The sequence below is a fragment of the Pituophis catenifer genome, unplaced genomic scaffold, assembly GCF_029215685.1.
Source record: "Pituophis catenifer annectens isolate HBS135680 unplaced genomic scaffold, rPitCat1.0.hap2 SCAF_1, whole genome shotgun sequence".
NCBI lineage: Eukaryota > Metazoa > Chordata > Lepidosauria > Squamata > Colubridae > Pituophis > Pituophis catenifer.
This window is the reverse complement of record NW_027256881.1, coordinates 285,814,815-285,958,993: the sequence shown is the minus strand read 5'-3', so window position 1 is coordinate 285,958,993 and position 144,179 is coordinate 285,814,815. Positions and strand designations below refer to the sequence as shown.

Here is a 144,179-nt window from a genome sequence, read left to right as displayed (position 1 = left end):
CAAATAGTCTTTGCCCTCATCTAAACCATCACAACACAGAGAACTAGTCTAACAGCATCTCTTCTGACTGTGATTATTTAGGAAAAAGAGCCAAATGTAATGAACATGTCAGGGGCACCCAGTCACAAATTATTGGAAGATCATTAGATGATATGAACCCAGTAACTTCACATGTCTAAATGTTAAATCACAAGTTTAAACCACAGTTTAGCAGCTATGGGGTCCTGAAGTCAACCCCAAAGGCTACATTCTGAAATTGATCATAAAGGAAGGAACAAAAACACTGAAGAACAATACATTTTGCTCCCTCAGAAAATCAGTTCGACAGGAATTTGATGGTACAAAAAACTCCTGAGAAATCCAGTAGAATCAACAGAATCACAATGTCTTTATCCTGAGTAACAGAATTATCACATGTCCATAACTAGCCAAGATCCAATTAGAATCGCTATAGCCAATCCATATCCATCAAGAGGTTCTGGAACTGATTAGCTACTATCTGCTTGAGCACCTTGTCTTTAAAAAAAAAAGTATTTACAAATTAAGGTCTCAAGTAACACTAGGTTCATGCTCTTTAGGAACAAAAAAATTTAGTTTCAAAATAATGAGGAATCAGCCTTAATATAATAAGGCATTTACCACTTTCTGGATCAATCTCAGTTAGATCTGAGACATCTAAGACACCTAAGTTAAAGAGAATATATGTAGCTCAGGATTGAACTGTGGAGTCCTTGGTGCTCTCTGAGTTTGATTGCTTGCTTACAGATGTTTCATTACCAAACTACTGTAACATTGAACATCTGCAAGCAAACAACCAACTCAGAAAGCACCAATGATTCCATAGGAGGAATCCTAATAGCATCTCATAAACTGATCTTAAAGCTTCAGTCTGCAACCAGATATATAACAATACAGGTAGTCCTTGATTTACAATCATTTGTTTAGTGACCATTCAAAGTTACAGCAGCACTGAAAAAGTGACTTATGACTGTTTTTCACACTTACAACCATTGTAGCATTGTCATGACCAGGTGCTTGGCATCTGGCATGTACTTATGACCTTTCTAGCCAGCTTCCAACAAGCAAAGGCCACGAGGAAAGCCAGATTTGCTTAACAACAACATAATTCACTTAACAACTATGGTAAAAATGGGGTGCAACTCACTTAACAATTGTCTTGGGTAGCAATGGCAATTTTGGGTTCAATTGTGGCCGTAGGTCGAGAACTACCTGTATGTTAATAATTTCACCCATGATTTTTTGTTTGTTTCTACTATAATTCTGTTGAAAGATTCCAGGCCTTTAAACTTAATAGGTAACAGAACAAACATCTGGGAAAAACCTCTAACGTTGCTATTTTTAAAAATTATGTTTAAGTGCTGTTTTACACAACAATTCTATTTCTTTCATGTTGTTTCTTTTATTGGCTTTGTTCTAGTGTTGTTTTCCTCATTTGTTCACATAGTTTGGGTTTCAAATTATCCCGAAAATGTGATTGCCTCACAACTCTCTGTGAATGTTAAATTATAACACAGTTTTTAAAAAATACAATCTAAATGAGTCTAAATAAAGTTCAGTTTGGGCATCTTGAAAAATAGAGCCGTAGTAGGAAAATCTATCATGTATGTACTAAATTGAACTTATTTCTAAAGTAGTAAGAGATGAAAGAGATGCATTCATTAAAATGTGAGCTTACTAGAAAACTATTCAACATACAACTGGGCTGAGAAGATCAGAGCCAACATTCCAATAGACAATGTGGCAACTTTCTTAGGCAGATGATGCTGGGAGAAGCAACTGAAGGGAACACAGATTGTTTCCACCATTTTTCCAGTGTATCCTGACTAGTTCTCTGGGGAAAGGGTGTCATGCACTCTGCATCCCCTGGTAACTATTAGGAATGATGGAGAAAACTGTCCTATCCCTAATATTGAAGTAACATTCTAATGCCAGTTTTTGTTTCTGAGCAAAGGTATTGAACTAAAAGTTATTCTTAAAAAAAGATAAACTGCTTAAAAATAGATCTCTGATGGATTTGTAATGGCTATGGAAGAATTTTGGACTTCCATTTTCATCAGCATAATTCCCCATTCCTTAAATTCTGGATTTCAGATCAAAATCCTAATAATTGCTGATTCTCAGTTCAAATACATGAGCTCTCAGTATTTAATTCTGAGTATATGTTGTTTAATGCCACTGTTCTTTTTGACATTTTTTGACACAGGCTTTTGTCTATGAGAGACTCCAGACACTGAACATGGAAATATAAGCTTGTGATTTCAATACTTGAAGTTTTACAGAACAATCTGATGAATGTGTATGTCACAAATCTTTCCAAACCAAATGTTAGTTCTCCTCAGCCTATAAACTCATGCATCCTCATAAATGAGGACATAGCGGTAACTTTACAGAGAAATACATGAATAGAAAGTGTTTATATATATTTTAAAAATTCAATTGGCATCCTCCATGAACCCTCATTCTTTCCTCATATTCTGTTATACAACCAATGGATGGGTAAATTATTACAAGGTTTGTCTATGGGTAGAAGCATGACAATTCGGAATTTTCAAAAATGAAAATAACCCATAAGACTGAATTTGGAATGTCAACAATATCCAGAATTTGTTTTCATAAATTAAAAAAAAAAACAGTTTCAGTCTTACCATGATGGAGCAACTGCTAGATTAATAAAATAGCCATACAGATTTTGATGGATGGCTCATGAACACTCTTTGAAATTGTTTACAAAACCTTACACAACATTGTTGGCTTTGTAATCTGAAAAACCCCTCTCCGTCTATGACATTCTTCTACAAACAATTCACTTAATAGAATGAGTCAATGAAATAGTTGATCGTGCCTTTTTTCCTGCTTAAATGGCAACCTCAGAGATCAACCACAATTCCCTCTTTGTCTAATTACACTTACCTTTAACCGAAACAGGCTGTGCTCCTTAACCTAGCAGGAAAAGCACATTATTTCCAATGGGATTTAAACCATTGAAATTCTTGGAACTGTCAGGAAAAAGGGAGAATTTTGACAACTTATTGTGAACAATCAGCAGAGTATCTCTGAGTACCTTTCATAGGTGAATACATTTAGAATCACAATAGAGCTGGAAGGGACCTTGGAGGTCTTCTAGTCCAGCCTACTCCTGCTCAAGCAGGAGATCCTATACCATTTCAGACAAGTGACTGTCCAGTCTCTTCTTAAAAACCTCCAGTGATAAAGCACCCACAACATCTGAAGGTAAGCTGTTCCATTGGTTAATTGTCCTCACTGATAGGAAGTTTATTCTCAATTCCGGATTGCTTCTCTCCTTGATTAGTTTCCATCCATTGATTCTTGTTCTGCCATCTGGTGTTCTGGAAAATAAATTGACTCCCTCCTCTTTGTGGCAGCCTCACAAATACTGAAATACTGCTATCATGTCCCCCCTAGTCCTTCTTTTGTCTAGACTAGCCAAACCCAAATCCTCCAACTGTTCTTCATATGTTTATGATACATATACAATTGCTATGGTTTTTTGTTTTTTTTTAAGGGTGACAGTACATATACTAACAGCAAGAAATTAACCTTTGGCACTCGGGAGTTTTACAAAGAAATCTATGTTATTGACGAAAAGATTTTTGTTGAGGCTGCCATTTTTATTAGTATGATCCAGTGGTGGGATTCAAAAAATTTTACTTCTGTGGGTGTGGCTTGGTGGGCATGGCATGGCTTGGTGGCATGGCTTGGTGGGCATGGCAGGGGAAGGATACTGTAAAAACTCCATTCCCACCCCACTCCAGGGGAAGGATATTGCAAAATCCCCATTTCCTCCCAATCAGCTGGGACTCGGGAGGCAGAGAATAGATGGGGGCGGGACCAGTCAGAGGTGGTATTTACTGGTTCTCCGAACTACTCAAAACTTCCACTGCCAGTTCTCCCAAACTGGTAAGAACCTGCTGAATACCACCTCTGGTATGATCTAACCAAAATGGTTAATTGTGTCTAATGACTTTTATGTTATGCCTATTAATTAGGTTATATCAAATAAAGGGCTGTTTTACTGAAAGCCACAATTCATATCACTGAAAATCAGAATATAGCCAAGTCATTTTCAGAATGTACATGGAAAGTGTTGGTTAGATAGGCCACCGTTTAATGAATTGTCTGGGCCCATTCTCTAGCTGAGTAACATGAAATCTCAGTCTCCCTCCAAAAAGAACCATAAGCTTTCATTACTATCACCCATCTCAAGGTTTCTCTTTGACATTACTTGAGCATTACTTATGGTACAAGCCAGAAATATATACAGCTTTTCAGTAAACACATGTTCTGCAAGAGAAAATTATAATTAGTAACCCTGGAAAGCTTGGGCCATTTCTTGTTCATAAGTTAACTCCTAAATTCAAAGAAGAGGTTGTTCATTCAGAGACTTCCCTGTCATAGGAAAGCAAACGGGAGGGGGGGATGAATTATAATGAGACCACCGAAAGAGATGACATATCTAATGAACAGAAATCTTAGATAGTGTCTGTGTAAAATAATCTACACATATTTTTCAGTCGTGTTCAATTGATCTATGATTTTTTTAAAAAAAAATCAGGTGCAAAAACCCACTATATGGAAGAAATTAAACTTAATCATGCAAAAATGCATTGTCTTAATCTTGCAATCAGTTTCATAATCATTGCACCCAAGTCCTATGTCCACAATGAGAATGGTTCCCCAAACAAAATTATGATAAACCCATTCTCAGCCATAACTTCTTGCTGGCTCTCCTGTGAAGACATCTAAATAGAACAATGTGAACTTGCTTTGTTGAGAATAGAGCTGAGAATAGGATTTAGTTTAGATTCTGATTAGGAAGTAATTCTCATATAAGAAGGAAATGAGCAAATATGGAGTGGAAAGCCTTAAAAACACCCAGAGGAGCTCTGTAAATAAAACCCTGGAAATGAAGGTGTCTGAAATCTATGAAGCATTTTTGGGCATGATGCAGAGAGAACACTGAAAAGGGCTGTAGGATAAGAGGTGGGGCTTTATCTACTCCAGGGGTCAGCAACCTGCAGCTCTGGAGCCACATGTGGCTCTTTCACCCCTCTGCTGTAGCTCCCTGTCATTCAAAATATGCGTCACAGCCGCCAATGTGTGACACCCGCTGGCATGCGATTTATTGAGCTTTTCAACCCCCAGTAGGCCAACAATGGATAAATCCAAGAAAAGAAAAGTTTCAGAAGAAAACAGAAAGTTTAATTCAACTACATATGCTAGTTTTGTGGCCATTCAAGAAACAGTCAGGCACGGGAAGGGTTTTGTGGCTCCCGATGTTTTCTTTTCTGTGAGAAACGGGTCCAGATGGTTCTTTGAGTGTTTAAGGTTGCAGATCCCTGATCTACTCATTGCAGAGGACATTAGTGGAATGGAAGATGGCAGAAAAGATTTACCTGTCAGAGGAACACCAGCTAAATCAAGCTGCTAATGCATCTGATTGAACCACAAAAGAGGAAATCTTGCCACTAATACCAGCAAATCCTTTCTTGACTCTACAATTAGGAAAAATAAGAAGAATAGAATTAGAATAGTCCATACATTGGTTAGGTTTAGATCTTAATTTACACACATATTCATGTTTCAATTTGGCTAGAGCAGAAAGTTGAAATTCGGGGCAAAATGCCATCACTTCTATTTTTGAAACACTGTTTTATCAGCTAAAGAGAGAAAATTGTTTGGTCTGCAGAGTAATTAGAAGCATAAGTACTACTTCCAAGAATTGCTGTAAATGAAACACATATTTCTGTTATAAGTTTTATCAGTAGTTATCAAAAACTGGGAGGTAGAGAGTGAATGGAATGCTGTCTTCTCTCTCTCTCCCCCTCTCTGTAAAATCCTTCACATTCTTAAATATAGTCTATGAAAAATCCCTGCTGATTGAATTCTCACATCATGCTAAGGCATAATGTGGTTGCTTATGGTTTAGCATTATTTAACAAAGTATGACTTATCCAATTATGGTTTAGTATGCATCAATTAGTTCATTATTTGTGAAGAAAGAACAGCATCTTTTGTTACACAAAAGCTTTTTCAGTTTTTCCCCTCTACTTACATCATCTCCATCCTAAGCATCCCTATGTTTGCATACATCTCTCTACTGTGATCTTTTTAAGCATACCAAAATTTAGTCAAGAAAACGCACTACTGTAAAGTCCCAAAGGTGCTTTTTCAGGAGGCAACTGGACTTTCTTGCTTTTTCTTTGAAGACATTTCACTTCTCACCCAAGCAGCTTCTTCAGCTCTGATGGTGGGGAATGGAAGGATTTATATTCCTTGCAGACAGCTGGTCATTTGCATCCTTTTTTAGGGTTGCTGAAGCACTTGGAGGCTTATCTGTGTCCTCAGGATCATCTGAGTAGTGCTAATGGACTTTTAGCTATGCAATTTGCATGAACACCCTTTGAATGGTGTGGGAGTATGAACGGATTTCCAGAAAAAAATTGCAGACTAGAGGAACCATTAGCACTACTCCGGTGATCCTGAGGACACAGATAAACCTCCAAGTGCAAAAAGGATGCAAATGACCAGCTGTCTGCATGGAATATAAATCCTTCCATTCCCCACTATCTTGTCAGAGTTGAAGAAGCTTCTTGGATGAGAAGCAAAACGAAAAAGCAAGAAAGTCCAGTGGCCTCCTCAAAAAGCACCTTTGGGACAACCATGATCTGGATGACTGAAAATCTCTATAGACACTACTATAAAGATTTCCCTGTAGAGCACATTCCAAGTGCAGCACACAAAATGACTTGACTTTCTATCAGTGGAACGCATGTTTATTTATTTTTATTTATTTATACAATTTATTTGCTAAATGTTATTAGGACACATTTGGATGTTTTGCAGATCATTGTATCCTTATATGCAATGCTTGTTCATTAAAAAAAAAGTGTTACTAAAAATTGTGTTACAAAGGTTTGCATTCACATTTTTGAAAAGTGGAGATGGGCATCTTCACCTCAAATGAATTCTTACCTACTCAGGATGGGAAACTATTACTATCTCCATGTTATACAGGTAGTCCTCAACTTACAACAGTTTGTTCCATGATCATTCAAAGTTACAGCAGCACTGAAAATAGTGATTTATGACCATTTTTCACACTTATGACCATTGCAGCATGCCCATGGCCACATGATTTACATTCAGATGCTTGACTGACTCATATTTATGACAGTTGCAGTGTCCCAGAGTCATGTGATCTTCTGACAAGCAAAGTGAATGGGGAAACCAGACTCACTTAACAACCATGTTATTTATTTAACAACTGCAGTGATTCACTTACAGTAACTACTATGGCAAGAAAGATTGTAAAATGGGGCAAAACTCACTCAACAAATTTCTCAGCAACATAAATTTTGGGTTCAGTTTTGGTCGTAAGTTGAGGACTACCTTATATACTGGGCGGGACGACAACAGCAGTTGAAGCTGAGGACACACAACATTTTTTGGGGGGTCCTTTTATTTTGGGGAGTACAACCATTATCATATCATCTCTAAGATAGTGTAACCTTCAGTTCAAGAAAAAGGATGTCATTTGAGCTCCAAGGCATTCTAAAAGGAAGCAGGACTCTGATACACTTTTATGTAACACTGATAATCAAAGAAGCTAGTAAAGTTCTCCAAGATCAGATTTTGAATACAGTTTACAGTTATAAAACTTTTTATGGGTGTTCAGTAATATTCACAAATGAATATATAGTTCCTATTACTTTCACTGATATATTAAAACTATTGTGTGCATTTGGATGTTAACAATATGTACTGGACTGAAAGATTAATTAATTAATTAAACTGAATAATTAATTAAAACTGAAGATTTAATAAAGAAAAAGAAGGGAAAGAATATGGTGGTTGAACTAAGCCTATTGTACTCTTGCAAAATTAAATAAAGGCTGACGTAGTCCACTATCCTTGTAAATCATTATAAAACTTTAATAGTAGCAGAACTCTCTTTCATTACTACTTTTCCATAGATCACTTTAGCAATTTAAATACAGTTCTAGTTAAATGCTGTTACAGAGAAAATTATTTTCTTCAGAACACTATCAACAGATTTTTATTGAAGATGTTAGGATTCAGAGTACGTAACAAAGGGAAAAGGGAAAAACTTTATACTAATTCAAAAAGAAAATTATAAGGAAAAGAAAATTACACAGGAAAAGATAAAAGTTGACCTAAACAAAATGTCAAGTGTTAAATTGTGAAAAGATGACAGTTCTGCAGTCAGCAATTGGGAATTTCCCATGAAATTAGAAAATTCGTCACAGCAGAAATATATCACGAACAGAATATTATGCCTTCCCATACTTGTCTAGTTATTTTATGATGAACATGAAATCTCTTTCTTCTTTTCCTTACTTGCAATGATTTCAAGTGCAATTATTAGCAATTAAAGTACAAAACAGAAGTAATCCCAGACTCTCTTCTTTTTCCTTCCTTCCAAATATGAAATGAATGCTTGCTTTCCCCACAAACTTGTCTGCAGCTGCCACACTTGTTAGACACTGTGCCTTGAATTGTTCCTGACATAAATATGACTGAAGACTACCTGCATCCACAACCAGTTCTCATCTTGATTGTATGCTCTGTTCCGCTTGGAAAAATAGGATCCAATGCTGCTCACTGCCATTGAAATCCTTTTCTTGATCCATTCCAGAGCTCTTAGGAAAAAAAACTTGAGATGACACACTGAAGGTGGCAGAGTATTAAGAAAGAGACTGCTTGCCATTTTCCCAGCCAAATACTAAAGGAAATAAAAGGGCTATTTACAATTTAAGGGACACAAAACAGAGAGAGATAGAGAATGTTAGAGGAGAAAAAACAATGCAGGCACTAAAACATTTGTACATAGTGGGATATAATATGGATACGTAAGGACCAGCCGTAGTAGTAGACAATGAAGGTTCAGGAAAACCAGTTGGCTCCAATTTGCTCTGTTCTCTCTTCTCTCCATAAGTTACTATTGGGAAAGGCAGAGGGTCATAAAGCAAGAGAGAAGTCATTGGTCTAACTGGATTCTCACTTCTCTGAACTAGCCACATGCCTTAAGCTTGAGAAATTGATTAAGAAATATGCAAATTATATATTTATATAGTGCTCTTAGTGTTGTCAGAGGTACACTGGTTAATTTATATTCTAATAGGGCACTCCAACTTTAAAAAGAATCAGAGTGGATTGACTTCCTGGACCTTATACAAAAATACTATAAAGCATTTTACAAATGTCCATGAAACACTAAAAGATATGCGACCATGTTTATTGTTATTGCTATGGTACACCTGAACACAACTTATTGATGAAATGGGATTTTATATAATTCATGCCAAAGGGAAAAAGTGAACATTTTCACTAATGTACTCAATTTCTTTTAAAATATTTATTTATTAGTTTGTCAAACATGTACAAGATAGCAGGTATGAATATGAACATGGACATGAGCGAAGCAAATGAATACAAATAAATGGGGACATTAGGACAGGGAAAGTAGGCACGCTGGTGCGCTTATGCATGCCCCCTTTATAGACCTCTTAGGAATGGGGTGAGGTCCACGGTACACAGTTTAAGGTTGAAGCTGTGAGGGTTTGAGGATGTAACAACAGAGTCAGGTAGAGCATTCCAAGCATTGACCACTCTGTTGCTGAAATGGTATTTTCTGCAATCAAGTTTGGAGCAGTTTACCTTGCATTTGTATTGATTGTTTGCCCGTCTATTATTGAGGTTGAAGATGAAGAAGTCATTGACAGGAAAGGCATTGTAGCAGACAATTTTGTGTACTATGCTTAAATTAGACTGTAGGCATCGCAGTTCCAGATTGTCCAAGCACAAAATTTCAAGCCTGGTGGCATAAGGGATTCTATTTTGAGTAGAGGAATGGAGTACTCTTCTCGTGAAATACCTCTGGACCCGCTCAATCGTATTAATGTCTGATATACAGTGTGGATTCCAGGCAGACAATATCACAAACAAATAATTTTGCTCGTGTTCTACTTGTAACTAGGTTATATTAAGATTTATGTTAAGATTTCTTCTGCACCTTCTGGTGTTTGCATCATCATATACTAACCAGAGATTTTAATGTGAAGGAGAGCCATTATTCTAGCATTATAAATAAATATTCTAGTTATTTATTGTACACATTATAATTTATATAACTATAGTAATATATGCTGGGTTAGGCAATATTTTAGATGCTGTGAGTCATATTTAACCTGAGGGTAGGAGGAACCAAAGGCCACATTAGAAAGGACACAGTGATGAAAAAAGTACAGAACTATGGCTATAGATGCATAGAGAAGAGGCTGAGATTTCCCCTTTGTGGTGAAGGGGGTTATTTCAATATTTAACTAAGGGCGCAGCCAGATGGTTGCATTAAAGGACTATCCATAAGATTTGGGCCAGCAAAAATATACATACTGTATAACAGCACTACATTTATGACCCCAGTTGCCAATTCTTACCTTGCCACAATAACAAGGATACCAGCTGTTGCTATCCTTTAAAGTGGGACAAGCAGAGATTTCATACATTCCTCTGGATGTATGATTTTTTTTCCCTCTTCTTCCACCAAGTATCATCTGCTAGCTCACCAGTAATTCTCCATAATGTGAACTGAGCAAAATTTGGTACTGTCCGTGGAGCCATGGAATGACACGTTTAGATGCATGTCAAGTAGTCAATTTAATATTCACTTGAGCACTAGTCCTGTTTATTAAACACGGGTCTTGAATGCTCTACTTGAGCTTTAAAAATGAGGCCTTGACTTTATACAGTAAGATGATTACTTAACACCTGACAAGTGCTTCAGAAAATGCCAGTCGGGCGTTATGCCCCTGAGGAAGCTAAGGGCCTGTGTCTCCTGCACCTTAGCCAAAATGGCCATGAATGGCAGAGGGATTGGGGCTTGCTCACAGGAGCCTTAAGTAGTACAGTGGTCTAAGGCACCCTGTTATTAAGCTGGTTATTAAGACCAGCTGCCTGCAATTACTGCAGGTTCGAATCTCGCCAAGGCTCAAGGTTGACTCAGCCTTCCATCCTTTCTAAGGTAGGTAAATTGAGGACCCAGTTGTGGGGGCAATAAGCTGACTTTGTATAAATATACAAAAGGATGAAGGCTATTGCTGAGCACATTGTAAGCTGCCCTGAGTCTCCGGAGAAGGGCGGCATATAAATCAAATTTAAAAAAAAAAGTGATCAATATGTAGCATCTTAGGAAATCCCAACCCATAACTACATCAGCAACCATATCTTCAATACAACAGACTAGATTGTATCTACAGCAAATCTGTATTGGGCAAAAAGGGAAATATTATTTGGAAATTGGAAACCATTGCAAGCAAATGTTTGTGCCCATTGCTTATCACTTCTATCTGTAGAGTCCTGTTATAATTTCAGTTGCTCGCTTATGAAAAAGCTAGATATGCTTTTGTGTATTGATTAATTTTATTTGAATTTACAGACATATTATATATATATTTAATATATTACAATAACTACATGTCTATTTCAGAACAAGGCATACTTAAAGTGATGTATAAAAGAGAATTTAATAAACAGTCAAATCTATCCGAGTAACAAAATCAACTGTTCATATGATAAAGTAGGTTAAATGAGATGTTTGTTTCCAAGTATTGCCATTTGCTCAAATTACAATACTGAAGATACATCAAAACAAAATATTTTATTCCATATTCCTATATTTGTTTAGTTATTCCTGTGCAGAATGTACATTGTGTAGCTTTTTGCATTCTTTCTCCTAGGGCAGGGGTGGGCAACTGTGGCCCTTTTACAACCTGTGGACTTCAACTCCCAGAATTCCTGAGACAGCCAAGCTGGCTCAGGAATTCTGGGAGTTGAAGTCCACAGGCTGTAAAAGGGCCACAGTTGCCCACCCCTGTCCTAGGGAAATAGCAGAAAGTGCAAAATTTGGAATGCAACCTCGTAAATGTCTTCATAATGTTCAATTGAATTCTGGCCCAAAAGCGTGTAAGGCAGCAATGGGAAACCTGATACCCTGCAGCTTTTTTAGACCTGCAATTATGCTATCTATACTTGCTGACAGTGGAAATCCCAAACACTGGAAAAGCACCAAATTGTCAACCCTCATTGTTTAGATTTGCAGACTGAGTTGCTGAAATATTCGGTATCCAATTATTATTGTGCATCTATTCCCTTAAATCGCCTGTTATTATTGGAGAGTTTATCAATGCCATGATTAGATGTATTATGATAAAAGTAGTGAATGAGGAAAAACCTCATTCCCAAAGCCTTAGATATAAGAGTCAAAGGGAAGTCAAAATCTACCCTTAAAACAGGGAGTGGCCAGAGGACTATCAAATCAAACCACATAATTGAAGATGCTCTCTCAGGTACACCTTTAAAAATAGGAAAGGCAAGACTCATTCAGTCTTTCTTCAGTGATTGACACTCATTGGAGGATAAAGTACTTCTCTCTCTTATGGCTGGCTCAAAGCCATATAAGAACTCCAATTCCACATACCACCCAGGTGTGGGACTGGAGATCCAGATGTTATATAGCAGGAGTGTTAAACTCTCAGCCTGCGGGCTGGATGCATCACACACTGGCCACGCCCACGCCCAGTTTAGCAAAGGGGGGAAGTCATGATACGTCACGTGACAACACCATGACGATATGAGTTTGACACCCCTGGTATATAGCAACTGAGGAATTAGTGGGAGCTAGATCAGCCTTAGAATCTTTTGTATTATGGGAAATCATTGGAACTGTGTGTGCCATTTTGTATATTTCTAGCTAAAAGATCAATCACTGGGATTAACCCTACAGACATCAATTGTTATTGCTTTTAATTCTTGTTCTTTTTTTTGGCTTCATCTGTTGTTTAGCTCCTGTGACCTTATGGGTGTAGGATTTATTTATTTTATTTATTTATTTATATTTAAATTTATATACCGCCCTTCTCCCGAAGGACTCAGGGTGGTGAACAGCCAAAAAACATAGAATACAAAAATTTAAAAGCAATTTAAAATATATTAAACTATTTGGCCCAACAATTAAAATACCCCATTTAAAATTCAAATTAAAAATTAAACAATTGGAGAAGTTAGGCCTTCCTAGAGGACTTCCTCATGGAACTCACAGCCCTATGTGTATTTGTGCACAAGCATCCTTTCTTATACTCAATAAAACCCTTATACTCAATAATTAGCTATACTACTTATCCGTGATTTCGTTTTGTTTTTAATCATGTGAAATGGGCATTTTTATGTCCAGCATTTTGTAGATAATTGCAAGTCTAAACCAATAAATATAAAAGAACATTAGCTTATAATACAGCACAGCAAAACAACTAGCAGCCGAGCTTACAACAATGCTAAAAATCATTTATGCTAAAAATCAAGACATCCAGTTTGGTGTAGTAGTTAAGGTGCTGGTTTAGAAACCAGGAGACTGGGAGTTCTAGTCCTGCCTTAGACATAAAGCCAGCTGGGTGACCTTTGGTTGATCATTCTCTCTCTCCTCAACTCATCTCACAGAATTGAGGGGCAATTAGGAAAGAGTATTATGGATGTTTGGTGCCTTGAGTTAATTAAAAATAATAAATAAATTGCTTTTCAAAAACATCTAAATCTAAGCATCCAATAGTGTTGGAAATTTCCATTAAATTACTGATAAGGCAACCTATATAGACCTACTTCAAAGTAATCTAATTCAATTTTCTGTAATTTACTCCTAAGGAAGTGGGCTTATGTTTTAAGATTTTAAAATTGAACATGTAAATGCCAAGCCACGATACTGATCCTAGTTAGCCTCCTGAGAAATAATAATCCCTAATTGGCAGGAGATTGAGTCATGGCAAGTAACGTCTTTTTTTTCTTGCTGGTTCAAAATGTTTCACTGCTTATTCGAGTAGCTTCTTCAGCTACTTCTACGTGGATAAGTAGCAAAATGTTTTGAACCACCAAGAAAGAAAAGTCAGTTGCCATGACTCAGCTTCTAGACAACCCTACCTGGATGACTGAGAATCTTCATCAACCCACAATTGGGGTGTTACTTTTGAAAAAGCCTTCCCAGTAATGGTCAACCACTGCACTTTGTAGGGTAAAGACATCTAAGGGCTTGAAAATATTATCTTTAAAGTTCTAGTTTGAAGGATAATCTAGCCCAGGGGTCAACAACCTGTGGCTCTGGAGCAGCATGTGGCTCTTTCACCTCTGCTGCAGCTCCATCACTCAAAATATACGTCACAACCGCCAATGTGTGACACCCACCGGCACATGATTTATTGAGCTTTTCAACGCTTGGTAGACCAACCATGAATAAATCCAAGAAAAGAAAAGTTTCAGAAGAAAAGAGAATGTTTAATTCAACAACATACGCTAGTTCTGTGGCCGTTCAAGAAATAGTCAGGCATGGGAAGGATTTTGTGGCTCCTGGTGTTTTCTTTTCTGTGGGAAATGGGTCCAAATGGCTCTTTGAGTGTTTAAAGTTGCAGATCCCTGATCTAGCCCCATTCATTTGGGATCTTTAGCACTTTGAACAGATTTGGAAAAAAAGATGGGAAGTCCTTACAGATAACAAAGTAATGGCATCCCATTGTTTTAGAAGTCAGACCCAGTTATTTATTGCTACACCACATGTACTTCACTGCAATAATGGGGCAATTAATGTTAAATAATTTGTAGTATGGAAAGTATATATTGCAGCTGGTATATCAGTATAATCTAAGAGGTGCTCTGAGCCACCAAGATCACTTAGATCTCTAATGACAATGCTGGATAAAAGAGTATCCTCAAATTACAAAGTATTCTGCCCTGAAACAAGCCACATACCACTTGACTCTATTGTCAGAAATAATCAGACCTATTTATTTCCTTGATGATTTCCTTGAGCAACCTCCACTTAGGCCTCTCTAAATAGATGATAATTGGAGAACACTTGGTATTGTTAAGAGGCCACAGATCTCTAATGCATTAGGTTCAGTGGTGAAATGCACTTATCTTCACTACCAGTTTGGGAATTTGAGCACATGCGCCTCTTCTATGTATGCACAAAGCCTTCTGCACATGTGCAGAGGGTAAAAAACAGGATGTAATGACGTCCCAGCGGGTGAGCGGAGCCTCCCGCCACCAGCGCTACTGGTTCAGGCGAACCGGATAGATCAGATTTCACCGATTAGGTTCCTTTACTCTCGTTCTTCAATGTAAGGCTTGAAATCTGTGAAGAGCCAATAAAATGATGAAAATCTTGCTTATCTGGCTTCAGTCCAAATACGATTGTCTCTGAGGATTTTATTTTTTTTAGATTCCTCATATTGGATGAGGACCTTTCTTTCTTTCTTTCTTTCTTTTCTATTTCTTTCTTTCTTTCTCTAAAAAAGATAATTTGTCTTCATTACCTCTGAAAGTTTCCCTTTGTATGCATTTATTTATACTAAGATAGTAGGCTACTTAACAATTGTGATGGATGGATGGGTGGATGGGTGGGTGGGTGGATGGATGGATGATGGAGGAGGGGAGGAAGAGATCCTTCATTACTTTTATAAATAACTCAAGGTAGCAAACATACCTAATTCCTCCTCCTCTTCCAATTGTCCCCACAACAGCAACTCTCTGAGGTCAGTTAGGCTGAGAGTAACTAGCCCAAAGTCATCCAGCCAGTTTTTATATCTAAAATGAGACTAGAACTCACAATCTCCTGATTTCTAGCCTGGGGGCCAGAAGTGGGTTTCAGCAGGTTGTGACCAGTTCTGGAGAACCGGTAGCGGAAATTTTGAGTAGTTCGGAAAAGCGGTAGTAAAAATTCTGCCTGGCCCCGCCCCCATCTATCCTCTGCCTCCCAAGTCCCAGCTGATTGGGATGAAATGGGGATTTTGCAGTATCCTTCCCCTGGAGTAGGGTGGGAATGGAGATTTTACAGTATCCTTCCCCTGCCACGCCCACCAAGCCATGCCACGCCCACCAAGCAACACCCACAGAACCAGTAGTAAAAAAATCTGAAACCCATCACTGCTGGGGGCCTTAACCATTAGGTTAATTCCCCGGCTGGGGAATTCTGGGAGTTGAAGTCCACACATCGTCCGGCGGCCAAGGTTGACAAACACTGCATTAGACCAAACCTACTCTTTCTGTGCTTAGGAACCATCCAATCCCATGAAAAGGAAGAAGAACCCACAACCTGGCTAAAGGGACTGGCTTCTGCAGGCCTACATAGAGCTAAGGTTTATCTTGTGGGAAAGCTTTTTTTTTTTTTCTCATCTGTCGTCAAAGTGGGGACAGAGCTGCTCCGGCTAATAGAATTTGTCATGGGCTTTCCTGATTAAAACGCCTGGTGTGAGCACTTTTGATTCGATGCCGTGGGAGTAATCGATTAATCGTTCCAATGAGCTTTCGGGCACAACAATGGATCTTTTCAAGACCCCCTGCTTGGTTCTCAGGAAGGCTGGGCTCCGTGTTTTGTTTTGTTTTTAAAGCGGGTCAAGCCAAAAGCAGCGGTCAAGGGAATGGACGGTATTCCCCGTTCCGTTCTCGCTTGGAAGGGAACCAGGATTACCTGGTATTTGCTTACCTAACAGTCACAAGGCAACGAAGCGCAAAGAGCAGCTTCGCCCAGACATTTCAGGTCAGCCTCCCCGGGCCTGCCTCGGCTTCCAGGTTAGAGGCGGAGGCCGTGAATGGGATTCCAGACCGGCGGGAGTCACGAGGGGGCTTGCAAAGCTGCTCCCGCCAAACCTGCGCTACGCGAAGCTGCAAAAGGCCCCCCGAGCCTCTGCGAAAAAAAACCTCCGTTTGGGAGCTCTCGCAACAAGGCCGCGGGGAAAGGAGGCAGAACCAGGGGGCCGGCCAAGCCTCATTCCTTCCGATCTAAGAGACTAGACGGGGGCAGCCAGCTTTCCTCTGGGTGGTTTCTTCCCGCTCGCGTCCAAACAGGAGCAAGTGCTACGAAAATACGCACGGGAGTGGGGGAAAGGCGTCTGCTTGGGAAAGTGGCGGGAGGGGGGGGGGAGAGGAAAGGGAGAGACGTTTGACGTTCCTCTTCCCGATTTTCTATAAAAGGGAAAGGACAGCCGCCCGACCGCCCTCCCCGGCCGAGGAATGCCGATCTTGAACCGAAACCCTTTTTTTCCCTCGCTTGACCCGCAAGATAAAAGAATTCATCCGGCGCCCCCTAGCGGACGTTCCCGTGCCATATCGGAACAAAAGGGGAATGCGCGCCGGGCAAAATGAAACGTGACTATCAAAAAAAAAAAAAAATTCGCTACTCGATAAATAGCAGGATCCTCCTGGGTAGCTTGAAGCCCGCAGTGTATTGTCCTCTGTTGTGTGTCCATAAGCAGGATGAAGAGAACAAGCTATTTTTGTTTACTCACAGGATGACTTTAATTTAAAAAAATAATATATAAAAAAAAAAACTAGACACTTTTGATAAACCTGTTTCACGCGCGCCGGCGCGTGAGAACACCTGATCAGCTTTAAGTTAAGAGTCTCCTAACTAACTGGGAGAGACGTCAGAACCCTTTGTGTTTCCTCACCCCCACCCCCACCCCACATCTTCTTTTGTGCTCTGGGAAGGGATAACGGGACCAGGGTCTGGTTCCAAGGTGGAAGATTAGGAAGAGAAAGAGGGGGACGAAACGCGGAAAGGCGCAGAAGGCTGTCAAGAAACTTTCTCCGACCGCTGAAGTTCTTGAAGCGAACGGTAGCAGAGTTGAACTTTGGATGCAGGTCTAAGCATATATGAGGAGAGAAGACACAGGCGAGGTTGCTGGAAGGAGCAAAAACGCCTGTATTTGCTCTCCCTTGAGGTACTCTTTTGTTTCGGCAGGTCCAGGGATGGGGAACTCGTCCATTAGATGCGCAGAACTCGCACAGCGTATTTGGTCCCTTTTGATGAATCGGGCTTGAGAGGAATTTCCCCGCACATTGTACACCCAGGAATTCACAACTGCCTGGAATGTAGACAATATCCCTTCCTTTGCCAAATGGGAAAGCTCCAGGGACAATACAGCCTCCCCCCACCCACCCAAGGTGGCCAAGGGTGGGAGGGAGGGGGGGTGAAAGTCCCACTGATCGGAACGAATTTGTCACCAACCGCCCCCGCGCATCACTGACTTCTCCCGGACTGCATTTTGGTATGGGGGGGGGGGTGCCTGGGTGCGCGCATGCCTCTGTTCTGCCTCGTTGCGAGTTAATTGGATCCGTTCCAGCCCGCTTCCTGTCCGCCCGCCGCTGATTGGCTCGCGGAGTTTCGGGGGTGCGAGCAACCGACCTCCTTAAAGGCGAGGGAACTCCTGCCGCCGCTCAGTGCAAACAGCCAGGGTGATCACCAGGGGAGACCTGGGGGAGGGACGAGCTTCTCTTGATCCGTTTCAGTCCTCCGGCAGCAAAAGATCCCTCGAGCTCTCGGACTGCTCCAGGACCGCAAAGGAGACTACTCGCTCGGACGTGTAACTGGACCAAGGTGCTAAACCCACGTAGAAGAAAATTCGCGGAGCCCAAGAACACCGGGAAGGATTTTTGTACTGAGTTCTATAAAAACCATATTTGCTCTTGAGAGGATCTGATTCTGGGAGATCCTTCGCCGCCTCCTACAAAAAGTAAGTCCTGAAGACTTTTTTTCCCCCTCCTACAACTTCGCTTGGAAAAGACAAGATAAATAGAAAAAAGCTACAGCGTTCTTCCTTCCTTCCTTCCTTCCTTCCTTCCTTCCTTCCTTCCTTCCTTCCTTCCTTCCTTCCTTCCTTCCATCCATCCTTCCATCCTTCCTTTCTTCCAATACTTTCCCTTCCTTCTTCTACCTTGCTCACTCGAGGTTTTGGTCTGTAGTTACAATTTCTCCCTCTTCTTCCTCCATCTCTCACCGCTCCTTCCTAACTTGCGCGCTTCTGCTTCGAGACGGCTGCTTGTGGTTAGGTTAGGTCAGGAGGTGCGAGGGCGATAGTCCGAGATCGTCGAATGACCGGTGACGGTTTGTTTCTTGCTTGAAGGTTGTCCCTTGGGGCGAGATTCCTGCCATGGAGCTATCCGGCGGTCTCTTTCTCCTCCTGATGCTTGGAGTCTCCACAACAAACCGGATTCCAGGTAAAGATTGTGGGATCGCGGAGGGGGTGGGGAAAGAAGAATCCGCTCAAACTCGAGATTAAGTTTCGAGGGAAAGAAGGGAGAAAGTCTCTAGAGAACCTGGATGTCCAGCTTACATCCAGGTAGGGCTGGCAGAAACAACTGAAAACGGAACAATACAGTCGCTACCCAGTACAGCTCTCTCTAACCTGGCGCCTTCCAGCTGGACTTTATACCTCTCGTTCTCTGCTGTGGGCAATGCCGAGGAGTTGCAGACCAACAGAGCCGAGAGTACCGGGTTGAAAAGGCAGCCGCCGTGCCCTGAAAGGATGTCACTGCCCAGGCGACTTTGCCTGCGCGGTGGTGGCCGCCATCAGCCAGGGGTGGGAAACTGCCTGTAGCTAAGGGATGGTGCCCCGACGTGGGCAATTGATTGTCCCACTTCTCTTGCTTCAGCAGCTCCTCTGCCCAGGGTGGGGGGAAACTCGACCAGCTTGTGGCTTGATATTTGAGAAGGGACGGTGGGCTGGAGGCGCGCGAGGCGTTTTCCTTCTGGGTTCTGGCTCCGAGCGGACTATTGACCTTGGCATCCGCCTCGCTTGGGGCCAGGGCGCCGGGCCAGGGACGCTCCGAGCCAGACCAGGCGCACAGCAAAGGGACGGGTAGGCGGGGTGTCATAGTTCTGTATGGAAGCTTTATTTATAAAGTCAAAGAGGTAACGGTAGGCTGAGCCCAGCTGCCGGATTCCGTCGCTGGAGGGGAGGGTTATCACCCTCAGCCAGTTCTCTGATGCTTCAGGTGATCCAAGGCATTGCTCCAGCCTTGTGCCCGGCTTCTAGGTTGAGACAGACGCTAGCAATGCTCCCACCTAGCTGCCCTGAAGCTTTACTGAGCCCCTTATGTTCGACTCTGCTTCTTTTGGGGGCAGAGTTGGCTTTCCATCCTTCTCTATTGCTTTGGGCTCCCTCTTTTGGGTTTGTCCCAAAAACCTTGGATCATAACTCGGGAATCTCCACTTTATGCCTTTTTGCTTTGCCCTCCACTTTGCAACTTCAGAGTCCCTGGAGGAGGCAAGGGGAAAGGCAAGAAGGATTCTGGACTTTGATTTTCTATTGTCATTTGGCCAATTGCTCTTCTGTGATCCTCTTGGCTCATTCAACCAGGAAAAACTGGGAACCGTGTATGGGAAGCCAAGTATTTTGCAGGTTGCCTCTATTGCTTTGCTGCAGCAGAGCCCAAGTTGTAGTGATGGGAAATTGCTGTGTGACCAGAGGACTATAAGATCCAAACCCTTTCCTCTATAACTTTTGACAGCATATATTTCTTGGGACTCCTCTTATCAACAAAAGAAAGAGTCCAATAATAACAGCAGTAGCAGCTATTTAGACCTGTCCCTGCCCAACATAACCATCTCTTTCTGTATCTCCTTTCCTCTCCCTTATCTTGACAGAGACTAGTGACGATAACAGTGTTTACGATTTCTTTGAGTTAATTGGCTTTGGCCGCAAGGGAGCCCACAAAGGACTGGGGGTGCATTCAATCAAAGGACTAGAGACTTCCAGCCCTGCCTACCGCATAGATGATGCCAACCGTATCCCTGCGGTTTCTGATCACAAGTTTCAAGACATTCTTTATTCCATCCAAGCCGAGAAGGGCTTCATCTTGTTAGCTAATCTTCGTCCGATAAAGAAGGATGCCGGCACCATACTGGCCGTGGAGCGCAAGGATAATTCTGGCTACGTTTTTAAGTTGGTGCTAAATGGCAAGGCAAAAACTTTGGACCTGAGTGTCTTTCCCGATGAAGGTAACCAAAGTTTGGTGTCAGTGGAGGACGTGAAGTTGCCCATTGCGCGATGGAGTAGCATCACCCTCTTTGTACAAGAGGATCAGGCTCAACTCTATGTGGGCTGTGAAAAAATGACCAATGTTGAGCTGGAAATTCCTATTCAAGACATCTTCACTCGGGATCTGTCCAACAGAGCCAGACTCCGTATTGCTAAAGGAGGAGTTAATGACAACTTCCAGGTAAGATACTTTTTTTATAACAGGTTCAAGAGTCCAATTCAAGGAAGCCAATTTGATTTGCCATTTTGAAAAAAATTAGTTTCAAGAAAGTAAAATATTTGCCCCTGACTACTCATCATTGACTCCTATCTACAGCAATGGGGATTTAACTGACATTTGGAATATTAATATGTACAGTTAAAATGCATCCAATGGTGTAAGCTTTAAATTGAATTTGAGTTTTCTGTTAAAAATTAGGCAATGTTAAGATTTGATTATTGTTGATATGAAAAGAAAGTGAAAGACTGACTTATTATCAACTAATGAGAATTCTGGTCAGTATAGTTTATGCTTGTATTACAAATGAAAATAATAACATCTTTAAATATAGGTATGAAAATTCCTACATAGGCTGAATAAAATATAGGTCACTCCTAACCCAAGCTGACTAATAAATTATAGGCAAAAACAATGTGAGAATTAAAACATAAATGGACGATTGTGCCAATTAAAACACACATATATATGCATCAAGAATTCCCCTTGCAATAGTGATGGATTTTTTTCAATCTTTATGTTTTCAGGGAATGCTGCAGAATGTACGGTTTGTGTTTGGAACTCCACTGGAAACCATCCTGAGGAATAAAGGCTGTCAGATCTGTACGTTGGAAACCTTTTTCTTCAAATGTATTGGCCCATTGATTATAAGATTCCTGTTTATGTGAAATGAATGGGTTTGACACAAAATGAAATGCAGACCACTGTATTTTAAGGAAATATTGCCTTACATTTGTTTAAGCTTATTTCTGGCAGTTTTGACAGTGTTTCTATATGTAATCTGTATGTGTTTTAATTGTTTCTTTAGCTACTGGAACACTTATTAAATTAGACAATCCCATGAATGGCTCCAGTCCAGCCATTCGTACCAACTACATTGGCCAGAAAACCAAGGACATCTGTGGATTTTCTTGTGACGATCTAACCAAAATGTTTCTAGAACTGCAAAGCCTGCGTGCCCTGGTTATAAAAGTTCAGGACTCTGTCAACCATATGGTAAGTGGATATTAAATATCCAAGAAAGAATCAAAAGCCTCCTAAGGACTCCTTGACTCATAAACGCTAACTATTTTCCATTCCAAAATGATGAGAAACAGACATTCACTTACAGTAATGTAAGAAAGAAATATTTTAAAGTGACCAGCCTGGATTATGTTTGTGCATAAGAAGAAATCAATTTTTCTTTCTTCTCAACTGCCAAGGTCACTACCTAAGATGCTTCATACATGTTAAGCCATGATTAGATCTATATTGTAGTATGCTGAATGAAATATAATGTTTAGCTTCACCTAATTATGTTAAATCAAAGCCAATATAGCATTACAAATTTAGTCAGTGTCTAAAATGAATAGTTTTTGCAATTGGCCTAAAAGTAGATATATCCTGCTGGATGTGTAATCCTCTACTTACAATCAGTTGCTCAGCAACTATTCAAAGTTTCAATGAAAAAGCTACTTACAACCCAGATTTGAAGTTCCAATGGCCAGCCGGCCCTATTTAGTCATGTGATCACATTTTGGATGCTTGGCAATTGGCCTGCATGCATGATTGTTGGCATGGTCACATGACTGCAATGTATCACATTTTTTGCTGTAAAATGACATTTACTTCCAGTTTTCAGCAAAAAAACATAGCAAACAATGGGCTTACTTATCAAATACAGTATTTGTTTAAAGTCGTAAAATTGGGTGCGGTCACAAGATGACCCACTTAACAACTATCACAATTATTACCACTATTGTAGATTCAATTATGGTCATAAATTGAGGTCTACCTATAGTCATTTGCAATTTTTTTATTAAACTTTCTATGAGCAACTATGATCCTAGAAATCTGGCTAAACTTGCATCTGTATATAGTCCCACTTCCCCTGAAAGCTTTTTCCACATGGTCTAACATAGGTGACCAATCAAATGGAGAAAAATAAATGTATTACTTTAGTTATATCATCTAAATACTATATAGGTATTTAGAAGTATAGCATTTAACATGGAAGCATAATCCTTTCTAAGTAATCAGTGTAAAGGCAATTTTCTTGCTCTGTCGGATTCAGGCAGATTTATAAATCTTTTATTATTATCTATTCTTTTTATGTCTGATGTAAAGGAACTTATTGCCCCACCTTATATAAAGAAAGGAATATGCCTCCACAATAATGTTGTGTATGAAAATGCAGCTGAATGGACCACTGACACCTGTACCACATGTACCTGCCAGGTAAGATTCTTTACAGCTAGCCCACCAGTAAAGGATTTATCATGTATCTAGTTAGTACATTATGCAAAATGTAACCTATGCAGAGAAATTGGTGACCCAAATATCTATTACTGTCTTTATAAGAAAGTTTGAATACATTCTTTTCAACTTAAGCCTGCCACCATTTATATGTTGTGAATGAATATTTGCAGCAAAGAAAGTTCTGTTAAACTTGCTTCCTAATCAGAGCTCCCTTTTTGACAGTTTAAGACAGTTGTATTTGGATAAAGCTTCTGTGATTTTCTTTGTACTACTGACATCTAATGCAGTCTTTGCTTATGTTATCCCCTAAAGCTACAAAAACATATTGTTTTTGAGCAGAAACAACAAGAGCAGAATTGGCAAAAATTATCGTTCCTTCTTTTGCGTAGTCATTTGTTTTGTTTTTTGGCATAAGATGAAAATACACATCAAGCTACAACATGGATTTGTTTGAATGTGGAGCCAACTTTCCTAAATCCATTCTACCAATGACTCTAATGATCAAATAAAATTCAGGCAAATAATCAAAATGGCAACTTTGAGTATTTTTATTAGCTTAATTAGACAAGATCTGGAAAGCTGCTCAACAAGATTTGGTTTTCCCATTTAATAGTAGCTATTGATTAAATGAACAAAAGGATACAAAAATAAATAAGGGTCGCAAATGACTGAAGGGCTTCATATTCTTGGGTTTGCTTTGACTTCAAAAAGCCTCAGTATCCTCCACCAAAAGCCAAACTACCCATTGTTCAGATTCCAGGCAGCAATCATCTGCATACTTATTAAAATTGCATCCATCTTAATGGGACTGAAAGTCAAAAATAGGCTTCAAAACTTACAATCACTCCTGATTGTAACATTTGAAGCCTATTTCTGGCTTCATGATTACTAACCTGATGACATAAGTTGTTTTAGAGTCAAGTCCTAAAGTATCCTTACCGCTTCCAGTTGGAAAGAAGATGAGTTTATTTTCTCTCTCTCTTCTCCCATACTAATTATAGTCTCTCCTTTCTAAATGTTAAACAGCTGTTGGGAAAAAAATATTTTGCACAATGGAGTATGACTGGTTGTAGTAGAGCATTAAGGCATTGGGAAACGAAATGTCAGATGTATGTGTTTTTTTTAATATGAGGGTTTTTTTTTCCTGTTTAGAATTCTGCTGTAATGTGCCATAAAGTGTCTTGTCCTCTCATGCCTTGTTCCAATGCCACAGTTCCTGATGGTGAATGCTGCCCAAGATGTTGGCGTAAGTAACTTCATCCCCTTAACTTATTTGATAGGATTCAGTTTGTTTGTTTGTTTTTGCATTTTCAATGCCTATACCTAGGACAGGGGTCAGCAACCTTAAACACTCAAAGAACTATAAAGGTCCTAACCAGAAGCCCCCCATTCAATTCTGGAGCCAACCGGAAGTCCAGTTCCCCCACCATAGAGTCTCCTCCTAGTGTGGCATCCTTTTTCCTCTGCCGACCGGAAGTCCGGTTCCCCACTATAGAGTCTCCTCCTTTTTCCTCTACCTATCCTAACCGAAAGTCCTATCAATTGTGGAGCCGACCAGTGACAGGGAGCCGCAGCAGAGGAATGAAAGAGCCATATGCAGCTCCAGAGCTGCAAGTTGCTGACCCCTGACCTAGGAGGTAAAATTTAGCTCAAAAAGTGTATATATGAGAGAGTACAGTTTCTAGCCTGAAATTCTGAAACTAAGATGCAGACATCTTTGAAATTGCCACTACATTCAGGATCAGCTATAAATATTAGTTTTTGAACTAAGGACACAATAGCAATCTTTTTTTTTTAGTTTGCAGATAGATGGCTTGTGTCAAAGTAACTTGAATTCGGTAAAAAATTAAAAGTCAAATAAAATCAAGAAAGAACTACAAGTCTGGTCAGGACAGCATACATGAGAATAAAAATTTCTAAGAATGATGAAACTCCCACAAGTTTATTCTGAGTTGTGGTTCATAGTTTGAGGAAACCAAATCAAAATCTTAATTTCTCTTAGGAGATTTCAGGAACTGGTAGCATGAATATATGTGTTTATTTTCTTTTCCTGGGTGAGCACAAGTTGTGCCATAAATTTCCAAAATATGTTACACAAGACCTGGGTCATCTGGTTCTGAATATTTCTTACAAACATTCATATGTAATTTGGATAGTTCGGTTATCAAAGGTCAGAGTAAATGGAAATTTACAGGGCGATATGGAATCTGTCACTATATTATTTTGGCAATCTCTGCTTCCTATTGAGGTAACTTCTAAGAATGGTGGTCATTTTTATTTTATTATATATTTATTATATTTATTTTTCTTCTTTTTACAGCAAGCGATTCCGCAGATGATGCTTGGTCTCCCTGGTCTGAATGGACAACTTGCTCTACAACCTGTGGCAATGGGATTCAGCAGAGAGGGCGTTCTTGTGACAGAATCAACCATCTTTGTGAAGGCTCCTCAGTGCAAACACGGATATGTAACATGCAAGAATGCGATAAGAGATGTGAGCATTCAAATTCTTTACATTATAGATAGCTGCTATCTATTTTTACTCTGTCTTTCCATACTTAATACTAGGAAACACTGATTTACTTCAGATTGGTGTAAAACATTCAGTTGTAATAGGATTTATGAGATGGTTGATGATTAAAACAAAAATAGTTCCTATAAAAAAAAGATTCAAGTGACAGCAATATCTAAATAATTTTTGCAGTATGTAGCTCAGGTTGAGCTGTGGGTTCACTGATGCTCTCTGAATTTGGTTTTTTTCTTGTAGACATTTCATTACCCAACTAGGTAATATCATCAGTGCTAGCATAATCAAACTCAAAGAGTTCCAAGGATCCCACAGTATGATAATTTCCTAATCAACTATTACAATATTTTGATACTCACTAAGCAACATTTTACTGCTTACAGTCAGACAGAATGGTGGTTGGAGCCATTGGTCCCCTTGGTCTTCCTGCTCTGTTACTTGTGGAACTGGGTTAATCACTCGAATCCGTCTGTGCAATTCTCCACTTCCTCAGATGGGAGGCAAAACGTGTGAAGGAGAGGCACGCGAAAACATGCCTTGCCAGAAAAGCCCATGTCCAAGTAAGTTCACTGTTTAAAATGGTTTTGTACGAGAAACATGATAGTATTTTAATATTCATCACCTGAGACTGAGAACAGGAATTATTAAAACTTTTTCAAAAAATCACCCAAATCAACCTGAATTTGCCAATGGCATTTCCCCCTTCAGTTCCAAGACACAGAAATATTCCTCTTTTTTTTTTTTTTTTTCAGTTAATGGGAACTGGGGACCATGGTCACCTTGGGATGCCTGTCCAATTACGTGTGGAGGAGGCATTCAGAAACGCAGCCGTCTCTGCAATAATCCAGAGCCCCAATTTGAAGGGAAGGATTGCATTGGTGATGCAACAGCCACTCAGATGTGCAACAAGCAGGATTGCCCAATCGGTGAGTAATGGCCCATTGTAAACTATCAAGCAGCATATAATAGAGTGCTGTGTCATTTTCAGAAGAGTGTGGCAAAGTAGAGAATGCAACAATTTAAATTTCATAACAAAGAAATGTGAAATATTTTGGCAAAATAACTGCATTATGACTTTTGTAATCTTGTAGCCACTCCTGATACTCTATCAGGTATTTTTAAGGTGGCCACCTCGTTCTGTCTAATGGCGAGAACAGCCAAGAAAATAAAACTTGATTTGTGCCAATTTTCTTGCCATTTTTAGATGGATGTCTGTCTAATCCTTGTTTTGCGGGAACTAAATGCACTAGTTTCCCTGATGGTTCCTGGAAATGTGGTCCGTGCCCTGCTGGCTATCAAGGAAATGGAATTAGATGCAAAGATATCGATGAAGTAAGATAATTTGCATGCATTAATCTATTCAATGTTCAAGATATTTGCAAATGAATCTATGGCTAAAACTTTCTCCCATGTCTTCATATTTCAGTGCCAAGAAGTCCCAGATACGTGCTTTGTACTTGGTGGAGTACACAGATGTGAGAATACTGTACCTGGTTATCACTGCCAGCCTTGTCCCTCCCGCTTCACAGGAACACAGCCCTTTGGTCAGGGCGTGGAAGATGCAATGGCAAACAAACAGGTACTGTCAAAATAAGAGATGTTTCCTGTTTATGAAACCTCAGACCCTTTTGAATCTAGGGCCCCTTCGGTTCCATATATGACCAAGAATTAAAGAAGATACCAGATAACAGTTTACCTTGTTACATGCAGCTGTGTGATTTTGCTCAGAGGCAACCAGTTGTGTATAAGAATTCAGTTTGAATTAAGCTGGAAACCCATAAAATAAGCAAGTGGAGAGCCACAAACGGTAGGTAGAATTCACTGGGCAGTCCTTTCTTTTGCGTAAAGAGAGTGACAACTGAGAATTGAAGCCCCAGTCGGTATCTAAAACATGATAAAGAAAACCATATACCTAATTCTCTTCAAAGAGAATTCATACAAAATCATAGTCAACAGCTGCTTGCTTTGAAAACACAGTAGAAAATGTCAGCCGTCAGTCCTCCTTTGATACATTAAAAGAAGAATGAGGTAAAGACATCTCTGCAAGTGTATTCTTAATTCTGTTTCAGGTATGCAAGCCACGTAATCCATGTGCTGATGGAACTCACACCTGCAACAAATATGCCAAGTGCATCTACCTTGGACACTTCAGTGACCCGATGCACCGCTGTGAATGTAAACCAGGGTATGCCGGCAATGGGATTATCTGTGGAGAAGACACTGATTTAGATGGATGGCCAAATGAGGATCTTCACTGTGTTGCCAATGCTACTTACCACTGCACTAAAGTAAGCCTATTTCTTCATTATATGCCATTCCACCCTTTAATACTCGGAAAAGGTGGTTTGGTTAGTATTTTAGTATGAGCTTATTGAGTTAATACTTCTTAAATGAATTTATGAGACGAAACAGAGTGGCCATTTTTCCAAATTTTGTGATGCAAAATAATTCTGAAGAAAATAATCACATACCTAAAGGAGATAGCACAAAAGGGCACAATATTATGAAAATCTGATAGTGAACGTATTTCTTATGTGTGTAGTACATTTAAATAAATTAGTTGCCATGGACACAACTGATTGATCATAATTCACATGTTGTTGTTTTTTAAAAAATGCTTATTTTGGGCAAGCATAAGTGTTTCAGAATAATTTCTTTTTCTTGTTCAAAAATCTTGATTTTAGTGATGCTGACAATGCTCTAAATTAAAGAATCACCAAGACAGGATCTGCCTTTGTAATCTGAGCACTACTTTGTGTGAAATTAAAGACACATGTTCTGTATCTTTTTCTGCAGGATAATTGCCCTAACCTTCCCAATTCTGGACAAGAAGATTATGATGATGATGGAATTGGTGATGCCTGTGATGATGATGATGACAATGACAACATTCCTGATGATAGGGCAAGTTTAATAAAAAAACATTCATGTTCCTCTGTAGTATAGACAATGTCCATCTCAGTGATAGCCAAAGACCAAAAGAAAATTGCATGTATATCCAGTGAAACCTTGGAATGGATTAATAGATTTCTTCCCATGCAGTCAGTGAAAGAAAAAGTAAGATAAGAAATAACAATCCTTGCCCATTTCCTACTCTGTTTATAGTAAAATGACAGTTTTGCCCACCAATATACTGTCCCTCCCTACCACTAATGTAAAACACAGAAAGAGGAGGAGATTGAATCCATGATACGAGGTTGAAAGGTAGCTAGTTTTACAGGATTGAAAGGTAGCAGCAATTTGAAATAGTTAACTAATTTATAGCTAAAAATTGATTTTTTTTAAAAAAAATATCAATTTTGCAATAAAATATGGATGCTGCATCACTTATCACCTTTGTCACTGCTCACCTCTCATTTACGTGTCAAAGAAATAATCCTCGCAACATGCCGTTGCTACCCTTCTTACTCTAGTAAATCTACTGAATAAGTTATTCATGACACTACCTGCGCAAATATCTGAGCATATTTTAACAAGGTTTTTAAATTTTCCTTCTGCAGGATAACTGTCCATTCAATTACAACCCACAACAGTATGACTATGATAGGGATGATGTTGGTGATCGTTGTGATAATTGCCCATACAATCACAATCCTCTTCAGATAGACACAGACCAAAATGGAGAAGGCGATGCCTGTGCTGTGGATATTGATGGAGATGGTAAAGTTTGGTTACTTCTTCTTTTCTTCTATTATGGCATGACTGTCCAAGTCATCTCAAGATAGAGAGCCTGCCCTTGAGCAAGTTCTACTCTTAATGATGACCTGGATGTACCAAACATTTCAAATAAATAAATGAAAAATAGAGAAACTAAGTTATACACCTGCCATTTTGGAGGTACTTTTACTGTTGCATATTCTAATAGCATCCTATGTTTTTCATATGCTTATTTTATGTCATACATGGCAGCTTCTATAGAAGCAGATTTAATTTCATACTGCATCTTATTTGGTTTGTAGATATAATTGAAGATGTGCTGCTATTGAATGGTTAACTGAAATGTCAGTTCTATAAGTGTTATATGCCTAAAATTATAGGCTATGACTTTGGCTTCTATGAACCATCTTCTCTTAATTACTTTTATGCAATAACTTATTATCTAGATGCATTTACCATTAAAGTTACCTGAATGGGTTCCTCTACATTTCTAGGCATTCTTAATGAAAGAGACAACTGCCAATATGTGTACAATGTGGATCAAATAGACTCAGACTTGGATGGAGTTGGAGATCAGTGTGACAACTGTCCAATGGCGCATAATCCAGACCAGGTCAGTTTAAGTGCCCTTGGGCAATTAAATATTTATTTAATCTTCTAATTTACAGAATGTCATGTACAGCTCTGCAACATATGTCAACTAAGCTAGAAACGATACCATTGTTCTTACCTGGGACAGAGCGTCTTTTAAAAATAAAAATGAGGGGTCCTTGGTGCTCTGTGAGCTTGTTTGTTTTCTTGCAAGTGTTTCATTACCCAAAATAGGTAATATCATCATGATGTTACCTAGTTTGGGTAATGAAACATCTGCAAGAAAACAAGCAAGTTCAGAGAACACCAAGGGCCTCTCATTTCAACCCTGTGCTACAAATACTCTCCTTCATTAAAAATCTAAATCTTAAATGAGATTTTTCAGAGCACAACATCTGAACATAAATCCTGTTAAATAAAGTACATGGTGCTGATAGGAGAAAAAAAAATCATCTGATAATCATTTTTTCACTAAATCTAGATTCCATGGGTTATTAGAAAAAGGCAAAATACATAGAACTCACTCTTATTTTCATACCAACAAAAGAATTTCCATGGCTGAGGATAAACCTGAACCTGGGTCTCCTCAGCCCTGATCTAACATCTTAACCATGACACTGTACTCGGGTGAAAAATTATATTTTGTACTGCAACATCAGCCAGCAATATAGTAAAATTAATAATGGGAAAGAGCGATCTATGTAGAGGTTACAAGTTTATTAAATGTGGATTAAATAAAATAAACTCCTCAAATTATTGCTTTTCAACCTAACTATTTCAGGAATTTAGCAATAAAAATACTGTTAAAATGTCAAACAATATATAATCTGCAAAAAAAAGTTTGTATGTGTATGGATATCATGATTTATGATATCCTGAGGCTAGGAATTTAGTTTTACAAAAATGCACCCATAAAAAGGCTCATTAGGGATAAAGGATAAAGTAATACAGAACATGTATATCACCAATGGGTTTTTTTTTAAATTAAAAACTCAAAATAATTTTTACTTGATTAAGAACTAAAAATATGGAGAGATGTATCCCATCCCATTTAATTCACTCAAGTCTAAAGTAGCAGTGGGGAAAGTCTGCACAGTCCTCACCAGCATAATTGAAATGCTTGAATAGTCCTTGCCAAAGTGCAATAAATAGCCGGAATTTAGATTTATCCTGCAGGTTATCTAGTTTAAAGGATATGTACAGTCTCAAAACCCTATTAGTTTCCAAAGTAATGTACCACATTAAGCACTACAATGAATTATGTCTATATTTAAGATGAAAATCTGTTTCAGATAACTTATTTTATGTGGTGGCTAAAACTGAAGGCCGATTGTTTTTTATATGATTTATTTAATATAGCATTCTACATCTAAACATCGTCTGATTATATTTTCGAAAGGCAGAAACATTACGGTTACTACCAACCTTAAAAAATGCACTACAGATAATAAAAGCCACAGCAAAGTTTTACTTTTCCCAATATGCCAAAACAAACTGGATAGGTGTTAAGAGATTATCATTCACTAACTGAAGGTGAATCCTACATAGAGCTAAAGTTCCCAATAATTCCAAACTTTGAGTGCACATTAGTATCTTGCTATACATATTTATCTCCGTTCGCTTTAGTAAAGTGAAAGGCCCACTGTGGAGAAAACTGCTTCTCCACAAACTATTGAAATGAAGGATTCAATCTGATCATTGGAGGTTCAGCCCCAAAAGAGACCTCTGGATTGCCTCCTGTTTCTAGATGCTACCTTCCAGGGTTTGTAAATCTTTGTCCTGACAAATGTTCCACATTTTGCTTTCAGATGGATTCAGATTCCGATCGTGTAGGGGATAAGTGTGATGACAACCAGGATATTGATGAAGATGGCCACCAGAATAATCTCGATAACTGTCCTTATGTGCCCAATGCAAACCAAGCTGACCATGACAAAGATGGGAAAGGGGATGCCTGTGATCATGATGATGACAATGATGGTATTCCTGATGACAGAGATAATTGCAGATTGGTTCCCAACCGCGACCAAGTTGATTCGGATGGTAAGAAAGATAATTTGCATGAAATTAGAAAGAGACGGCATAACATTTAGACATGTAATGAAGTCTTCAATGTAGTGTACTACAAAGCAATATGAATGAATATGTGGTTTTTCTGCAAATGCAACATTCCTTTATGCCTTGTAATATTTAAATTTTGTTTGTTTGTTTATTAAAATGTTAGGTTACTCCAATTTGTACACGCATAGAGTACATTTATACATACATACAGGCATACATACTTTTTCTACATCTAGAAAAAACAATAGAAACAAAGCCTAGAGGAAAAAACAATCAATTTAACAACTGAAATATCTTCCAAGGGGCATATACCACCCATGGATCAAGGAACATAGCCAGGTCTTAGGACATGTTTAAACAGGCCTTCCTGTTTAAACATTTAAAAGTTGCTGTTATTTAAAAATTACTTTAGCTACTAAGGATTCCAGCCACTTAGCTAATTCTTGAACTGGTTCATATGTATAATTGCTCAAGCTATCTGCTACTGGAAGTCTAAAGTATACCACATGTTTGGTTCTCATGTTCATTTCTTTCTTTCTGAACTCATCCCTTATTCCTCTATTTTTTGCCAGGTGATGGGCGGGGAGATGCATGCAAAGATGATTTTGACAATGATAACGTTAATGACATTGATGACGTCTGCCCTGAGAATGTTCACATAAGTGAGACAGACTTCCGTCGATTCCAGATGATTCCCTTGGATCCGAAGGGAACATCTCAAATTGATCCCAACTGGATTGTTCGTCATAAAGGCAAAGAACTGGTTCAGACTGTCAACTGTGATCCTGGACTTGCTATTGGTGAGCATCAAAGTTTTGGCTTCTTTTATATGTGTGTGCCTACACACACATCCACTGAGAATCATCTCCTTCTGGTCAACAAATACCATATTGTTATATAAGGATATAGGTATTCTTCGTCCTCACATTCACATTCCTTCACCTCATCACCATGTTTACAATTGTTTTAAAAAAATATTTTTTAAAAAATGTTTTTCATAAAGCATTCTTAAAAATACCAGATGCTCAGTTTTTGGAATGAACAGGCACTGAAAAAAGAGGGCAAGGATAAAAACATTGATTTCAGGAAATTAAACAACAACAATGTTGCTTAAGCTCCTTTAAGCCTTATCCAATAGGACAATACGTCTGCATAACAGAACTTCTGAATATATATACAAAAAGCTCTTTCTGAATACTCGATCCCTGTTTAGTATGCCTATGCACTTTTGCTTTTGCTGGAAAGATGCAGCATTGCACAATGCAATGGATATAAATCGTGATTTAGGATGCAATCATGAATCGTAGTTCTAATTCCATTTAATTTCAATTCGTTGTATAAAAATACTTCGACAGGGCAAATAGTGAGAGGAAAAACATAAATCATCCAGAAAATATATGTTTTGATTAGAAGTTTTGAGTACAAACCTCAGACCAATTTTAAAGAGAGAGAGACAGAGGGAGGGAGAGAGACAAAGAGAGAGAGAGATTTGTTAATGAAAACCTTACAAAATATGAACATTAAAGCATGAATTGACATCCATCTGAAAGCTAACAGTTACTTATTTTTCTTTTTCCCAGGTTTTGATGAATTTAATGCTGTTGACTTCAGTGGTACTTTCTTCATTAACACGGAAAGAGATGATGACTATGCTGGCTTTGTATTTGGGTATCAATCCAGCAGCCGTTTTTATGTGGTCATGTGGAAGCAGGTTACCCAAACATATTGGGAATCACAGCCAACCAAAGCTCAAGGATATTCGGGTCTTTCTATCAAAGTAGTAAACTCTACCACAGGTCCTGGAATGCACCTTCGTAATGCCTTGTGGCATACTGGAAATACTGTTGGACAGGTAATAGATAATTTCTATTATTAATGAATTCATTTTTCTTTTCAAAAATCTTGGCAAATTGCACTAATGTAAGACATAGCTACGTTAAAAATATTTTAAGCATAACCAACTTTTTTTAAAGAAAAACTCTTCTGTACCTGCTAAGAGCTTATGTTTTATCTCCAGGGCTTATATAAACGTAATTGCAATACACAATTCATCCTTACATTTACCTTTCAGGTAAAGACTCTGTGGCATGACCCTCGTCAGATAGGTTGGAAAGATTTCACTGCTTATAGATGGCGTCTCACTCACAGGCCAAAAACTGGCTTCATTAGGTAAGCATCACCGATATAGACTGAACAATTCATATCTTTTGCGAAAGGCTTGTTCAAGGTTACAGTGTAAGTACTGTATGTTATTTCATGCTAAAGATTAATTATAACTGCTCTTCCTTACAGAGTGGTAATGTTTGAAGGAAAGAAGATCATGGCTGACTCTGGCCCTCTCTATGACAAAACCTATGCTGGTGGTCGCTTAGGACTGTTTGTCTTCTCTCAGGAAATGACATTCTTCTCTGATCTAAAATATGAGTGTAAAGGTAAGAACATACCTTGTTTTGTTAGATTTAATATCATGAAGTATTTAGTATATCTTTATAAACTTAATATTTTTTTTTTAAAAAAAGAAATATTAGATCACACTTAATAAATATAAATAAGAAATGTGTTTGCAAATAGTTTTTTTTTTGCTGGATAAGAAAAGGATCTTAAATTTAAATTAAATAACTATATGATTTACAGATAACTGAGTTGGGCAACTGCTTCATTAGAGAAGCAGTAGACTTGTTACTGGCATATTTTCCTTTGAAATAACCCCACCTTTTGTACAAGAACAAGTACAGTTAGGTCTTTATTTTGTATGTTGATTACTATTTTATAAATTTATCTCTAATTGTAGTTGCTTAATTACTAAACAATTGATGGTTTTTGTCTCTTTTTTTGCAGATCAATGATTGGAAGGCAATTAATTATAGAAATTCAAAATGCTGGTATTGCACCTTCTGAACTGTTAAATTTCTAGGAACCTTGGGGGACCATATGTTGTGTTTTGTTTTGTTTTTTGCTCATTCCTCTCTTCCTGCCTTCGTGAGACTCAGACTACATGACCTGTTTCGAGGAAAGCTTTTGAGAGAGAGAGAGAGAGAGAAATTTGCAAATCTTCCCATCTGACCTCTGTTAGTACAGAAGAAACATGTCTTTCAGGAACAAGAACATTCCTCCGCTTCAGAAATGAATAGACATTTCTTTGAGAAAGATGTTTGTAGTAGCTGGGCATTGTCACTGCCTCTTTTTAACTGGAGGTCCAATGGATCAGCACTTTTGCAACAAGGGTATCTTTATGTGGACTACTTAAAAATTAAACCAGAGGTTTCAACCTATAGAAGAAGGAAGGGAAGAAGGTTTGAGTTAGGTTTGAGTTTGCCTCACTTTCTAAAAGAGAACTATGCTTCCTAGGGTTTATGTCAAGGTAAATTGGATGAATTGTTACATACTGTTCTGGATCATTATCCAGTGCACATTTGCTCAGACGTAAACCCCACTTAATTCAGCAGTATGGATCACTTTATGCTCACACCTAAGATTATACCTTAATTCTGTTTCCATAAATAGGGCCTACTTTGCTTAATTGTGTAGGAAAATACTTGCAAGTTATACTTGCTAACTAGCCACATGCAATATTAACAATTTTTTAAAAAATCTACAATGGGGCAAATGAAACAACAATCATGGCACATTTGATTGAAGCAGGTTTATGGGGGGGAAAAGGAAGGCAAGGAACATATGGGTAAAGCAAGATTTCTTGTGCTGCTGCATCCATGATCTGGTTCTCATGCAGATCCAGCAACAATATTAAAAGTGTCAAAAAGCACTTTCATCTCAATTTAGCACTTGTGGTGGCCTTCAGTAACTTTTTAAACATTTTAATGAAAGTTTCAAAAGCACAATGAGTGACGAGTATAGTTAAATGCAAAATTCTGTTCTACAAAATGCAAGGGTGAGGGTTTTTTTTAAAAAAAAAAATGTTCCAAAAAATGGTTTTTGTGGAAGACATCTGTAGATAAAACAAATGTAAAATATTTATTTTTTACCTATCCTGCCTGTTCCGAATAACAAAGGACTGTAAGATTGAAACGGAAACAATGCGTCAAGACTATCCATTTTGCTACATTTTTCTATGACAGAAAGATTGTAAATAAAAGTTATTTATTGTTCTAAATGAATTTTGATAGTTACTTTTAATACTATTTTAGATCGCAAAGAGTAAGTTCCCCTAAGCAATGTGGAACAATAGAGTAGGAATTGTTCTCAGTGTGTTTTCTTCCTCTGTGCAAAACAGCGGACAAAGTAACCAAGCAGGCTACTTATTGTTGGGTTGCCAAAGCAGAAAATGTATACGTTGACTGTCCCTGTCGGTCAAGGAAAAAAAATGGAATAGCTTCAAATTACCGTAGGTCACAATCCTTTGACCTATGTTATTTGCACAGGAGGTATTCATGTGTTGGCCTTATCACCTTTGTAATACTGCTGGTTAAGATTATGGTACATTCCTGTTGGTCAGTATGCCAAATAAAAAAGAAAAGATCTGTTTGGAGGATATGGAGGACTAAGGGCATCATTTCATTCCAAGAGAATACCCAATTTTCTCACCAGTGTGGACTGCAGAAGACACATTGCATTGGGGGGGGGATGTTTGGGGCATCATTTGAAGACTGCTTGTAGTGTAAGAGTAGCTTCACTTTCTCTACAACCCTGTTACTAGAAAACAAGGAATGTCAAAGGCGAATTTTTTATATACAAATATTACCTCATTGCTGTTTGACTGAAAAATGAAGAAAAAAAACCTTTGGATCAAGCAGAGTTTAAATATCTAACAAAATTTAAAGCTACTGTAGTATTAGAAGGAGGCTTTTTTTTTAAATAAAAAAATATATTGCAAGTTGTATATAGTCAAAATTCATATTCCCAGTAAGAAAACAGCATTGGAACAGTGCTGAGAACAATTTCTTATATTCTGTTAGATTTTTTTTCTCTCTGATATCTTGTATTCCATTCCTTGAATTTGTATAAATTATTTTTTTTCATAACTGTTGGAATAGTTAATCTCCTGTTTGTGTAGATGTTCTATTTAAATAAATTATCAGGAAATGCTACCTGTAGGGCTGTAGTGTTTCTATTTTTATATTTCATTTGCACACTGAACTGAAGAATAATTTGATTTTCCTCCCCAGTAGTGATGCTATTAGTAAATACTTTTTTCAAAGAATGATTTCAAAGCATATTTTGTACACATTTTAACCATTTTACAGTTTTAAAAGATGTAAATTGTGTGATAAAATTTCCCATGTACATGAAATAAAAATTTCAAAGTTTATATTTACAACTTTTAGCTATGGCTTCATATTTTTTCCTATTTTCATTAAAACAAAAAAGGGAGTTATTCCAGATCAATACTTCATTCATATTTGTTGTTGTTGTTAGTTGCAAAATCGTGTCTGACCCATCACAACCCCATGGACAACGTTCCTTCAGGCCTTCCTGTCCTCTACCATCCTCTGGAGTCCATTTAAGCTCACGCCTACTGCTTCAGTGACTCCATCCAGCCACCTCATTCTCTGTCGTCCCCTTCTTCTTCTGCCCTCAATCTTTCCCAGCATTAGGCTCTTCTCCAGTGAGTCCTTCCTTCTCATTAGTTCTTCCATATATATACCGCTAAAACTATCCTTTTTATTTGTCTGTTTGTAACCTTCAATTAGCCAAAACAATTTGATATAGAGCAGCAGTAACTTAAAGAATGCATAGAAAACCCAGGACCCATTAACTTCCACTGGATTGAAACTTCAAGCATCCTCAAACCAGTTGTATTCGCAAATATGTGATCACTGCAGTGCCATTGCAATCAGCTGAGGTCATGTGATCATGGTTTCAGACATTTCCCTCCAGCTTCTCACAAGCAAAGGGTCATTCCCAGTCTGCTTTTTTGCCTGCCCTTAGTCATTCTGTGTATCTCTTCAAGTAAGTAGATACTGACAAAAGAATGAATGGGTCATAGGTTGTCTAATTGCCATAGACAGCAATTCAAATCAATGGTAAAATATTAATAAGCAAACATACTTTATAAAATATAAAATAGTAATAATTAAAGATATGTGTAAATATATGGGTTTGGGTGATCCATCACCAAAATAAAGCTTATCTTTGGAATATTTTAGTCTTTATCTGGAACAACAATGAGCTCTTTTGAGGGGAATGGGGTTGCAAGATATGGAAAGAAATATGGTTGTTCTGAACAAAAGTGGGTGTTTGGGTTTACCCGAATCAAAGTCTGGAACACTTTTGTTGTTCTGCAGTTCAGGTGTACACAGAAAGGCTGGTGAGAATTGGCTCCTTCTTCCCTTTGCAGTTTCCAGCAGCTGATACCCCCGTCATGTTTTTAGTCCTCTTCATCCCTCGCTCTCATTAGCTGTTGCTGCTACCATTGATATCCAGCACTGCCAATCCCACTGGAGTGCCTGCCCAATATTTTTTAAGTGCCTTCCTCCACTCAACTGCTGTTATACATCCATTCATCCAATTTGTAAGAACAAAATCAACTCCAAAGACCATACAGATCCATGATTAGCAAGGCCATCTCCAATCTTGAACTACACCCAGTGCTAACAGCCAATTCTTAAACGTCTTCCTAAAAGCCATCGGGGTCCTGTCTATATGGATCTCAGGAGTAATATTATTTCAAAGGGTAAACACAACAACAAAGAAACAATATTTCTTGGGTTCCAGTACTTAACTGATGACACTCGGAGCATGCTGACCTGGTCTGATTTTATAAGACAGAAAGAAAGAATTCAGGAGGGGAGAGGTTGTTCTGTAAATATTCAGGTTTTATGCCATAAAGAGTATTATAGATGATCAACAGCATTTTGCATAGTTTCCAGAAGCCAATTTGGAGAGAGTGTAGCTTGCAAAGTTACAAGTTTACATAGGCATATTGTGGTGTGACCATAATTATCTATGCACTAAATTCTGGATCAGATATAGCTTCCAAGAACTTCAAGGGCAGCACCATATGAGGCACGTGCTGCAATCCAACCATGAAGCATCCAAGAAAGGAGTAATAGTGAAAATGACCTTGTCATCTCACTCGTTCTCCTGGCCTGTAATTTTCCCAGTCTTCTTCAGCCATCCCAGCTGTTGCATTTTTGGCTTTTTCCATGCTTTCCCTCATTCCAGTACATTAGCCTGGAACAAGTATGTTTCAGTCCAGGCCCAGGGCAAAATGGTCCAATTCTGTTCTGCAAATAGAACAAAACCTTTGAAACTTGAGTTTCAGTTCTGATGGAACACTACCCAAAATGAGCTGTGCAGAGAAATATTGAACAACTTGTACACCAAATGTTTTGCCATCTCTAAAAAATATCCTATTGATTCCTACTGTTTGTACAGATTCATTACTGTTCTGGTCTTCACTCTTTTCTTATTACTTATTCCAAGCACTTCAATCACAAAATTTAAAAAATGATAGGAAAAATGGTTAGGAAAGAGAAAATTGATTTTAAGAAGAAATTACCAAGGGAAAAAATGTTATCAACAACAAAGGAAATATATTCAGGATTTTTTTAATTGGCAAGATGAATAATCAGTATTTCGTTTATGCTATAATTCATGTTTTCTACGTATCAGGGTCAAGGTGAGGAATCTATGTAGAAGTGTTTATTTATCAGATCTATATATCAGATCTATATTTATTTATCTTTCATTCAGTAACGTGTAAACCCCACAACAGTAATTCTGTAAAGTTGGTTGTGTTGATGAAAAGTGATCAGTTTAAAGTCACACAGGATCTGTCTTTATACCTGTGAAACAGCTTTTTACAAAGTGAGGAAGATCTATCTGTCATGGTTCCAAGTAATGATCCCAACCAAGTCAAAACTCTGAGACTGGAATTCTTCTCAAAGATTCTCTTTATTGGGTACATCATATCGGCAAGTTCAAATGTGAAGCCAACTCTAAACATTTTCTGTGGTTCAGTATAATTAAAAGAGTAGATAATTCCCTCCTCCCAAGTGTCACAGATCATGTTGCCCAACTGGGTAAATGGTAGGCTCTTCTGGGCCCCACCAGCTCCATTCTTGTTCAGCACTTGGCTTTGTCTCTACCAGTTTCTGCCTGTGTTATGCCTAGCACCTCATAAAATAGCATTCCAAACTCTATCCTCCCCCCATCTGTGTATCAAGTGAGAAATGGGGGAGGGGGAGCCTCAGCCAGAGTTGTTTTGAAAGTTGAAATCGGCCCCCCCTTACAGAGAAAAAGCAACTGAAAGATAATAAGTATAGCACACATTAATTCTCCATTAACCCCCTCTTCCCTCAGGTGGTTCTTTTGGTTTCTGAGGATTCTTGTCATGAAATTTCCTAACCAGCCTCTCTGCCCTTACAGTAGTGACCAAAATTGTGGAAACCTTTTGGGAAAAGTGTATTTTTGAGGTTTGATGGCTAATAAAAGCACTTTTTTTTTGGAGTTTCAAAATAATCATATTCCACTGCTGGAATGGCCTGGGAATAGTCCAGACCTTAAAACCAATTGAAAATCTATGGAGCCGACTAAAGAAACTTGTTAGTTAGAAGCGACCCAGCAATAAAACCCAGTTAATAGAAGCAATCATTCAATCTTGGTTTCACATTATAACAGCTGCAGGACTAAAAGGCTTGGTTCACTCCATGGGAAGACGTTGTTTGTTTGTTTGTTTGTTTGTTTGTTTGTTTTATTAGATTTATATACCGCCCTACTCCCGAAGGACTCAGGGCGGTGAACAGGCACAAAATAAAATACATAAATACAAAATTTAAAAGCAGAAATAAAACCAGATTAAACAATTTAGCCCGAGACAAATTTAAAACATCCCAATAATTTAAAAACAGATTTAAAATTTTCAATTTAAAAGAAAAGGGGAAAAAGGTTAGGCCAGGCCAGCTTGCTGGAATAGGAAGGTCTTAAGAGCGCGATGGAAAGTGCGCAGATCCGGGATCCTCCGTATCTCTGGGGGGAGCTCGTTCCAGATAGTGGGTGCCCCCACAGAGAAAGCCCTCCCCCTGGGGGCCGCCAGTTGACACTGTTTGGCCGACGGCACTCGGAGGAGCCCCTCTCTATGAGAGCGTACCGGCCAGTGGGAGGCTATTTGTGGTAGTAGGCTATGGGAGCGCCATGTCGTTCCCCTAACCACCCACACAGCCACACTCTGTGCCAGTTGGAGCCTCCGGATGTTCCTCAAGGGGAGCCCCATGTAGAAAGCGTTGCAATAGTCCAGGCAGGAAATGACAAGGGCATGAGTGACTGTGTGTAAGGAGTCCCGATCTAGAAAGGGACGCAACTGGCGAATCAGGCGAACCTGATGAAAAACCCTCCCGGTCACGGCCGTCAAATGCTCTTCTAAAGACAGCTGTGAATCCAGGAGGACGCCCAAGTTATGAGCCCTCTCCATGGGGGCCAGCGATTCGCCCCCAATAGTCAGCAATGGCGTCAACTATATTGGGACGTCGGAAACCACAGCCACTCGGTCTTGGATGGGTTGAGCCTAAGCCTGTTTCTCCCCATCCAGATCTACATGGCCTCCAGACACTGTAAGGCCATAATTCATGCTAAAGGTTACCCAAGTAAGTATTAACTGACATGGTGATCATTTTTGTATATCTCGTTTTTTCTATGTGTTTCACTTTTCTTCTTTATACTGTAATTGCTATTCTAATAGCAAATCCTTCATAAAAGTTATTGCATTACATTCTTGATTAAATAATCTTTCCATTGATATATAATTTTATGGTATTACTCCCAAAAAAGTAGTGTTATTAGCTAGTTTTAGAAAATACACATTACCCAAAAAGTTTCCACAATTTTGGCCACTACTGTACATCCTTACTCTTTACCCAGGTAGCCTCTGACAGGGGGTAATCCTTCCACTGAACTAGATATGATATTTTCCCCTTATATAGCCTATAGTCTAGGATTTGTTTTACTTTGTACTGGGTTTCCCCTTCTACTACTATGGGACCGGGAACTACCCGAGCTACTGGTCGTACCTCCGAACCTACTACTGGCTTCAATAAGCTGCCTTGGAAGACAGGATATACTTTCCCCAGTAGGTGGGGAAGTTTTAAATGCACCATGACTGGGTTGATGACTTTCACTATTGGGAACGGGCTTAGGAACTTAGAACCTAGCTTCTTGCAGGGCAGTTTTAATTGTAAGTATTTAGTGGAGAGGTAAACCTTTTCCCCAACGTGAAACAGTCTCTGAGGGGACCAACTTTTATCTGCTTGCTCCTTATGAACATCTGCCGCTTTAGTTAGCGCTCACTTTACTTTTCAGGCCATTGTCTCCATTCTTGCTCAGCACTTGTTGAGATGACCTTGGCATTCCAAACCTCTAGCCTCCCCCCCCACCATCTGTGTGGCAACTGAGAAATGAAAAAAAAAATGCCTCAGCTAGTGTCGTTTTGAAAGTTGACAATACTAGATGAGTATTAAATGTTACAGCAGAAACAGCAAATGCTTTCTATTTGGATGGTATTTTGCATACCATTTTCCATGATAAGACCTTAATGGTGTGCAAAATACCATCCAAATAGGAAGCTTTTCCTGTTTTTGCCGTAACGTTTAGTACTCATATAACGATAGATCTTCATCGTGCTAATGTTGCTAATCACTTAATCAGAGGTGAGATTAGCTTCAACCCTCTGGAAAACTCTCAAAACATTTTTTTCCATCAGGCCTGGGAATCCCCTGACAGCAGGGAGTCTATATGATGATGACATCAGACGTAACTTTCTGATTTTGACACTCTTGCAACTTGGTTTTAGTAATTAATTGTTTGAATTGGTTATATAATATGTATCAATCATTGGTTTTATTGGAAGTCACTTTCTATAAGATAGTATAAGATTGTATAAGAATTTATATGGTCATATAAATTATAGATAGACAAATAGATAGACAAATGATAGATAGATAGATAGATAGATAGATAGATAGATAGATAGATAGATAGATAGATAATCATAAATAAGCTGGTCAATTCTAGTAATCTTGACATATAGCAGGCCAGTTAAATTAAGCACCCACCATCTAGGCAAAGTTATATATAGCTGTGGACCACTACCCCTCCATACATGTATATACATGCTTTAGTACTGAACATTATGTAAGATAAAAACATGTTTTATGTACCTAATAAAAAGACATTTCAATGTTGACAGCTTTGAAATATTTTACATAAATACATAAATAAAAATAATATATGATCGCAAAACTTCTGTCTAATACGTGATGGAAACAGGTGTACATAATGCCCTGTTTCATGGAGTTTGTTTGATGTCAGTGAGGCACTGGACCAGTTTCACCTGGATAACAGCCAATGCCTTTGTAAAGTGGATAATTGTAGCTCACAGCTTTAAAAGTTTAAAATGGGTATTCTTAAACCAGCCATTTCAAAATGGCACACATAAATCATCTACAAACAGAATGCACTTTTGAAACAAAAAGAACTGCATAAAAGTAAAGCCATGGGCTTTCTTTTTATGAAAACTTCACAGCATTATTTGAAGCTGCACAAATTCCTTTTGTTGTAAAGATCAGTTAAATAGGCCAAATTGGTGTTTTTCTAATATATCCTAAAAAATAAACCCTACTATGTTTTTTGGTGTGCGCCCAAATCTCTAAATCTTTAAATCTCAAACAGATTTAGATACCACTAATGTGAAATTTTCTCTCCATATTTCTTATAAGATATACTATTGGTCTTAGGGAATTTGAGAATTGTGCCTTTGTTGTTTTGCTGCCACCATGTTATATCCATGTTAATTACCAGTCTTATGCTTTTAATTGAGGCCAGCTCCTCTCAAAACAAAGTCCCATATTTGTAACAATGGTATTGTGTATATACAAGATCACTGTTTGTTCCATATTCTAATTACAGCTATTCATCAGTGCAGGACCTTTTTTGGTATAGAATTACTTCATTTGTACATAAACCATAGTAATGATATGATATGATAAATATAAGAATAGAATAGAGTAGAGTAGAGTAGAGTAGAGTAGAGTAGAGTAGAGTAGAATAGAATAGAATAGAATAGAATAGAATAGAATAGAATAGAATAGAATAGAATAGAATAGAATAGAATAGAATAGAATATATATAAATAACACAGGCTGTTTTAGCATTTTTATTTATTGAATTTATATAGCTGCCCATCCCACCTAAAGTGACTCCTTTGGGTACTACTATGGTTTAAATTGTTAGATTTTATATTTAGAAAAACAGTCTATTGAAAATAGTAAATAAATGTGATGAGTTAAAAACTTTCTGGATATCATTCAAAACAAATGGTTGTTCAGATCAGACAATAGTCTGAAAGGAAAAAGACTGTGATATAGGCAAAAGAAGAAAGGTTTCAACGGCCTAAGCCCATGATGGTAAACCTATGGCATGTGTGCCGGAAATTGCATGCAGAGCCTTCTCTCCGGGCATGCGAGCCATTGCCCATTGCTCTTCCAGGTCCCGGTGTGTTGGCCAGCTGGTCTTCATGCGCACGAGAGTGCCAGAAACCGGAAAAGCAGCCGACTGGTGCTCATGTGCACACCCGGAAGATGATCTTCCGGTTTCTGACGCGCCACCTGATCTTCCGGTTTCTGGTGCACATGCGCGCGTGAAGACTAGCTGACCAGAATATAATATTCCCAGCACGCACATGTGCACCAGGTGGCTGCTGTTCTGGTTTTTGGTGCACTTGGTGCCGAAAAGGTTCACCAACACTGACCTAAGCAGTAGCTGGAAAGAATATGAAACAACTGAAATGTTTGAATTCTGCTTGAATGTCAACTCAGTGTAAATTTTCTGGAACTTTATTTACAATGTCATTTTTTTGTAGGGTGTGTTTTAGGGAGTAATGGTTTGCATGCTTGATCATCGTGGGGTGAGGAATCTGTGGCCCTTTAGAGGTGGCCCAACACTCACAATACTCCCAATCAATACCTGTGTTTCCCCGAAAATAAGACCGGTTTTATTTTCTTTTGGGCATAAAATAAGCACTGTGGCCACAGCACAGCAAGCAACCAGGTGGAATGGGTGGGTGGCCAGCCGCGCAGGCTCTTAAGTTGGGCTTATTTTGGGGGTAGGGCTTATTATTAGGCTCATGTGTAAGAACATGCTAGGTCTTATTTTCAGGGAAACAGAGTATGTGCAATGGAAAGAGTAGCTGATTTGAAACATCTGGAAGACCAGTGTCCCTCATTCTGAAGATGGCTTCCCTAGGATGAAGGGAAATGTAAATGCAATGACCTCAGAGCTCATGTCTTCTGGAACAAATAACTCTTCATTGAGGAAGATGATCCTTAATCCTGTGTGAAATTCTCCTATAGTGTTTTCTTTTATTTAAACAACTAGAATACAATTTAACACAGAGTTAGGAAAGTTTTCCATGGGCACATATTCAACACTTGATTTAGCCTCAGAAAATACGGTAAGCTCAGAATGCATAAAAGAAAAGCGTGAGAAGGCTTACAAAGTTATTTCAAAACAGCTTTAATGTTATATTTGCTCTTACACAATCAGGGAAGATAGAGAACATCAAAAAGGGAAAAAGCATTTGTCTAACGCAATTTTGTCAGCATAATTTTAAGTGTAATTATGATTTGCACGTTTTCTATAACTGTGTCATAGTGTGACAGGGTTCGTTTTAAAAGTGGGGATGCATCTCTTTGCAAAAGTGATAATGGACAAAGAAATACACGACAGGGGATGCTTGTTACACTTTTTACTATTTACAATTATTTTCAGCAGGGATTTATAAGAGGCTAAACAACAGAGTGATGGTGTTGAATTTCCTCCCCAGTCTCCCAGCACTGACTTTTTCCCCCTATCTCTCCTTTCCTCCTCCTTTTGCTTCATCTTCCTCCCATTTCTGAGTTGACAAAAGTGAGAAAAGAAAGGAATGGACTGGGATTACTGGTGTATGCTCAGCATTGCTTGACCGTTTTTTTCCCAATTCAGCCAAAACACCATCTGCTTCTGCATGGGGGCAGTGGTCTTCTGATTGTGTTCCTTTTGAACTTGAAAACTTGTGAAAAATCTGTTTTTATGTGCTACATATGTGCTAGTCATTCCCGACTCTAGGGGGCGGTGCTCATCTTCATTTCTAAGCCGAAGAGCCAGCGCTGTCCAAAGATGTCTCCATGGTCATGTGGCCGGCATGACTAAATGCCAAAGGTGCACAGAATGCTGTTCCCTTCCTACCAAAGGTGGTCCCTATTTTTCTACTTGCATTTTTTACGTGCTTTCAAACTGTTAGGTTGGCAGAAGCTGAACAAGTAACGGGAGATCATCCCGTTACGTGCCACTATGGATTCGAACCGTTGAACTGCTGACCTTTTGATCAACAAGCTCAGTGTCTTAGCCACTGAGCCACTGCATCTGTTAAGTTACTTTTAGGTTATTTATATAATTTTAAAAGGCCCAAGAACTAGCCAGAAAAGTAGCATTATAAAGTAGCATTATAAAATGGAACTACCCATCACTGCATTTCCAGAAACAAAGCAAGTCATTCACTTTGACTGTTTCATTGGCAGGATCGACATTACCATAGCATCTTTTGGTCTTACATCTTAGCATTTGTTAACAAGAAAAATGGAATAAGAGATACAGGGCTATAGCAAGAATACCCAAACATTTTCTTACCAAGGGCAGTTCTCAGATGAAGTAATACGACCAGTATAAAAATTTGTAACTCAATTGTAAATTAAAATTAATATATTAATTACAATTTGGTGGCAGCCACTGGAGGGGCTTCAAAACCACACTCAGAGTTTTGGGCCCCTGGGGGTGTAAAACGCAATTCTGTCATGTGGCAAGAGATTATGAGTCATAGCATCAATAACTGCTGCTCTGCTGGGGCCATAAAACAATCAAATCAGAACGGGAATCATTTTATATGTGTTATAAAGGTTATATGTGAATATATAGGTTATATGTGAAATGTAGAAGATTTTTCAATAATTTAAGAGAAAGTTTTAAAATAATTTATTTGTGTATTTGTACTTTCAAGCAGTCTAATTTCTATCAAATTAATTCCAAAGTGGATACAAGAAAACAAACATTTTAAAATTATAGTTCAAACAAGTATGATAAAATCATAGCAAGACATAGCAGCATAGAGTCAGAGAAAGGCCTGGATGAACAGAGGTCTTTAGTTAATGCCAAAGATTATAAAGATTCAATGCTTATTGTAACTGGATAGGAAGGGTATCCTCTCAGATTCCCAAATGCCAAGGTGTAACTAGGGCAGCACATCCAAAGGAAGGCCCTGTTGTACTTTAATTGCTGGGCAGGTATAAAAATGATAAAGTGATTAGATATCCTAAATTATACAGGGCTTTACATATCAATACTTAAGCATTTTGGCCTAGAGGCTGCTGTAAACTGCAAGAAAGACATGCAAACCAGAAGCATGGGTAGATTCATACATTTGTCAGACACAAAAAGTGAACTGAACATGGCCTCAATGTTCCATCATGACCTCTGGTTGGTATTGATGATGCTAGGCAAACTGAAATATGCCATTGCAATGCTTTATGACACATAATGCACAAAAGTAAAGTCTGTGTTTCTTCGCTTTAGTGCTGATCTTGATGCCACATCAGCATATGTATTGGGAAATCTTGGGGGAAAAAATGAAACAACATGGCAAAATATTGTGGCAAAAATGGGAGTTCAAAGGCAAAGATCCTCTACAAAATGGCCTGCACAACTATGTTAAACTCTATGACACTTTAATCATCTGCAATTATAGGTAGTCCTTGACTTACAACAATTCATTTAGTGATTGTTAGATTGTTCAAAGTTACAACGAACTGGAAAAAATGACTTAGGACCATTTTTCACATTTATGACTATTGTAGCATCCCCATGGTCATGTGATTTACATTCAGATGCTTGACAACTGATTCACATTTGTGATGGTTGCAATGTCCCAGAGTCACGTGAACCCTTTTTGCAAACTTCCGACAAGCAAAGTCAATGGGGAAACCAGATTCACTTAACAACTATGTCACTAATTTAACAATTGCAATGATTCACTTAACAAATGAGCCAAGAAAAATCGTAAAATGGGGCAAAACTCGCTTAACAAATTTCTCACTTAACAACATAAATATGGACTTGATTGTGGTTGTAAGTTTAGGACTATCTGTACTACTCATTTCTATTTGGGTATTCTTAATTATTTTTTTTAATCTATTTATCTTTTTCTTTAAAAAGAACATATTCTGGGTATCTTGACTTGCTTTGTTGTTGCATATATGCTGCATTTAAATGAACAATTCCTGCTTGAATTTGATTAGACTTTTGCTGTGAATATATAGAGTCAATTTTTCAATGTCTGCATATTCTCCAACATTAGTCTCCCAATCCTGTATTGAAGGCAATTTCCCTTATCTGGTGTTGTGCCCCATTGGTTCTTATCATTGTTCGAATGTATTTTAATCAATTCTGGTACTTTTAATTTAAACCTGTGAAATCATATCTAATAAAGATATATTAGATATTACATATATTAATTCAATTTTTTTTTCAGAAATTTTTTGGAAAGTTTCCCTTTTCAGCATTTTTAGTCTTTTTTTTTTAAAAAAAAGAACAACTAGAGTAAGATATTCCTTTTTTGTCATTTCCAACATTTATAGTTATATGATTTGTTCATCTTGCAGTCACAGGTGAAGCTATAAACCATCTATAGAACACTTGCATCAAATTTTCCTCAAATTGCAGCTTGGTGTACATTTTATTGATTTCTCCCCATAGTTTTGCCCACTGTTATTATTTCTTTGAAGTTTTGTTTCCGTTTTATCACATATTTTTGTCTCTGTGTCATAAATGAGTAACAATGTGTAAATATATCCTAATAAATTATCTTAATTCTCTATAAGAGTTTAAACTTCTGTCGTCTTTCTCAGGGTCCTTCCTATTTCTTTAAGATTACTTTTTATTTTTCCAGTTATTTACAAATGCATTAATCATGATAAATTCCTTCTTTCATTAAGCAATTCTTCTTATGTCTTCAGTTTACTTCTTGAATCCAGTTGTATCATTGACCATATGTAATTAGATCAATTTTTAACATACTTGCTCTTATATGTTTTTAGATTCTTGTCTTTTGTTTCCTTATACCACAGATATAGGCTAAGCTTATTCCGAAAAGTTAGGAAAATATATGGCTGAGTCAAAGTAAAAAACCCCCAAACCATACAAAATGGTAGATCTGCTCGCAAGTGGATGACATGCTTATAAGGCTACACTGAGTTAGATGTTTTGCCTGTTACATAGCATTTTCATCCTAAATTGTTATGTTATGATGAAATTCTTATAAATCGTTAGTCCTCTTGTGGATATTTGAGGAGAGGCTTAGTATCAAACCCAGGTCAAATGAAGAATCTATGTGCTACAGATGATATGAAAATGACTTGATGTACTTTTTTAGTTGACCAGAATGGGTAGAGGAAGACACATGCACGTTGAGATTGGCCTGATTAATATAGGGAACACTATAGGCTGTAGGTTCAGTGATCAAGATGGAGGCATATCTGCTTCCAAAGGCTAAATTAAATATTATAAATAACTTAATATTAAACATAAATATTTAATATTATTAATATTTTAATTGCTTTAACTAAATTATAAATTAAATTATTATATTAAATTATTAATTAAATTATTAGTTTATTTAATTAACACAAAATAATATATTCTTGATTTACAAGTTGAATTCTTTCAATTCAATTTGTAAATTGACTCTAAAACAGGAACCTGGGATGGTAAACCAGTTAATTTAAAAAGGCTGAATTGTGGAACACTTGTGGTTAAGAACAGAACATCTGGTGTTTATGAGTAATGCCTTGCATACATTGCTGAACAACATAAAGTTGTATTAACTAATAAGCTGACGTGTTTTGTCAAATTTATGTCAAAATACAGTGACTTGCATCTAATTTATTGCTGCTTTCTTAGAATTTTGCAAAAATGTAAAAAGAAAGATCTAAGATGCATAAAAACTATAGAGAATGCAAAAAAAAACTGCCAGAAAAGTAGATATCAAATTGCTAGGCCCTTCCTCCATATTGTCCCAACCAGGACAGAGAGACCTGATTACTGTAGCTTATCACGAACAATTGTAGTAATTTAGCTGAATTATACTCAACATTTGTCTGCTTCTTTACTTAAGTGAGCATTATTTTCCTCATTATTTCCAGTAAAATAGTAATACACAGCACCATCCTAGGATGTTCCATTGCTAAACTGATTGCTGTAAATCTATTTGTACAAATGAAAAAAAGTCAAGTTTGTTTCTGCTTCTTGATTTCATGCACTCTTCTCGTGTCTGCCAAAATCTCTCCATGTTCTTAGAACATGTGATAGCAGCAAATCTAAACCTGGTTTATTTATTTTCCTTTTGATGCATGTGTTAGCAGCTGTTGCACCCACCCTCTCCTCTATGACAATGATTCTAAGGCCAATCTGTTTTTTTCGATAGCGTGACTGAAATCCCTACTCATTTCAAAACAAAGTTGAAAATTCACACTAATTGTTAGAATCAGAAGTTTCACACAGGTTAAAAGAACAGAACAAAATTAAAAGGAAATGTCAACCTATTTCTGTAAGACAACCATAATCTGCCTGCACTTTATTGATACAGGATATCTCCATTTGCTACAGATTCTCTTTAAAGAAATACAGTTTGCTAATGGATAGATGATCACATGATAGATTTCAGACAGCCAAATGTAGAGAAACAGATTAATAACTGCCAATAGCTTATGTATGTTATCCACATTATTCTTTGCACGTTTGCTTTATGTTTTCAACAATCCAGGATGTTCAGCTATTGAATGCTTCAGATAATCTCCACCTCCAAAAATGTTTATTCAAATGATACTTACATTAACAGATTATTGCATGTTCAGGAGGAATGCCAGAAAACATATGACTGTACATGCTTTGGGTTCCTTCCATATGAGCCCTTAATATGAGGGCATAATGCATATAACAAGCATACAAATAATTCTATTAATATTTAAATATAGCTTATTGTTAGGAAAGTGCTATTATCACTTACATAAATTTGCTAAACAATATGAATATTGATATAACTGAAATATATATGTGCAGATCAGTGGTGGGTTGTTGATCTATAGAACCGGTAGTAAAACCAGCAGGAGGCCCCGCCCACCGACCCCACCATCACCAAAATGCTTCTGCACGAGCGAAGCGAATGCGCACGCGCCCCCACTGCAAACCAGTAGTAAAGGTAAGTAGAACCCACCCCTGGTGCAGATAGAGGAGCTTAATAGGTTTAGATCTGTAAAACATTTGCATGTACATAAGTCATCCCCAGAAAGAAGTTAATCAGGAGATCTTTATTTAGAAGTCCTATTGCAACATGAAAATGAGACAAAAACATTAATTATGAGACAAATTGTCCTGAAACAATACACAAAGAACTAATGAAGTAAATTTTACCAATTTGGAAGAACATCACTCTTGGATGATGTTCAAGAACATCAGGTTGGAAGAACATCACTCTTCATTCACATCTTCATCTTTCAGCTCATCTGCACAGAAATAAAACCATTCCTGGATTAATGAAAGGTCTTTAGTATTCAACTTGACAATATAAATTTTGAATTTTGTTGCCCAGAAGAAATCTCATCATCACCATCTCAATATTTTGCTACACTACACAGTTCTATAACCACATATTTTATAATGTAAGTAGACTTTATCTATAGATGCATATTTGTATATGTGCTAGTCCAAGTATAATAAAGTTTACATATCTATCTTATTTAACCTCTGCCAGTCAATACTGATATTAGAAAGAGCATTCCTTTTCGTATGATCTCTATGCAATATTGGGGGAGCCAGAGATACTTTGACAAATCTCATAAATTATACTGCAATGATCTCCATTTTATTTATTTATTTATTTATTTATTTATTTATTTATTTATTTATTTATTTATTATTTATTTATTTATATGCCGCCCTTCTCCGGAGACTCAGGGCGGTTTACAAGGCGTTAAGCAATAGCCTTCATACTTTTGTATATTTTATACAAAGTCAGCTTATTGCCCCCACAACTGGGTCCTCATTTTACCTACCTTAGAAAGGATGGAAGGCTGAGTCAACCTTGAGCCTGGTGAGAATTGAACTCGCAGTAATTGCAGGCAGCTAGAAGCTAAATACCACCTTTTAACAGTAGCATTAGTCTGCTGCGCCACTCAGGCTCTTAATCTTTTCCCCAGAGAGATTAATTACAAATCTGTTCTCACACAATAAATTATTCTACTTGTTATCGCTTAAAACAGGAGTATTTAAAGGCTATTATGCACCATGCTGGAAATACTCTAAAAAGTATGCAGGACCCAGACAAAAATATTTAATTGTACCGGTATTTAATTCAGTGAAAGCTAAAAACTTTCAGTGAACCTAACAAATATTCTTAATTCTCCAAATAAATAAAATTTCAATGGCTCAAGCCGCTCAATCTGGAAGAGGGGAATTAGTTAAAATCAATCTCATCCACTAGATCTAAATTCAAGAGTGGAAAGAATAAGTCTTGCTGTTTACAGATAGAATTTGGATTTAAACCATAGATCTGAGTACCATAGAAATCGTTTGAAAGACCACTTTTTACATTTTATCTACATCCAGGTTCAACAGAATAACTTTAAAGGTTGAACAATATGTATCAACTTTAAAATTCTCTCCCTAAGTATAAAACACTTTCTCACATTTTTTTAAACTGCAGAATCTTTTTAAACTATAGAGTCACTGTGTGTGAGTTAGGTGGTCACATAAATCTGTTTAATAAATAAACATAAAATATCATCTGTTATCAATTCAGTCATCTATTGTTCATTTCTAGATAACCGAGATATGAATTCTGGTGAAGAATTCAGAATAATTTTAGACAAATTTGGCATTTCATCTAATAGAATAATTGTATCAGAAGATTAACTGGGTTTGAAGAAGGAGAAACAAATACAGACTCATCTCAAGAGAGACAGAATGGCTGCTAATACAAATGGCATTGTCTTGGACTCACACTGAAAAATGAAATGATATCCAAGTTAATAAGCACCCTTCAATGTTCAATAATGTATATCTATCTTCTGAGCATGGGTAACTATATTTATTTATATCAATTCTTCATTATCATTTTATTCCTACTCTTGCTATTGGTTTCAACTTTGGCTATTTCAGAATGCTAATTTCTCATGTATCAGATTTGCCCATTTTAAGAAATTATATAACGTTCTAATCTGTGCAGTCTATGTTATCATCATTTGTATCTGCTTATTAAAGTAAACAACTTTAAAGATATCAACATGATATATTTAATAAACTATTTCAAATCACTGCGTGAAAAGATCTGAGCAAACAGTTCTGGGCACTACTTCTGAGACACAGGTAAATTTAAATAACATGGAAACATTACAGTCTATGTGACTGATGGTAGCATTAGTAATCTATCCCTAGGGCATGAATGAATAAATATAGACTTCATCTTGGTGCAGCTAAGACCAGTGTATTTATTAGGGCAAAGAGGCTTAACTAAAGCATAGTTAACATTAGTAGTAGAACCAAGGGAGACATGGAGAGAGCCAACTAAATTTATTTTGTTATCCATGTTCCTCCCTCCCACCCTTCCCCTCCCACTTTTTTCCATCTTCTGCCCTTATATAATCCTTTTTTCAACAACTGCATTGTTTCAGAGAAGCCACCCTCTTCAATGGCATTTAATCCATTAATTTTAATCACACGTTTTGACAACAGAAACACAATGGACTAGTCACAATCCATTCATACTGACACATTTAAAAAAGAAAAGAAAAGAAATGGTGAAAGAAGAGTATATTAACTAAGCAAAACGTTTTCAGGGGGGTGGAAAAAACCTCCAAGAAAATCCAGTTGCCTTTTGAAAAACACCTTTGGGGATAACCATGACCTGATGACTGAGAATCTCCACAGATATTATATTCTAAATCTGACATGAAATATTAGCAAAATAAGAGGTGAAATTTGGTAAATACTAAATACAACCTAAGTTCAGCAAGGAAGGAAAGCAGCAATATACAATGTAAGAAAAATATTGCTATATACCTCTGAAATGAATAAATGAGTATATCCTGATTTTTTTATTTGATTCAAACTCCTTCATCCAGTACCAGTGTTGTTTAATTTCAAAATATTACAAGCAAAAGAGCAACCGGATTTTGCAACAAATTCAGAGGGACCATCTTATTTCAACAGCAACATTAATTATTTGTTGCCCAGCAAGGAGCAGAAGAAATATTGTTTTGTGATAAAAGAATACTTAGGCAAGATTTAAGAATATTATTAAATATTGTGAAGAATGTGTTAGACTAAATACTATTCCAATTAATGCAACTGATGCAGATGAGAAGCTTGTATTTGAAGAGAAAAATGAAAAGCTTGGTAGCATGTTTAAAATAATTTGCCATGAAAAAAGAGGCATAGCTAATATCAAGGGTGAAATGCTCCCGGTTCGGACCGGATCACCCGATCCGGTAGCGATGGAGGCGGGGGGTTCGGAGAACCGGTAGCAAAAATCCCTGCCCCTCCCCCCAAAGCCCAGCTGAGCCGCACAATCATCAGAGGCTTTTTTTTTTACTTTTAAAAGCATTTTTTCCACAACCTCTTCAGCCAAAAAATGCTTTTTTAAAAGTTAAAAAAAAAAGCCTCTGATGATTGCACGGCTCAGCTGAGATCATCAAAGACTTTTAAAAGAAAAAAACCCTTTTTTTCTTTTAAATGCCTCTGACGATCCCAGCTGTGTTGCCTGATCAGCAGAGGCTTTTTAAAAAACCTCTGCCGATCAGGCAACTCAGCTGGGATCATCAGAGGCATTTAAAAGAAAAAAAACCCTTTTTAAAAAAGCCTCTGCCGATCAGGCAACTCAGCTGGGATCGTCAGAGCCTTTTGAAAGCATTTGTTTACAACCTCTTTGCTGAAGAGATTGTAGAAAAAATGGTTTTAAAAGTTAAAAAAAAATTGGCCACGCCCATCCAGTCACATTACCCCCGCACCAAGCCATGCCCACAGAACCGGTAGTAACAAATTTTAGATTTCACCACTGGCTAATATCCTCATGTGGGTTGAAATTTAAGAATTCTATGGGTCACAAGCAGCATTGTTTGGTTATATAATTAAGAAAGATTGCCAGATTATTTTGGTTTGTAACAGGAAATATATTTATCAAAATATTATTGCCAGGTAACATTAACAGTTACATATTCTCTTCTTCTATGATTTTGAGTTTTTTATATTAAAAATGTTATCAACTAATATTTTTGAAACCATTTATCAAAATAAAAACCACAAGGAATGTACTTGCCTATGAAGTCATAACATATGCCAATCCCACCTTACCACTAACTGACGAAAACATTATTTTTGGCACTTTTTAAAAGAGAACTGGTATCATTGCTATTTATGTCAGTGAAAAAAATGTCAGAAAACATTTTGAAATGGTCTGCTATTCTCAACATCATTCTGTGCTTTTGTGCATAACCAGCATAACCATCAAACATTAGTGCATATGTTTGATGAAATCCTGCTTGACTTGTCTGGGCTTTTATAATCATAATCAAATGCTTGGTCTAAAAGCTTATTAAAAGCCTCACCTCCTCTGGTTTTTAGTGGTATGCTAGGAATGCTGGCATCTGTGGAAAGTTCATTGTTCATGCTGACACAATAAAAAGGTTCATCAAGAAAAGGAGGTTTTTTCATCTTGTCTATACTGAGAACCTTTGACATGAAGAAATCTTCAGAGCCATTAGCAGTGTCTGGTGCCTCCTCTTGGTCTTCTTCATTTTCCTTTTTCTCCGACATGGGAAATTCGAAAAACATCTTGCTGGGATTACAGCAGGAGTCTATTTTTTCCATTGAAAATATATCTTTATACTCTTCTCCAAGCATTTCCTCGTTTTCTGATAGTTGAATATCATCTAACACTTCATTCCTAGAGTCTGGCATGTTCTCTTCAAAGATGTCACAAGGGCTCATCCTCTCAACAGAATTTTCCTGACATCTGGTCAGATTAAGATCACATCCTCTTCTTAGGCTTTGCATACAGCCTTCCAGAAGGGCATTAAGTTGCTCTTCTGAGAGACAAGGAGGTACATCTGGCTGCGAAAATAAGGGAAAAATTCCCATCAAAATGAAGCTACAAATAATTTCATCATAAAACAGCATAGAAAAATAATGGTAGCATTGATCCCTGGTGCTAAAGGTCATAAATTAAATCCGAAAGAAATGAACATGGCCAGATTATGAATCAAGGCATTTTCAGTGTGATCTGTTATTAGAAATACACTTGTCGCCTTTGAATTTTTTAAACAAAGCATACACAAACTTGCTGATCCTGAGAAACAACACCTCACAAGATAGCCTACTGACAATATGACATCCCATAGTTAATTTAGATTTTATCTCTTTTTTTTTTCAATGAACTATCAATATACAGTATTTCAAATGAATGCTATTTTACCAATATACAATATTTCAAATGAATGCTAATGTATATTTTAAGACGGATTCAAATGTTAATTTCTAATAGATATTTTATGGAGGGGCATGGTGGCTCAGTGTTTAAAGATGCTGAGCTTGTCAGCTGGAAAGCTGACAGTCCCAGTTCAAGACCCAAATGCCATGGAAAGGGTGAGCTTCTGTTCCCTGTCCCACATAGCAGTTCCTGCCCACATAGCAGTTCGAAATCATGCAAATGAGTGTAGATAAATGGGTACCACTTCTGTGGGAAGGTAACAGCATTCGATGTGCCTTTGGTGCATAGTCATGCTGGTCACATGACCATAGAAAATGTCTTTGGACAATGCTGGCTCCCTCAGCCAAGAAATGGAAATGAGCATCATGTCCTAGAGTCAGACACGACTGGACAGGGAACACTTTAACTTTATCTTTAGATACTTTGTAGAAATTACTGACAAAATTGTCATGGCAGGCCAAAATCCCTAAATAATTTTGCTCATATTTAGGCTGCTTTTTGATAATGGGTTTAAACTACCAGATTTTCAGCTCTAACCATTGTGCTTTCATTCTAACACCTATATTTCTATGGACTGAGAACTTGTCTAAATATTATTATTCAATTACTCTCTAATTGGATGTTTTTTGAAAAATTGGCAACATTGAGCACCAAGGTCTAGTAAAAGGGGATGTTTGTGTCCAGCTTAAAAGCTTTTAGACATATTAGTTATTAATAGGTAAGCAATTTGGTCCCAAAATTACAGGAGAAATTGAAGCTGTGGTATAATAGAAATGTGAAGATAGCAGCAAAGATATTTTATTGGAAAGCCTGGTTCAAACATGGGAAAATACTTTAAATCAGTTGATTTATAATGGTTGTTTGAGATATTATATTCTGCCTATTATATACCTATAGCTCCTGCTGGGCAATCTGGACCATACAAGATAGTATGGTCCAGATGCCTTGGCAAGTTTGCTTATAAGATCCAGTGCTAGAAATGAAACCAACCATTCAGTTTGAATTAAAGAAACAAGATGAAGGTTAGCATTAATTATCTATCAGAAGTGTAAAATGAAGGATTGGAATATCCAATTTTGGAAAATCAATGGATCCAAGACTGGAAAAAATGAAAAATATATTCTGTATGATTTAAGAATTAAGCTAATTCATTAGCAAATACTGTGTTGTGCTTATTCCTACAAGATACACATAGCTGAGTTTGTACATGGTAACAACTGCTAGGATTCTCCATGCTTCTCATTGGAAATTATGAACAATTCCTTCTGCAGAAGAATGGCAAATTAAGTTATGGCAACATACAAATTTACCACATACCCACCCAAACATATCTGATTCAGAATTTAACTCAATATGGGAACCATTTTTCAATCATAATCTTTGTGGAAGATTAATTACCACATCTGTTACCACATCTTAGTTACCACATCTGAACTTTGAATTTTCCTGACCTTATATTCAACTTTTTAAACTTGCATAATTTTCTACATTAGTCAGAAATTACTGTAATTCTTTTACTTCATTTTGTAATGTATATAGTAATATTGGTCACAATTGTTAACAGAACCTAATTCTAACACTGCCTAAGTTTAATGCCAGTTTAAATCTTAGAATTATTATATAAGGCATTTCAATATGCAAATTTAAATTATTCTTAAATTGTTGTTATTTCAAAATTTTACAGCAAAGTAGCATGATGTTAAATTATATTCCTAAAAGACAGAATTTGTCATTTTATGAGCCATTCAGCTTTATCAAAAGTGGTACTGAGAAAAATACTCTTACATAAATGAAAAAAGAAAAAAAATTACCCTCTTGATCTTAAGGAATGATTAAAGATATTTGTTACCAATTTTGTAAATATTTTTGTAGTCCAAAAACTAGAAGATGGAGCAAAGTATTTCTATATGGTCTATATTTAGTGATAAGATGAAAGACATATTATATATTAACATAGTTTCTTTTCCTGTTCATTTTATTTAATAACAATGTAGTTTATATCATATTGAATAATTTAGTGGTGCATTTTTTGTGGTTTGTTATAACCAATGATAAAAAGAAAAACACAGACAATGGCTCACTGAGTAACTTTTATGGACTGTACAGAAAACAATATATAATGATACTTCTGTAAAATATAAAACTATCAGATCAAGTTACCTAAACAAATAAAGGAATTAGGAGACTATTATCACTTAAGTAATGATTACTACAACTACTTTCAATAGTTATATATATATTTTAATATGTATTATCTATAAAATTATCTATAAAATATTACATTTATACTTCTGAAAAATTTCAAGTTCTACTTATCTAACCTAAAATCAGCACATTTAATGTTTTAGGAATATTACCAATTCTTTCAGTAAATCAGTATTGGATTCAATTCAGCCAATCATTTCAATTCACCCAATCAACCTTGGGTTCACTGGGAAATATTTATATGTATACTGAATGACAACATGAAAATTAATGGAGCTTAAAGGTTTTGGTTGGTGGGGTCTTGAAACTACATGGTCATGGTTGGATAAATTTGATGAGATGCTATAAAAGATAAAGATGAGAAGTTAAAAGCATAAAAAATGGATTAGGACTGAGAGTTATAGTGAATGATATTACATGAATTAGATTTAACTATATTTCTCTTACCTTTCTTATTTCAAGTCTTTATTTGGTTTATGTTGTTTGTTCCTTTTCTGAACTTTACATAATATATTTATCTTGAAAGGAATTAATGTGAGGATTTTGTAAGGACGTTCAATTATTAACCATTCAGAAGAATGTAAAAGGAACAGTTTTGTTGTACAAAATCAAAATGAGTTTAGATTTTGCATGTAATTTTCTCTTTTTTTCCTCTATCCAGGAACAATTGCCTATTCAGTAGATGTAACAGTAAAATCACTCATCCAATTTTCTCTAAGGGGAAGTTCCTTAGAGAAGGGGAGTTCCTTTCTTCTCATGTTTCTTGTTGGCCTCCTTATACAAATAGTTCTTGACAAGAAGTAAATCAGCTGAGACAATCAGCACATGGCCTGACATTTGGATAAATAATTAAAAGATTGGGTTACATGTTTGAACCCATCTAGTTTTCTGCTTAAAGACTTGGTCATCATACTGTACATAATTGTACTAAAATTGTTAAGCCTGTAAAATGCCAGCTTAGAGGAGACATCTATGTTCAATGGAACCCAACAAAGCTCTGGCAACAAAAATCCCATCTCGTCTTAATTTTCTCTTGTCAAAGGTAAAATGCAACACTTTAATTTTATTTTATTGATGTGTCTAATTTTGGCAAAATCTGGCCAAAGACAAACCTCTCTGAGGCTTAATGGGAGAAATCAAATCTCTCCCAGAAATCATTAAGACTTGCTTCTCTGGTCCTTTTGTGATTAGCAAGTTCTTATTTCTTGAAGCCTGAAGAAATGTGTAAGGCAAACAGGAGAATTGGGGTACAAGATGTTTGCACTATTACCATAATAATTATGTGGAAGTTATTCCTATTTTTCCAAATAAATATCTCCCTCAATCTATAAACATTCTTGGTCTTCTGTTAGTAGACTAGAGAAAAAAATAGCATTTTACAATATTTTACCATTTTCAATAAACCACAATTGACAGTCTGCTTAATTTGTTAAATCATAAGCCACTATTTATAAACCATGAGGTTAGATTCATATAAATAGCTAAACCAAAAGTAAACAAATCACATTCCAGTTTGTGCAGTGTATGAATGCAATCACTGCCATTCCTTAATTTATTTCACCATCCTTGCTCTGGCCTTTTACTGCAAACTAGAAGCCCTCTGGAATTCACAATACTTCTACAGTCTTTCAATATTTAAAACTTTTAAATAAATATTTGAAAGCTAAATTAATATATATTTAAAGGTTAACTATTTAGATATCCATTTTGACTGACATATAGGCATATCACTCATAAAAGAAGGCCACATTTAAAGAAGAATGAATGTTGCTATGCAGTTCACAGATCAAACTGCAGTAAATAATGGCCTCATTCTTTTTCTTACTTTTTAATAGGATGCTGTGTCTATGCAGATGATAGCTTTTATTGCAAAAATGGAGAATGGGGTCTGGGTAAACGAAACAGTTCCTTATTCATTTTCAGTCATGCTGGATGCCCTCTAAACAATCTTCCTGCCAGCTCTCTTTATATAAGCTGGAGGGAGGCTACTAGCATGGTTCTCCTGACCCAAGATGCCATTTTCCACCTGACAGTTTTTCAGCTTAGCTACATTCCTCAGTTGTATGAGGATATAGGATAAATCCAATCTATAGGACAAGTCCTCTGCATGTGGTAGGAATGTCCATTCATAATCACGTTGTGCACGAATCCTCTTGGAAATCCAGGATTTCTAGTTCAAAGTTTTCTAGCTGTTTTTTACGAGAGCACTACAATGGGGGCTGGTCACCAAAAATGGTTAAAATCTGTTACTTTTTTGTGCTCTTTTATGCTCTTTAAATAAATACATTTAAAACCTAACTTCAAATAGATAAAAAAGAAAGGAAGATAATGGGTAAGAAAAGCTGTTGGCATTTTAAAAATCAAATTTCCTTTGCATTAATTAAAAATTTGCTTCTCATACAGGTTTTTCAAACATGCATTCTAGAAACAAAATAAGAAGAATAGCATGCATATTTTAAATATTGTACTTTCTAAAATATATTATTCAGGTCTACAAATAAAAAATACATATAGTGATGATGGCATTAGAGAAAGGTGTGCTGCAAACTTTACGTATTACTAAAAATCCTTCCTTTATATGAAAAAAACCCATTTCTTTCAGAAGTACATAAAAAGGTAACATTGAACAGTAAGGTTTCCCAGAAATGGCTCACCTGGAGCATTATGATCCAGGTACCTGCATAGCTTTGCTCACCAGAGACAAAAACCCAAATACAGGTCCCTAGGGGGAGTGGTAACATCTGTCCTAAGCCCATTAATGATTACAGTATTTTCATTTCTTATTAACATTTATAACAACCAATAACCTAAGCTTTCTCCAGGTATACGGTGGGAGAAAAACAGTTTAGATAAAAAAGAAAGGAAGATAATGGATAAGAAAATTACTGTATTCGTAATTTCGACAATCTGTATCATTTGACAGATTGTCAAATGATCGAATTATTATATGGGGATGTGTAACAGCTATACAAACATGTTGAGATTTTCTTTTTGCACAATTTTCTTTTTGCACAATTCTGAAAACATGAAGAAAATGTTATATAGTAACAGCTAAGCACTAGAAGGGAAAGTATAAAAATATATAGACCCGGCTTGTATATTTTTACTAATGGAGAAGTAGTATCCCCTGCATCGGGGAAAATATTATCTCTCCCTCTCTTTCTCGCTTTCTCATACACACCACATAAATACTTACAGCAGCGCTTACTATATACTGAATCATTTCCATTACAGGTAGTCCTCAACTTATCACCATAATTGAGCTTGCCCATTATGTCATAAATCATAATAATCATAAAATAGATCACCTATGTGACCGACCCAATTTTACAGCCTTCATAAATTAAGCAAAGTCATTAAGCAAATAAATTAAGCACAGTCATTAAGCAAACCAATAGTTTTCTAGGAGTCAGTTTTGCCAAAAAACAGACCTAAATGCTGGTTTTCTGCAAAAACTCAGTCACGTGATTATGGAATGCTGCAAATGGTCATAAATTGCAGCCGGTTCTTGAGCACCCAAAATGTGGCCATGTGACCAGGGGAGCAGCCTTCAGAACTTCAGAACTGGGTTGTAAATACCCCCTAAAGAAGTCCATCATAACTTTAAATGGTTGCTGAGCAACCAGTCATAAATTGAGAACTACCTGTATAACATGGAGAAATGGTTACCAAAAGATTGTGTAATAATAGCAGATTTGTGTTTAAACTTCACAACTCCCAAGAGAAACAGTCTATTAGTCAGAGGGTGAGAGTTTTCAGTAAAGAGATCTGACCTCTTTCTGATCTTTTATTTAATTCCTGCAGCCCCCTTTCTGAAATACTATTCTACTAACCATGGATCATTTTGTAATTTCATATATATCCGACACATGTACAGTTCCCCTCAAATTATTCTTCAGGCATATAAAGAGACAATTACAAAACATAGCAATAGCACTTATATACTACCCCATAATAGTGCTTTACAGCAATCTCTAAGCAGTTTACAGAGTCAGCCTATTGCCCCCCAGCAATCTGGGTCCTCATTTTACCAATCTTGGAAGGATGGAAGCCTGAGTCAAGCTTGAGCCGGTCAGGTTCTAACTGCCGACAGTCAGCACAGTTAGTCTGCAATACTGCATTTTAACCACTGTGCTACCACAGCTCTTATAGATTTTATAAATCTGGCATTTTAATAATCTATGGCTTAACAGTTTTCATTCCTGTATACAAATACTGATGTTTTATATTATTCTTTATACTAAAATGGCAACTCAGCAAAGAAACAAACAGAAAAATCTAACTATCATACAGAGACAATCCTTAAAGAGGCTCTAGCTCCCCATTTAAACATTGCTTCTGCTCTTAAATCAAACCTTAAAATGGTGCCTTTTCCAAAATCTTTAGGAAGACCTGAGGTTAGGAGATAAATCTGTTACTGCCATATACGCTACTTAAGCCTCACAAAGAAACCTTTCAGTATACTATTTGACAATCCGATTTAGTTTGCTCAGATACGGGCATGTGCATGCACACACAGTATTTAATTATTCCATGTTATATGCCAGCACATTTTTTTAAAGAAAAATATGAATCTTGTTTCATCACATAGTCCTTAACTTTGTCTTTCAGTTAAAGCTTCTCTGTAAGCCAAAAATATTTCAATGTGGTTTTGGATCTTTTCAATGATAAAAAGCCACATAATTTTCTAGTATGCTTTTATTTTCTACTTAGATATCAAGTGATCTCAGTGCTCACCATCTGAAAGTTTATATTGAAGATGTTAGGAAAACCAAAGAATAACATTCATTATTTTTGTAAAGTTTTAAAGAGTGTTTATTAATGATCCTTTCTATGATAACAAAGGTTTTTGAGCAATAACTCATCTTGTTTATTCAAACAGTTATTTCAGTTCCCCAAATACCTTTTTTAATAGTTACCTTGATTCTTAAAAGCAATTCACTTTCAGATGAATTGCAGAAAGAACAACAGTATCTCACTCTTTCAAGAGAAGAAGCCTTATGCATTTCCTTGTTCCTCTGAACTTTATGGAAATAGGTTTGAGTGGGATCGGAAAAATTCATAAAAGCCCAGTGCCATTTTCCCAGTAAAAACAGGGAGCACTAAAGCCATTCAATATAAAAATAAATAAATAAATAAATAAATAAATAAATAAATAAATAAATAAATAATCAAATGAACGAAAATATTTTTTTAAAAATACTGCAGAAAAGAATAGACAAATGGTACAGTCACACTTTTAAAAGAAATGGATGCCACTACTTTTAATGGTGCTTTCTCCCAAATACATGTTTATACGACTGCATTTGGAGAAATAATTTGACAGAGATAGCTTAAATATTACTGCCCTTAATTTGACAGGGAAAAAAGGCCATTGACCATTGGTCATTGCACTTCCATTCTTAATTAATCCCAGATGTACAAATAATAATTGCCAAATGCACATAACGAGCTTTAAAGAGTTAACTATTTTGTTACCATTCCCCAATGCATTCTTTAGTGTAAATCCTTTAGAATTGTCTTGCATTTATTTATTTATTTATTTTCCATCACAGACCAAGACATGAAAAGTCAGAAAAAGGGAGGTAGGAACCCTTAAGCTCATTTATAAAAGTTTATGCTTTTCAATAAAATGTATTACCATGTTTCCCCGAAAATAAGACCCTGTCTTATATTTTTTTGAACCCCAAAATAAGTGCTTGGCCTCATTTTCAGGGAGGTCTTATTATTTTGGGGCACGTGGAGCAAGATGGGGATCTTCTTGCCATCATAGCTAATTTCCAGCTCTGCGTTTAAATATTTTCAGGGAGGGCTTATTTTCAGGGGGAGGCTTATTTTAGCGCATGCGCTCAAAAGCCCGATTGGGTTTATTATCGGGGATGTCTTATTTTCAGGGAAACAGGGTAGTTGGAAATGCTGCTACCAGGCTGCTGATCATTCGTCAGCATAAATTACCATGGTTTGTTGCCTACAGGGTATTATGTAGATATCATATGCCTGCTTAGCTAATTAAGCTAAGATACATGCTAATCGCCAATGTTGCTACTCAGAATTCCATTGATTCTACCCAGATTGTTAGTCTACCATCTCAATCCTTTTGAGGATTTGGGTTTTTTTGTTTTTTTGTTTTATTGTCCTATTTGTCACATTTCAAATCAATTTGTAAACTGCCCAGAGTCAATGAAAGTCGGGTGACATATAGATTTAATAGGATGATGATGTGGTGATGGTAGTGATGATGATGATGATGATTCTTTGTGTGATTATGAAGCGATACACAGGGATCCACAAGATAGCATGACTCTTCTTAGGGCAAGAAAAATAAAGTACACGGTGTAAGTACAGTTTAAATACTTCACGAATGATGCAGAACTTTATTCAGATAAGCATATTTGTATGTGAGGTCTTTGGTGCTTTCCAACCTTGGACTGAGTTGCACTGATGATGTTACCTAGTTTGGTAATGAAACATCTGCAAAAAACAGCCAATCTCAGAGAACATGAAGGACCCCACAGTTCAACCCTGAATTACAAATATTCTCTTCTAGTGATGTTTGTGTGTTATTACTAAAAGTCACTTTCTGATAGCTATGTGAATTCTTATGAGTGTACATCAATGGATAAGAACACGTCTAAAGAATCTTTTAACTGATGTTTAAGTGGCACATGTGAAACACCATTATGCACTGTTAGTTATATTTGCTTTTTCTGACTCATCATGGGAGGATTATTTGGTTTGAACTTAAACTCAACACTCTGTAGTTCACTAAGCATTCACACCTACCAGCAACACAGAAAATATGAACTTAGACAAGTAATAAGAGATTAATAAGGCTATTATAGCATTTGGAATTATAGCATTGGAACATCATTCCCCAGAGGTAAGGTTAGCCCCCATCTCTGTTAGCCTTGGAAGGCCCTTTAAACCTGTTTATTTCCACCAGCATTGGGAATTCCAAGGATAGCTGGCTATATGAGATTAAGTTATTTTCTTGGTATTTGGTTTTTTTTTCCATATGTTTATTTTATTTCCCTTTTATTTTTAGACTGTTATGGAGAATTAAAGTGTTTTGTTGTATGCCACCCAAGTCATGGGTTTGTGCAATGGGTGGATAGCAAGGGTAAAATTCAGCCGGATCTATCTGGATCGCACCATCCGGTAGCACCGGCAGCGGGAGGCTCTGCCCACCATCCGGATATCATCACATCCCGTTTTTGACCCCCTGCGCATACACAGAAGGCTCTGTGCATGCATGGAGGAGGTGCACGCACTCATTTTTGCAAGCCGGTAGGGAAAGGTAAGTGAATTTCACCCCTGGTGGAATCATTAATTAGATAGATAGATGATAGGTAGGTAGGTGGGTGGGTGGGTGGGTGGGTGGGTGGATGGATGGATGGATAGATAGATAGATAGATAGATAGATAGATAGATAGATAGATAGATACTCCAGCAAGGCTTTCAAATGACTTCATGATTTTGAATTCAGCTCAGGATGAGTCAGAACAAAAATGAGAGATGTAATCAAAAGAAAGCTATTTGATTCCTCTAACAAATGAAAACCATTGCAATAGTAGAATTCTACTCTAAACTATGTGACTTAAGAGGGAGAGTGATTGTGACTTGATTGATGTTTAGATTATTTTTCCTGACAGATTTCAGTAAAGGTCAATTTAAGTATCCCTCTTATGAGTTTTCAAAAGATTTTAAGTAAATATGCAATGTTGAATCTGTGCTCCTCAGTGTAACTAAAGAAAAAAATGCATACATTTCTTCTTAATTCAATCTGCAACAAAACTATACAATAAAAGTAATTAAAGGCTGGCAGCTCTGGCAGTATTTCCCAGTTAGTCTATGTAGTTCAGAACAAAACAGAAGTTTTGAAGCAAAATTCTGGATAATTTTAAAGCACCAAAACAGGTGCACTTACTGAAGCCATCTGAGCATCATCTCACCAGCGTGTTTTTTCAGGTGCTTTTGTTGTTATATAAATCAGATTATAATTGGTTACTATATATTATATATAATATATATTATATAATTGATTATATAAATCAGCTTCCGATTTTAAAAGGCATCATACTCTCACTATCACTGCTGCTGCTGTCCATTTGTGTTTCCTTTTCCTTTGGGATCTGATTTACCTGATCCCTGGAAGGAAAGCCATTCCTGATTTTCTTTCTAATGGTCAGATCATAAAAATGCTGAGGAGAGTAAGAAGCCACAGAAAGGATGAACAACAGTGGCAGGGTACAGAGTTCTGAAGATTGACAGCTGATAGGTTATGGGACTTAGAATATGTTGAAAATGCTGATCCCTAATGTAGGCTTTTTATTAAATTTCATTCACTCATGTCTGATTTTTGGAGATTGCCTTACAAATCCATGCAGGGTTTTTTTTTGCAAAGTTTTACAGAAGTAGTTTGTCATTGCCTCCTTCCTAGGTCTGAGAGAAAGTGACTGACCCAAGATCATGAAGCTGGTTTTGTGACTAAGGCAGGGCTAAAACTCATAGTCTCAAGTCTGATGCCTTAACCACTATACTAAACTGGTTTCTAATATAAGTTTTACATAAAGGAAAATTTTATTTTTAAAATATTCTTTCTTAAAAAGGGCACATATGCTTCGAATTTACATAAAATGGCAATTAGTATGAGAATCTATTATAAAAGTAAGGCTGTTTGATGTTTTCCTTTTTCTTTTATTTCCTATGGTTTACATTTCTTGATGGGAATTAAATAACATTTGGCTCTTTTCTTATATTTCTTGGCTCATTAGTTTTGATTTCACAACGTTTAATAGCATCACAAACATTCCCTTAAACTATTTCTGCCTGTTGTTAAACTGATACAGCACACCATCGGTTGTCTAAATTCTGAATTATTTCAAGTGGATGAGTTGCCTAATTTCTGGATTGTTTAAATAGAACATCAATTCAGCTGAACTCTTTTGTGTAGTACATTACACACCATCCAATAACTACAACAGCGTTGGGAGAAACTCCGATTAATATACAGCTCCTGTGAATCACAAAATAGCCCTCAGAAAGAATCAGCTGAAATGTCTCTGAGTGAACAATTGCTATACGAATACCTCTACCAACATGGCCTCTGGGAATAAACGACACTGCTTTGTCTTTAAATCAGAAGTGACTGAATGCTTCAGCAGCCCTTAACGCTTGCTTAATTGAGGTAGACATTGCTGCTCCGCTTTTGTTTGCTCCTAATCAGGAGGCAAATCTATGGAGAAATACTGAGAAGTGTATAACTCTTGTGAGACAGATGATTTTTATCTTTATGCACACTAAAACCAACTGGAATTGTAAATGTGAAGTGCACCTCTTAGTCTAAGGTGGGAAAGTATGTTTCAGCAGTCAAAAACTGAGTGCTTCAAGCTGTCAGTCACTTGTAAGCAATTTATTTTTCCAAGAGGAAAGAACTAATCAGCTAAAAGTCAGGTAGAAATCAGAGCGTGGGAATCAGCTGGGGAATCGCCAATGTTATACTCCAGAATGGGAGTTCAACTCCAACTCTATCTGAAGTGTTGTACCCTGGTATAAATAATGATATAAACTTTTCATATAGAAGGAATGTGGTAAAACAGGTTCCTTCATTTTTAAGTAACCTTAACTCACTGGAGGAATGTCAACGTAAGACCAAAATGGACAAAAAGAGAGATTGTTTAATTTTTCCCATCTCTTTCAAATGATCCCCAATCTCTTTCTCCCCTTTTATTTCAGTGGGAAATAGATTTTTTAAAAAATCTGCTTAGGGAAAATTATTTTTAAAAGGAGTTGGGCCTTTTAGGGGAGATTTATAAAGAGAAAAGGTTCTCTTCCTTCTATCATTTCTTTTTCAAAATACTATTAGATAGTTTATTTGTTTGTTTCTTTAATAGTTATTTATTAGAGTTTTATCCTACCTTTATTACTTTATAAGTAACTCTAGGCAGCTAACTTAATACTTCTTCCTCCTCCTGTTTCCCCCACAACCACCCTGTGAAGTGAATTGGGCTGAAAGTCACTCTGGCAACCAAAGACACCCAGTTAAAAGTCACAAATCACAGTTACCATCCCAAGATTGTTTTCAAATGTTGCCTTGAAATGTAATATCCAGATTCTGCTGTATAATTCTAACTATACTCCCAGCAGGATATGCTTGGGAAACTGGAATGGAGATCGAGATACAATACTGTCCAGGCATCATTTTTAGGTGTTCTCCAGTACGAGCATGAACAAGGCTATGACTCACCAAAGCCTTGGACAAATACTTCTAGATATGAGAGCAAGGTAAAAAACAAAAAGCCTGAGACTGGATTGGTCCATTATAACAATATGCAGGAATTAAACACTCCTCCAGCCAAAAAATAAATAGCCCACTACAATATACTGACAGAAGAAAGCATCAGAGGATTTGAACATGGATCTGCTTTGTACATGACTCAAATTTTGATCTACTAATTTTGTTTTAATATCTTTTCCAGTATCTGTAGTAAAACTTACAAATACTTATGTTTTTATTTGTGAGCCTTCTACTTCAAATACCGGTATAGCAGTGGTGGGTTTCAAATTTTTTTACTACCAGTTCTGTGGGTGTGGCTTCGTGGGTATGGCATGGCTTGGTGGGCATGGCAGGGGAAGGGTACTGTAAAATCTCCATTCCCACCCCACTCCAGGGGAAGGATACTGTAAAATCTCCATTCCCACCCCAATCCAGGGGAAGGTTACTGCAAAATCCCCATTTCCTCCATATCAGCTGGGACTTGGGAGGCAGAGAATAGATGGGGGCAGGGCCAGTCAGAATTTTTACTACCGGTTCTCTGAACTACTCAAAATTTCCGCTACCGGTTCTCCGGAACTGGTCAGAACCTGCTGAAACCCACCTCTGCGGTATAGCGGGTCAGCTATCAGTTTAGGAATTAAGTATTTATTGTTATTTCTCTGTCAGCAACAATAGACCGGCCATTGATTGTTTCTGAGAAGCAGGAAACATAATAAAGAATTTATATGCAGTTCTTTAAATCCAGCCTGCTCTTTTCCCATGTCTTCATATCCAGAGAGGTCTTAGCCTTTATTTTCTCATGTCCCCAAGAAGGTTGTTGCAAGTTTGCATATTCTACATTCCTGTTCTCCTGTTCGGACAATTCCCTCTTGCTATGCTCAGATTCTTCTGCAGCTAACACAGTCCTACCAGTTATATCTAATGAGCAGTAACTTGTTCTTATAAAAAGATGGAGGGATGAAGGGGTCACTCATACTAGATCCCTATAGCTGTTAACCATCTGGGATGCATTACATTGAAATTCTGGCATACATTTTAATAAATAAAAATGACAAATAAACAAGAATTAAATTGAATGCTATTGACAAGATATGAAAAAATTACAGTCTTGAAATAATAGCTTGACAAATCACACTGTACAAAAAAAAAATGACATTTCTGATCTGAATTGTTTTGGATGGCAATTGAGATGCTAATATTAGATCAGGCCAATACTGAATATTTTATTGGCTACTGCATCCCATGGTGTTCCTGAAGATCATAAATGACTTCTGGGAAAAAATAATTGTTTATTATTCCACAACATTTAAATAATCATAATTATAAGCCTTATAATCTAACATTTATATTGTAATTTGCATGTGAATACGTTTTTCTTTCCTTACTGGATATATATAATTTATTTCTTTTATTTTCTGTTCTGGGTTTCTTTTTTTTTTAATAGTGCCAGTCAGGGGTGAAATTCACTTACCTTCCCTACCGGTTCGCAAATGTGCGGCACTGCATGCGCAGAGGCCGAAAATCATCACAAAAAAGGGACGTCATGACGTCCGCACAGGTGGGCGGGGCTTTGCGCAGTTGGCCCTATTGTATCGTGTGATCCGGTAGGAACCGGCTGAATTTCACCCCTGGTGCCAGTCACTCAGAGTCACTTGGACTTGAGTGTTAAGTCTATGAAAAAACAACAACCACTTCAAATCAATATTAGTAATTTTAGAACAAGGGAATGCACGAGGATTGTGTCTAATTACATTGTTAATCTTGATAAGATTAACCGATAGGACTTTTCCAAATGACATGTTCCTATTTATTGTACTGTTTCAAACAATTATGCCCAATATCTGATAAAGAGGCCTTTCCCTTTCTTCAATATATATATAACTGACAGTGATTATAAAACAGATCTTGTCTGTGGTAGCATCTATCAGCTGATGAAGCCCACTCCATTCTGAGGGGAATGGGACAATTTGCTACAGCCAAGCCAATTTACTGCAGCCAACTCATCACGGCCAATTCGCTGTGGGACAACTCGCCATGGCCAACTTGCCATGGGACAACTTGCTGAAGAACAATGTAACAATTATATTTAATTATTTAAAAGAAATAAAAAATATTTTAATTTTTACCATTCACATTTCATTCTGTCCCTCCTTTTTCATCCTTTCTTTAATGATTCTGTTCCACCATTTCTTTGATATAAGTGTAACTCTTGTCCCACAGCAAGTTGTCCTGTGGCGAGATGGCCGTAAATAAAAGAAATAAAACAAAACACTCAGCTGGTCTCCCTCAGAAGTCTATAAGCAGGACATACAATCCATGAAAAAGACTTCCTCTTCTGTTGGCTGTACCTGGTATTCAAAGTATGTTGTCTTTGGATTCCATTTAATAATAAACTGCCCGTCATAAAATCTTTATAAAACTATGCTATTTGTGTCAGTAACATTTTTGAGTTTATTATGTTGTATATGAATGGTTTCTTTTTTGGTTTTGAATGAGAAACAATTTAGTTAGTTCCGCTGAGTTGTAGCATCATGAGCAAGAAAAGGAATATATGGCTAAAGATCTCTTTAAGCCATATATTCAACAATATTTAAGCCATATATTTTTATATGGCTTTAATATATGGCTTTAAGCCATATATTCAACAATAAGAGCCTGATGGCTCAGCAGACTAAAAAAGCATTGTGATTAACACCAGCTGTCTGCAATTACTGTAAGTTCGAATCTCACCAGGCTCAAGGTTGATTCAGCCTTCCATCCTTTCTAAAGTAGGTTAAATGAGGACCCAGTTTGTGGGGGCAATAAGCTGACTTTGTATAAATATACAAAAGCATGAAGGCTATTGCTTAACGCATTGTAAGCCGCCCTGAGTCTCCGGAGAAGGGCGGCATATAAATCAAATTAAAAAAAAAATATTTACACATGGATAAATCTTATCAAGTTTTCTCTCAACTCAAAATCCCTAGTTCTATTTTGCTAGATACGTGCCTTTCCCATTGCAGCCCCCTGTCCAATGAAATATCCAATCCTTGGGAATCCAACAGGCCCCCATCCTTTTAATCTAGAGACCTGGCTCTTTCCCCAGGCCCTGGGATTGAGTGACATCACAGTAGGAGAATATGTAGTCATGACACCAGATTTTTCTGTTTGTTTCTTCTTTAATTTTATTGCTTTTGGCTTAGTTATATATATGGATTTATTGCTGGGCATCCAGAGTTTGGTTATAAGATGAGTCGAAATAGAAATATTTTAAATAGATAAAACTTTTTATTAAAGATAAGGTACTGAATACCATTGAAGGTTCTTGGCTTCTTTTTATTTCTTTAATCTGAATGAGTCAAAATACTCTATTTTATATAGTTTGGAGAGCATGACTCCCTACTTGATAAATAGAAGTGACAAATTTGCAGAGGAAGTGTCATTGCTATGTGACAATCTATTTCAGGTAGTATACACACAACTTTTCTTCAGTAGCATAAATATACAGCCAGAAACTAAAAAGAAGATATAATTTGTTCTAGCTCAGTACCGTAAAATCAGCAAACAAAACTCTGACTACACGCATGGTTATCTGCCATGTATACACACCCTTTTTTTGGAACCCAGCCCAAATCTATTACAGTAGTTTGTTTAAATAAATTTAATATTCACAGCAAGCTAGCTGTTTAGTTTACTTTTCAAGCATATTAGCAATTTTATTCACAAAGATCCAAAGTAAATAACAACCTTCATTAATGCCAAATACTAAGAAAACTGTAAAACATTTAGAAAACAAAGCCAGAGATTTTTAAATATACTAGAAGCAGCAGTTTTATTCTTTTCTTTCAGAACTTTTGAAGATTATCCTCTAAGTCAGTGATAGCGAATCTTTTCGGCACCGAGTGCCCAAACCGGAATGTGCATACATGTGTGTGTGTGCGCGTGTGCCAGAGCGCCGGAAACCCAAAGACCAACTGACCAGCAAGTGCATGCCTGGTTTTTGCACATTTTCAGCTGTTTTTTGTGCCATTTTTCGGGATGAAAACAGCCAGAAAAAACGACCTGTTTTTTGGCCTTTTTCAGAAAATTTTCAGGCTGTTTTCCAGTGTTCCAGTGCCCACAAAGACCAGCTGGCTAGCATGCATGTCCGCACTGGAAACCAGAAGAGGAGCTGCCGATGGCGCGCGTACGCACAGAAAGGGCTCTGTGTGCCACCTCTGGCTCTAAGTCTATCATGCTCTAAGTCTTATCAGTTTTAAAAATCTCTAATAGCAACAGTGCTAAGAAAGAACCTTGAGATTCGAAAAGCTGCTATCATAACGGAAAACTAAACTGAGGTGCCAATGTTTAGCCTCCACCCAATTTCTACAAAGCCTCAACACATACTCTGTATTTTATAGGAATTAAGTACATGCATAGAACATATGGGAGTATTATTTATTTATTTATTTATTTATTATTCGAATTTCTATACCGCCCTTCTCCTTTCGGACTCAGGGCGGTGAACAGCCAAAATAAAAACATTTATACATAAATACGATTAAAAATAGATTTAAAATAATTAAATTTGGCCCATAGTTTAAAATTTATCAATTTAAAATCCATATCAAAATTTAAAACCAACCATAAAATCATAAAATCAAGAGAGACCGGCTAACTGAAAGAGATGAATTTTTAGGGCCCGACGAAAGGTCCGGAGGTCGGAGATCACTCGTATCTCTGGGGGTAGATTGTTCCAAAGGGTAGGTGCCACCACAGAGAAGGCTCTCCCCCTGGGAGTCGCCAGCCGGCATTGTCTAGCCGACGGCACCCTGAGGAGGCCCTCTCTGTGGGAGCGAACTGGCCGGTGGGAGGCTATTGGTGGCAGAAGGCGGTCCTGTAAGTACCCTGGCCCTAAGCCACATTGTGCACATTGTGTAAAAGTTTCTATACTGATATTCTATACTGTATCCAGACTGTAAAATTGTAAAAAGCATCTTGATAATCTGTGATTATGTGAAGGAAGGAAGGAAGGAAGGAAGGAAGGAAGGAAGGAAGGAAGGAAGGAAGGAAGGAAGGAAGGAAGGAAGGAAGGAAGGAAGGAAAAGAAAATGTCTGTAGATACTCAGGCAAAATAAATCAAGAGAGGAAGTCTACGTATGCTTTTTCTGAATAGTACTACTACAATCCCATCATCCCAATCTGATTGGGATGATGGGGACAAATTTAAATGTTCTCACACAAAGCAGATTCCATTCACACAAATGTAAAATATTACAAAAAAGCATAAAGCAAACTCTCCTTAACATTTACGCCTTGTCTTTAAAGGAGCAATACAATGAAATATTCAACCGTAATGTGAAATTGAAAATTTATAGTTTAAAAGGATTAGATTGGAAAACAAAACTATATTCTTGTGTTTATCTGTTTGTCTGTTTGTACCCTCATGTTAGCCCAAATAATGCACCAAACATTTTTGAATCGAGATATATAAAATCCACTAACCTAAAAAATCTGTCAAAAATTGGGACCCATTACACCCATGAAATTGAAATTTCCACAATGTTCAAATTAGTTTTGTTCACAAAATTGTGTCTGTTGAAGTGTCTCTGAAGTCGCTGCAGATCATGATTTCTTGCATTCCCCAAGCAAAGTCAGTGGGGGAGCTAGCAGGACGTCAGAAGTTTTTTGCTTGTCCATAGTCACCCTGTGTCTCTGTTTAGGTAAGTAAATATTAACTTATTATTGAAGTTGGTTTGCCACTACAATTATTTTTCTATGTACGATATATATTTTTAGATGATAGACTCTGTAAACTGCTTAGAGAGGGCTGCAAAGCACTATGAAATGGCATATAAGTCTAAGTGCTATTGCTATTGCTAGTACTGTGATAATGGACCATCCAGTGTTGGAATAAAAAAAAAATAGCAGCCTAAAATTTTATGTTCATTCTGGCAACATCCAACTCATCTTTCCCACAAAGGATGACCCAACTGTTGTCTCATTAGGTATCATGGAATCCCAAGTTCAACTCCATCTTCAATCATAGATACTAAATGATTGATTTTTTCTCTCTCTGGCCAACCTATATCACTAGTTTGCTAGCCACACAGTACCCTTTTCCTGTATATTGGACAGAATAGCCTTTAGCTTCTGCCATCTGCGATAAATTTCTTTTAAAAAAATAAAATTGAGCATTTAGTATATTAAAATATGTAACTAAAAGGCCAAGACTTCTAATTTGACTGATTTCTTAACACTGATGTTTGTGCAGCTTCAGTTAAAGCCAACCACCAAATCTCAAGATACACAATTTCTAAGGTATCTGTTTGAAATCATTGCTTAAGCAACAGAAAATGCCAGATTCAAATTTCAAATCCTAGATTGTATCTAGGATTCAGTCCGGTTTACCAAGGATAAATGCTATGCATTTGTTTTATCACATAGTTCCTTTGAAAGCTAATGGATTACCAGCATATTATCCTTTGATGGTAAAACAATTAAGCCTATATATGGTGACTAATTTAATATACAGCAGAAAGAAAGCAGATATCCTCTACTTCCATGAGGAGAAGAACATGGTAGAGATCTCTTTTCCCCCCCTTGTTAAGGCATCTGAAAACCATACGCAATTCTTATAGTTAAAAAGAATTAGGTCAGAAGATGATATATTTATCTCTAGACTAAGTTTATACATATTAAGTTTTCCAACCTGTATCTTACCCCAAAATGACAAAAATCACTGATTGTACTTATTAGGAGTTTGCATGTGCAAAGGTATTGTAAAAATACCTTATGATGAAATATGCTGGCCATGTGCAAATGCCTCTCAGAATCAGGCTTTTACTTCATACTTACCAAAACAGGTGGGAATACTTTAAATTGTCTGCTAAAGTATCCAGAGACAGAGACCAAAAAAATAAATGAAAGATTAATTTAATTTAATTTAATTTAATTTAATTTAATTTAATTTCCAATTTATATACCGCCCTTCTCCCTGAGGACTCAGGGCGGTGTACAGCCAAGATAAAAAACATAGAATACAAATATTAAAACATTTAAAAATATATATAAATTTTGGCCCGAAAGTTAAGAATCACAGACTAATTAAAAGAATTTAAAAATTTTAAAAATTTCTTCTTAAGCCAACCCGGCTTGCTGAAAAAGATAGGTTTTCAGGGAACGACGGAAGGCATTGAGGTCCTGGATTCTTCTTATCTCCGGGGGCAACTGATTCCAGAGGGTGGGAGCCCCCACAGAGAAGGCCCTCCCCCTGGGGGCCACCAGCCTACATTGTTTGGCTGATGGCACCCTGAGGAGGCCCTCTCTGTGGGAGCGCACGGGTCGATGGGAGGTCATCGGTAGCAGCAGGCGGTCTCGGAGATAGCTAGGCCCTATGCCATGGAGCGCTTTAAAGGTGATAACCAACACCTTGAAGCGCCCCCGGAAGACCACCGGGAGCCAGTGCAGCTCGCGCAGGAGCGGTGTTACATGGGAGCGCCATGTTGCTCCCATCACTACCCGCGCTGCTGCATTCTGGACCAGCTGGAGCCTCCGGGTGCTCTTCAAGGGGAGCCCCATGTAGAGAGCGTTACAGTAGTCAAGGCGAGAGGTGACGAGGGCGTGAGTGACTGTGCACAAGGAATCCCGATCAAGAAAGGGCTGCAACTGGCGAATCAGGCGAACCTGATAAAAGGTCCCCCTGGTAACAGCCGTCAGATGTTCCTCCAAAGACAGCTGCCTATCCAGGAGGACTCCCAGATTGCGAGCCCTTTCAGTGGGGGCCAAAGACTCGCCCCCAATAGTCAGTGATGGAGTCAACTGACTATATCGGGATGCCGGGAGCCACAGCCACTCAGTCTTGGAAGGGTTGAGCCTGAGCCTGTTCCTCCCCATCCAGATCCGCACAGCCTCCAGGCACTGGGACATCACTTCAAGGGCATCGTTGGGGTGGCCTGGGGTGGAGATGTACAGCTGGGTGTCATCAGCGTACTGGTGGTATCTCACCCCAAAGCCACGGATGATCTCGCCCAGCGGCTTCACATAAATGTTGAACAGAAGGGGCGAGAGGACCGATCCCTGCGGCACTCCACAAATGAGAGGCCTCGAGGTCGACCTCTGCCCCCCTGCCAACACAAACTGCGACCGGTCGGAGAGAAAGGAGGAGAACCACCGCAACACAGTGCCTCCCACCCCCAACTCTTCCAGCCGGTGCAGCATGATACCATGGTCGATGGTATCAAAAGCCGCTGAGAGGTCTAACAGGACCAGAACAGAGGAGCAACCCCTGTCCCGAGCCCTCCAGAGATCATCAACCAACGCGACCAATGCCGTTTCCGTGCTGTGCCCAGACCTGAAACCCGACTGGAACGGATCTAGATAGGATGTTTCCTCCAGGAATTGTGGAAACTGTTGCGCGACCACACTCTCAACAACCTTCGCAATGAAGCGAAGGTTGGAGACAGGACGATAGTTAGCCAATATTGCTGGATCCAGGGACGGCTTCTTGAGGAGAGGCCTCACCACCGCCTCTTTCAGGGCAGCGGGGAAGTGACCCTCACTCAACGAAGCATTAATGACGCCCTGGAGCCAGCCTCGTGTAACCTCCCGGGAAGCCAGTACCAACCAGGAGGGACACGGGTCCAGTAAACATGTGGCCGCACTAAGTCTCCCCAAAATCCTGTCCACATCATCGGGAGTCACAGCATCAAACTCCTCCCAGATAACATTCTCAAGACTGTTCCTCGTCACCCTGCCCTGATCTACCCAGTCAGAGTCCAAATCCCCCCGGATCTGAGCGATTTTGTCATACAGGTATTGTCCGAAATCCTCCGCCCTGCCTTCTAAGGGATCCTCCCGCACTCCCAGATGGAGCAGGGCGCGGGTCACCCTAAACAGGGCGGCTGGACAATTCCCTGATGACGCAATAGAGGCGGAAAAGTAGTTAGACTTTGCCGTCTTTATCGCCACTAGGTAGGCCTTAATATGCGACCTTACCAGTGTTCGATCAGATTCAGCGAGACTGGCCCTCCAACCGCTCTCCAGGCGTCTTTTCCGGCGCTTCATTTCCCTCAGCTCCTCAGTAAACCAAGGAGCCACCCGGGATCGGCATCGGGTCAGAGGCCGCAAAGGCACAACTCGGTCCAAGGCCCCACCAGCCGCCCGATCCCAGGCGGCTACCAGGTCCTCGGCCGAGTCATGTGCTAGATCCTCAGGAAATGGCCCAAGCTCCGTCTGGAACCTATCAGGATCCATCAGGCGCCTGGGGCGGATCCACCTAATTGGGTCCGCCTCCCTGCGGTTGAGGGGGAGCCGGGGAGGGGTAGAATTAATGTCAACACTTTAAAAATGGAAGGAAGAAAAAAAGTGAATTTAATCCAGACCTATTCATGTAACTCCAGACATTTATACTCTGGAATTTTTACTTTATAATTTACAATTTCGTAGGCATGGCAAAAATAAGATAACACCACCTTTGTACCTAAAGTATGTTTAGCATTGTCTGATTTAATTTAATCTAATTTAATTTAATGCTAAATTATGTTTAGCACTGTCCCTTTTATTGCAGCTTTAATTCTTAAGTCTAATATCATACATGGGACAACTTCACAGTAGATAATAAGCTTCATTGCTTTATAAAAAAAACCTTTACCATGAAATCCTGTCAGTGTTTTTAACTGCATTTATTAAAATACTGCATTTATTAAAGTACCGATTAATACATTATAATTTTATTTAATAATTTAAAGACAGCATTTATCATATAAAATTTAAATAGAAATATTTAAATTTAAAATGGACTGAGGAAGACTAAAAAATTATTTATTTTGGAGGGTAGAAAAATAAGTCAAATATACGCACAGAATTACAGTGGAAATGTTTATATGACAGCTTGTGGCTTGTGTTGACTAAATTAACTCATTGCAGGGGGCATTTAATTCACCTTGTTTGTGTTAATGATTAATTAAATTATATTTTAAAATACAGTAGCTCTTGTCGCAATTGATAGCTAGATTACTTTGTTCCAATAATTAACTTTTGTAAACTAAGCAAGTTCAGCAAGACTCCAAAATGGAACAAGAGATTGTTTTATTTTCTTCTATTGTTTAAACTAACATTTCTCAAAGTTTTCAAAACTAAAGAACACAAACCATTTTTAACAATAAAAAAACTATGTTAAAAATAATACAAGGCTTACAAAAATGTTTAATAATTATTTTATCTTGTATTTAAGGCACTGTCCATAAAACCTAATGGGATATATATGAGTATACATTTGAAAGCAACAATATCTGAAGTGAGATTTTTGTAACCAAGGATGTCTTACTTGGGATGACATTCAGCTTTTTGGTCTTGGTTATAAAGAGCTGAAAATCCACTATCACACACGAAAAGCTTTGTAGTGAATTTCGGAAGGAAGAAATGGGTGTTTGAAGAAACAAGTAAACTGAAGTAGGTTTTAACCCCTGCTGACTTTGCACATGGTGTCACACCATAAACTTGGTTGCTATCACTACAATGCATGCAGAAAAGGAGTGGGGGTGCAAAGACAGTTGCTTTCCTTATTTTGACCTCCCCGGCTCCCCGGCTCCCCCCCAACCCCCCATCCCCGCCTTCACCACTGCCCCTGACTGTGGATATTAAAGTATTGAAGGGCAAATGCTCTGGCTTCTGTAGTCAGAATTTAAGAATTATTGGCCAGTCAACAAAATTAACTTGATATATTGGGAAGTGTGGGGGGGGGATTCTTCAAATATGGATAGAAAGGGAGCTGGATAGTTTAAAGGTGCATACAAGTGTGCACTAAATATACAATATTTTGATCATTGTCTCTTGCCTTCTCATATACAGAAATTTTTCTCAACAGGCAAATGAGGTCTTCAAGTAAAACTTTTATGGCATCTAGATTATACAGTTAAGTCCTTTTATTTTATTATCTCACAGAATTGTATTTTAAATGATTATTTAAATAGCAGATGCATAACTTATGCAAACCTCTGAAAAGCCAGGTTAATTCCAAAATCATCAATAATTCAAGTAATAAATAATTATTGTATTGTTGCAGCCATGAGGGGTGGGGTAGGGCTTTTAATGATTTTATTAGATAGTGGAATTTTAAATGTTATAAGCCATCTGGAGTCACCTATGTGTGAGTTGGATAGCAATATAAATTAGTAAATAATAAAATAAAATAAAATAAAATAGCCTTTGCTCAGCATGTTATCAAACTCATTGCAAATGATGACTATATAAACCTTATCAATCTTCATTTGAAACAAAAGTTTTAATTGTGTCAAATATTTGAATAAACTCATTTAAAGAATGAAAAAATACAGACCTTCCCTACCCAACATGTTTTAAAAATTAATTAAAATTTACAATGGTAAGAATGCATAAGGTTTAAATCTTACAAATGCAAGCTGCAATACAATGAACTGCTATGAATTAACTATGGATGGATTAAACTCATTCTTGGAATGTTATTACTGAGAGCATGTTGTAAAGAAATAATGACCTTTCTGTTTGCACTGTAGCTAAATAACTTCAATTTACTTTTGACCAGAATGAATAGAAAGAAAGGGACAACACTTCAAACTGTGGCATTCTAAACATAATTAGCCTGAATTATGCTTGTTTTACAATGCAGAATCTGGTTACTGGCATAAAGGATAATTCTGTATTAAGCTTATTTAACTGCTTAATTTATATGGTAATTAGCACAGTACATTCAAGGTAGAGTCTTCCAAACCCAAGATACCGCAATAATAAAAATGGAAGTGTGCTATAATAGTGCTGAAATGTTAGCTAAACATTTCTTCATCTCTTCTTTCAGCTATAAAAATGGGGTTCCTGTTAGGACTAGTGTGGAATTTTAATAGCACTGCATAGACAGCAATTATGTAACACATGGGCAAAACAACAGAGTTTCTCATCATTTAATAAACCCTTGAGATTTCCTTAGTTCCAGTTCTCTCACTGGCTAGATTTTATGGTCTGCTGGCTCCATCTGACCTTCAGAATACCCAAGTACATCCATAACAAAAGCGGGAAAACATTGCTAGAAACAAATGATATAGATTTGCATTTGATTTATTTGATGAACAAGATATAGTGAATATTTATGATATACTGAAAAGAATTTGCTCAGTGACTTGGTCTTTGTGAATAAATTTGCTTCAATCCATTATCCTTGCAAAGGCAACAGCATTGAGATCTAAATACAGAGTGGAACGCCTACGAACAAGGGTTTCCTCTTCATTTCAATGAAGAAGAGCTTCTCTTTCCTTTCCCCAAGAGCCGGGCAGCCTTATAATAGATTAATCAAATTCCCTGTAACTTGATAATTTGTGTAAAAAGGAAATGATCAAATTACACGGAATGTAGTTAATTATGATATTGTGGCTTGCAGTCTCCAATAACAAAATGAACAGATTGGGTGTGGGGAGGGATCAAATTTGGTGGTCTTAATATTCATTCATTTATATGTATTGTTTCCTTATTTAACAGTCTCTCTCTCCCCCCCCCTCTTTTTTAAGTAAAGTGGGAGAAAAAAGCAACTATGGAATCCTTGGTGCTTTTTGAGCTTTTTTGTTTGCTCCCAGATATTTCATTACCAAACTATGTACCAGTAGCATTCATATGTCTGTTATTCCACTATGAGTAACTACTGCTGTTTTTAGAATTTGGAAAAATAAATGGAGTAATTTGGGCCCTAAATAATATCATTCAAAATGAGATTTGGATTTATTTTATCTTTGTTTAACTGTAAAATTCAGTTTATTCTACATGATTATGGAAAATAATGCTTTCTTTTTGAACAAACTAAGATATCTTGTGGATTGATATTCTGATTACTTAATTTATGGTTTCAATGAATTAGCATTTACCCTTACTTGCACTAAACAATTTGTTCCTAACCAATAACAGAGCCTTGAAATATCCTCCTTTCACATGCAAAAAGAGCAACGGAAAGAGCAAGGTCATTATAGCTATAGAAGGTCTATATGCAAATTCTGACTGTAAAACAATTTCAAAAATGTGATTAAAATAATTTGTTGGCTAATAACTGTTTTCTGTTGTATATTTTTTATAAAAGAAAAAACTATGAGGGCCATTGCTGACCTTACATAACCTCACAGCACCATGGGATTTCAGTGGACTAAGAAAATGAACCAAATTAACTCTGCAAGTTAATTAATTTGGCTTCTGCTCAGAGAATATACTCTGAGAATATTCTCACAATATTCGTTTTTGTGCTACAGGATGGGACAGCTTCCCACTGGCAGGAATTGTAAGGTGAAAGAACATAGAAAAAAGAATAACAGTCACAGAGAAGAGGAAATGAATTGAGCTCAAAATAATCAAGAGTAGATTAAGACTTGATAAGGATGTTGCTTTTCTTTCATTGATTTAAAACATAATTATTTGGATTAGGATGGTGGTTAAGTCCTTATTATTTTTGAGTTTTTTCTTCCACTCAGCTGCATTCTTTTTTCATTGATAATGTCTATTTTAACTATAAGCAGCCCAGAGTCACTGTAAATTTGGAAGCCTCAAACCTGATATATAATAATACATCTATATTTTGCCCTCCTGTCTTTGGCCTTGAATCCTTCTATTTTTCCCCCAACTCCACCCCTTGCCGATGCCAATTTCTCTGCTCATACAATCGGCTTTTTAACTTGCTATTGGATCATCTGCACTGTTATACAATGGCATAAGCAGCTATTAGCACTTATTTTTGAACATTCATTCTGCAATCCTAACACAATATATCACAGATTTTTATATTATAAAAATTTTTTCATTTTCATTTTATTTGATTTATATACCGCCCTACTCCTGAAGGACTCAGGGCGGTGAACAGGCACAAGATAAAACACACAGAATACAAAAATTTAAGAGCAGAAGTAAAATCGGATTAAATCTATTTAGCCCAAGACAAATTTAAAACCCCAGGTTAAGAACAAATTAAAATTTACATTAAAAAGAGAATGGGAGAGGTTAGGCCAGACCAGCCTGGTGAAATAAAAAGGTTTTGAGAGCGCAGCGGAAGATGCGTAGATCCGGGATCCTCCGTATCTCTGGTGGGAGCTCGTTCCAGATAGTAGGTGCCCCCACAGAGAAGGTTCTCCCCCTGGGGGCCGCCAGCCGACATTGTTTGGCCGACGGCACCCAGAAATATTTTCTTAGTTGTTTTTTAATAATGAGCTCAAGAAGCCAATGGCATTCTTAGCAAAATGCAATGATTTCAAAATATTTACATGTGTATGATGATGTGCAAATGCTGCCATTTTATATTTGTGCCTTGGTGTCTGCAGCAAGAAAACAAGATCTAGAATTTGCATAATGAAATAATGTATATGTCATAATTTGCCTTCTCCTGCCCTCCTAGCAGATGATCCTTCAGAAGGGTCTTGCAAAAAGTTATTAAATAAAATGAGTGATAAAGTAAAATAACTGAACAAAGCAATTACAAAACTTGCAGGAATGTATATAATGCTGGTATGTGCATATGTGGAAAGGAGAATGAATAAGGCATGATCCTTAGCACTACAGATATCTCAAGTATATCTCTATTTTCATCTGCACTACATTGGTAAATCTGCCACTGAATAAGAGTCATTGGTTTTCTACCATAATATAGCTTTTTTTTTCTTGCCTATAAACTGTCCCAATACCTCATATATCTCCTTTGAAAATGAGGGTCAAAAGTACCAAAGAGTTTTCATAGTATAAAGAAATGCCAATCTGGCTCTAGGTTATGCAACAATGCAGGTGGTTTATTTGTTTATAATTTAATAAGTGAAGAATAGTTTCTACTTCCATAATATCTTATGGGCATTCTCTCAAGTCAAGAAAAAATGTCTGGTATGCAGCGAAGGAGTGGTAAGTACCTGCTAAGCAAATTCCAAGGAGCAGTTTTATACTAATCAGACCTTGAAACTGACCTGTGAACATTCATTGTATTTTAATGAATCAGTAGCCCAAAGCATTCCAAAGCATTGATTATTGCAGACTAAGCCACCAATGTGAGGGTTCCTGTCCAGACTTGTATTCCCAAAAATAGCAAGGCTCAGTGACCGAGTGGAAAAAAGGGAGCAAAGGTCAACAGCAAAAAGAAATTACACAGCCTGGGTTCATTTTGTTTGGAGGTTTCACCACTCACTAAATAGACATTACAAAACAGATATGAGCTACTGTAGATTTGTCGTTCTAAGAAGGGACTTTTGGACCGTAAATTTTGATGAAATGGTATTTTACCATTTATTTGCACAAGGGCAAATCTCATTTTATGAGATTGATTTATGTTAAAATGTAAGGTCAATTAGGTGGAAAACTACTTCTCAAATGTAAAAAGTGAAAGTAAATGTAAATATAAAAAGTGAAAACAGTGACAGGCAAACATTGATTCACTCTTATTCTCAGTTTGGTTTTTCTTACCCTACTTTAATAAGATAAAGCTTTTTTTTTTCCTTACAAAAAAAAATCTCATTGTTCTTTGCATTAACTGAAGGCTCTTACTGGATAAGAATGTTCTATGGCAGGGGTGTCAAACTTGATTTCATTGAGGGCCGCATCAGAGTTGTGTTTGCCTTGGGGGGCCAGGGTGGGTGGGGCCAATGTGGGCATGGTCAGTTCGACATCACTTTTATCAGGGGCACTTGTGGGGGCCCGAGTGCTCTGCCAGCAAAAACAGGCTCCCGAGATCCATTTCTGGATGCGACGGTCTCCTGCAACCCTCTGCCAGTGAAAACGGAGCTCGGGAGGGCACTGCGGGCCAGTCCTTTGCTGTTTCCAGGGCACCCCCATGGGCTGAATCCAGCCCCCGGGCCTTGAGTTTGACACCCCTGTTCTATTTGTTGTTGTTAGTTGCGAAGTTGTGTCCGACCCATCACAACCCCATGGACAACATTCCTCCAGGCCTTCCTGTTCTCTACCATCCTCTGGAGTCCATTTAAGCTCACTCCTATTGCTTTTAAGTCACTCCTGGTGACTCCATCCAGCCACCTCGTTCTCTGTTGCCCACTTCTTCTTTTGCCCTCAATCTTTCCTAGCATTAGGCTCTTCTCCAGTGAGTCCTTCCTTCTCATTAGGTGACCAAAGTATTTGAGCCCCTGTTCTATAGGTATCATTAATACAGGACATTAATACAAGACATTTTTCAGTCTTTCTCCTCCTCCAGCTTTTAAGCGCGGACACACACAAAAGAGATTATTGTTGTCTTTTTAGCCTCTGAAATTTCTATCGGTTTATTGGTCTTCCAATATGAAGTTGAAGAAGCAGTACAGGAAGAATTTTGACACTTTTGAACTTTGGAGTTAGAGAAGATTTCTGAAAATACCATGAACAGGCAAGGAAACAAACAAATGCATCATCAAATAAATCGATCCAGAGTTCTGAGGCACAAGAGACCAGGCTCAAATTATCCTAGTTCAGATACATTTTGGAAAGACAGCTCTCTGAAGAAAGCTCTAGTGCTGGGAAAGGTGGAAAGAAAGAGAAGAGAATAACCAAGAGCAGGGTGGATGGATTCCATTATTGTAGTGATGGGTACATTGGAAGACCTGAAGGATCAGGTTGGGAGCAGATGATTGTGGAGAAAATCAATCTATGTGGTCACTAAAAGTTGACTCCAACCCGTTTATGCATAAATCAATTTGATATAGTTTTAGCTACATACAGTGTGAAGATAGGAAATAAAAAATATTTTTTTAAAAAAAATCTTTAGTAATAGATTTAAATGATCATACAAACTAATCTATTTCATTTTATCTAGACATGTTATGTTATAAATAGCAGAATACACACTTATTTCTAAGCCCGTAATGGCGAACCTATGGCACGCGTGCCACAGGTGGCACGCGGAGCCATATCAGTGAGCACATGAGCATTGCCCTAGTTCAGCTCCAGCGTGTGCCAGCTGATTTTCGGGCCCTCCAGGCGCACCGGAAGTCAGCAAATGGGCTGTTTCCGGCCTCCGGAGGGCCTCTGGGCAGGTGGGGAAGGCCGTCTTCACCCACCCCAGGCTCCAAGAAAGCCACTGGAGCCTGGGGAGGGCGAAAAACAGGCCTACCGGGCCCACCGGGCCATCACGTGCCAAAGGGGTGGGAGTGTGGGGGGGTCGTGCACGCATGCGGGGGGCGCATTGAATTATGTGTGTCGGCACGCGCGCACGACCCCCCCTGTGCTCCCCCCACTTTTGGCACATGACGGCAAAAAGGTTCACCATCACTGTTCTAAGCTATTTAGACACATTGTTATAATTTATCTGTTGTTAAGATCACAGTAGTATTGCAACAAAACATTTACTGATTAATCAGTATTTGCAACTTTTTCTTATGCTACAAAGCATAAGATACTTTTTAAAATTATAAACTTTAGGAGACTTACAGTTTCTTCTAGGATTTTAAGTTGTTGGTTGATTTCTTTAAGTCTGTTTTGTTGATCACGTTCTTCTTTAGTGTCTCTTAAGATCTTTTCACCTGGAATGTTCAACTTTCTATTTGCATAAGCCAAGGATTCCTTTAAAAAAGCAAATAATAATAAAAGTACTGAATTTTAAAAGGAAAAGAAGAGGAAACAATCTCAACCAATCCCTTGTTACCAAAGCATGGTTCCCATACATTAAATGTCTTCTACAAATTAGTCTGAGTTCTAGTTCAATTATGTGTGCTAAGTAAAACTCAATTGTAAGCCTGGCATTAGCTAAAAATTGAGTTTAGTTACAATATAATTAGCACCTATATAATGCTTTAGAAAATGTAAAATTGTCCTATTTCTGTTCCAAAATAAAAAGCAAAATTAGTCATGCCAGCAATGATAAAATAATTTAAACCACTAATCAGAGTAAACTCTTTTCTAAAATACTAATTAAAGTATGAAGTTTTCTTGGCAAAATTAGAACCTATATATAAGTCAGATTTTTTTTTAAAAAAAATGCAAATCTATTTACACAGTGAGCTTAACTGGGGCAAGGGGATGGTATTAATGGTGTCATGTGAGCAATCTAATATAATAAATTGCTTACAAATAACCCCAAAAAGCCAGACTTTATCCCCAAGTAATCCCATTAGTGGTGGGTTGCCCCCGGTTCGCACCAGTTCTATAGAACCAATAGTAAAACCGACGGGAGTCTTCGCCCACTGACTTCAACATCATCAGAATGCTTCTGCGCATGTGCAAAAGAGTGCACGCGCGAAGCAAGCGCCCACGCATAGCCCCATTGCGAACCAGTAATAAAGGTAAGTAGACCCATTCCTGAACCCCATGGTAATGTGGAGCTAAAGTAATCCCCTTTTGCTAATAGTACCATGCAAAGTATTTACTGAAGGGGTTACCTATCCTTTTCTGTTTCCAAAAATAAGATCCTACCTACAGCAACTCTGTGAAATCAGTTTTTCAGTTTGTCTGTTTGAAAGTATAGTGATAGGGTAGTTAAACCAAGGTCCCTACCAAACATTACTGGTATAAAGAAGCAATAGCTATTTCTCATTTTAAAAGCATAGATTCTGAATTGGAAAATCAAGATTTTAATTAGACAAATCAAGTTGTTAAAATGTATTTTACAGGAAAAACACTAAGGTTCCTTGTTAAGTGGAAAAAGGAAGATATCAGCCCAACAAAGCCAGGAGACCATTTTTAACTACAAGATCAAATAAAAAATAAAAGCTTAGCAGCTTTACTTAGAATTTCTTTGGGGAGTTATTCTATAATCAGTGTTTCCTATTGCATTTGTATAAAAAATAATTATTACATATGTACATTCAGAATTACTGCAAGCTGTGATCTATGTACAGGCAAGCAATAATCTGTTTACGCTTCATTTCTCCTACATTTCAAAATATGTGTGAAATGACCCTATTCTTATCAGTTGATTATCAGGATTAGAAAATTGAGCAAGAGACAAGAATAATATTCTTCATCATTGGAATAAAAGTTTCAAGAAAGTTCAGCTTTTTACTTTGTTCCCATCTTCTCACTTGTTGCTATGACATCATTTATATCTCAAGTCGGTATTTGGCAAATATGAATGATCAAAAATAATCTCTGGCTACACAAAATGAAACTGAATGGCCTTTCAAAATCTGCCAAAAAACCACAATTCAAATCTTAACTAAAACTGTACATTTATTACATAAGGCATACTTTTCTTCCAATATTGTGTAGTTTGAGCCAAACCACTGAATAGAATTTAAAATATTTAGAGCTGATGAACCACAGAAAAATTGTTAGTAGCATTTCTGGAGCACAGTCAGCAGGTATGCCAGTGAAACCAATGTTTTTTCCAACTGTCTAGATTTACCACTTGTTGAAATAATGAATGGATTTACAAAACATATCATATGAAGCCAAGATTTATTGGACCTGGTTTTGTTAAATAAATCACAATCAGATGGATTTACCCAACATAACTCATTACTCATCCTTACAAACAAGTTCACTCTCAAATCAGAGTGGTCCTCATCTGCAGAAGGCAAAGGGCAAGGGCAACTAATAAAAGCAGTGTTGTACTATATCACAATGCAAGCTCTTTAAGCACAAAATGATATTGAAGATTAAGTTTATAGAACACTGTCTTCTGTATATTTCCTATATTCTGATGAGCAGTAATGCAGAAATACCAGTATATGTTACATGTTACATTGATAATTAAACCCTTTTCTTACAAAGTTTATGACAAAGTAACTTTTGAGATTGTACAAAACCAAAATCCTTAGCAAGAGTTATAAAGGCATCCCAGGAAATTATGGCTCATCAGTGGATATTTATTGCTGCTTGCTACTTCAACAAAAAAAAAAATTGTTGCAAGGCGTCTGTGACGGTGTTGAATGAATCAAAATCAAGTAATATTTTAAAAAATAATTAGTAACATACCTATTCCTGGATTTCTGCCTCAATTTTCTACATTTACTTAGCTGAAAACTGCTTTCATAAAATGGTCATTCCAAGTACAATCTCCCTAAGCAGTTCAAGATAGAAATTTATCTTCAGTTCTGGGGGCTTCTCCCGGCATGCTGGGTATGTTTCTCTGGTGATTTGGAGACTGGAATGATTGGAGGATTGACTATCTGCTGTTCAAATATCAGAAAGAGTCTAGAAACATCCTTTCTGACTAACAAACCTTATTAAAAGGTATTAACTTTTGTGAGATGAAACTCGTTCCATGAGATTGTGTTACTATCACAACTTTTCATGTTGAAAACAGTGACAATCCAACAATGGTGGTAGAAGTGATTGAGTGACTGTACCATCTGTATCAGTAGTTACTCTGGGTAAGTCTGGTGCAATACTCTCCCTGGCTCTGAAAAAGTACCCTGACCAGGCCTGTACCACTTTTTCCCTCAGGGAGTCAGAACTGTAACTGCAGTTCTTGCCTGCCTGCCTGGCTGCCTGCCTGTCTGCCTTGCGACCCTTCCAGCTGCTGAGAAAAATTGAGATCACTGTCAAATTCGTCACAAAAGCTGCCGGGGGCTCTTGATCCATGGTTTGAAAATCTCAGACATTACAATCTCCTGAATTCTTTTAAGGCCCAGATTGGAATATTCCAACATCCTAAACTTCTTGCTTCCACCCTTTTGCAGATTTTGCTGGACTCCACCAATTCTAATTCTGTAAGAGCAGTTACCTATACTCTTGGGTTTATTAGGAAATACAGAGTATTGAGAAGAAATATGTATTTTTCTGTGCTTCTGGGTTATTGGCATAATGGCACTGCAAAAGAGAAATGACCTAGGAAGCTAAGGCAACAAACAGAAAGAGAATTTCATCTGGAGAATGGGAGGAAAAGAATCAAAATATTCACAGCAGCTGGGAAAAGATCTCTAATTATTTTGGACTGGACAGAATTAACACATAGATCTGGAGGAGGAAAACTGAAAAATTCCTCCAATTATTAGAAATGAAGAACGTTGGGTGGGGACGGGGGGGGGGGAGAATTAAGAAAGATTATTGATATCCGCTGGTCACTAGTTATATTAGGGTTTTTTTTAAGAACCAGCTGAAAGTGATTGAAGAGTACAACTCTCAGACTTCCCAGTCCCAAACCACATTTCCTTAAAAAATCTTTATGAGAAACATACTTTTCTATCTGACTGAATCTATTACAGAATGTATATCAATTAAAAAAGAGATTAAATGCCAATATTTTCAAAATAATAATAATTTTTAAAAGTATAATATTGCCAAAGCAAGGCATCCTCTAGCTATTCTGTACCTCATAAATCTTACTGGAGGCTTTTGAACAGGAGCTCTGAAATACAGACAAATCTCCATCAGATATTATTATTTTGAGTTTAGCATCAATTTCTGCAAGGTGATGATATTCCATTGGTTCGGGTGTATATCCTTCACCTGGTACAAATATTTCAACTGTTTCTTCCTATTAAAGTAAAATGAAATAATTATTTTCCCATCAAATTACATGATTAGAAAAAATAGATTATAGATTATATAAAAATGCATGTCATACTGTACCTATAGAATAAGAAGCTAGCTTACTTTTATACGCATAGCTACTATGTAAGAAGTCATTTCTTTATACTTTTTTCTCCTTTGTTTCTTTTTCTTGCACTTTTGGCTTTGTCTTTTTCTTATTTCATTTATTTTTTTTCCTCTCTTTATTCTAAACATTTGTTCTTGTTAGCATTTATCTTTTTCCTTCAATTTTTTAATAAAGTTATATGAAAATGAATATGTATTTCTATTGACAATGCATATTCTAAATCAGAGCATATATTTCCATTATCTGTTAAAGTCATATGTACTTTAAATGCATTTTAGTTTTGGAAAAATGGAAGACCATTAGATCCCCTAAGAAGTTCTTAGAATTATTTTAAATATTAACAAAAAAAGTCTCCAATGCCACATTTCCAAATTACAAGTGCACCCCCTACTGGCATATAAATACAGAAGGAAGACAATGCTTTACAGTAGGTAGAATTTTTTAATATAGCATGTTAGAAAATCCTGTGATAATTAGGTGTCTGATTTATTTATGGAAAGAATTTACATGCTAGCCTTCAAAATAAATTTCCATGTGATACTTTGAAAGCATACATAGAATGACCCAGATTACTCAGGAAATGCTACATATCTTCAGCTGGGAACAGCGGTTGCATCTGCACAAACCTAAATTGTTGAAGTGATGATTCTAAAAGAAATGTTTGGACCATCAATGCCATGTAGGAATCAAATATCACATCTGCCACAAGAGCATTCAGGCAATTATGTCTATAGAACAGGATGTATAACTTTTTTGATAATGGTCTGTCAATAGGCGAACACAATAAAGAAACTACTGGGAGGTAACTCCACATGTCAGTGTTGGTTCCTTTGACCTTACATTAATCTTGCCAGACTCAAGATAATAATCTGCATATTTGCATACTAAATATACATTGTGAATTACTAGGGAGGGTCCACCTTCGCCCTTTTCCAGCATACCAAAGACTCTGAGCTTTTCCATCTCTTTTCTTTTGGGGAAAGGACCCCCCCCCCTCCTGTCACTCTAGACTACATTCTGCCAGATATAGCCACTGACTGGGATGGATTCTATCACTCAGACCCACCACTGGATTACATTCATAGCCAATGGCTGATTTATTTGAGCAAGTTGTACTGGAATGAGTCTCTGGTTTACAGTATGTTCCATGAAAGATGCACATCAATCCCAGCTTCACTTAAATTGTAATGAAAGCCAGGTACCACCCGTCCTTAGCTCCACTCCCATAACCAACAATAATGTTAGTAGGTTTCATCCTCCTGGCTATGAGGCTCTAAATAGGCCTCCACATAGATGGAGATGATGCCTTGGATGACAAAAGTTCAGATGTAGAGAGGACTCTTCCTGCTTCATGCCATTTCCCACATCAACTCAGGAGCTAGGATACTGTTACTCTTTAATTATAACTTGCTCATTAAGGAAAGTTGGATGTTATCTGAATAGAACTATATAAAGCAAGTGAACGCAAAGTTGCATGATTATATATATATACTGCTGTACTTTGTGCATAAGCACTGGATACCATGAGCATAAAATTTAAAGAGTACCAATATAATGCTGATTTGAGCTAGTTTACTGAGTTTGTAAATGTAATGTATGCATTCTTTTGTATTGTGCAGATGTTAAATTTCAGGATGCCTTTAAAAGTGAAGAAAATTTCCATTGTTTCCAATGGTTGGAAACACATTTTGATTTTTATTCTGACAGAAAAAGGAAAACAAAGTTTTATTCCTTTACAACACGGTAGATTTGGAACATTCATTTCAAAGTACTTTGCTCCAAACTCGAAACAAAATACATTTCCATTTTCTTTAACCCCTACACTCTCCTGGGGTAATTTGAAAGAAAGTAAATGGCCCTAAATCACATAGTGAATTTCATGATCAATTGGAGACTTGAACATGGATCACCAATCCTGGGCTAGTACCTTCTCCACAATACCACATTTTTCTCACTGCAGCAGAAGCCTAAGAAAACAACACTACAATGAATTATTTCAGTTGCCCAGAGCTTGTGAAAAAGTGCTTTGAATCAATATTATTAGTTCATACCTCAGTTTGAAGTTCATTACTATCATTTTCTTTCAGTAATTCGGATAGTCTCTGTTTCTCTTCATCTAGCATAACTTCACTTGATGAATCTTTGGCCAGCTGCATAAAGAGGAAAGCAATTTGGAAATTGATAGTCTTGGGAGATCAATAATAGTTTTTTGAAAATCAGTAAGGATTAGAGATGTGCATGCTTCAGAAACAATATGGATGGAAGATGTGCTTTCAATCTTACACATCTCTTTGCTAATTCAATAAATCAACCGGCTTTCTGACCAAGACAGAAGAAAGGGGCTACAAATTAAGGGGTGATTCTTTAAATAGTAGGAACATTTTTCAAGTCCATCTGGAAGTGTGGAAAAAACAGTCTACATACAGTAAATTAGTACTGTAGAAGTGCTGCACCTGACAGGCTCCAAAGTATTTCTTCCAAATCATTTTTGAACCAAGCACATTCTGAATGTAGTCCTAGATTAGCAACCTCATTTGGGACTCCCACATTGGTTACTAAATGAAGCAATTGCTAAGTGGAAAATCACATGATCATGACTGAGCTTTCTTGTCAAAGCTGAAAAGAGTAACCAATTTCATACCTTAGCTTTTGTTTGCCTCCTAACTGATCTCCCACCCTATAAAATGTTCACCGAAGTGCTGGATAATAAACAAGAATGGAATTAATATTTGTATTTGCATTCATTGGAGAGAAAGAGTTTTAAAAAGAGTAATCACATCCAAAGCAATGTGTTGATGTCAGCAGCCAATTGGCAAACAGCCTGTGTGTTCACCATTGTGTACCTGTTTACTGTACTCTCCTCTAATCCCATCATCAGCAATCTCTCTGTTCTGCTGCGGGATGGGGGGCAGAGGAGAGATTGCCTACAGAAATCACTTGGCAGGGCTCTTTTTTCAGAGGCAGTGAGGGAAGAAGAGGGGATGCACTTGGCACATGGGAGGGAGAAGAGGACAGAAAAGCACTGGAATGACTGGTGGCCATCAATTATTTTCCCAATGGGGCGCTGTGCCATGATGGAGCTCGGGGTTAGAAGAGAATAAACGGGCATACAATGGCTGCTGAATACCTCAATGTTCCTGAGAGTTTTATCAGTACATTACTTTTCATGTATACTCCCCATTGTGTGCCTGCTTACTCTCTTCTAATCTCTTCTTCTCCAGTCTCCCCTTTCTGCAAGGGTAGAAAAAAAAGAAAACCAACAGGTCAGACACAAGACAATATATATTAATTGTAACAGAGATCACATGAATGAGGGAGGCTGAGAATGTCATAAATGGTCATAAATTGGTCATAAAGTTATTTTTAGCACTGTTGTAATTTCGAATGATTGCTGAATGAGTAGTTGATAAGCTGCACTACCTTTACTGTGCAATATAGTCACTTAAGTTGGCACTACATGTGCCAGATACTACATAAATTCCATAGAAATATTTTGACAGTGTTACCCTTCCACCACATCATTCATAACTTTTAGTTATAATGAACTTTGTAAACATTCTTATCAATAAATGTCACAGGCACAGCGTAAGAACAAGAAATAGGATGTGCAATTAACAAGAGGACATTCCATTATGTAGATATAATTACATGGTGGTTTAAAACATTCTATTTTTCCAGCAAAACCTGATACTGAAAATAATTAGAATCCAATCATTAATCTCATATATTTCAGATAAACTGCAAAGAAATGTTAATAAGATGATTTTCTAAATGAGTAACAAGATAAATGTCATGGCCTCATCAGAGCTTGGGTCCGAGGAGGATGACGAGATGGAGCTAGGGCTGACGGAGGAATGACTGGAGCACGATGAAGCAGTCCCAGGTACCTCAGGCCTGGGAAGGATCACCAGGGAAGGAGAGAGGGCACAGGATGACCAAGCAAAGGGGGAGGAGAGGGCAGGTAGCAGAGCAGAGCAACAATGGCACTCCGGCAACGACCAATTACCTCGCCCCAATCCCTGAGCACGGAGAATGGGGAGGCAGGATCAGCACAGGGTGACCCAATGACTCAGGAGGAGGGCGCCCTGCCCCTCTTCACAAGGCTCACTTGGGGAATGAGATTTAAAGGGACGCTGTTGGAGGGGTACTTCTCGGGAACCAACATTTTGGTTCCTTTTCCCAGTTTTACATGCTGTTAACAATGTCTGGATATTTTGCTTGCTGTGCCCTGTTTGTCTTGCCCTGCTTGCATTGCTTGCCTGGCCTGGCTATATGTGAGTTTGCAGCAACCCAGTTCTGCTCCGGGTTGTCCTGCAGTTCAAGTGAATTTTTCCTATGATGAGGACTCCTTGGAACCAAATTCCCTGAACTGTGGCTGCTTTCAGAACTGTGCTACTCCTCTGGACTAATAGCAGCCAGGAACGATTGGAGATGCGTGTTTAGTTTTTTATTCCTGGACTTGCAGTGAATGGTGGGACTTTTGGGGGAAAATTGGAGCAATAAAGGGGAGTTAAGCCTTCATTCTGGCTATGTTGCTTCTGTGCCCAGCTCCAGGTCATCACAATAAAGCTTAACAAAGAATTCTAATCTTATGTTTAAATACATACCTCTATGTTCTTTTTAACAAAGTTTGGTGTTTTTTTTAAGTTTGCTGTACTTTTTGGGCAGGTGTTTTCCATTTTCTTCACTGAACTTCTTGAACTATCAGCTGAATCACCTTCAGGTATTGAAAGAGAAAAAGAATTATTGAGGAAACAAATAATAAAGAAAAAATTAGCCATCTAATTAAATTTCGGAATTGCCTTTCACTATTTTATGTAAAAGTTTTTATTTTGTTACTATATTGTAGATTGTAAACTATGTTTCAATATTATCCCTAACAAAATATTACACGCTTTACCACAAACTCATTAATAGCACCAGTTAAGAACAAATTGCAGACAGAGAAAACTAATATGAAATGCAAAGCCACGCCAACCATTCTCAAATCCAAAATGCATTTTTCTGTGAATGGAAGTGAACATGAAACTGAAACTTTTGATCTCACATCAAGTGTAATAAAATGTGAGGGAAGGCTCATACAAAACAATTCTTAGGAAAAAGTACTTTTTACAATATTATGTCTAAATATCTCCAATGCTGGGCCAATATTTAGGCAAAAAACGCTTCTATTTCATGCAGCCCATATAATAATAATAATCAAAATAATAATAATCAAAATAATCAAAAACATGATTTCACATATTTGTTATTCTTTTAAAATTATATCTGGAGAGCAAAAGTGTATTGTACCTCGCTTTGTTTGTCTTCCATTAGTCTCATAATTTTCTGGAGGAAGCTGAGTTTTAAATATGTTAAACGTTCCATTATCTTCACAAGAAGAAAGATCTGTTAATGAAACATATATTGTGAAATGATTTCTACTCAGGAAGTAAGGGATCAGTTTGGATCTAAACAGATCCAAAGAGTCTGATGGATTGGGTCCTTCAGCAACTGTGTTAGGCTGAACTAAATCAGTAATCACTTTCCCTATATTTTCAAGGTGAATTTAAAAATAACAGACGTACTTGGTCAGGAAAATGTATGCTCTGGTATACCATCCAGTCCCGACTGATATGAGTTGTAGGAGTTTTGAATTAGAGGACAAATTAGCTTTTTGCTACAATATAGCAAATAAGAGGGGTAAACAACCTTTTGATAACCAAAAGCTGCACTCAACATTTAGGAGATGCTATGAACCACAGTGATAATACAACAATGCAAACTGGGTGGACTTTTAAAAATATGTGAAGAACATATGCTACAAAATCTGATGTTTTCTACTCAAAATGGAAAGTAACAAAGCTACCAATTTTCATCAATCACATTCAGAGGAGCTTCTGAAAGCTGTTACGAAGAGTTCAAAAGCTGCAAGTTGTTAGCCCTCTATTAGAATTAATACCAACAATTTAATTTTTTAATTCTTACCAGGAGTTCCAGATAATGGTGAGTTCAAAGCTAAAAATCTGCTAGTGTTTTCTTCCTCTTCAGTAATTATTGAAGAACTTCGGGATGTCATAGACTGCATCAGGTAGTGAAATACATACGTACATATAAGGATAAATGGACAATCCAGAATATTTATGCAGATTGCTAAACTTTTCCTTAAGTTTCTAAAGGGCTCCCCCACACAACTGCAGGTTTTACCACTTTGTTTTTATCCCCACATGATTTACACATGCTTTTATCATTGGGCTATGTACTCAACAAAATTTCTTTGGTAATTGCAGCTTTTAGCAACAGATTACAAAAGTTATAAGGATTTGAGCAGAGTATTTTCAGAAAATACTGCACAATATGTTTATGTCATAGGAACTTTATAACATAGTAAATTCTTATAAATTTCACACAAAAATATTTTATACTAAGAGATTTTAATATTCAGTTCTGTAGCAATTCATGAAAAATATCCATAATTTATCAAACTAGATGAACTTCTACCAGGCCATATCTACAGACTTACTAAATAAATCAATAGCTAGCTTAATTGAGCAGAAAATTAGCACATAAGTCAAATACATACATAATAGATAACTGATTTTTATATACCAAAAAGCAATTCAAATGTAAACAAACATAGCTATTCATCATAATATATAAATGATGGTTCATAGAAGTATTCTGGAATCGATCTTGTATTTCTAACCTGAAATTCTTCCCATAGTTTTGCTCTCAATTCTCTGCCTTGCTTTTTGACTGCTCTTTCCTTGGATTGTTTATTTGCCAATATCTGGTCCAACCTTTTCATCTTCTTTATTGCTTTCAGGATGAGAAGATCTACATCTTTCTCCTTAGAATCATCCAGGTTTGAAGACCTGGATGTCACTTAAATATAAAACTGACTATTAAAATCAAATCATCTTTCCATCAAAAATATCCTTAATAGCATTTCAAGTTGATCTACTAAAATGTCATCAGATGAAGAATATTTTTCAGTAATCCACTAGGAATACAACACTAATGCTACAATATTTTAAAGAAAATATTGCTCTTCATTAATGAAGCTGAAAATTGTTTCAAAACTATTGCTAATACAAATATTTATGAAATAAACGGATGCCCATCCCTAACCAAATAAGTTATGTGGTGGCAATGCAGGCTAAGTGCCTGGAGGTTGATGGGGAGGAACCGGCTTCGACTCAACCCTGGCAAGACTGAATGGCTACGGGTTTTTGGCCCCCTAGGACCAAATGATTCTCTGTCTTTGACTCTGGACAGGACACACTTCTTGGAGTGTGTGAATTGGTGCATAATTTGGGGATCCTTCTAGACTCATGCTCTAGCTTGAGGAGCAGGTGGCAGCTGAGGCCAGGAGCCTTTGCACAGATTCGTCTAGTGCACCAATCATACCTTTTCTGGCCTGGAAGTCCTTCTCAGTCAACCATGCATTGATCATCTCTTAGTTGATTATACACAAAGGAAAATAGTGGAAATTCTAGCATATATTTATGCTGCAATACATTCTACATGGGGCTGTTCTTGAAGACTACCCAGAAACTTCAACTGATCTAGAACGAGGCAACACACCCAGTAATAGGGATGCCTAGATCTGCGAGCTACATAGCTTCCAATTTCTTCCTTGTTACAACTCAAGGTACTGGTCATTACCTTTAAAGTCCTATATGGCACAGGATTAGGCCACTTGAAAAACCACCTTTCCTTAAAGACATCTACCCATCTACCCATTCCTTAAGGCCATGCCAGATAGGTTGGGCACACTCCTGATTCCTTCCAAGTATTATTATCTAATGGGAAGCATGCCTTTCCATGGCGGTCTCTGCCCCATGGAACATCTTGCCCCCTGAAATTCAGCAGACTCCCACCCTTTTAGCATCCTGCAAAGTCTTAAAGACCTGGTTTTCTCCCAAACATTGGGAGATTAAACAATGTTATATTTGCTTGGATTGGTGACAGGTTTTCGTTTTTATTGTTTTTTAATGTTTTGTGTTTTAATTTTTAAAATTTAATGTTAAGTAGTGTATTGTAGAGTTTTTGAAGGATTTTATTGAGAGCTACCCAGAGTTGTCTGAAGGATAGGTGGCTATATAAATGTTATAAATAAACGAATAAATAAATAAATACTAGAATTTACTCAATCTTCCCCAGTTTTGTATGTGTATAATAATTAAAATTATCTTCCTGATACCGGTAGAAAGCTCAGAAACAGAGAACTGTATTGCAGTCATTAAAAAGTAGAAAGGAATTGGTATTCAAGTATCCTAACCAAATTAACAATATCAGGACACGCAGGAAAATAGAAATCTCTGATGTGCCATAGGATCTGAAGCTTTCATCAAAATGACAAAAACAGCATTATAGCATCATAATTCAATCTCCATTCCTTTTGTACAAGTGTGCACCATCATGACACACATTAAACAATTGCAAGATTTGTACTTATACTATTTTCGCTTCCTTCCCATTACAATTATTAATGCTTGTAAACTAAGCTGGCTTTCTAACCCTAACTATAAGACATAGTACAAAAGATAAATACCTTTTTGTGGTTCAGTTGGCTTATTCTGAGAAGCTCTGCTGCAAGAGAGTTTATTTTCAGTGAAGTCATCTTCAGAATCTACTGAACTTGAAGAATGTTCTAAAAAAAAGAGAAACAGTGCATAGAAGTGCTATTTAAAAATGTTATTAAAGAATCAAACCAACTGTTAAAAGATAATTACTCCAAGGTGGCTGCAATCTGGAACAAACTATTTAGTCTTATGTTCAGTCCACTGACCCTAATCTTGTGAAATATTTATATATGTTCTTTAATGAGTTTAACATTTATATTTCTATATTAATTGTTCCTTTTTTTTCCACATTGTCCTAAAGTTTTATGAAGATCCAAAGATAGTTGGATCGCTGTTCTTTGCTGGCAAAACTCTTGGTTTCTTAACAGGCAAACAGAAATTCAGCAACTGAAATTATCTTAGTATATAACCGCTATAGTAAGAAAAACCATACAACTGTTCAATGCCACAGTCAAAGCCTAGACATAAGCACTAATTTAGCCAGTTAAATTTACTTTTATTCTTTTTTTATACAGTCATGTAATTCACTTGAACCTCATTTTTATTAACGTTCTTAATTACAGTAGTAAAAAGCAACATAAGCTAGAATTTCCAATTCTTTAAATTCCTACACTTATAGTTATTTTTCTTTTGCTCAAGAAGAGAAGTAAACTCACTAGATGGCTTTTCAAACTTGTCATTCAAAGATCTCTAACAGCCTTAGAATAGTAAATAAGCAATTTCCAAAAATAATTAGAAAGTGAAGTTTGCAAACTTTGAAAGGCTCCACTACAGCTGTGAGCATGTTGGCTATTTTTTTTATCTCTCAGCTCTTAGACCTGCAGAAAGCTGCTATCCTCAATGTCCGCATGAGGAACAACCATCCACAGCACCTGGAAGTCATCCCCCATCCCTCACTATTTGGAAATGTTCTAAGTAACCACTGTATGGTCTTGCTTTGGTTCAGTTCTTTGGTCTTTGCCATGGTCATTGTCCCCATCTTTGTTGGAGACATGTTTAATTTGCATTTTTTCCACTGGAAGTCCCTTTTGAACCCAATAAATACATCGAAGGTATTTATATAGTTATATCATTGTCACAGGTCTTATTATACATTATTATTTTAAATGTGAATAAGGTTATATTGACCTTGTAGTACTTGCCATACCTGCCACCTGATTTGTATGCTGTCCCACCAGTTGAAAATCACCAGTTTTTTCTTCAGATATTTGTTCTGAGAAACTCATTTGTTGAGTTTCATATTCCTCCCCGTTTTTATCATAATTTTCTTTTGAGTTCTCCCCTATATGATTATTGCAAAAATCAACCTAGAAATGATATGGAATGGAAAGTTTTTATGGAAAGTTTTAACAAGCATATCAATCTTTTTATCCAAAGCTCCTGATTTATTCATAACCTAATATCCTTGGGTAAAATCCACAAATTTGACTTTTTATATCCTTTTTAGGAATTTTTTTTTTAAAAAGCATGTAATTATTCTCTTACCTAGTGGCTTGTGGTAAACATCTGAAATTCTATGCAAAACTTTGGAAGGCCTATAGAGAGTAGAACAAGTAACAGAGCAGAAAGAGTAACTACCTTAGACTGGTCTGATTCTGGCGTTAAAATCTCTAGAGATGAACTTAAAATTTTGCTTCCATAATTATTTCTTGAGTTAGATGCTGGTCTTGAAATTCCATCCAGACTTCCTCTTGTAATATCCATTGTAGCCTTAAATGATTAGAAAAGGAGAACTTAATTACGGTATATGGAATCTATTTTTAAAATTTTGCAGGCTTCATTTTCAGTAATGAACTTCCATTATCTTCTTAATTTTGCAGTTTATATCAGTGATTCAGTTTAATAGGCAAAAGAAATGAGTGGATATTATTTTATACTCTGTTGCCAAAAGCAATGGCCCTGCTATGGTCAGGAGACTGCAAGACCTGACCTTGACTGGTTGGCACATGACTAAGAAATGGGAAACAAAAGTCTGGGATTTTCACAGCTTCGAAGCTACATGAAGATTCTTCCCCTTCTCTTTTATTCAGAAAGCAAGAAAAAAAATCAAGCAGGCTAGCTCAGAATGAGTTCTAAACTACACTTTTCTTAATATAAAGGAGAAAACAAAACATGTCACTAACTTCTTGCATAACAAGTTTTCCCATATTGCCACTACAAACAGATCCAACCACAGTCCTTGTTAAAGAATATAGAGGCAGTATCAGTTACACTATGTCTAGATTAAAAAAAATAAGTAATTTCATGACAGTTAGGGGGATCTTTGAAAGCCAAACATCAATAGTAAAAAAATGTTACTTCTGGAAATAGCCTGATTTGGAAACCATGAGAGTTATATTTGCATATTTACTTCATCTGCAAATATATGTGTTTAGGTTACTTTATGTTAGGGATACTTCACTATTTGCTGATAGGCACCATATTTGCCATTGCAAAATAAAATACTAATTGTTTTACTATCACTGTGTGGTTAATTCAGACAGGCATGAGATAATGAACTAATATTTAGAAATTATTATTTCTGTGACTCTTTGGTCCAAAACAATCTTCATAGCATGGTTTTGTATGTGAGCATGACTGGAAGCAGGAAGTTCAGCCAGCAAATTGCTACAACAGTCTAGCCAGGGGTGAAATCTAGCAGGTTCTGACAGGTTCTGGAGAACCGGTAGCAGAAATTTTGAGTAGTTCCGAGAACTGGCAAATACCACCTCTGGCTGGTTCCAGAGTGGGGAGGGAATGGGGATTTTGCAGTATCCTTCCCCTGGAGTGGGGTGGGTATGGAGATTTTGCAATATCCTTCCCCTGCCATGCCCAAGCTATGCCCACCAAGCCACACCATGCCCACCAAGCCACGTCCACAGAACCAATAGTAAAAAAAAATTGAATTTCACCACTGAATCCAGCCATGAAACATCAACCATTGACCCTCACAGGGTCGTTATGGGGAAAATAGAAGGAGTGAGTAGTATTAGGTATATTCACTGCCTTGAGCTATTTACTAGGTAATGAAGGCTGGATAAAAATCTAATAAGTAAATAAACTACTTAAAAGCATTGCAGTCAAGAACCAGTAGATCTGGTTTGTATTGCTGTTTTACACACACTGGATGTATTTTATTTATCTCTTACATTATTTTACATAATTTTATGACATGCTAACCTGCTATTGACTGTACAATATAGTACATTTTGTCCCAATGTTTAGCCTAAATAGAAAAGTGGTCAACTATTAGAGTTTTTCTTTCATCTTTGACTTTCAACGCCGATGTATTATGGAAACTGTTATCTGCTGCACAAATAACTCTATAAGAAAAGATCCAGATCTTTGGGCTCTTGCTCAAAATTTGAGCAAGAGCCCAAAGTAACTATAAATAATATGTCTCAAAATGGGTGGTGGGGGGGCGGGAGAGATAATCTTTTGAAGACCATGCAGTCCATGCTTACTGCTTTGGGAATAAGCCCAACTGAACGATAAACAAATTAATTCTGGTACTGCCTGTAAATATAGACATATAGAAAACAAAACAAAACAAAATACATAAAGGCAAAGCTTCCTGCTATTGTATTGGTATCCAACATGATCGTGAAGGCAAAAGGTTCATCATAACGATCGCTGAAAAAGATAATTTTCCCTCCACCAAACCAAAAAAAAGGGGTCTACATACAATACTCGGTCTACCTATATACTTCGAAAGAATGTTAGAAATGCACCTCCGGAGGCAGACAAAACAAGCAACAGCCTCCATCAAGAAACAGCAACTAGTCGCCCCGCTTCTCTGTTGCTATGGCAACCCACGGGATGGAGCGGAAACAGGAAGTAGGGCAACCACCTAAGGGCGGAAGTTAAAACGCTGGCTTTGGGACGCTTCGCAGGTGACGCTCAGCAGTTTAGGCGGCAGCGCCGCCGCTACACGGAAAACAGCAAGCACTCGTTAGCAGAAATGAACTGGCTGGCTGGGGAATTCTGGGAGTTGAAGTCCGCCAGGCTTCAAGTTGACAAGGTTGGAGACCCCTGTTCTAAAGAGCTTCTGTATCTTCCGATAGGACTGCAAAACTCTGGACAGACATTAGAGAGTTATTACAATGAGTTCAAGTACAGTGGGGATCCGGATTTTTGCACTCCAAACCTAGTGTCCTTATTTACATAGGTCTTTCTTACGGAGCCGATTTTATGGAAACATCCATGTAATTTTCTTTGCAGCAATATCTTTTTGCCTTCCATTGCTTTGCCATTGTCCAGTCTTATTCTCTAACGGAGTTTTTCTCAACCTCAGCAACTTCGTGGGCTCTTAACTTCCAGAATTCTCCAGCCAGCATGCTCGCAATTTAGGGAGGTGGGATTTGGGGGGGGGGGGAGGTTTAAGTGGACTTTTTAAAAACCGCATTTCTTTGGGGGGGGAAGGGGGATGAATAATGAAGGTGAAAGATTCTAAGCACTTTCACTGGTTATGACCAAAAAATATATTTTTTTTTAAATCAGTTCATTTTTTTAAATTGTGGGAGTTTTGTTTTATGTTGTTTTAACAATGTATCGGGAGTCATCTCCTGAATGCATATATATATCTTTTTAATTGTATTTTAATGTTTGTAGTTTATGTTTTTATTTGGCTGTTCACCGCCCTGAGTCCTCAGGGAGAAGGGCGGTATACAAATTTAAAAATAAATAAATAAATAAATAAATAAATAAATAAATAAATAAATAAATAAATAAGGTGTGATAGGCACTCATGATAACTAAATGTATTTCTAGTATCTATTCCCCTGGATTTAGGAATTTTGAAAAGAAACTGCTTCGCTTGGGAATAAAAGCAGAGGCATGTCTCTCTTTCCTTTATATGTGAATAAGCCTAAAAGAGGACATGATTGTTTACTTTTACCTATAGACAGAACCAGAAATTCTTCGATGGATTTTCTTCGCCCACCAGATGGAGTCCTCCAACTTGCATCCTATTACTTTTTTTTTCCTGAAATGGGTAATTGACTTATATCAATACAATGAACACGAACTAAAATAGGCTGTGCAAACTTTGATTTTCATCTTCACATTCAGAGAAACATAGATTTGCTATGTCAAATTCATTCCACTTCTTTTCAAGCTAAATCTTTACATGGGAAGCTAGAAAACACAGGGTGCAGACTAGACTTGAGAAATGGAAAAATCCAGGACAAAGGCAATGATAAATCACTTCTACTGTGTTGTCAAGAAAACAACTTGGACATGAACACACATCATTGGGAATTAATGTGGAGTTGACACCTGTGGAGTTGTTTCAGGGGGCTAGGTGGTGAAAGTGGTGTTACAATGGAAGCCCTACCCTTTTTGTGTATACAAAAAGAGCAAGACATGCATCATGATATTGCTTCTACTCTTTTTTGATACATATATCAATGCCATAATTGCCTTTTTAGATTGCAAATGTAAGTGAAACTGACTATATGACTGACCCACACAAAGATTGTGTTTGCATGAGATACTTTGTAAGTAATGTATCATTGTAATCTAACCATGATTTGCTCATTAGTTTGCAATAATACATTGAAACATAAAGTAGCTGTTTAGGGTGAATTTGACAAATTTGTGGTTTAATGTGTCATGTGTAAACAAGCAATGAACTGAAAAAAAGAATTAAGCACTGGTAATCAATGGAATGCTATTTAGTTACGTCAAATACCCAGAGGCTATGGGCAAGAGATGTAAACAGGACATTTTTTTTTTTTATTAATTTGATTTATATGCCGCCCTTCTCCGGAGATTCAGGGCGGCTTACAATGCGTTAAGCAATAGCCTTCATTCTTTTGTATATTTTATACAAAGTCAGCTTATTGCCCCCACAAACTGGGTCCTCATTTCATCTACCTTAGAAAGGATGGAAGGCTGAGTCAACCTTGAGCCTTGGAGAGATTCGAACCAGCAGAAATTGCAGGCAGCTGTGTTAATAACAGGGTGCACTAAACCACTGTACTATCAAGGCTCTATTGACATTGTTGATGTCATAAGAAGCAAAATAAAGTCTCTTCAGAAAAGCTGGCAGTGGCAAAGTCCTACCTCAGATTTGGCATCATTTCTTCATGAACATTTTGCCTAGGAAAGTTGGAATGCCTAGCTGCATTTTCAGAATATTAACTAAGAGTGTGATTCACAATATTCAGAGATAATGTTAAACTATCTCAGCTTTCTGTCAGTCTATTTGCAGAAAGAACTCTCACATTGGTTTTCCAACATCCTCCCTCAGCTATTTCTCTCCCACTGTTGCAGTGGGCCTCTCCAGGTTAACCCCTGCTTTTACATAGAATGGCTGCTAGATTGGAAGCTCATCCTAATAAGCTGCAAAATACTTTGAGACTCTTTGACTTGAAGATTATCAAGGTCAACCATGTTTTCTAACATATAGTACTATATTGTATGACCAGGGAAACTGATTGCTCACCTGTATAAAATGGGAAGCTGCTTCAGAGTTTTATGTAACTTTTCCTATTGAAAATGGAGCACATCATCTTTCTGGCAGCGCTCTTAATCATGTCAGGTTTTGCCCATTTGAATAAAATTTCTACTTTTTAAAAGAAGCTCCCTTTTAAAACTGTTAACCATAAGCATTCTCTTTGACTTGGTTTGCATAATGAGTTAACAGAAGCATGATCAAAATTGTGAGTAACTAATTCACTTAGTCTGGAGTAGTGGATCCCTGGATTAAGTTTGAGTAGATCAACCTGTCAACCCTACATTTGCTACCACTTTGGCTATAATTTTGGCACAACTGGTTCATTTATGGCTTCATGTTTTATCCAAACCTTGTGGAAAATTCATAGATGACAGTCATTATTCTACCCAGAAAATGAGGCTAACATAATGGGGATTGGCATATTATCCTTATCAATGGCACTTCCTGATAGTCTTCTTTCTTGCAATTGACACATTTCATAGAAACACATACTTTGAGCTGAAGGTAACTTTTCTAATCTGTGACATATACTGTGGAAGGGGTTCTAGTAGCATGGCTTTAAATAATACAAGTGAGTTGGAAACATGACCCCGCTTTCCCGTTCTCTTCCTTTTAGTAAGAGCCTCTCTACAGGTATGTGTATCTGTCGAGTGTGTGTATGTGTGTGTGTTTAAATTTATATGTTCTCTCTTTCAAAATCCAACATTGATTGCATTGGATTTTGTGAGCAACTTTGTTCTTAGAAACGTGTTGTAGTTGAGCACATGGCATACTTATTCACCAACTTATTTTATTGCATAGAAGAACATCAGAGGTGCCTATTCCAGGCAGGATCTATGGGCAATCAGCAAAGGTTTGTATTCACTATTTCCCATTCTCTGGGGATTCCCAGCAATCAGCAATCTGTAAATAGAACTCTTTGTAAGGGAGCTGCCTAACAAGATGGCTATAAAAGGTCTTAGTAGCCTAGCATTAATAACCACATTTATTCCTGTTCCTGCACCTTATTACAAGCAGAGTTCAATAAAGCAGTTTTAAAGCCAAACAAATCTACTGGTGGTGTTGGTTTTGGGGGAATTCTCAAAAGAGACTGTTTACAAAGCTCATCTTGAGCCTTTGCATCTACTAAGATGGGTACTGCTAAATTGCAAACATTTTACATGATTTTTGTAAATGTTGAAACACTTCCCTTCCTCCTGGATCTGGTTCTGTTAAAGATTAACCTTATTGTAATCAAGGTCAGCTCCTAGTGAAAGGCAACCATCAGTGTGAATCAAAAAAAAAATCAAGATGGCAGCTGTAACCATGTGATCAAAGCCCTGTTCTCTCCACTTTTTAAAAATCTATGATACATGTAAAAAGGGGAGGCAGAGCTTAAATCATGCAATCTTGATATTTTCTTAATCACCCTTCTCCCCTCTCAGCCAAGATATATTAAACCTAGTTTAGTACTGTTGTGATACAGTCTGGCTCTTAAAAAAATTTTATGGATACATATAAACACACAGACACAAAGATTATGTTATATTTTGAAGTCTAGCTTTTATTGTTAGACATGTCATCAGATGAGGAGGAGAGGGAGGAAATGGACCTAGGAACAGGCAGTGAGAACAGTCTTGGCAGGCATGATTCCAGCAGTATTGCAGCCAAGGACAAGAATTAGAATTAGAATTGGAATTGGAATTAGAATTAGAATTAGAATTAGAATTAGAATTAGAATTAGAATTAGAATTAGAATTAGAATTAGAATTAGAATTAGAATTAGAATTAGAATTATATAGGGTGATTAATATACAGATGAATATGAAGTGAAAGGGAATAAAATTCTTGATCTTTTGCTATAAAATCTGCTATAAAGCATATTATTTTAATAAGAACACAGTGTTCTTGAATCAGCAGAAGCACCACATTGATATTACTGGGAGCAAGTGTTCCAAATATTCTTCTTTATTTAGCTGCAGCTTAATTGAATTATGCAAATCATGATTAATTAGTTTGTTTATTCATACAGCAGACAGGACAAATCGATTAAATTTACGTAGTTGTTGATTTATGGCACATATGCGCATCTATTCAGTACAGTAATCACATATTCTATTATTGAAAAAAAGTTTTATCTCATGTGGTAGAGCGGTCCTATAATATTGCCCAAAATTTTATAAGTTTATCATCTGTGTTCTCTCCTATGAAATTTTAATTTGTCTTTCTGAAGTCTTTTTATATACTCTTGAAGTATTCTTGTTCAATAAATTATTCATCAGTTATTAATAGTAAGGATTTCTCTTGCTAATACATAGGTATTGCCTCTTCCTGATTCCAGGATTACTGAATGAATAAATGCATAAATATTATGGTTATATAAAACCAAAGTTGTCAATACTAACATAACAGGGCTTACCTTTAAAATAAACATGTACCGTATTTTCCGGCGTATAAGACGACTGGGCGTATAAGACGACCCCCAACTTTTCCTGTTAAAATATAGGGTTTGGGCTATACTCGCCATATAAGACTACCCCTCTTCCAATGCACACCAAATAAAAATTAAAAAACATCAACTGGCTCACCTACAATGTAAAAGCAGCTGTGCTAGTCCCAAAATGGCCCTGCGACAAGCAGGAACCTCACACAGCCACAAAAAGCCCCCCAAAAAACTTTCACAATCTACACACACACAACACAACTGGCTCACCCACAATGTAAAAGCAGCTGTGCTAGACCCAAAATGGCCCCTGCAACAAGCAGGAACCTCACACAGCCACAAAAAGTCCAAAAAACTAACTTTCACACTTTACACACACAAAATTCCACATACAGCTTTGTGAGATTTTGTGTGTTTGTGTAGTTAGAGTGAAACACTACAGAAACACACTAAATCTCAGAAAGCTGCACAAATATTATTTCATTTTATTTTATTTTTATTTTTATATGAAAGCTAAATTTAAAACTTCCTAAACTTTAAATGGCTAGGTCTAAAAAAGAACAACTAAAAAAACCCCAATTGACTATTTTTTTTAAAGCTCCCAAAGGGGAAAAAATCTTACCCAATAGAACAGGGGTCTCCAACCTTGGCAACTTTAAGACTTGTAGACTTCAACTCCCAGAATTCCTCAGCCAGCTTTGCTTTGCTGGCTGAGGAATTCTGGGAGTTGAAGTCCACAACTCCCTGCTTGCTTGATTGCAGGCAAGCGTTGCGACTAGCAGCTGAGGTAAGTAAGCTGGAGGGGGAAAACTTTTTTCCTTTTACATGGTTTCTGGCGATCCCAGCTGAGTTGCAGGGAACTCAGCTGGGATCGTCAGAGCTGGGATCGACCGTCAGAGTTGGGACCGTCAGAGCCATGGTTCTGGCGATTCCAGCTGAGTTGCAGGGAACTCAGCTGGGATTGTCAGAGCTGGGATCGTCAGAGCTGGGATCGCCAGAGCCATTTAAGGCTCGTCAGAGCCTTTCGGGCTGGTCTGCCTCGTTACAGGAGAACGACACCCGGCGTATAAGACGACCCCCGACTTTTGAGAAGATTTTCATGTGTTAAAAAGTCGTCTTATACGCCGGAAAATACGGTACTGTTATCCATGGTCAGTGACAACTGATTGGTACAAATATAGTGTATCACTTCAGAAATATGTACATTCTTTGTTTTCGAGTACCCCCAAATGTATATTTATATTGAAAAATAAAAGAATGCTTTTACTTATTTTGGGGCTCTTGAAAATTTTACATATTTTACTGATGTCATTTATTCAATCATAGTGGCTAGTATTCGTGTTAAGTTGCATTTATTTATTTTACAAATGTATATGCTATTTTATAAGACTGACTGGCTGGTTTACATAAATAAAAGAAATACAAAATTTAATATTATAACACAATTATTAAAAGGTTAAACTGTAATTTAGTAAGCCCAGAGAGTGATGCATGACAACCACATAGCTTCAGGCCTCATACTACAGGGTACAGCTATGGAAGCAAGAATCACACAGATTTCAAAAAGGAATTTTAGGGATAAAGTATGGAATCTTGGGAGTGTAAGAGGTTACTATATGCTGACAATATCCTATGTTTATGGATAAACCAGAAAACTCTAATATCAATTAATATGGAATATGTATTTGGAAACCTCTCTGCTTACCTTATAAAAGAGACCTAATGCCATTGGATCATAGTAATAATTTAAAAATGTTTAAGGACTGGGATATAAGGTTATATTCTAGCTCTTGTATTTAGCTTAGTATAAATATTTCCACACAATTATCTCAATAAATTTAAATTTATGTCCTAATTTGGAGCAAAAAGGCATTTCCTAGTGTAAATTAGTAAAACTAATTATACAGCAGGTCATTGGTTCCACTTCATAGGATGTTCTCAAGCAATGCTTAGAGAGCATCTATCTGATAGTCTTTAATTTGGATTTCTGGTCTGAGCAAAGAGTTGGATCCAGTAGCTATCTGACCCCTTTCAGCTCTACCACTGAAATATAAAATGATCCAGATTAAAGGTGTAGAATTGTTTGGAGTATTGGGACAAATTAAAATTTAACTCCAAAATTGAATTACATTTTGGGAGGCTTTCTTATGCTTATTTCATGATATTATTTTAAACAAATGTAAGGGGTGTGCATAAGAGCACCAGCATGCCTACCGTCCCTGTCCTAATGTTCCCTTTAATTGTATTCATTTTATGTATTCAATTCATGCTTATACTTATATATATTATCTAATACACACTCAACAAAAAAAATAAATAAATAAAACATTGAATTTATTTTACAAGGACAGAGATCCAGCAAATTTTTGGTTAGGCCAAATGCCAGTTCTTTTAAGTTTCTCACTGGTAAGGGTATGCACAAAGCAGAAAATGTATTTTGTAGTTGACAAAATAAATACACGGTGGCTCAGAATTTAATCACCTTCTCTCCAGTCCTGCATATGATCTGGGCATAGGATTTGCCCATCAATCTTTCTACCACCTTACTTGACCTGAACCATGTTTGAATTCAAGTGCACCACTCACCTTCAGCCTGTCCCTCTCTCATCTTTCCGCCATCTTCCTTCAGCCAATGGTTTTGCCTTTTTCAGTTACAGTGAAGTCTAGTGTAATAAAGTCTCAAAATACATTCAAAATACTTTCCAGGTTGTATCCCCTGTCCCATTTAGGTAGCTTTTATTTGCAGAACAAAAAGTGCCTTTATCACTTTTAAATTTCATTCTATTTTACAACCTATTTTCTTAATATATAAAAATCATTTTGAATTTTATTTCTATCTTCTTAAGCATGGAAAAGAATTACTAATTTCTCAGGCTCAACTTGGCATTTTTAGAGACCCATGGGTTCTCTATAATGAAGCAAACTGGTTTTGGGGGGTGGACATATTTTTGTGGAGAATTTGATCTTATGAATTATTTTAAGTTGCTGCAAATGGGGAGAAATTGTATTCCATGAAGTTTAGACATTCAATTAGATATTGAAAGGGTTGAAAGCAACCTGATTTTCTAGTCCATGTAAAAAGGCAGAAACATCTGAAACCGACAAAAAATTAATGCCGAAAAAGTCAATTAGAAACAGGAAAATCTCTTTTTTAATGGGCTTTGAAAAATCGTTATTTAGCCATTAGAATCAGCCATTTAGCACAAGAAGCAGATGCTTAGGGCACCACAGGGGGGGGGTCCCCTTTTCCCTTGACTTTAGTTGCATTTTTTTGTAATTGCTCTTATCTGCCATGTTCAACATTAATCTACATTGGTAAAATGTTTTCTTTGGCATGATGAATAGCTAAAGTTTCAAAGTTTGAGTCTTAATGTCTTATCAGTTAAGCAATGGATGGGTGGAGGGGCACCACTGTGGGGCTGTGCAACAGGGCATTAGTTGGCCTTAATCTGGCCTTCCTGTCACAAGAGCATCTCTGAAATGTCAGGAACAAGGTGCAGATTATAATATGGGGTATTATTTTAAGGAAAATGTTTTCAGCTATGGCTTCTTTGTTTCATTTTATTACTTGTTTTATATTTGTTTTTGAGGGTGTACAGGGAAGTGCTGATTGAAGGAGCAACCACTGGGATAATTCCCTCAGAAATCATTGCTATTTTCTTTTGCTTTTTTCCTTAGTTATTTAGCTTTGATATACCCAAAAAAGACTTGTATTCTTATTCATTCAGAAGTATTCATTTAGAAAAGACAAGCATCTTCTTGCTTGGTTAATACATAAGGATACAAAGCTGAGAAGAATTACCACTTTATGTGTTATGTATAATTTAACATTAGAGAGGATATTCTCTATGAAATATCTGCTGGTGTCAGGCATTACTGAAAAGATATTTTTCCCCAAGTGCGTGTGAGTGCAGTACTAATTCTGGAAGACATCCTCAGGAAACCCTACTCAAAGGAACTAGAGGGGCAAACCTACCATATCCAAGATACATTCTTTTGTACATACTGGTAAGTCCTTTTACAGAAGCCTATTTAAGGGATCATCATATTGTATTGCTCAGAAAGCCAATCTGATCTAGTGATTAAGGCATCAGGCTAGAAACTGGGATACTGTGAGTTCTGGTCCCTCTTTGGGCATAAAGCCAGCTGGCTGACCTTGGGCAAGTCACTCTGTCTCAGTCCTAGGAAATATGAGTCAATGGTAAACCACTTCTGAAAACTTGCCAAGAAAACTTTAAGGACTAGTCCAGACAGTTGCCAGGGGTCAATACTTTTGGAAAGTACAAAAACACAAAACAAAACTTGCCATTTTCCAATGGCAGGAAACCATATGCAGTTTTGGTATTTTGAGATGTTCACCCCTGTGTGTCCCATCCAAAACATCTTTGTAACATATACAAATTTGGCAAGCAATCTTTTATCTGGTCACAAGTGTCATTAGTACAAATCTTGAATGATATTCAGGATCAAACTCTACAGTATCACACTTGATACCGTTCTCCAGTTTGCTGATGAGAAGGAACCACTGAAGAGTAGAGTAGCTTTTGAATTAGCTCTGTACCCAGATAGTTGTCATGCCAATTAGCAACAACTAATCATATAAATATTTTCAAGAATTCAGGATTTAATTAAAAGTAAAAACCATTTTTATCATGAAAGGTTGAGACGCAAAGACACAAAAAAACTTGGTCCAGTGGTAGTAAATTATTTATTTGCTTTATTATTTATAAAGTTTATTGCAAAGTTTACTGTTGGTAACATATAGAAATAACTCAGATTTCTTAGAAATTATTGACCCCTTTGATATTTCAGAAATAATTAAGAACACCTTATAAGAAGAGCTTATGCTGTTTTGTTCCCTAGAATTAAACACGGTGCTATTTAAATATAATTGCTACAAACATAGCAGTTATTTCAGGAAATTTTATGTTAAAAGTAACTATATTTTACTAATAGTTAAAATACAGGATCCTATTATATTCAGTGGCTCAGAAGCACAAGCTATCTATAGTATTTGAAAGCAGGAATGTCTAAGTTTATAAAATCAGCTTAAGACTTTGAGAATGAATTGCAGTAATCATTTTTACAACAGAGAAATGGAGGAGAGGAAAGAGACTGCTTGCAAACTAGTAAGTGGAAGTGACAAAGGAGACAAAGATTGGAATTTATTCCACAATGGAATAAATAATAAACAACAGTCAAGATACAGAAGAAGGGGAAACAGTCAAGGTTGAAGTGTCTGGATACATGTAAGATGATTGTTATTGCAATAGATTTTGACTTCTATAATGTGTAATACTGTAGAGTTAACTACTGCATTAGATAGTCAGGAATGATTTTCAAATATTTCTTCATTTGCTCCTTTATGTTTCCTATTTCCAACCCCTCCCATCTCCCATAGAGATTACTATGATGTGAACTATTCATAAGATGCTACACTTTTATATGTGTATACCAAAAGGGGAAAAAACTGTGCTCCTCCAGCTATTGAAATAACTCACAAAATTCCTAGTAACTGACTATGCTGTATAGGAATTGGAATTCCAGTATCTGAGATTCAGTTTCCTTAACCTTCTTATAATGTTCAAAACTTCTCTGTATTTATCACGACATTTAGGCAACTTGGTTCCAAAGAGAATCACAATGAGTTAGCTGGGATAAGTTCTTGAGGAGATTTTTTTTTCAATTCTGTTTAGATTAATACATACCTCTTCTAAGTTTTTTCAATGATTGATATTGTCTTAATATCTATCATTAAAACTATTATTATTTTATTAATATTTGTATCTGTATATCCATATTCAGTTTGCAGAAACTGCATGCTAATTTAATTTAAAAGAACCCAGGTCAGATGTATTTTGCATCTCTTCAGCTACTGTATTATACACATCAGTACTAAGATATCCCTTGGAATCCCACAAAAGTCAACAAATCGAAGGCAAAATACATTTTAAAATTCTTTCTTTTCCTGCAACAAACCAATATAAACTGAAGTAAATTTCCTGACAGTTAGAACAAGTGGAAGGACTTGATGTCCAGATGTTGTTAGTGTTCCAACACTAGAAGTTTTAAAAAAGAAATTGGACAATCATTTGTCTGAAATGATATAGGATTTCCTGCTTGAGTACGGGGGTTGGACTAGAAGACCTCCAAGGTTCCTTCCAACTCTGTTATTCTGAAGCCACTCCCAGTGAATAAAAGGATGAAGAATCACAGGCAAAATAATTAGATAGAACCATTTAATTAAAATGTAATTAAAAAACAAGGCAGGAAAGCAGAAAAAATGCTGTATGTTATTAAAATTTTTAGAATCATAATGAAGAGGTGTGTTCTATATATTATACACTTAGAATGTGCAAGTGTGTAGAGTGCAGAATTAAGACTATTCGTAACAGTGGCTCCTACTTCAGTCTATTGTATATCAAACAAAACAGCAACAACCATCTTAGTGCCTTTTCACCAGAGATGAACACATTATCAAGAGAAGCAGAGAAAGACTGAATAAGTGAGTGAGAGAGACAGACTGATTTTGAGAGCAAGTAGTCCTTGACTTACGACCATACTTGGAACTGGAAAAGTTGTTGTTAAGTGGTGCAATCACTTAATTTTACAACCTTTTTTTGCCACACTCCGTGAGATATCACATGTCTGTGACTTGCAACCACCTGATGGCTTCCCCATTGATTTTGCTTCTTGGAAGCCAGTTGGGAAGGTTGCAGATGGTGATAATGTGATGCTGGGATATTGCAGCCATCATAAATACCTGCTGATTGCCAAGCACTCAGTTCATGATCAGGTGAGCACAGGGATGCTGCAACAATCATAAATGTGAGAACCAATTGTAAGTCACTTTTTTTCAGCACCATTGTAATTTTGAACTGTTGCTAAATGAATGATCATAAGTCAAGGACTACCTGTATTCAACATGTTATGCAGTAGCATCATCAAATGTATCTGTTAAATCTCAGTCAGGTTGCCGCCGCTTCGCTGATCAAAAGCTTGCAGGATTCTGACTATTAAAAATCAGTCCTTTAAGGAAATCTAAAATCCTATGCATGAATTTGACACATGCTTACCGCAAGAGTAGGAACCCACCGAACATACTTAAAAATAAGAGTCCAAAATAAACAGAGAAAATGCTTAGTAAATTATAAAATCCCAGTCCTTGGGATTCTCACATAAAAAGCGCCCAGAATCTTTTCGGAGCATTATTTGACTTGGCGATTTGGGATGTCTTTTAATATCCCAAATCGCCAAGTCAAATAATGCTCCGAAAAGATTCTGGGCGCTTTTTATGTGAGAATCCCAAAGACTGGAAGTTCCTACATATTCACTGAATTCCTTTCCCTGGAATTCTATAACTGAAGTGCCACATCTCTGTAAGGTGTGTATGCATGCACATGTGCATGCATGAAGTACAGCAAAACTCCAAATGACCATTAAATGTCAGCAAAGGTACTAGACTTTCTGGGCTGCCTTGCTGTCCTCTAGTGCAGTGGTTCCCAACCTCCAGTCAGTGGACTGGCACTGGGCCGCAGCATGCCAGAAACTGGGCTGCGCAAACAAGCTAAGCCCCATCTGCAGGATGCAGGCAGCATGTGAAACCATGCCCTGTCTGGTCCATGGAAAAACCTCTCACTACGGAACTGATTCCTGATTGGGGCCCACTTTGTGTTCTGGACTGCTTTGTGTTCATCCTAAACTTTGCAGTCCAGATTTTTTTGCCCTTAATTAAACAGACTTGCTGTTTTATAGTCTTATAGATTGTAGTAGAGGGAGCAATCTGTAGGGCAAGAACAAACCAAACATACCTCTTTGGAAAACAGTCCATTTGTTTTTTTATATAATGGGGGAAAGGGATATTGTAAAATAAGGAAATACGTGTTCATAACAAAACCCGTGTATAAGGAACACTTAAGTTTTAGCTTTTACAATAACTGGCACAAAAATAAGCCTTTAATTTCATTTTAGCACAGATCCATAGGATCACATATATGCAAAATGGCAGTCTTCTCTCATCATATGGAACTCTTTCTTTGACTAGGAATCCATTTTGGGGAAGATGCTGACTTTATTGTTCCTGCTCATTTTTCGTTCTGATTTACCCCTGGGTTGCTTTGTCTGGATCAGCTCCTCTGGTGTATTTCCTAAAGGAGGCAGAAGTCGTTTCTTACCATTCCGGTTTTCTGATAGCCACTGTGGGGGCAACTCAAAAGGTCCAAAGCCCAGTTGCGTAGAATATTTTTCTTTGGCCAATTCGGCTTCTGTAGAAAAAGCTGGTGCTATTTGTGCAGCAGAATCTGCAACTGCGGGACAAACAGGCCTCTGAATTTGGGCTTGTTCTACATCTAAGCTGGTTGTGGGTATCTCTTCTTGTTGGTAGTCATTGGGGTCCACAGATTTAGCTTCATTTTCGTCATCTGTGGGCTTGAAAATTTGCTGCTGCCCAATGTGAAACATTTCTAGGAGTTGGCTGCCAGAACGAATGTGAGATTCCAGATTGGCCTCTCCAGCACTCCCAGAACTGACTATGTTCCTTCGACTATACCTTCGATGTAATTGTAGTATCGTCCCTACTAAACATTTCCGTACAGATTTGTTAACAGTCAGGAAGAGAAGTGGGTTGGCCAGTAGTGATATTTTAGGCAACCAGATAGCAGTGAGAAGCAAGTATACCGAGGTATCAGGAGAATCCTGGACAGCATGATAAACCACCATAGTCATATAGGGAATACTGCAGAAAATGAAAACCATAACCATAGACAGAAGCATGGCATGAAGTTCAGATTCTCTCTGGGAGGCATAAGGAATAGAGATTGTATTTTGAGGAGTTCTTAAGGCAGCTATAATGACTTTTTTCTTCTGGCTGGCGCTCAGTGCCTTGCGGATAAGGATCATAAAGAGAAATACCACAGTCACTGGTAAAATCACAGTGGTAAGGTTGTAAGTGATAACATATGCTAAATGGCCAATAGAGTAACTCCAGGGCCCAGTACAAGTGGATATAGCATATATGTCTGACACATGGGTCACAGCAAAGACTGGAATGCTGGCCACCACTGCATGAGCCCAAATATAGATCAACACATCTCGCGATTTGGCATCTGATATCTTTCTTTGCAGTGGGTATAAGACTGAATAGTACCTATCCAAAGAAGAGAGAGCAGAAATATCTATAAGGGATACAGAAATGCCATTCCTTCTTATTCTACCAGATTAGACTCCATCTCCAAATAGTTACATATACAGAATACTATTCCTTGACCTATTATGTAAATTAAAGTTGAACTATTATCAGAGATACCAGGATTTAAGATGTTTCAATGTTAGATCTAGTACAGATAGTCCTCGACTTATGATCACAATTGAATCCAAAATTTATGTTGCTAAGTGAAACATTTGTTAAGTGAGTTTTGTCCCAATTTACATCTTTTTTTGTCACGGTTATTAAGTCAGTCATTGCAGTTGTCGTGTTAGTAACCCGGTTGTTAAGTGAATCTGGCTTCCCCATTGGCTTTGCTTGTCAGAAGTTTGCAAAAATTGATCACATGACCCCAGGACACTGCAACCATCATAAATACAAACCAATTGCCAAGAATCCCAGTTTTGATCACATGACCACGGGGATGCTGCAACAATTGTTAGTGTGAAAAACGGACATATGTCACTTTTCTCAGTGCTGTTGTAACTTTGAGCAGTCACTAAACGAAAGGTTGTAAGTCAAGGAGTATCTGTATACATACTTTTTTTAGCCACTAATTTAACCCTATATGAAATAATGACAAATGCAACTTATATTGATCAATTTGTATCAAAGATTGGGGTTAGAATTTACCCTGAAACTTCTGTTTTTCGATATTATCTCATAACCTCTTTTGTTTCAAACTGGTCTGTGAATAGAATTGAATCAACCATGTTTCTTAGCATGTAGCAATTCCTGCCACATTGCAAAAAGAGTAGATTTGCTAAAATACCTAAATATTGCATGTAACTTGAAAATTCCTCTATGGTACACAATACTCAGTTCACATGTCACATTAAGACATGTTTCTTACTTTCATACTTCGATAAGATCATTGTGGTTTATAAATAATGCATTATGATTTAACCTTAGTTAGTTTAGCTATGACTTATTCAATAAATGATTAGAAGACAACCTATCCAGCATCTGCTTTGCTAGTAATGGTAATTAATGAATAGATAAGAGCAGTATTAATTAGCTAGTGAAAAATCAATACAGAACTTCTGTCATGTCCTTCAAATATTATTACAGATTCCAAGACAGTAAGGTTGAGAGTTAGAATCCATAATATCTCTTAATAAGTACCCGTTCTTTAAAAAGTGGAATTATCTTCCTTTCTTCTAATAGATGCACAAAGAAAATTACCTTTTTAGTGATCGGAAAGATTAGAAAACAGCCAGTCAGGTTAAATTAGCAAGGTTATTTAAAAAGAACAGCCAACACCCATATTATACAAATCAGTTTGTTTCTCTTAACACAACTCCTTCCACAAGTTGTTTACATTTGATTGTATATGCAATCTTTTTATTTTTAATTTTTTAAAAAGAAATATCAAGTTGATATGGAAATAAGACAAACACAAAACACAAAAAATAAATCAGAGGAACAGATTTGTCCAGGTTGAACTATGAAGGGAGAAAGCTGAAAGATAACCTGTGAGTAATCATAGTGTCTTACCGATCCAGAGCAATGACAGGAAAGCTAAGGATGGTCACGGAGCAGAAGACTTTATGCAAGAATTTGATGACTTTGCAGAAGATCATGGTGTAGACCCACCCACAACAGTGTGGACTGGTACTGAGAACAATGTCAAAAGGCACACAGACAAGGCTGGCACAGATCCCAGAACAAGCCAGGTTCTTAATAAATCGGTTTGTTACTGATTTAAAAACTGATGTCCTGCATGTCGACCACAAGACCACAACGTTTCCTGGATGAAGAGGGAAAAAAAAATCAAACTATGAAAATTAAGAAAGACATGTGTAATGATACAGTTACCTGTAATTCTTTCATTTTATTCAGCAAACAGCATTACAGATTAATTCAAACATAACTATATACCTTGCCGTCTTTCTCAAACTAGGATCACGTTTAATTCTGTAGATATTTACCCAGATTTAAGTGTTGCTCATTACTCACCCTGGGAGTAATGATGCTTCCTAGAAGGAATATAGGATTGCAGCATGAGTTATAATTTCAATAAAAAGTATTCCATAAATGTTCCAATTTCTGAATGAAGTGGCAGTGAATATAATAAATTGGTTCAATATTAACTATCTCATTCCACACATTCCTATTTAATTAAAGTATGTGCGACCTGACTCAGCAACTATCAATGTCTTACAAATTGTTTTTAAAAAATTAAAACAAAACAACACAAAGCGGAAAAGAACACAGATGGCAGACACAACAGACCCAGGTAGAAACAAAGAAAAAGATAAAAACGAGGCTTCAATTATGTTCACTACAGGCCTATATGAAGAGCCAGAACTTCAAATGGCTCCAATAGCCTAGAAGGGCTGTTTGAATCTCTGTGGGAACCTCATTCCAGAGAGCAGGTGCTGCTACAGAGAAGATGCATTTCCATGATCCAGAAAAATGGCATGGTTTAATTGACGGAACCAAGAGTGATGGATTATTTATCAGATTATTTGCCCAATAAGAATGGAGTTCTTGTGAGTCACTGCTCCCTCCCAGTTCACTTTGTACCCATCCTTTGCACTTACAGCCAGGCTCTTTTTTGACACAGATGTGGCACTTTCTCCTAGGGCCCTCTATGCCGAGGACCTGCTTATCAATTTTTTTTTCCAGGTAGATAAACCAGCTGTTTCATGCACCCATCCCTGACCCATCATACTTTATGGAGACCATTTGTGGCTGCTTTTCCTGCTGGCAGGCAACACTTGATTAGAAGAGAAACAAAGATGGAAATTCACTGATTGCTTTCCCTTTTTTTTTTTTTAATTTGATTTATATGCCGCCCTTCTCCGGAGACTCAGGGCGGCTTACAGTGCGTTAAGCAATAGCCTTCATACTTTTGTATATTTATACAAAGTCAGCTTATTGCCCCCACAAACTGGGTCCTCAATTTACCTACCTTAGAAACGACGGAAGGCTGAGTCAACCTTGAGCCTGGCGAGATTCGATCTCACTTCAATTGCAGACAACTGGTGTTAAATTACAGTGCTTCTGTCTGTTGAGCTATCCAGGCCCCTTAGCTATTCCATAGTAAAACCATAAGAGTATACCCACTGTTAGTCTCAATACCGAGGCACAGTAAGAACCAGCAAGGAGGCAATTTGGTTTATTCTAGCCTGTTTTTCTGCTGTCTCGTTAACAAGAGGAAAATACTTTAATGCAGTAATCTGGCTATGCCCAGAGCAAATAAAGAAGGCAAAGTCAGTCCACATTTCAAAATCAGTTAAATTTTTTGTCTATTTTTCTTTGCTATTCTTTACATTTTATTATCTGTCTTTTTGTTGGCTAATGTTCCCTTGTTGTCTGAAAGAAAAACACAAAGGAAAGTTGCCGAAATCATTCATCAGATTTTCTTTTCAATACATGCTATAATTTATTCGATTTATTTCAAACTGAAGAGGAGGGGAGTGGAGTTATAGATTTTTAATGCTATAAGTCACCCAGAGTTCCCATGTGTGAGATTGGCACCTCTGTGTGTGTGACCTCTGTGTGTCTGTATGTATACATATACATGTAATATATACATGTGTATATATACACTTTTTTCTCATGGTATACATATAATAGTGCATGTAGCAGTTATTTTCTTTGGATCATTTGTGTACTACATTATATTACATGAACTGTGATTTTCTTGATCAAGTTGTCTGTAAAGGTCTATTTTGAAATATTTATGTGTTACTGGAGATACTTTTAAAAAAAAGAATTTCACAGTGGATATATATTATGGACTGGGTTTTTTGCCTCCTTTTTCTATTCATCATAATAAGTATAACTATTTGAAATTGCTTGGCATTAGGGCAAAGCAGTATTAGTACAAGGTAAGGAAAACAAATTGAGATGCAACAGTGCTAATTTGGGGAAGGTACAAGAGACTGAAACATACCCAATAAGGTGGAAAAGACTTTAGTAAAGGTTTATATGAAGTGTAGTTTCTCTTTAGTCAATGAGTTCTCTTAAGTCTCTGAGTTGTCACATAGGTATTTCCTCCCCTTTTTATTTGGGGTCTTCCCTGCAAACATCACATTATCTTTAAAAGCTGGTGACAAAAGTCAGGAAATCTAAGCTCATTTAAACCTCATAGATTTCATCAAGAAATAAAAGAAGTACAAAAACATGTTTGCTAATTCATAATTAAATCTTTCCTATGCTCAGTGACTTATTCTCCTATATGTGCATAGAACTGCAGCCTTAAAATGCTTAACTCTGGAGAGAGCTTCTGAATGATTAAAGCAAGCCCTGCCAATATATTATTTTCTCCCCAGCCTCACTCTGCCCATTAAGTTTATGGTACTCACCTATTAGCAACAACTTCAAAGGGGAACAAACAACACAGGCTACTCTACGGTTACCATAGCAACAATAATCTCATGAAGCTAAAATCATTTTCTTTGGCTTGATCGCTAACTGTGACTCAATCATTTTGGCTTTATGTCTAACATGCCAAATGAGAACCTAGTACCATTTCTGTAGCAACTTGACTTGTTCAGGATTTTTTTTTCTCCTTATTGAATAGAAAAACAAGAATTCTGACTTATTCATAAATACATGCTATGTTGTTTATTGACCTTGACAGCTAGTTTAAAATTATTTAGTTATATTTAGTTTTACATGAAGATTACTTGAAAATAAAGAATATGGGCATGTTTACTTCTTCCCTCAGACTAGGAGAGTAGTCCTTGGTGGAAGAATACTACAGTATTTTTACTGCAGCAAGCAAAAACGTTCTCCATCTCTTCCCCCAGCATAATCAGATCTGACTAAATACTCATTTCCTGTTGCCTTTGTGTCAAGAATGTTTCCAAATCCTAAACATAAATATGATTTCTCAGAAATGTATGAAAACCTATTTCTAATATGCATATTATTATGAGTGGAGACTGGAGAAAACAAACTTAATTAAAATTAAAGGAGTTACAGTAATATTCTTCGAGTGTTTAATATAGTCTGTCAAATAAGTTTTGTCAAGCTTCATGCCAACCTCCATGCCACAGTGATATTTTTCGAAGCTTATGTCACCATAGTTGTCTCTAGCAAGATTTATTGAATATAGCTGCAAGAATTTCAGGAAGTGAACATGCTTAATTTAAAAGAAAGATATATCCAGTCTGTTTCTTATTCTTTTCTCACAACTTCTTATTAATGATATTTGGGAACTTCACAGCTTGTTGTCTACATAAACCATGGTGCCTGGGTTTTTGTAGAACTTTGGGGAGTGTTGTCTGTTTTGGATCACTAAATGAAAGTTAAGAGATCCAGACTGTATGCACATTTGTTCTAGAGTAGTATTTTTCAAACTTAGTAATGTTGGCTGGGAATTCTGGGAACTGAAGTCAAAGTTATTTTAAAGTTGGCAAGTTTGAAAAATACTGGGCAAGAGATACTAACTGGTGTAAATTGGTAGAAATTATGCAATTTATAGAAGTCAACCCATCTGGACTTTTCAATCTAAGATTCTAGGTAATCCAAAAGTATATAAACGGAGTCAAAGGGAGGAAAGTTTAATTCAGTAGTTCTTAAACACCGAGTAATAGAGCAAAAAGTTCATAAGGAGTTTCCAAGCAACAATAAATATAGCTATTGTCTTTTCTCTGATCAAAAAAGTCAATTTAACCATCAATCATCAAACCATCAAACCCACAAGGAAAAAACCCCTAATCTCAATTATATATTAATCTTCAAAATTCTCTGAATCAGTTTATATATATAAATTTTATATAAAATATATAAACCTGAATTTTCCAGGTTTTTTACACATCCACCAAACATGATAAATTGTCCCTTCTTTTTGCTCACATTTCCAATATAAATTTGAAGTGCCTTGATACATTCTAGATAATTTCTCTGGTGACATACCAACAGTATGCTGGAAGTATAGTGGAGTAATATTATCAGTTATCTCTGTGCTAGGTTTGCTGTCAAAAAATTTTATTAGTATTTTACAAGGAAATTGGGTGAGACCTTGCAGAGTCAGCAACTGTGATTTTGAAGTAAATGTACTGCTGACTCTGCAAGGTCTTACCCAATTTTTTTCTACTGTAAAGTGTAAATGCAAAAAAAAAAATGACATTAGGCTAGGCATCAAGAAAATACTTTAAAATGCATAATTACTTATCTCTAATAATCATGTACCTTGGTTCTAATTTACATGAAAGCTGGAACATGACCACTGAAGTAAAAACAAGGATAGAGAAAACTCAAACAGCATTCTTCAAAATGAAAAGGGTTTTCCACAGTCACGACATAAGCCTAAAATTGAAAATCAGGCTTGTCAGATGCTACATCTTTTCTATCCTGTTCTACGGAGTGGAAAGTTGGTCTCTGAAGAAAGCCACTTGAAGAGATTAGAAGCATTTGAAATGTGGATTTACAGCAATGGTGGGTTTCACTTAACTTTGTTACCGGTTCGCTCGTGCACATGCCACTTCTGTGCATGCACAGAGCATATCTGATGACGTCTGGGCAGGTGGGCGGAACCTCCCACTGCCGCTGCTATTGGTTCACCTTTGTTCGGGCAAACCGGTAGCAACCCACCACTGATTTACAGGTATAAGTTGGGTTGACAAAATCAGAGGTGAGGAGGTGATAAGCAACCTGGGAAAGCCAAGGGAAATAATCAAAACCATAAAAAAAGTGAAAGAATATTTTGGACATGTGATGCGACACCCAGAAAAATACGGCATACTTCACTTAATCCTCCAAGGAAAGATTGAAGGCAAATGAGGTCCAGACACAAGAAGAACATCATGGCTTCAAAATCTAAGGGACTGGTTTGGACAAAACTCAACAGTACTTTTTTGTGCGGCTGTTGATAAAAATAGGATCGCCAACATCATCACCAACGTCCAATGACGGATATGGCACAAGAAGAAGAAGAATACTGGGGCAAAGAACTCATCTACTAAATTGGAATATCTATCTGAAGCAGGAGCTTTTCTGTTTTTGTAGATTTAATATCTATAATTTGTTCAAGAAAAGATTGCAGCTAAGAAGTTTCATAAAAATTGAATAACCTCTTCCTTAGTTCCATTTTACCCAGCATTATACAGTCAAGAATAAAAATAAAAAAATATATGCATTTATTTAATTAAGTTCATTGCATTACTCTGAGTGCTCTTACTTTGTTGCAGCTGTTTCAGCTAAGATGCTAGTAATTTTTTAGTCCTTCACTGTGCTTCCAATATCTTTGCTTTATATAATTTGGTGGATATTCTACAGCAAGTATAATGATAGAATTGTGTTCTCATAAAAGCTAATGTTCATCTTCCTAAGAAGTCTAATCTGGATCCCCCAGAGATGCAAAATTATAGTCAGTCTATAACCTTGAATGATTGGGTGATGTGATTGAGAGTGATTGGCTTCAGACAAGCTAGAAGAAACAGATTTTTTTGACACATATCAAACTTATTTCAGGGAACAAAACCCTGATAAGTCTGATAGCTAATCTATACATGGGGTTAATTAGGGAGTATGTTTCTATTGGTTTTTTTTTGACTCTCATGACTTTTGAAACCACTGAGCAAAATACCAGGCTAGATCACCTAAGCAATTTGGAAATGACTTTGCAATTATTCTGTTCTTGTCTCTTATGTATTCAAATGTATCTCTTAGACAAACCTATTCCTTGAAACGGCTCATATGGTATCCCTCAGGGCTCTATTTTGTTTCTAGTACTTTTTTAACGTTTTAAATCATATTTTAATAAAACCATTAGAGGAGATTCAAAGCTGAGTAATATTGACATACTGATGTCATCCACATATCTTTCTATGTGACATCTCCAGAAAAAGCATGGTTCCCTTGAACACCTGCCTACTGTCAATAAAAGAATATAGTAATTGGTATTTTATTGTATTGATATACTGGCAGGCATTGTCTTATCACATAAGCTCTCCTCAGCCAAGGAAAATAATTAGGAGGAGGTGTTCCAGGAATCCTGAACCTCAGCAGTGATGTCACTTGAACAACTAGCAGACTCTGATGCAGACTAAATGTTCCTTCACCTAGTTTTTGAGAGCACTGCCTTCTGAAGACAGAGGACCAGAAGATAGAGAGATATAGAAAGGCTAAGAGTCAGAGCTACTAACCAGAAGATGTTGATATGTATGGGCTCAGCAGTATCACAATGTAATAACATTGGTCAGAAGGGGCCTCTGTGATTTTCTATGCCTAGCATGCATAGCTACAATTTTTTTTTCTTATAATTCAGCTTCTCTTTTGAGAAGCTGAATTATATCACCTGTTCTTCCAATGTAACGCTTCTTGTGAGTCTGCTTGAATACATGCTTAATTCGGATTAAATTTATGAGCACAATATTAGTTTGATGGATTTATTACGGCAATAATGTAGATATGAACTCTGCCAGTGCATTCAGAATATTATATCCTTTTAGTTCACCTTCCTATCTACTGATTTGGGTGATTGGTTTTATCAACATTACCAGCTGATATTTCTGTTGAGCATCTACATTAAATGGTTTATAAACTGCCCTGCTCTATCATTCCCAGGAAAGCTTACAAAACTAGAACAAATTGAAAGAAAAACAAGCAGCACTTCACACTGTTATTTGTACACTAAAATTATAACACTTGTAGGGCCTGGGTAAGCCACTCTAGTGAGGAAATCCCATAAACAGGATATTGTATCTCCATTGAAATATATGTTTCTTAGCAATTATAACAGATTTCCCAAAACAAACTTGTAACCATTCCAGATGTTGCTCATATAATAATATATAAATGGAACACAGGTAGGCCTCAGCTTATGACCACAATTAGGTCTGGAATCTTGGTCATTGAGCAAAGTAGTCAAAGACATTGTGTAATTACTTTGCTCAACAAACATAATCTTGGCACTCCTGCCATTAGGCAATCTTGTGGATCCTTAAGCAGACAAAGTCTGAGATAAGGATCATGGGCATAACCAACCTATTGCCTTCCTATCCAGGCCGCCTCAGGCCTTTTTGCAAATGGACATCTTTCTTGTGATCATTCTGAAGGGTTCTTCTCCAAATCATGCAATTTGGAGAAGGAATTTTCCAAATGATCCTAAGAATATCACCCCCCCTTCTGAATATACCCATCCATCTATGAATAATCACAATAGCAAGAAGACGGCCTGCTGTCATTGTCTACTGATAGGTCTTAGACACTTGAGCTACTGTATTTTTAAACGGAGGTTTCAGTCTAGTTTAGGAAGTTTACAGGCATGGAAAAAGGATTGGGAGGAGCAATGGGCAGGGGGTAATTTCTCCCACTTCACTGAGCATCCCCCCCATTAAACTGATAAGTATCCCTTCTCCTTCTTCATTCTAACTAATAATAAAAATAAAAATTGAACCTTGTCACATACTATGCATTATTGCAGTCCAACCTGCCAGGGAGACATTGCTGAACTCTCTTTAAGCATGCATTTTGAGCACCTAGTTATCCATATAATTATCATGTCCAGCCTACACTGAATCTGAATGTTATGACATATCTTGTCAAATTGTTTCCTGAAATCAGGATATATTGCTTTTAAAGCATTGCATAATCTACTGTGTAACTAGATAATAATAATAAAACTTTAGTATAACTTAATAATATTTTTCTCTTGACAATTTCATATAAATTTCTGGTAATCACCAAATAATTTTTAAAGTGCTTACAAATCACTCCATTTATAATCTGCTATAGTGCTCCTCAGTATATTAATCTCAGACATACCAGTTTGCTAATTCCCTCAATTTTTCAACTTTTTGAAAATAAGGTTAACATTTACTCTTCTCTAGACATCTGGCATTTAATCCGTTCTTCTGGGGTTCTCAAAATTAACACATAAAGTTTTAGCCAAGCCAATTGCCAGTTCCTTCAAAACTCTAGAATGCTACTGATCTGGATATTGAGTTTCAAAATAATTCAAAGTATTCCCTAATTATGCTTCTGTCAATTTCAAGTTTTAAAGCTATTTCTTCATTCTGTTCCTCATAATCTGAAACACATTTCCTTTCATTGGAAAAAATAATAATCTGAAACAGGAATAAATTAGCTCTATCTTTTCTTTGTTGCCTGTTAAACACTTTGATTTATCCACTGAAAATCTGATATTATGATTCTATTCTCTAAGCCCTTATATGTTGCTTCTACTATCAATTCATTCTAGTATCAATCAATTCATTAGCTGTTTTAACACTCTCCCTACAATACTCTGTCCCTATATGTTTGGTGTGCTCTTAAATATATTTATTTCTGTTTTGTCAGAAACTGATCTCCCAGCCTGTCATTGAATTGTGAGATGATTACTTGTTATTGTTGTATCAAAAAGCTTACACAGGAGAGACTTTTTAGAACACAAACTATGAATTCAGTTTATTTAGGCCTCCAAGCCTGAATTTACCAGATGTTTTAGATTTTGCTGTCATGCCACACCAGAACTTACATACAGATTGTTATGCAGTGCCTATACAGAGTTCCTGATCACTGTTGCAATTGTTCAGATTAGCAATTTGGGGCTTTGTGCTGTTGACATATAATGTGTTTGAACACTGCAGCTCACCAAGTGTCCTGAAAAATGTGAATAGACCATCTTTTGAATCTCAGTGAACCTACTGAAGGAGTAAGATGAAACAGGTAAAGGATTGGGCTGATTTGAAGACAAGATAAAAGAAGCCAGTTTTTCTTCCACTAACGAATAATGTGATCAAATGTAACCCTCTTGATCCTTGATGACATGCAATTGTAATACATTACTGAAGTATGCTTGGATCCTTACGAAGAGGGAGCAGGGAGAAAAATACATCTAGTTCATCATCTCTAGCCAGATGTCTAAATTCTGAAATAAATGGGGAATCTACAGTCAGCTTCTAGCAAAGCCTGATTTCTGTAAAGCAGAATTTAAAATATCATAATGGGCAACTTTTTATACATAGGGAGGTCAGTCTATCATTTTTCTATTATGTTTCTCTGCTCGATGCTCTATTTTCAGAAATCTCAAATATAATGTAATTTAAAATTCCCCATCAACTACTAAAAAGGAGGACCCATGGTAGTTGCCCGCCATATGCAACCCCTACAAGGTCTTGATATTACAGTATACATGGAGAACTCACAAAACGTAACTTACTGCACTCAGGAGGCCCTCAGAAAAGAGAACAAAGAGTCCTTAAGGTTAAAAGAAAACCAAGGATCAGCATGCTGTTCCTTACGAAGCCCATAGATGTTTTATAGTTTCTTTCACACTTCTTGCAAGTTTGGATAGCTGCCCACAATGGCTTTGGAAATATGAAGAGGCAATTAATCTGAGTTCCAAACCTGGAACAAATTGTAATGCCTGATGCTCAGCAAATTAAAGATGAATAAGAAATGGCAGTTGGACTGAGTAGCAAATGCCCACTAGAAGGATTGAGGGATTTGAAGGCAATATTCCATTTAAAAAGGAAGGCACCTCCTTAAGTGCCTTGCATTTGTGTGAAACTTCAATCAGATAACCCAAACATGATGCCGGGAAAAGTCTGATTAACACTTCTCTTTAAAACAAACAAATACACTTAAATACATGATGAGGTGAAATAGCTTCAGCAATCAAAGGAAGACTATTCTTTTGCTGTAGAGTTTTCTTTATTTAAGCCACCAATTGTCACAAACCAAGTTTATCCTGTAAGGAAAAGTTAAGATACTGAATACATACACATACCGTTTTTCCCTGAAAATAAGACCTTGTCTTATATTTTTCTGAACCCTGAAATAAGCGCTTGGCCTTATTGCACTCAAAAGCCTGATTGGGCTTATTATCAGGGGATGTCTTATTTTGGGGAAAACAGGATATTGTATTTCATATCTTGGATATCATGAGGGAGACAACCTAGATTAGGAAACTTGCACTGGGGGAACAAGAATTAATCCCAATTCATAAAGCAAAAGGGAAAAGAAAATATTTTCTTTAGTTCTCAGGCTGGCTGGAGAATTCTGAAAGTTGAAGTCCACACATCTTAAAGTTGCCGAAGTTGAAAAACACTGGCTTTGATCTATGACAGCCCACTGCTATTAGTGGAAGCAATCCCACGGTCACCAAGTTGATCCTCAGCCAGACCATGAATATTGCTTGCCCGACTTTGGCTTTTATTCTGGGAAGCCAGTTTCTTAGTTTAATGCCTCACTGGATATGCATTTGGATATCATAAAGAGGGCTAAACTGCTAAAACAGCAGTTTGTCATATGCACCAAAGTTGGAAAAGAGCCTAGTTACACTCAGTAAAAGAACTAAGCTACTGTTTTTGCAACAAATTTATTTAGCTGCAACTGGAACCTAATTCCCTCCTCTCTGGCAAAATCTTATTCTCAGCGCCACAATCTTTGGGCTAAGAAAGAAATACAATTTATTTCATTACTTTTCTTTCTGGATTATTGAAAACTATTCCTGGTTGTTTAAAACATCCAATTTTGTCAATGAATAAGTTAGCTATCTCTATACTAGTTAATAGTTTTAGATTGGTTCAAGAAAAATAATAGTTTTAAGGGATTATAATAAAAATTGTGGTCCCTACGATGTTGAACCAAGACCCTAAGACTTCTAGACTAGAGTCTGTGACAAAGTAATAGCATTGTCTATGTAAAGTAAATATGGTAAAGGTAGCAGCAAGTTCTTGTATGCATGAATTTATCAGATGTTGTCAAAAGATGCACACTTGCTTTACTCTTTTGTCTACTGGGATCAAACTGGAAAGCTGACCAACTTTACACTGCACTTGGTATAAGAATACCATTTGTAAACCAGTAACAGTTGTTGCTTATCAGTACAAGACATTGATTTTTTGTCAGAGATGGACTCTTGAAGTTGAATTGAAGTTCACAAAGTACAATAGTTTCACAAATGCTACAAGAGTTGTGATTTAGTACTGAAAATGTTCTGTTGGCTTCAGGCTGCAGACTGATATAAAACAGAGGGCAATTTAGATCACATAAAAGGAACAGTTTCTTTTTACAATGCATAGTATAGAATTCACTTCCATATGATGTGCCAATAGCAGTTATCTTCATCAAATTCATGAAGGATTGAAACTATACTGTTTGTAAGTGCTATTCATGCTGGTAATATTTTATCTGCAAAATTGGATACAGCTTTTTTTTTTTTTTTTTTTTTGGTAACACTTGCTGGTTACAGTAGTTTTCCATTGAATTTCATTTTTCACTGTGGAATTAGTGCCTTGAAATCCCCAATGCTTCCTTTTAGAAATGTGTTTTATGTTTCTGTGTTATGGTTGAACAATTTCTTGTCAAGAACTAAGAAGAATACAAATAACACAAAACAACCTTGCATTTTCATGCTATCATAATTGTTTTTTTACTTTTGGTAGAATAATGTTATTGATGCAGGATCCAATCTGAGTCAGACACTAGAACCAGAAATTAGTTTTTGCAAGCTTTCATACTCATGCTGGAGTCCATCCTCAAGGAACTTCTCTGTCTCCAGTTTTAGGATGGGCTCCAGCATGAGTCCAAAAGCTTGGAAGAACAAACCTCTGGTCCCAATAACTGACTCAGATTGGAGCCTGCAACATTATCCTGGGACACATATATTTTCCTTCATTTGCAATGTTATTGATGATATTTCAATATTCCTTGCATTGCCTAACATGATAACCTGTTTAATATCAAATGGATGCACTCTTAAGAATAGAAAAATAAGTCTGCAGCAAAAACTAAACCTTGATAAAATAAATTGATCGAAATAAAAGGTACTCATTTGCTACCCGGTTACACTGTATCATCATCATAGTATAACTGAAACACCAAAAGTTTAATTAAAATAATCTAATCTTAAATGACTTCATTGCATTTGTATTTACATGGAATATAAAACAAATTCTGAGAAAACAGGCTTGCTATTTTGTGAAACTTTCTAGTCACTTATTTTTCTTCTAAAATATTGTTTGTGGTTTTAGCTATAGGGAATGTGATTTTAGGCAACTCATCATTTACAGTAGAAATATAGCATGTCATTGTTTTGATTAATGAGGATAACAAAAATAATGCTCCACAGACTGAACAAAATTACTGATAACATCAGAGTAGGAAGTATCCTAGATTGCTTTTGGGGATGTAATTGTAGATTCTAAATTCAAGGACAATCCAGTCTGGAAATTGTAAGTAAACCTTTCTTTTGTAATTTGTCTGCTAATATCAGTACTTTATTAATATTTCACACCAGTCTATTACTACTGACCTTCAAATTTTTCATGTTTTAATTTTCACAATTGCTTATCCACAGGTGAAGCATTTTCCTGTTACTTTGGTTAAAAATTCAAGGGTCTTCTTATCTGCAGATGGGTTTATACATGGGTAAAGTATATGGGTATATTTTTAAAAAGTATTACCATATATGTATTCATTTCAAATGAATGGCTGAAATATGTTTGCTTTCTGCATATGAAGTGTCTTTTTTATCAGGAATGATTAAAAATTGATTGTGATTAAAGTCTATATATTACAATGTGTTTTTGTTTAGTTCTCTATTTTGGAAGAGTACCTTTTGGGGGGGGTTCTTTTTATATACTAATGCATGAATATGTATGTATGTGTGTGTGTGTGTGTGTGTGTGTGTGTGTATAGGTAGGTAGGTAGGTAAGTAGGTAGGTAGGTAGGTAGGTATTTCTCTTTAGCCAGGTTCTTCCTACGTAAACCAAGATTTTTATGCAGCCCTAGTTCAGTGAAATCACAATCCACTAGTTTCTAGGCTTTTTTCAGGCAGCCAGCAAGCACCCTGCTGCCCATTGGGAGACTAAGGAGACTAAGGAGACAATGTGCCGCAGGGTGCTTGCTGGCTGCCTGAAAAAAGCCTAGAAACTAGTGGATTGTGATTTCACTGAACTAGAGCTGCATAAAAATCTTGGTTTACGTAGGAAGAACCTGGCTAAAGAGAAATACACATAAAGGCCTATGAAAATACATACATACATACATACATACATACATATATATATATATATATATATGCAACTTTCTAACCATGACCATAAAAACATATGGCTGAACTTAAAATAAGAGACTTTTGTTCTAGATGTAGAGATTTTAAGGTTTAAAAAGGGATATTTCACAGATTATGTTCTACAGCTGCTTTATCTCCTAGAAACCTCTTATGGGAGAACCCAACCATGCTGAATTCCTGACCACTGAGATATAGATAGATAGATAGATAGATAGATAGATAGATAGATAGATAGATGGATAGATAATATATGTATCACTGATATATCCTTGGCAATATTCAGATGTCTTAGCTTGAATCTTCTTTTTTATTCTAGGAAGTGCACAAAAGAATCTGAAGGCTTTCAGCAACAACTTGTATACCCTGAGGATGAAAGTAGATATTTCATAGAAAGGACCATGATTGTCTACGTACCTTCATCAAATCATTGGCTGATTTAATGAAAAGGCATTATTGGCAAAAAAAAGTGCCAGCATCTGTCAGTGACTGCCAGTTTCTACCCTGCCAGTAACTGCATAATACAAGATGGAAAAACTAATTGCATCCAGAATCATTATTGTCTCTTTATGTTCATTTGAACACTATTATTATTCCCTGTGATGTCACTTTCCGTTTTCTCTCTGCAGTCTATTTTTGGTTAAATGGATCTCAAGGTAATCAACCAACCTAAAATTCTGCAGAACTCTTTTCACTAATTTAAATTTAAATTGTTATTTTCTTCTTTCTGTTTGACTCTGAGCACATTGCTTTTGTCAAAAACTCAGTTGCTTACACATGGCTTACTTCAGTGGTGGGATTCAAGTAATTTAACAACCGGTTCTCTGCCCTAATGATTTTTTCCATCAACCAGTTTCCCAAACTGCTCAGAAAGTTAACAACCGGTTCTCCCGAAGTGGTGCGAACTGGCTGAATTCCACCACTGGCTTACTTTCTTTAGTCGCCGTGGCCCTTGGGATAATTTTTTCAATCTGTAAATTGTGGGAAATGTCCAATTTTGGGTGAGTCAATTCTTATCCAAAAATGAAGCAAAATAGATATGCTAAGCATTAAAGATGCTTAAAACAGCTAGTTTGCAAATAAAACTCAGAGCCCAGGAGAGCTGCAAACATGCAGTGCATGCTTCTCTAGACACATTGCAATCTATATAATGCACACACACCCAGCAGAAACATATTTTCAATACTCAGTATAAAACATTTTTTTAACCTATACCAATCTTACTATCAGCAAAGAATGGGTAGGGCAGTAGAAGATCTACCCTCGCCCTCAAAAAGATTGTTTAATCCTGGCCTGGGCTTCAAACTCTGATTTGATAAAAGAATGCTCTCAATTTCTTTTCCTTCCTAACTCTTCCTTAACAGTTTCTCTATAGGATATAGAGACCTAACCTGATCAGAATTTGCTTTCTGTCTTTCTTGAACAAGATTAGCAATAAGATTCACATCACATGCTATACCCAAACATATAAACCAGTGGTGAAATCCTACCAGTTCGCACTGATTCAGGCGAACTGGTAGTGATAAAAAGTTACCGGATGGTCTGAACCGGTATTTCCAACGATCAGCTGTGCCGCGCAATTTAAAATCACTAGAAAGCAGGAAATCCTGTTTTCTAGTGAATCTAAATTGAGCGGCACAGCTGTTTCCCCCCCTTGCTGTTCTACTTACCTTCCAAAGCCTCCTTTTTCTGCGTGCAGCATGCATTTGGCTTGTACTGTGGATTTGTGCGTGCGCAGCATGCATTTGGTGTGCAGTGTGCATGTGTGCGTTTGGTGTGCACTCCACATGTGTACACAGCGTGCGTTTGGCAAGCACTTTGCATGCACGCACGTTAAAACCAGGAAGTAATAACATCCAGGCAGGTGGGCCGAGCTTTGTGCTGCCGCCACTACCACCCGAACCAGTGCGAATCAGTAGCATTTCACTCCTGGCTGCAATGTAAATAAGTCAATAATTCTTTATATAACTTAAAATCAATTCACAGTGTCAAGTTTCTTAGTGGAGAGTAGGGGAGACACCAACTGGACAAAATGATACAAAACCTCAATGAACAAGGCTCACAGTCATTCATGTGGAACTGCAGAATGGATTTTACATATCCAGCCTCAAAATGGCTTACAGTCTTAGAAGGATGGATCCTCTGTATACACAATTACTGTTTGTACCATAAATGTCACTCTATGTTTCTATTCTGCAACAATTTGATTTGCATTTTACCCTTTAGTTTCTTATATGGATTTCGTTTTATTTGCATTTTATTCTTCATTTTGTATTTTGTACTTAATTATTAATTTGCTCCAGCTCAAGTCTTTATAAATTATTAATGCTTTAGAATGCTCGTTCTAAAGGAAACTATTTTAGTTCTTTGATTCTGTTTCTGTTATGTGTATCAATGAAAAATTGTTTACCTGGAAGAGACTGTAGTGTGTATGATACTTGGATTTAATTCCCCCAAATTCATTTTCAGCCATTGTTTAATACATTTGATGTAGGTGTTGTAGTGAGGTCTTAAACATGAATGCCCTCCTGAGAGGTGATAACACACAGGCCTCAGATGACCCAATTATCATCTATCATATACTTAACAAACATTGTCTATACTTGAGGTTAAAGATAGGAAATCTAGTTAAAAACAACAAATTTTGTCTTACTTCAGACAGTACTAAAGAATACATGGATGTCTATGGAAATTCTCAATCATCCAGGCCATGGTTGTCCCAAATGTGCTTTTCCAAAAGGCAGCAGAATTGAAGAAGCTTCTTGGAGGAGAAGTGAAATGTTTTCAAAGAAAGAAAGAAAAAACAAGGAAATCCAGTTGCCTTTTGGAAAAGCACCTTTGGAAGAATACATGGCATTACAAAGATATTTTTATGCATAACATCCTATGTGTCAAAACCGAATAAGCTTCTTGGATGAAAAATAAAATGTCTTCAATGAAAAACAAAGTCCAGGTACCTTTTGAAAAAGCACCTTTGGGAGAACCGTGACTTGGATGACTGAGAGATTCATTACGGGGTTATATGTTCATCAGCAAAGTTAGTCCACATTACAGTTTGCAAATTTATTTCTATCATGGTTGCAAACTGAATTATTTTATTATACTCCTATACCTATATACAATGACAATAAAGTTTATTATTATTATCTTATGCATCAAGGAATAATGCTGAGCAGTTATCATTTATAAAATGCCAGTGAACCTTATGTAAAATTAACTTGGGTTCAGTTCAGAGCAGATTACAAAGAATACCAGCCATAGGAGGAATAGGATATGTAAAAGTACAACAAGCAAAATAAATCTGGAAGCATCACAAAGCAGGAACCTTTCTTGGAAACAGAGATGACACTATATAGGACCCAGAGTGTGACAAACATAGATAATCTATTAGATAAACATATCTAATAGATTAAAAAAATCACAGACAAATAAAAATAAATTAATATAGTAATATAACTAGGAACTCTAGGATTCACAAATGTACTTCTAAAACACTAGAACCAACAATCTTTTAATCTAATAAGGAAGCACTGGATATGAAGAGATAATTACAACTGCAGTTGCCTGAGCTTCAGAGATGCCTAGAAAACGGGTTTAGCTGTAAATTCCAGGTATCTCCAAAAAGTATACAGGTGGGGAATTCTTTGTCTAAATATGCCTAGCCGTTTAGTTTAAAAATTAAACAGTATTAAAAGGAATTACTACTCAGAAAGGACTTTGACAAAAGAACTGTTTGTACTAATAGCCTCTGTGATGTTAAATGATCAAACCATTTGTTATCTAAGACAACAATCAACTAATCAATAAGTAGTGATTCTCACTAAACTTGGTATAGTAATTTTAGTATCAAATAAGCATATTTTAAAAGTTATATATTAAGATATCAAACTTTACTATATCCGATTTTAAAAAGTGGAACTCACAATCTTTCTTTTTGTTTATGTTTTCTGTTAGAAATTCAGTAAAATCCTCAAATATTTCTCTTTTAATTAGTTCCTCAATTCATAGTAAGATGAATGGCTGAGAAGTTTTCATTATGTTTACTTTCTAATAAATAAACATAAAAGTTAAGTAACATCCAAACATGAACACCACAGAATTCTTCAGATTTTCATCCCACATCTCTGCATACAACAAGATTGGACTGGGAATTATAGTTTAAAACCTCATATATATATAATTCACACAAATGGAAAAACACACATAGATCATTTCTGCAGAAAGGTAGTAATCCTGAACGCATAATCAACAGAGTTGGCTTCAACCAAGGAGAGAACTAATTGGAGATAGTGATTTCCCTGTCTAAAACAAGGGATCATTATAATATGGGATGCTGCAGAGGATCATCATTATGCAACTGGCCTGCCACTAGAAAACTTTTCTAGTGTTGCAGATGCATAGAATGTAAACAAGGAGCAGAAGTAGTGCATCAATAGGGAACTCCTATAGGAAACTAGACTTCTTTATAAAGCTTTCTAAATGAATATGGGCAAGCTCTTATCTCTCACCCCATCCACAAAAGTACAAAGTATCTAGACTTCCTTTTTTTTAAAGGTTACAATCCTGCATGGAGTTCAGCTAGGTAATTTCCTTTGCCTTTATTGGAAATAGGCCAGCTGTGCAGAAGATAGCAATTTCTGACCGCCAAAACACAGCATATTGTCATCTAGGAAGCAGCATAATATTGAACGGTGGTGATGGTACATCCTTCTAAGTGTGTTACCTCCTGTAGACCACAGCCCCTTGGAACAATGAAGTCCTGTATAACACAAGACCACTTAAGAGGAGAGGAAAAAACCGCACCCTGCAACTGTGTTTACTTACCTAGCAGAGAACCTATTAAGATGACAACCTGCATAACGGTAGTAAAATGTCGATAGGTTTGTTCTTCCCTGTATGTCTCGTATTCTGACGTCCCGACCGCGTGGGCGCTTCGGTTGATTCCCACGATCTGAGCACTGGATGCGTTCAGGGAGGTTTTGACAGCCTGAAAGAGACCGCGCTCGCTCGCGTTGGCTGAAGCCCAGCTTGCATTGTAGCCCATGGCGGGGTGTCCTTCTGCCTCCCTCTTACTTAACAGTTACCTCCGCACGAAGCCCCAGCGCTCTTCGCCGCACAAAGCACGCAGTTAGCACCTGCTTTTCTAAGCGCAGCCGTTTTTCCATTGTGTTTCCACTTAAATGTCTGGACCCTGGAGAAGCCGTCTGACGTTTCAGGTCTGCATCTCATTCCAAAGAGGGGCACACATCATGGCAAAACGGGAGAGGGGGCGGGGGGAAAGCTGACTGCATCTGGCACTTCGTTGTCCCATATTTCTTGCTCTCCCCCCACCACCCTCCCTCGCTTCAATGCCACTGCGCGCCCGTCCCCTTTCAGCGCTTCTGCACGGCCAAAAGCGCAAAACAAAGCCTAGCCATCTGCTCGTTTCCCTCTAGTACGCGCAACCGGCGTGCCTCCAAGTGGGGCACTTAATGCTTTTTTTTGGGGGGGGGGTGTTCTTTCTGGCACGGCGAAGCTGAGGACAGAAGCTCGCACATCTTGGAGAGGCATTAGCCTTCCTTCCCTATCCTTTTTCCTAAGGCAGAAGCCGTTTCAAGTTTTTTGCCAACCTCGGGTGGATTCCGATCAGCGAGGCTTTAAATCAAGCTTGATTGTTCTCGGGCAATCGCATTTGAAGAGCTTGACGCTTCTGCCTCTCACTTTACAGATTGGCATCAGCAACTGTTCAAAGGTTTTGTGGAACCACTTTGTTCGCCTTCCGCGTTGACTGCAGGCGGTTTTCTGTTTTCCTAGAAAGAAAGAAAGAATCACAGGACACGTGACCCTTAGTGGGGTGGGCTCTGATTTTTTTTTTAATTTTTTTTTTTGAGATGTGGCAGCCATTTTGCTTTTTGGACTGTCAATTTAAGGACTGAATAAAACCACGTTGGGGAGGTGGAAGTTGAACACTATTGCACTGCAGAAAGTGGTTGTATTTGTGTATAATAGAAGAGAAAAAAGTTTAACCTACTGAAGTTTTAATTGACAAAGAACTTCGCAATTTAGCAAGCCTTGGAATAGTTTAATTTTTTTGACTTCCCACTTGTAATACACACATAAAATACCTCTTTTAAAAGGATTTTGTCTATTAAGTTATTTATTAAATGTAGGTGCCATTGACTCTCAATCCAAACATTTGCAGATTTCTTTTAAAGCTTATATGCAAAATATTAGTAAAGGCCAAATTGGCACTAGATTCTGCTGCCTCTCCACACTCTCTAATAAGTTGGAAGATCATTTATACAATTTATTGAAGCACTTCACTAAATAGGGTCTCTCTTCAAAGGAGGAACTCAGAAAAGAAATTGGAGTTCCTTTTTATACTTAGCATAACAAGAAAAGTAGAGAGAAAAACTTGATTGGAGAAATCACCCTGTCCATTTACATCAGAAAAATGGACAATTTGCTAAACATCCCATAACACTAAATGTAAGTATGCTCCCTCAGAGTCGAACTTTCACTTTCCCAAAATGTCACAGAGAATATTGCAGCTTGCACAATTCTGATTTTTGTAGGTGTAGACAAATCACAGAATCTGAATATTTTTCTCAAGTCCTTTGATGCTAGTCAACCAAGTACTAGTCTGTGGTGGGTTTTTTTTATTGCTTACTAGCTGAATACCCATGCTCCGCTACGAAACTATGTGATCGGGCTTGATAAATCGACACTTAGAGTTTGAAAATTAATGAGTAGTTACGATCGGCCTCTCCTCTCTCCTTCTCTCCCGCAGGCTAGCCCCACAGAAGCCAATCCCCTTCTCTCCCTCTGGCTTGCCCCATAGATCCTCTCCTCTCCCCTTCTCTTCCTCAAGCTGGCCCCACAGAAGCCTCTCCTGTCATCTCCCTCAGGCTGGCTCCACAGAAGCCTCTTTTATCCTACCCCCATCTCTCCCTCACACTCGCCCCATAGATCCTATCCACTCCCCTTCGCTCCCTCAGGCTGGCCCTGTAGATCCTCTCCTCTCCCCTTCTCTCCCTCAGCCTTGCCCCACAGAAACATCTCCTATCCTATTCCCTTCTCTCCCTCAGGCTTTCTAGCCCCTTCTCTCCATGAGGCTTGCCCCACAGAAGCCTGTCCTATGCTATCCCATTCTCTCCAGAGTTATTTTCAAGTTGGGAGGGGGAGTAGAATGTCTAACTGTTCTAACTATGAATATTAACATGCTTGTGAAAAAGGCACAGAAGAGGCTGTAAATCTATCTCAGCATCTACTTCTGTCCTATCACAGCACCATTGAGAGTGTCCTGACATATGGCATTCTTGCAAGGTATGGGAGCAGCTCTGTAGCGGACAAAAAAGCTCTACAGAGAATCATTAAAACTGCCCAGAATATCATCGGACTCCAACTACCAACCCTGGATGACATCTTCGAATCTCACTGTTTGAGAAAATTGCATAACATTCTCAGAGACTCTTCCCATCCTGCTTACAATCTTTTTGGACTGTTGCCTTCTGGCAGAAGATACAGAACAATTAAAACTCGGACCATATGTTTTCTGAATAGTTTTTATCCCAGAGCTATAATTGCACTCAACCATGATTTAAAGGGCCACCATTAGTGAGCTGTTGGACAGCATTACTTGGTCTGTTGTGTGGATGTTTGAATGGTTTTAGGGGTGGGGAATTGTGGTGGGTGGGAGTGTGTTTGGGGATTGTTATGTGTGTTGGACCTAGTCTTTGGGTGTTAAGTGAATTTCGTTTTATGGTATACTGTGTATACACATACAATGACAATAAAGTTATTATTAACTAATTAGCATCAGACCGTGTTATAATAATATAGGAAATACTAATGCTCTGATGGTCATTTTGAAAAATCCTTTCTTAGTGAGCACCTAGAAGCCAAGAGGAATATATGTGGCAAATTTCAAGTTTGTAGGCTTTATGGTTCTGGAGATTTTGTGATTAATGCGTGAGTGGTTTTCGCTTATATACGCTGCTCAAAAAAAATAAAGGGAACACAAGCAGAAGACATCCAAGATCTGAATGAATGAAATAGCCTTATTAAAATCTTTGTTCTTTACATACAGTAGTTTAAACACTGCTCAAACAACTAAAGGGAACACAAAACTACTGTATGTAACAAACGAAGTATTTAATAAGGCTATTTCATTCATTCAGATCTCGGATGTCTTCTGCTTGTGTTCCCTTTATTTTTTTGAGCAGTGTATATATATATTCCTTTACTGTTGACGGTTGACCTCTAAGGCGGAAGCTATGTACCACTTCTTCATTGACCACTCCAGAGTTGATTGTTGTACCTGCCTTTCTTTTTCTATAGTTTAAGTTTAAATCTGCGCTTCTTCCATAATTCCTTTATTTTAGTTTCATCCCAATCATTTTAGCACCTTTATTTTCACTTTAATTGACTATCCTGGAGGGTCCTTGTTGCCTTCTTCACCTACTTCCAAAACAATTGGCACCTAGAAAATCTTTCAGTATACTGAGTAAACCTTTTGAGTTGGTGGGATCTGGGCAACAATATCAGCTTGCAAGATATTCTTTTAATAATGTTGCTAGCTTGCATGGATGAGCTTGATTTGCATTCATTGAATACTGATCAAATATTCAAATAATGTAATATCATAACCAATTAATACAAATAATATAACATCAGGTTCTATACATAATTGCACAAATCACATACATTTCGTCAATTATCAACAGTTCTTCAGAAACAATGGAGTTGGTGCATTGTTTGGGGATAAAGTCTGAACTAAAATGTTATCTGTTTTATCTGAAGTACAATGAATAAATGTCTAGAGAATTTAGGTTTGACTGTAAATATTGTAGATATCCATACAAGCTTTTGATAGTCCTATTAGCAACTTTCTTAATCTCTGAGACAAATTCTTTTTCACCCTGTTTAACAGATTTAACAGATTAACAGAGTTGGGAGGGACCTTGTAGGTCATCTAGATCAATCCTCTGCCCAAGCAGGAGATCTTACACCATTTCTGACAAATGGCAGTCCAGTCTCTTTTTGAAAGCTTCCAGTGATGAAGCTCCCACAACTTCTGAAGGCAAGCTGTTCCATTGGCTGATTGCTCTGTCAGAAAATTTATCCTAATTTCTAGGTTGAATCTCTCCTTGATCAGTTTCCATCCACTATTCCTTGTCTGGCCTTCAGGTGCTTTGGAAAATAGCTTGACCCCTCCTCTCTGTGGCAGCCCCTCAAATATTGGAACACTATCATGCTATCATGTCTCCCCTGGTCCTTCTCTTCACTAGAGTAGCCATGCCCAGTTCCTGCAACAATTCATTGTATGTTTTAGCCTGCAATCCCCTAATCATCTTGGTTGCTCTTTCTAGAGTCTCATCTTTTTTATAGTGTGGTGATCAAAACTGGATGCAGTATTCTAGGTGTGATCTTACTAAGGCTTTACAGAGTGGTATTAGTACCTCACTTGATCTTGATTGTATCCCTCTGTTAATGCAATTTAGGATTGGATTGCATTGGTTTTTTTGGCTGCCACCGCACATTGTTAGCTCATTAGTTGTCCACTAAGACTCCAAGATCCCTCTCACAGTTACTGCTATGGTTTCACCCAGTCTATATGTGTACTTTTGCTTTTTCATGCCTAACTGTAAGACTTTATTTTTCTATATATTGAATTTCATTTTGTTAGATAGGGCCCAGTGTTCAAGTCTGTCAAGATCCATGTGGACCTTGAGCCTATCATCTAGGGCAGGAGTGTCAAACTGGATTTCTTTGAGGGCTGGATCAGCATTTTAGTTCTCCTCCGCGGACTGGCTGGTGAGGAGGAGACGGGACGGATGCCTCCTGCAGCACCCTATGGGCCAAAATGGGACACCGGGGGTGGGGGGACACATGGTGATGCTATCCCACTTTTTTCTAGCTTATCAAGATATAGCTTGTGGTCTATGTTGAATGCCTTGCTGAAATCTAAGTATATTATGTCCACAGTATTTCCCTGGTCTACTAATTTAGTCACTATGTTGAAGAATAAAAAAATTGGTTTGGCATGATCTGTTTTTAACAAACCCGTGCTGACTTCTAGTTATTACTTTACTCGTTTCTAGATGGTGGCAGATCTGTTTACTATTTTTTCTGGTATCTTTCTGGGTATTGATGTTAGGTTGATTGGTCTGTAGTTTCCTTGGTCTGTTTTTTTCACCCTTTTTTGAAGATGGGAACCACATCAGCTCTTTTCCAATCCTCTGGTAGTTCCCCTGTGCTCTAGGATTTTTGAAAGAAGATTTTTTTTGTTATTTGTAGACAGTGTGTTAAAACTAATAAAGTAGAAAAATTTTATTGGTTAAAGCATGGGTCCCAACCCTCGGCTTCAATCCATTTGGAACCAGGCCATGCAAGTGGCGGGCAAGCATGTATGTGCAGCTTAATTCACACGAGGGTTGGGTACTTGCATGTGAAGCTCCATTTGCATGCAGCTCCATTTGCATGCAACTCCATTCATGTGAGTGGCAGGTGTCTGTGCTGCCACTTGCACAAATGGAGCTGTGCACAGGCACACATGCTCGACACTCACACAGAACCATCCCCTCTCCCACCCACCCACGTGACAGGATACTAAACCAGAAAGGTTGGGGACCACTGAGTTAAGGCACCAGGCTAGAAATTGGAAGACTGCGAGTTCTGGTCCTGCCTTAGGCATGATGCCAACTAGATGACATTAGACTGGCCATTCTTTCTCATCCCTAGGAAACAGGCAATGACAAACACTTCCAAAATCTTTCCAAAAAAACTGCAGACTTGTCTAGGCAACGCTGATTCAAGGGCACCAAAAGGAGAGAGAAACAGCTCATCCATGTTCCTCAATAGCTGCAACAATTTGTCTCCTACTGCTTTTATGTTATCTGTTTTATTATAGTAATATATGTTTTATAATGCATTTTATTGTCTAAATGTTTTTAACATTTGAAAGCAATTTTAATTTCATAGTCTTTGGCCAAAGCAAAGTATTAAAATATTTAAGTTATGAGATATGGAAAAAGTAACTAAATCTGGCAAACAGGGAAATTGCAAATAAACATCAAAACCCCATTTCTGTAGATCTGAAAAGCATTTTGGGGCAGTATATAAGTCAAAGTGCTATTGCTATTGTTATTGCTGTTTCAAAGTCTTTCATTTTCTGAATCACTTCAATGAGAATAAGTGCAGTTCCTATATTTAAAGATAAGGATGTATTTTGGAGTTCTGTTAAAATAGAATAACGCAGTCAAGGAACAATAAAAATAATACACATCAATATTAGTAGCTTCAAAAATCTGTGTAACTACATAGTCTATAAATAATTGAAGCAAAAACCACCTCTAATTTGAATTGTAGATGACATCCCATCTTAACTTGATAAAAGGTACTCTGAGCCATTGATACACCTTGCATGTATGCAAACAAAAGGAATGTTCAGACAACAAGCATAGTTTGCATGCTTAAATCTTCACACAGCACACAATCCCCAGCTTGCATGACTATACATGGTCTGGGTTCACGCAATAGTGGTTTAGAAAATCATCGTGGATAGGTTTCATTTTGGCTTAATGAGTTCTGTCTCCCTTCTGCTTGCCAAGAAACATCCCAGAAGGCAGGCGCCTACAACTGGGAACTGAAGCTGCTAATTGAGGCCAGCAGCTGCCACAGAGAAAGCAAATGGAGGAAAAATGCTTGGTGGGACCCAAATTGGCTTCATGAAATCCACAAGCCTCACACCTGCTCTCCACAACCAAACCACTCAAACTAGAAAACAGCTTGAACTTCGTTTAGGAAGTAGAACATCTAGAAAGCCTGGGCCAGGCAGCCTCTGTAGGGAGGATTAAGTTAAAGAGATTAAATTAAGGAACCTGGTGGCGCAGCAGACTAATAGCCTGTTATTATC

General features: G+C 37.3%; 3 protein-coding genes across 3 annotated transcripts; 1 reads left to right on the top strand and 2 right to left on the bottom strand.

The window, feature by feature from the left end:
- Nucleotides 1-18,368: 18,368 nt before the first annotated feature.
- Nucleotides 18,369-37,487, top strand: THBS1 (thrombospondin 1). The gene is made up of 22 exons (XM_070940173.1): nt 18,369-18,614; nt 19,005-19,098; nt 20,528-21,102; nt 21,666-21,741; nt 21,947-22,134; nt 23,245-23,355; nt 24,529-24,622; nt 25,697-25,870; nt 26,287-26,463; nt 26,656-26,829; nt 27,108-27,235; nt 27,330-27,482; nt 27,973-28,191; nt 28,700-28,807; nt 29,404-29,563; nt 30,055-30,173; nt 31,960-32,194; nt 32,785-33,012; nt 33,793-34,064; nt 34,284-34,381; nt 34,505-34,644; nt 35,051-37,487. Exons 2-22 carry the CDS (start codon nt 19,032-19,034, stop codon nt 35,056-35,058), a joined length of 3,504 nt encoding a protein of 1,167 aa, XP_070796274.1. The 5' UTR covers nt 18,369-18,614; nt 19,005-19,031; the 3' UTR covers nt 35,059-37,487.
- A 14,228-nt stretch (nt 37,488-51,715) lies between these two features.
- On the bottom strand, nt 51,716-102,997 carry FSIP1 (fibrous sheath interacting protein 1). The gene is made up of 13 exons (XM_070931341.1): nt 102,951-102,997; nt 100,819-100,950; nt 100,388-100,547; nt 99,210-99,308; nt 97,359-97,537; nt 96,641-96,734; nt 95,966-96,061; nt 95,281-95,390; nt 92,725-92,823; nt 90,386-90,550; nt 86,563-86,694; nt 55,849-56,353; nt 51,716-51,750 (listed from the first exon to the last, which is right to left on the bottom strand). The coding sequence occupies exons 2-13, from the start codon at nt 100,942-100,944 to the stop codon at nt 51,716-51,718; spliced, it is 1,800 nt and encodes a 599-aa protein (XP_070787442.1). The 5' UTR covers nt 100,945-100,950; nt 102,951-102,997.
- A 13,144-nt stretch (nt 102,998-116,141) lies between these two features.
- On the bottom strand, nt 116,142-137,327 carry GPR176 (G protein-coupled receptor 176). The gene is made up of 3 exons (XM_070931340.1): nt 137,108-137,327; nt 118,801-119,053; nt 116,142-117,246 (listed from the first exon to the last, which is right to left on the bottom strand). The coding sequence occupies exons 1-3, from the start codon at nt 137,325-137,327 to the stop codon at nt 116,142-116,144; spliced, it is 1,578 nt and encodes a 525-aa protein (XP_070787441.1).
- Between the last annotated feature and the right edge of the window lie 6,852 nt (nt 137,328-144,179).

Excerpts from the sequence above, each read along its gene's own strand:
- THBS1 (XM_070940173.1), top strand. The coding sequence starts at position 19,032 with ATGGAGCTATCCGGCGGTCTCTTTCTCCTCCTGATGCTTGGAGTCTCC. Across the intron at positions 32,195-32,784 it reads CGACCAAGTTGATTCGGATG|GTGATGGGCGGGGAGATGCA; the intron begins GTAAGAAAGATA and ends ATTTTTTGCCAG. Across the intron at positions 34,065-34,283 it reads CTGGAAATACTGTTGGACAG|GTAAAGACTCTGTGGCATGA; the intron begins GTAATAGATAAT and ends TTTACCTTTCAG.
- FSIP1 (XM_070931341.1), bottom strand. The coding sequence starts at position 100,944 with ATGGATATTACAAGAGGAAGTCTGGATGGAATTTCAAGACCAGCATCT. Across the intron at positions 100,548-100,818 it reads CAGAATCAGACCAGTCTAAG|GTTGATTTTTGCAATAATCA; the intron begins GTAGTTACTCTT and ends TATCATTTCTAG. Across the intron at positions 99,309-100,387 it reads GCATACAAATCAGGTGGCAG|AACATTCTTCAAGTTCAGTA; the intron begins GTATGGCAAGTA and ends TCTTTTTTTTAG.
- GPR176 (XM_070931340.1), bottom strand. The coding sequence starts at position 137,327 with ATGGGCTACAATGCAAGCTGGGCTTCAGCCAACGCGAGCGAGCGCGGT. Across the intron at positions 119,054-137,107 it reads CTTAATAGGTTCTCTGCTAG|GAAACGTTGTGGTCTTGTGG; the intron begins GTAAGTAAACAC and ends CTCTTCATCCAG. Across the intron at positions 117,247-118,800 it reads CCTGTCATTGCTCTGGATCG|GTACTATTCAGTCTTATACC; the intron begins GTAAGACACTAT and ends TTCTTTGGATAG.